General features: G+C 36.3%; 1 pseudogene across 1 annotated transcript; it reads right to left on the reverse strand.

The window, feature by feature from the left end:
• Nucleotides 1-9,420: 9,420 nt before the first annotated feature.
• On the reverse strand, nucleotides 9,421-113,536 carry LOC149209281 (hydroxyphenylpyruvate reductase pseudogene; annotated as a pseudogene). Its single transcript, XR_016253082.1, has 2 exons — nucleotides 112,751-113,536; nucleotides 9,421-10,202 (listed from the first exon to the last, which is right to left on the reverse strand). The product of XR_016253082.1 is annotated as a hydroxyphenylpyruvate reductase pseudogene (transcript).
• Between the last annotated feature and the right edge of the window lie 30,643 nt (nucleotides 113,537-144,179).

Consider the following 144,179-nt stretch of genomic DNA (forward strand, 5'->3'; position numbering starts at 1 on the left):
CCTCATTTTTTATTAAAAAACCCAAAAAAAAACATTTTTAGACTTCTTAACATCTATATCATGTTAGTTTGGAACGCATCTCACTATTTTATAAGAATTATTTAAAATGAATATGTCATTCTCATTTTATACTCATTTTGTATTAAAAAACCCAAAAAAAAAAAACATTTTTATACTTCTTAACATCTATATGATGTTACGTGGGAAAGCATCTCGCTATTTTATAAGAATTATTTAAAAAGAATATGTCATAATGAATATTTATATAGATTTTCCAATATTTAATAAAAATTAGTTGAATTGACCCGTTTTAAGTGTTTCTAATCATATTAAAAAATATTATTATTTTTAATTTAGTATTTTAATAAATTTTAGTTAGATAAATTTTATATTATTTTTAATTTAGTATTATAAAAAAAAAATAGATAAAATTTATATTTTTTCCTAAATAATATTGAGTCTCATTTTATTTATTTATTATATGATGATGATGGTGGTGGTTAATGTTCATTGAGACCAAACTTTGGTCTATTGGACCTAAAGAAACGAATTATTTAGTTTGATTTAAGATTGTATTCCTATGCTCAAAAAGCTTGGAAAGAAGCCTCCCGAGCTCACTGTAATTTTGACAACTTAAAGGAAGGTCAGTATTGCAACAAAGATTTTGAAACTGAGATCTAATGTGGTTGTATGCGGGGCACTCTAAGAGGAAGTGATTTTCATCCTCCATGTTAGTATTCTCACAGAGATGGCAGAACCTTTCCATCCGTGGTGCTTTAGGAACTGCCCAACTACCCCTTTCACTATGGAGCTCATGAGAGTTGGTTCTAATCTTGGCTATATTAATTTTCTTATTTGAGCTAGTTAAAATAGAGAGATACTTTTGATCTTCTAGATTGGGGTTGATGACCTCCTTATAATATCTTAATTTTCTTTTAGTTGCTAAATCTTTCTCACACCACATTTTTCCTTTGAACTTAGAATATTTTTAATGTTATTAATATTTTGCAATGCAATATTTTCGTAAATCTCCCAATGATTTAACCAAACCCTGGTGTCTTTACCAATTTAATGAGATAATTATTACAAAAATAAATCATTTTTTTTAAATATTAAAAACATTTTATAATACATATTTTAAAAACTACAATATTAATTAAAATTTTACATTAAGTATCCATCATCAAAATTTAAACATTTTAATCATTAATAAAATAGTTATTTAAAAAATATATATATAATTTTTTTAAAATATTACAAAATAATTTGTAATACATATTTTAAAAACAACATTAATTAAAATTTTACATTAAGTATAGACATTTTAATCATTTATGAATTAACTGAAACTTTATATTTTAAAATAAGCATGGATAGTCAAAAATTTCCTAAACTAGGTTCAATATAAACTGAAAACTCTAATTAAGCGCTATATCAACATAAAGATAATTCTATGTTATTTAGCTGATCTTGAGTTCAGTATCAATTACTATGTTAATTTTATAAATTTTAAATTCCAAATTACCTAATTGAATGAATTCATAATGAACTACATATGTTTCAATTCATCAATATACATTATTCATCATTATAGAGGAGTATAAAATTATTTATAAATATTCGCACGCATTCACTGTTATGAGAAGTTCAGGCTATCTTGCAAGGTTATATTTTCGGAGATTGAATAATTTTATTTATTTATTTATTTATTATTATTATTATTATTATTATTTTTTATTTTAATTTTTCAAAGAAAAAAATAATAATAGTCAACATTTTTTATTAAAGTGAAATTTGTTTACATAAAGATGAAAATAATCAGATAAATTCAAGTAGGGAGCATCACATAAAGGTAACTAAACATTACAATCTAGGTTAGCAAACCCTAACAAAAATCTAAAAGAATAAAAGGCGCAAGGCCACGCATAGACCCAAATGGTTCGCAGACATTCCGGGGAAGAAACCGAGAAACCCAAGACACTTAGACAACTCTAGAAGATGCTCTAACTGTTAAGAAGAACAATGCAAAAATAAACTATGACCGATAAGTAAGAAACAACATTGGAAGATACTCTAACCAACAAGTATGCATCTCGAGATGCTCCAACAGGCGTCACCGAAATCCTAAGACACCTTGGTAGCACCACAAGATACTCTAACCAAATGCTCAAGAAATTCTAAGGGCAAGGTAGTTAGCCTTTTCTTCTTCTATATATGCATAAGATTAATGTGCATACAAAAACTAGGACTGTTCATGAGAATACAAAAACAAAAATAAATAACATCTATGGAACCATGAGAAAAAAAATGCTACGTCCGAAGACCGATAAGCATCCTAGAAAGGTTGGAGAAGAATAGACCTAGGATCCAACATAGGGCCCTCCTCAACACTCAATCACATACCATCTTCAGTCCAGTGTTTCTCGAAAGAGTTCAACTAGAATGCCATGACCCACCATAGGTATGCACCATCGCGAAAAATGGAACACCCTTTTGAGAAAAGTGTAGTATAGTGGAGAGTGTCAAAGGGAGAACGTGCACATAATAACATAGAGGTGACCTAACATGGTGGACCTGTGTCCATAGGCAGACCCAAACCAAGGATGGCCTGTAACACTGAGCTTAAGTTGATTGCAAATTCCCCGAATATTCAGGAATCAGATAGATATGGGCGTGGTTAATTTTTTTGACGGCGCCCATATCCGTCTGATTGATTGCGCCCATGTCCATCCGATTCTTAAATATTTGGGGAATCTGCAATCGACTTAATCTCAGAGTTGCACGACATCATGACCAAGGGAAATGTGACTTGACGGATAAGCGAGTGGGTTGCGTGACAAGGCAGCGACAAAAAAAGGTAGCATGGAGCACACGGTAAGGTAGAATGCCCAGGCAGGGGCACCTCGCCCAGCGAAGGGGCACCCGCCCACCCATAGGCAGGTTGGCCTAGGGGCATGCCCACATAAGATGAAAGGTCGACTCCATGATGGAAGGGGCGTAGGGCCAAGTAATTGGCATTGGTTGAATGCATATATATTAGAGAGAGATTCAACCAACGAGGCATCAAAGAAATCACATAACAAGTCAAACAGGCAAGTCTACGATATCGCACAGTTGGATGAGTTTGCGATATAATAGGGTGCGTGAGTTTGTGATATCGCCAAAACTTAGGGAGGTCGCAAATCACAGAAGGATGCAACAAAGGAGGGCACAAGCAAGGTGGGGCTCACACAGCGAGCCAAACGACTTGGGCAGTTTTGTTGGTTTTTTTTGGTGAATAACCTAAGTCTCTATACAGGTCGAAAGTGCAGGGTGAGATTTGGGTGGACAAGTTTGGAAAAGGCTATCAACTATTATTGTTAGTATCGTAATAAATTGCATTGAGTAATATCTTTGGAAACTCATCAATGTATTAGAGATATATAGAAACTAATGCTCATATTATCTTGGGACACTACAAATTATATTCTATGTAGCTCATATCTAGTTGAAACAAAATATGAGTACCCATAGCGACCGTATAAGTCCCTTACTATGTAGTGACAGTATGACCTTTAACTTCCACTATAAGCAATGAAATAGAGTTAGAACAATATTGGTTGATGATTAATCCATTATATTTGGGATGCTCAAACTCCTATAACCTACAATATTATGTTATTACTACTCATGACACTCCAATGCTTTGATACCATGTTGGATTTTAAGCACGAACACAAGATCTAGCTATGTGAAAATACTACAATAGCAATTACATGACAAGAAAAAAGAGACATTAAAATTACATTAGAAAACAACAAGTAGCTAAAGTGACCATTTTGTATTACTCATTAAATATTGTGTTTACTATTGATTGACATGAGTATACTTAAATAAACCTCCTTGAGAGGTAACTAATGTGCACTAGGTCTGGGTTCCATAGTGTAGGCATAGTAGAAAATAGAAAAACATTCTCCCTAGTTAGGTAGAAGCTTGAAATTAGAGTACGAGACCCTAAAATAAAGTGATAATCTAAAATAGGGTTAGATAAACATGAGTGGAATAAAATATGTTATAAATAAATTGTATACTCCCTCATGCAAAAATGGTAAGAAATCTCCAAAAATCGTGACTAGAAGTTGAGGAATAATGTCAGTAGGAGAGTGGATAAGGTTATCGACGAGGTAGTTTCTAAAAATAAGAAAGGCAATGTCCATTAGTGATTATGGACATTGTGGATACAAGACAATGTGTTAATGGTGAGGAAATCACCATGTCACTACTTAGTCAATCCCAAGCCACTACCACATGTCATCCTAGGTGTTGTTCCTCCCTAAAAATAAACTTACTAAAAGTATAAAAATGATAGTTCTTGTTGATGATCCCAAATGATAAGCAATGTCTAGTAGTTAACTAAAAGTGATCATATGTTCCCATAATAATGTATGAAATAGGGCTGAATAATGTCCAAATTGAGGTCCTCATTGTGCATCTAGCCCACTATGGGGACTTCTCTTAAGAGACTCATACTGTGATGCTAATTGCGTTGGTATACTATGTTTAGTAGCCTTTCTTATGTGGGATCAATTTACAGTTTCGTGTTTCCTATCTCAAAATACTTCTCTAAAGACACTAGTAATGTTGATATTTTTATGAGTTATCCTTATTTGGATGGACCTAGTGGGTCCCATGATTTACATGAGAAACATGATATCCATGGAAGATATAAAAAAATCGTCAATTTCCCCAATTTGGGCGAAGTTTACACCCACATAAATATGGTTAATGGGAAAACTTTTATTTATTTCAATAAAATTAAACTAATAAGATAGAAGGTGAAAATGATGGAAAATAATTTGTAGGTGAAGGCTCTCAAAAGGGAAATAAAGTTAATGATGAATATTTCAAAGGTGACAGATATTACGATGTCAAATTTCTTTCCTAGTTATTCCCCAGTGTGTTGCCTCCATTCCCTAAGTTTGATATGGATAAGTTTGATTTTATACATGTGATAGAATGCGTTGACCAAATGGAACACTAATTTTCATTCATGCTATAGAGGACGGCCTATAAAAACATAAAATAAGAGTCTATCATTGGATTGGTAATATTCGAAGTGATGGCGATATATTTCGTGGAAGCATTTTATAAAATCTATTTCCTCTTACTAATGATTTTTTTGAAGAAATGTTTTATCAATGATCTCAAGTAAAAAAGTAAGATCCCAATTTGAGATAAATCACCTTGTTACATGGTTGACGACCTCTTAGCTTGCTCATCATGCACAACTTGTATAAGACACCTAGTTGAAATGTTCAAATATTTTTCCACAAATGTAAAATTTTATTGTTGTACCATATCTTACTCCACCCATAATATCCACACGTTGACATGAGATGAGTGGAACATAAACTAAAGAGTCTTTACTACCACTATCATAGAAAATATTTCCTACGGCATAATTTTAAGAACCAAAAGTATTTATAGAAATATCTAAAAATATTTTTATGAAGATGGATGATGTTACTCTTGAGGAAGTCTCTCAAAAATTATATTCATATTCTATACTATACTAGTATGGTGAATAACTCCAAATCCCCTTTCGTAACTTCAAATGGGTATACCATCTACTAAATATTAAATTTGTTTAACTATATCAAGCACATGAAGTTCATTTCCTTAATAGATAGATATATCACTCATAATTTTAGTCATGAAAGAAACTCATTACTATATCCATATTGTTTTTTCAGAAGAAAAAGCTCAATAGTATTATATAAGATATATAACGGCTGAATATTACATCATAGCTGAGGAATAGGTCGCCCAATCTAAAATCAATAAACTCTAGATAGGACAGATTCAATGTATCTTCAATATGCTCATATTCAGATATACAACATTAAACATTATATGTAGATACAACCTGATAATAGGATGATGGAGGAAAATATGCCACATCATCAAAATTCAAGAAAATATAGGATCCGGATCCACCTACAGTACAAAAAACAGCGGCATATACAAAATTCAAAAGTATACAGAATAGGAAAGACATACCTGGGCATTTGAATGTAAAATATGTTATGTACCAGGGAGAGAGAATTCCTGAATAGGAAATCTCGTTGTTTTAGCAATTATCTCCATGTTCCAAATGCCTGGTTGAGAGAGAAGACCCTTCTTAGATAGAGTATTTGCCTGAAAATTTTGAGATCTATAGATATGACTAATAGAATAGTCCTCCATCTTTCTCCACATATCCATGATTCTATTCATCCAGCCGTCAAGATGCTGTTTTCTGATCTGGTGCTTCTCAGAGACATGGTTAATAATGACTTTGGAATCTCCATAAATCTGAAGAGATTGTATATTTAGAAAATGCCTTATGGAAAGAAGGCCAGCCGGAGCCATAGCCTCTGCCTTTATATTGGATCCCTTACTGTCATTCCAACAAATTTCATATTTCATATTTCCTTCCATCATGATATAAATGCCACATCCGCAGGTATCATTTTGTGCAGCTCTGTCAAAATACGCCCTTGGATATATCGAATGATCTGGATAAAAATCTACAAGATTTGACTTTTTACTCTGTGTAGGTTTTTCATTGATATAGTCCATGGAGGATATTATGAAATCGAATACGGCCATGAATGGTTCCTTACTGTCCTAAAAGATAATATGTTTTCTCCACTTCCATATAAACCAAATGACAAGAATGATGACAGGCCTCCATGTAGCTTTTTGGCCACTCCACCTAAGAAAAGCCTCGATAATAGAAGAACGAAAAATATAGAGGAATCCAAAATGAGCAGTGAGGCGGCGCCAGAGTTGCTGGGCTGATTGACATGGAAAAAACATGTGAAAATTGTTTTCTACAGCAGATTTACATGCATAACAATATCTAGGACCATGCTAGCTTCTCTTCTGTAAATTATCCCATGACAAGTTTTTATTATGGAATACCAACCATGAAAATAAGATGGATTTTTTAGGACAACCAGACTTCCAATAGATTACTGGAAAAATCATATGAGTTTGATCACATTTAGAACTGATAAGGTTTGAATATATCTCCTTAACGCTTACAGGCTCCATACCACATTTGCCTTTCCAAATGAGGACATCATCATCCAATATGCAACAAAAACCACAGTTTCTCAAATATCCCCTAATCTGCTCCCACTGTCGCGCCAATTCCCCCAACATACCCATACAAGTGGAATCCTTCCAAATAGGAATAGGGCCTTGCCATTTTGCAATAAGCTTATTCCAAGTAAAGAAACCCATTCTATGAAGAAGTGAATAAGATTCTAAGATATATCGATGTAATCTCGGCCTCCCATGATCGGGTCAATGCCTATAAAGATCTTATTCCCAGTTTGAAAGCTCCATATCAAGTTTTTTAAGAAGAAAGATTCAACTTTACGAAAACTCATCCAGATTGCAGAACCATATCTAGCTCCAATCTTTCCCATTCTGAGCCAGTATGAAATTTCTTTATTTTCCATGTATTTTTTCTTAATAGTCATGCTCCATGGCCCATCCCCAAAAACTCCCCACCAAAGAGATTTGCAAATTAATGCCTTGCCAAAAGTCCTTAGGTCGAGAATACCCCATCCTCCTAACTTCTTAGGAAAGGAGATATCAGATAATTTAGATAAATGATATTTCCTTTTCTCCGATTGCCCTCCCCAAATAAAATTAGCAGTGAGCCTGTTCATCATTTGGATGATGCTCGCAGGGATGTAGAATAGATGAGCCCAGTACACTACTAATTGGACCAACACGGATTGGGTTAGCACAACTCTACCTGCCATGTAAAGGCATTTATATTCCCACCTAGAGATCCTTTTATAGTATCTGTCCAGAATCCAGAGCCAATCCGATTTTGAATATGCCTAAGCTTTTAATTGGAACCCAAGATATTTCATCCCATCTTTGATGGATCTCACTTCAATCCCATATAGAGAAGTTAAAAATGAAATAAGATCCATGTTAGCATCATTATGATAAAAGGATGATTTGGATTCATTAATATGCAATCATGTAGCTTTTTGAAACTGGATCAATATGTCATGGAGACATGTCCAAGTAAGTTTGCATAGCATGCCAAAAATAAGGATGTCATCCACAAATAAATTGTGGGATATAAAGTTGTTCTTGCATATCTTCAAAGGCCGACATCTATCTTCCAAGACAACCTTGTTGATATGGAGACTTAGTGCATCCATGGACAAAATAAATAGTAAAGGAGATAAAGAACATCCCTGGCGAAGTCCTCTTGCAACCAAGAAATATGAGGATGACAGACCATATATAATGACAGCATAATTCACATTATCCACGCATGCCATGATCCAATTAATCATGTTGGAATTTAGACCAATTTTTGCAAGGAGACATCTCATGAATCCCCAATCAAGGCAGTCATATGCCTTTCTAAGATCAATCTTCTGGATAGCGGCTTCATTTTTATTCCTTTGCATAGAGAATAAACCTTCCTATGTATTTGCAACAGCGTTTCATCCAATTGGATTAATTCCAAGAAACGAGCCTCTTCTTCTGAAGTTCCGGGGAGGAGAACAATTGCGAGTTTGAGGGACGAGATTTCACACTGGATTGGTAAGACTGCTTCCAGGCCATATACCAGTTGGAAGGGTGTGAACCCGGTTGCATTCCTTACCGATGTTCGGTAATCCCACAAAGTTGAGTACATGATTAGGTGCCATCTTCTTTTGTGAACACCGATCATCCTTTGCAGCATGCGTTTCAGGACCTTGTGGATCGCTTCAACTTGTCCGTTGGCTTGCGGATAATATGGAGTAGAGCTGTCGTGAGACAACCCTAGTTTGGCAGCTAATTCAACCATCATGTGATTGCGAAAATGCGATCCATGACATTTACATTTGATGTACATCTCCAATTGACCACGTTAAGCTCGCATGACTAGCAATCCTCAACACCATCAAATTTTCCCAATTACAGCGTGAAATCAAGCAAGACATGGACTAATTTACGCGAATATGAGTTTTAAAAATGGACCATGTTTACGAGCTACAAGGAATACATTTCTCAACATCCCCATCTGAGTAAAACGATGAAGATAAAAGTATGTTGGAAGACAGGGGATGCAAATTGAGGAGAAACATGCAAACGAGACAGGCAACTCCCACCACTCTCCTCATGATACAAAATTTATTAATCAATATATATTGCTCAATAAAAGGAAAATACCATATATTTCATTTGTTTGCAAACAATGTTTTTAAGACAATGTATCCTGACTCAGCTCAAATTTTCTATCTTCGTTTCACTTCTTATGAAATATAGAAATCTAGCCTTGGTTTTGTTTAACGGGCAATCTATTTTCAGCCCTATAATGTCCATCACAAAGCATTTACATCTCAATCTTGATAGCAATATTGAACCCAAAAAGAACAATACATTGTTTTCGCTCCATATGCATAATCAATGACATCAAAAAAATTCGGAACCCACTTTGTTAACCTTGTCTATATAAACTTGCATGGGATGGATGTACTAGAAAAATAGTTGTGTATGTGATAATAATGTTGTAGCTTTGTATCATTTCCATTGCCAGAAAGCTTGACAGAGATTCATCAAGTGCATACTAACTGGAACCTCCGCAAGAATCAAAATACAATAACAAAAGTATATAGCTACCATGAAGAAAAATGCTGTCATGGTGCAGGTGTCAATAAGGGTTTCTTTGAAAAGTGTGCCTCCAAATTCCCAACTACTAGATCTGCCATTGTCATTCTTGTTTCCCAGGTTGCAGTTCCGACATGTGGCAGCAAAACCACATTTTCCATGCTAAATAGTTCTTCAGGCACGTTAGGTTCATTTTCAAATACATCAAGACCAGCACCACCAAGTCGACCTTCAACTAGCCCCTTCACCAGTTCCTTCTCATCTACAAGGGCGCCACGACCTATATTCACAAGTGTCCCTCTCTTTCCTAATGCATCAAGAACAGATTTGTTGATAATACCGTGGGTTTCTTTTGTTAATGGGCATGCTACAACAAGAATGTCACTACTAACAGCAAGGTCTACCACATTTGAATGGTATGAAAAAGGTACATCGGGTTTCTTAGACCTAGAATGATATGCAATGCTGCACCCAAATGCTACTGCCCTTTTAGCTATTGCTGAGCCAATACGCCCAAGTCCAACAATCCCAACACGTTTTCCACTTAGCTGAATACACAGTAACAGGAAGTATTATCAATTCCAATCCATATTCAGCAATAAAAACCTCGGATCCAAAAATTGATAAGTAATATAACATTGAAAGAAAACTTGATTTAATATTTTCAAACCAAGTATGTTTATGGGCACCTATCCAGCATAAAAATCATTTGACTTCAAATAAAAATTATTTATGCTTATGCACACTTACACATCCATCAGAAAAGTTCGGTTGTAATAAATTCATACCATCAATTAGTGTAGTGTTACATACATCATGTGATGCTATGTTTAACATTGAAAGAAAACTTGATTTAATATTTCAAACCATGTTTATGGGCACCTGTCCATCACAGAAATCACTTGACTTCAAATAAAAATTATGTATGTTTATACACACTTACACGTCTGTTGTAGCATTTTTCGGTTTAGGTAAGTTGGAATTAATTAGTCAAAAAATGAAAAATATATTTAAAAAAATGTTAAGCTAAGATATGGACAAAAAGAATATTGAATAAAAAATGTTAGGAAATATTTTGATAAATATGTCCATATCAAAGAAAATGTTAGAATAGATGCCCTAAAAAATGAAGGCAAAAATAAAATGTTAGGTTAGAGAGAAAAGCAAAAACAAATAAACTTTGAAAGTGTTGCAAATCTAAATGCCACTACTTTAGTCTAATTCAGTTTTGCAAATAATAGTTGTGTGCAGTTTGTTTAGATGCCACACTAGTTTATTTGATCCAATTATACAGTTTAATCATGATTGGATTTAATTTAAATTGATTGTCATAGGTAGAAAATAAAATTGGCTCAACAGTTTAATCTGAGCCAATGGTGGAAATAAGGTATAGAGGTAGATTAGGCATAAAAAGAAAATGTTGAGCTGCTAGCTTATATGCACTCTGAAAAATAAGTGAAAATGTTAGGAGTAAAAGGGTAGGTAGACATGTGAAATCAAATTGAAGCATCAAATGTTTTAATCCTAAGTTGTAACATTGGGAAAACATATATATGACGGGTTTTAATTAACCAAAAGTTTCATAAGCCAATGTTATTTCATTTAATCCCCATGACCCACAGTTGTCACATCTACCCTTGAAGTCATGACCCCACCATAATTTCCACTCATATGTTAAATACACCCTATCTCACCTCTCATCTCGCACACTCTTCCATTATCTTATGGCCCACAACCCTCCTTGGCCCTCATTCACCGTTCGAACTTTATCGGGGGGGGGGGGGTTCCGAAATGGGCAGTTTCCCATACCGCCCATATAAACTCCTTTTTCCGCTTTTTAGTGTTTCGAGACTAAAAATCCCGAAACTGCTTACCACCTCACCTTACCCCCGAACATGGTATATTAAAGGACCATTTACCACCGCTCCACATCACACTCCATCTCATGTCTGCCATCCAATCAACTACCGCCTATCCATTGCCCATTCAGTTCCACCCCTGCAAATTTATGACTCAAACATTCGTTAATTAATTTGTTGGATAATCAATGTAAATTCAAACGTTCAGTACCAACCCCGCTCCACTTTTTCATTTATAAACATTGTATAATCCATGAGAATGGTTACACAATGAATTTTTGTAACCAAATTAATCATTGAAGTTTTCTTGCCTACAGCTCAACCATTGTCTGACATTAAAGCAATCATTCGTCCTGTTCGTGAATCCAACATCCAGGTCCACTTACCTCTTGGTCAGTTATCTGTTTTTACTGTGATCACTCTCTTTCAGACCAATCTCTGTCATTTACAGTCTGCAATTTGTTTGACAAAATGCCTCCCAAGGGAAAAGAAATCGTAAAAGTCCCAAATCCTTTGATTCACCCACAGGTCGACTTCCATCATACCCCATTGGTCGACAAAGATTGCAAAATCATTGAGACTTCTTCTCAATTTGATCTATATGAAATCTATTGTTGGATGGAAGATCAGCTGATTGACCAGACAGATGAAATAGGGCTCTGGGACTCTCAATTACCTCATTACATTTTCCCACAGATACACAAAGCACCTGAATTTGTAAGAAAATGCCATGAATCTTATGATCCCAGCCAGAGAGCAATTATTTCACCCACAGGAGAAATCCTCTGTTCAATTAATTCTGATTCCATTGAAAAAATGTTGCAGGCCCCTTCTACTACACCAACCCATCCTTTTTCCCATGAAAACCTGATAGAAGCTTATCAAAAACTAGACTTTACTAAAAGATCCCAGATCCTAGACCCTTGAATTGTTTCTAGCTATTGATAGTCCTCTACCAAAAAGAAATCCTCCTTATGATTCATCCATTTTTCCTGATAGAACCAAGCAAATTACCACTATTTTGTCCTATTTGCTTGGTTATAACTCTGATCAGTTTGTCAATGAAGCCATCCTTGGTTTCTTATCCATGTTTTCTATTGATTCTAAACCCACTGTTATTTATGATTTCAGTAATTTCATTGCTGAAGCCATACATGAGCAATTTGTCAAGTTCAATATTGAAGAAGTATTCAAGTATGCTTCAGTACTTGTTTACCTTTTTATATATTTTCAGGGAGACAAATTCCCATTTTCTTTACAGAAGTTAGATGAGGAAGGAAATCAACAATCAGTGATATTCTGGACTTCAATGGGGATGAAGGAAAAAGAAGAGTTCACATATAAACAGTTCATAGAACTGTTTATTCATCCAACTATCAGTCTTATGAGTAGCACTCCAGTACCAAGGATCAGTGAGGAGATTATTAAAGAATTACAGTTGGTTGATCAAGCTACAACAGGGGATTGGTATTGTTACCAAAACTACACAGAGATTAGGGTGTATGGTTGTGAGCTTCCACCCTACAAACTGCCCAAGTACCTCCCTATCGAAATCTTTGCACTAGAATACTTAAGGTAGAGGTTAAATGCAGATGAAGTACACTTTGAGGCTGCCCAGAAGAAATCACAATTCAAGTTGAAAGCTCAAGTTGGTCCATTCATCTATAACACCAGGACAGTAGGAAAAGAAGTAGATAAATTACTAAAGGAGATGAAGTTAGGTCTCAGTTTCACTTGGTCTTATGACTCATTGGGAGTGATTTCCAAACTCAGGGTGGAGAACAAATTTACAGCATATCATCACATAGCTAGCCTGAGATAGAACAATATAAAAATCGGTTGGGATGGACAGAGAAAAACCTCCAAGAGGCTGAAGAGCAGGCAGTTTCTACATCTAATGTGCAAACTCCACTTGCACAAGAAAAGACAACCAAGAGAGGGAGGGAAGAACAGTTTTCACCTACAACTAAAGCAATAAGTCAGGGCTTTAGGATTGTACACGAGAAAAAGAGACCTAGGATCTTTGTGATGGTTGGTGCCACAAATGAACCTCAGAAGATATCATTTGATGGATTGGGGGTGACCATGCTTTATACATCGTCCCCAACTCATTCTACTACTTCTCATGAATGGCAGGTAGTTCAGACTAGTGGAGGCATTCCAAAAGATAAGGAGGAAGACATTTTTCATGTCTTCAGTGAGATCAAAAGAAAGAATGAAGAATTAAAATTGAACACCTATGCCCAGTTCTGGAAGCATTATTCCAGTGCTCAAGCTAGGCTTCTTTCAGCCTTCGATTCTGAGAAGGGAAAGATGCAGATGGATTTCTTACAAGCCCAAGTTCCACAGCCTAGGACTGCTACTCAATATCAAAAACAGACTTCTTTTGAATTCAATGTGAAGGATGTGCATCCAATTGATCAAATTGAGATGCACAAACAAACTGGGAAAATGATTGCTTCAACCTTGACAAACACTACCATGAGTTTGTCAAAAATGCAGGTTACCTTGGCCAACACTCAGTGACAGCTTAAGTTGAAGAAGGTCTCCTCATTAGCAAAGGATACCAAGATCCAATCCTTGGAGAATCTAGTGTTGAAGATGGGACATGATCCCTCAAACATAAACATTGTAGAAGAGCTTATTAAAAAAAAGAATGTTGAAGTTGCAACATTAAAGAAGCCGCCGAAATTGCGAGCTTTGGAGGACCCAATGGCAAAAGAAATTGAGGAGATAGAAACTCAGAAGTCTGATATGATGAAGCTCATCATAAAACAAAATCTGCAGATCAAACAAATGGAGGAGCAGATGGAGAAACTGGTAAAGGAAAAAGAGGAAGTTGTTAACAAGGCTCAAACTCCAATGGATATAGTCCCCTTTACAACAATTCCCACCACCAAAGTTTCCACTTCAGCTATGACATCGACTATAGGTACAGTAGAAAGAGCTGAATAGCTTGCTGACGCTATTCAAAACCTGTCTATTCAGACGAGAAATTAATAAACTGCAGGATGAACTCAAGGAGTTAAGGCTTATGAAGTCAGTAGCAGACAATTCACATGCAGCGGAGTTGAATAGAGTCAAAGGTCAGATTGAAGTACTACAAAGGAATCTTTCATTGGAAACAAATTGGGTTTAGAAAAGAAAATCATGTGGGAAGAAATTATAGAATCAATCAAGGATATTTGGCCCTTTATCAAGATAGTGTTTGATCGGAAAGTCTCTTAGAGAAAGCTCAAGAACCAGTTGAAACCATTACCAAACAGCTTGAGGATATGCCAGAAATTGCCTTTGATATAATCAAGTTCCTAAATTACAAAGACAGCTATAAGATTCAGGAATTAGGCATAAGTGACAGAACAACAACTATATTGGAGCTAAAGAAGATCATCACCAAGCAAAACCTCATCCTTCAGCTACAGGAAAAGTGCAGCAATGTCAATATCATAGTTCAGAGGTTTTTCAACAAAATAGAACCCTTGACCAGCAAGGGTTTACCCTCTATGCTTGTGATCAATGACAAGTTGATGCCAATTGACGATTATGTTCAGAATCTGACAGAGGTGGGCAAACATGCAGCTTTAGTTTCAAACATCAGAGGCTTAGCAACAACAGCACTAATAGTAAATACACTTAGCGATACTTTCTTTATCTTGAATGAAATCAGACACATATTTTTAGTAAAACCCACTTTTACTAAATATACAGAGATGGATGAAGTTTACAAGAGGGTAACCAAGATTTCTATCTTCGAGAAGAAACGCTGGGAAGAATTGACAGATTTACTTGACTGAAGGGTGATCTAACAGCATTCAGTTTTTGGAGGAACATTCAACTAGCTTTAACAGTTTTCAATTTTTTCTGCGACAGTCATCAACACCTCAACACCAAAATAGTGCCAGATCAACTAGCAATTTTTATTTTTGATTTTGTAATAATCTAATTTTGTAAAAACAGTTTAGGATATTTTCTCAGTGCTACTATTGTATAAATAACTCCCTTCACGAGTTATTAAGGGTTGCATCCTTGAAGAAGCATTTTTAAGCATTTGATGTACATGACTTTTCTGGATCATTAATATAAAAGCAAAGGATTATGAATTCTGATTTACACAGTTTTGTGTTTCCTATAAGTTTTTCCATTATTATTCATTATGTTTTTCTTCATATTCTTATGTCTTGTAGAGATAACTAGGTAGGAACAATTGGGTTTCAATCTATTCCTATAAGCTTTTGAAGTGATAATCTATAAAGAGAATGAATTAATGAACTGTTTGTTTAATTAATTCCCTCTAAATCAATAAATCATCAGCGTCTTTTGCAAGCTTTAAGCATATTCTGTTAAACCTTCTAAACATAGTTTAAAGATTTTCATACTTATGATTATTTAATTTTCAATATGAAGACTGTGATAATCATATCATTTCTCTGTTTCTGCTCACCACTATGCAAGCTATATCACTGTGTGAATTTTAATAGCAGCCCTCTGTTTTAATATTAATATTATTCAAAAGGTTAGGCATTACAGTCTTACATTTGTTTCATACATTGGTCCTCCAAATTAAAACAAAACCCCCAAAACAATCATCTTAAATGCCCTAGCATTATAGCTGACCATTATCATATCAGAGATATAACAACGTCCATCAGAGAAGTTCGGTTCCAATAAATTCATGCCACAGTTAGTGTATTGTTACATACATCATATGATCCATAGCTTGTTCAGATTCAAAAATGAAATAAATAACCATAGTGTCATAACCACTTCACAGAAAAACTTGCAAACTAATGGCATTCTTAACAACTGTAGTAAATCCTTCAGACTATATGCACTCTGAATTTACAAGGGGATCTTTAGCTGCAAATTGCTTCCGACCACCCTTAGATTTGGTTTGCCTCATGAAAGAACGGTGAGCTTTCTTGCAAGAATAAAAAGCTTCCTTGCAAGAATGGAAGAAGGTGAGCTCTGTTGTAACAATTTTGTCACATCACCTATGCCAGTCTACCTTACATTGCTATTTATCTTTACAAGAAAAACAATTGAAAGGAGTTGTTCATACAATAAACCTAACTGTCAACAAACTGTAACCACTAACACAACCCCAACTATTTTAAGTACAAGAAAGTAAGTGTTTCCAGACTCGGCTCAGTGATAAACTCAGCAAGGCATAAGATTTGAGAGCTTGACTTTACTCATCAAAAACTCGGAAAAGGAATGAAAATGAAAATGAGCAAAATGGTTGACTGAGACTGACTCACAAGTAACTGGAGTCAAATTTATTGAGCCGAATGATCAAAATCCAAGGTCTCCATATTCCCACAATTTTCTGATGGGATGAACTCAAAGTTCATGTTGGATACATTGTTAGATTGGATACCATACAGGCTTTACTCCATTGTTTTTCTAGTTCCCTTCAGGCTTAATCACAAGACCCGTGGTCAAACCACATCCCAACTTCTCCTTACACTAATTGAATATGACAAAGGCCCATGGTTAAACCACATTACAACTTCTCCTTCCCCTAATTGAATATGATGAGGCCCCATGTTCAAAACACATCCAAACTTCTCCTTGCACTAATTGAATACGACGAAGGCCCATGGTCAAACCACATCCCAACTTCTTATTTTAATTGAATATAATGCTTCAAGAATGGGGATTTGATTTATCTTGATGCCATAAGGCATGCCCGCAAAGCACCCCCATGGAACCCGCTATTGGAGTGCACTCCGAACAGGAGCATTTAGGGAGCTCCCTCTCTAAATGCTCTTGTTCGGGAGCGTGCTCCTTCAGCCCTAAAAATGCTCCTTGGAGGTTCTGAGAGTGCTTAAGGAACATCACTCCCCAGCAATAAAAAAACACTCCTGGCCTTTTAGCCTGTGTGCGACCTAGATTGGGCTTTTTTTGGATTTTGGAGGGAAATGGGAGGGCCAAGGGGAATAGTAGGCCTCCTTCCCTCCCACTTAACATCATTTTATGAGTTTGTGAGAGAGATTGAGAGGGTTTGAGCCTTGAGGAGAAGATTTGAGAGGATTGAGAAGATAAGATTGTGGGAGCTTGCAAGGGAGATTGAAGGCTGCCATTTGTGAGAGCTTGGGAGATTAAACGCTGCCACCACCATTGGAGAGCCAAAGAGGTGGGGTCTAATCCCATTCTTGTTTTTTTCATTTTACTTTCTATTTTTTACATCTATCAAATCTAGAAGTAGAAACTAGTTATTATAATCTAGATGTTCTCTTCTCCAACTCTTTCCCATTCCTCCCTCATTTTATTGTAGGAAAGAATCTCAAGTTTCAACAAACATGATGGGTATATGGCTTAGCCTTATCTTTTTTGTTCCATTTCTGGCTATGATGGTGTTGTTGGAAAACAGAAGAAGGAGAAGTGATGAAAATGATGAATAAGTGGGTAGTGGCAGATTAAGATACCGTGGTAAAGAGGAGTACAAAGAGGAAGAGGAGAAGGAGGATAATGGGAGTGAAGATGATGATGGAAAGAAAACCAAAATAGAAAAAACACCCACAATATACCATGGAGAAGAGGAGGAGTACGAAGAGGAAGAGGAGGAGGAGGATAATGGGAGTGAAGATGATGATGGAAAGAAAACCAAACACCCTTGTGGAAATATGTTACAAGGCTCAAGCTGCACTAGCTTAATGCCAAGGAAGGGAATTAATGTACTTACTAGCAGGGCTCAAGTTGCACCATCTTTGTTGTCACCTACATCTGCAACATTTTGTGGAGGTCATGTGCCTTATGGTTCTGGACATGGTTTATGACCATTATGGAGTCAGACTATGTGTCAGGAGACTCCCATTGTTCATAGATCACAAGAAAAGAACTTGGAAGTTTCTTGTGGCAAGAAGAAATTTTAGTAGATAGTAGATTTACTTGTCTTTTGTAGTTTCTAATACAAAAACTATTTGACTCTTTCATATTTTTTATGGTATTTTTTGTAAACAATATATGACAATTTTAGTTTGAAGTTTGAAGTTGGCAATTATAACTCATTAGTCATTGGTAATGAATTATGAACATGATGCTTCGTGAAATGTTTCATTTCATGTTTGATATTCTTTTTTATAGTTTGGTAATGGTTACACGTACAACTTTAGTGATGACAAATGTTACATATTGAATTTTAAAACTTTAAAACTTTAAGGTTTATGAGAATTGAGATGTTGTGGGCCTGCAGTTGATGAGGATTATAACTACTAGATGATTGATGTTATATGGTTTAATCCATATCACTCTAGGTTGGAGCTATTGAAGATTGCAAAGACTAGATTTGCTAGTTATTACCTCACCTTTAGGAGCCTTCTGAAGGTAAGAGAGGCATTGGCTAGCATGGTATCAAGGGAACCATGGTATGTATTAAAGGATAGGGTTGTGATCGCATCTACAAGGAAGATTTTCAAGAGGTGGAGGACAATGTTTTTGATGGTCAATTTTGGGCAAGTGTGAAGTATGTTTTGCAGTTCACCAAGCCCATTTATAACATGATTCATTTTGTAGATACAGATGCGTTGGTGATTGGAGAGGTGTATAAGCAGATGGATAGCATGCTAGGGAAAATCAAAGATATTGTTCAGCCAAAAGATGCCATTTTGTATGATCATATTCACAAACATGTTGTCAAAAGGTGGGATAATCTTAATGTTCCACTCCATGCCTTGGCATTTGTACTTACGCCAAAATACTACTCTCCATCTTGGTTGGCCAAACCTGCACTTGGGGGTGGGGTTAGAAGAAAACCCATACAGATCTAGAGGTACAAAATGGGTACATGCTAGCATTAGACAAGCTGGTCCCTGAGGGGGAGGAGTGTGCTAGATTGCATGGAGAATTAAGAAAATACTTCAGTGAAACTGGAATGTTTAGTACTTTGCATGCAATCAATGAAAGAGATAGAATGGATCATATTGAATGGTGGAACATGTATGGCTTTGGGGGACCTTTAGTGAAATTGGTAGTTAAAGCACTTTCATAGGTGGTTAATACTTCTTCTACAGAGAGGTGTTGGAGCACCTATAGCTTCATCCACAATGTCAAAAGAAACTGTCACAATGAAAACCAGGAATAAAACTCAGTTTATGTACACTACAACTTGAGGTTGTTAACACATTATCATGAGTGGGCTCAATTTGATAGAGCATATATCACTTGGGACAACAACACAATGGAGGATAATTTGGAGGATGGAGTCTTACATTTAGAACAATTGGAAGTAGAACTTTGGGACGATGAGGATGATGCCATCAAGCAGCATCAACAGTAATGCCATGCCCATCCACTAGTAGGCTTCAAGTTGCACCAGCTTCGCCACCACATCCATCTGTAGCATTGCATGGAGGTCATGTGCCTTCTGGTTCTAGACGTGGTTCACGACCATTGTAGAGTCAAGCTATGCGAGAGGAGACTCTCATTGTTCATAGATCATGAGAAAAGAAATTAGAAGTTTCTTGTGGCAAGAAGAAATTTTAGTAGATAGTAGATTTACTTGTCTTTTCTAGTTTCTAGTACTTTTTAAAATTATTGATTCTTTCATATTTATTATGGTATTTTTCTAAATAATATTGACAGTTTAAGTTTGCACTCTGAAGTTGGCAATTATAAAGCATTGGTAATGAATTATGAATATGATGCTTCGTGAAATGTTTCATTTCATGTTTGATATTCTTTGTTATAATTTGGCAATGGTTACAAGTACAACTTTAGTGATGACAAATGTTATATATTGAATTTTGAAACTTTGAAACTTTAAGGTTGATGAGAATTGAGATGTTATGGACCTAAGGTTGATGAAAATTATAACTATTAGATCATTGATGTTATATGGTTTAATCCATGTTTTTATGTTTTTTATAACTAATTCATCTTTCTACATGCTTTTGTTGACATATATGCATCAAAATATATAAAAATATATGTTATATAAAAAAACGCTCACGACCGAGAAGCTTCTGAAAATTGTCACTCTTGCTCCTACTTTCAAGCCACTTTGGGCATTCCTCTACCTTTGAAAGTTCACAAAACATCAATGTTGCAATGACAAAGAAATGTTACCTATATTAGATGTGTTAGTAAAAGAGTGCACCTCATTAATGGGGCTAAAATTCATGGTGAAATCAATCATAACTCCATATGGGTCTTCGTGTGGACATACCAAAAACTTACCTTAGTTGGTTGTTAGAACTAAGGGCAGACAAAAAGGATAAGTGAAAAAAATGAAAATAACCTGCATGTCCCCTAGCATGCATGGTAACTTATAAAGCATCCAAGCAATGAGTCATGAGGCACAAGACCCAAATTAGACCAAGATTGGTTACCATTTTTGTTGGAAAATATAACTAGGTTTGGTCTTCATAATGTCTTATGTAATCTTGATTTTATGTATTTGATGGAAAGAGAAAAAGAAATTTATTATTATTATTTTATAGCATGGGTTTCATGCTCTACGTAAATTTTTTTTTAGGTCAAGCACCCATTGTGTGCTTCTAGGGCTTTTTCAAAGAGTCAAAGAAGTTGAAGAAACATTGTAATATGTAAAAGACCCTATTGGGCATCATGTATCAAGTCAAAAGTATTTAATTGAGTCAAAATCATGTCTAAAGACCCTCCAAGATCAAGTTGGCCTACAATAGAAGTCAATTCAACCTTATTAGGGCTCCCTATAAGCCTATATATAAGAGGCACTTGACCTCATTTGTATCTCATCCAAGAAGCTCATTAAAGAACAAGAAAGAGACCAAGAAGGAGAGCGAAGAAGAGGAGAAAGAAGAGAAGAAAAGATCGAAGCTTTTAGAGCACTGTATTCGGCTACTCCTACCACACAAGAGAAGATAATTAGGGCATCTTTCTACTATAGCAAAGACAAAATTACAGTCATCATTATGTTGAAGAAAGTGTAACTAGGTTCGATGTTTACAAATGTAATTTTTATCTTTGTACTTGTCAAGAAAAAGATATATTATTTTTGTAATTTATAAGAATGAGTTTCTTGCTCATTTCATAGGTCTAGGAAAGTCAAAGAGTCAAAGTCATGTATAAGGAGCTCTTCTTGAACCTATGTAAAATGTATACAAGTTTAGAACAAGCCCTCCAAGACAAGCACAATCCTCCAAGACAAGCACTAGAAGAAGTTTGCCTGCAAAACGATGAAGAGAACAATTAAGTCAGCCTCAAAATGAATATTAATGACATGTCAGCTCAAAAATAAAGACATATCGGTTCACCCTAACATATCGGCTAATTATGGAGATGTGCCAACTATATATACCTTGCCGAGGTCACCATAGGAAACAAGAAATCTCAAACAAGTCTACAATCTCGGATGGGTACAACATCTCGATGATAAGGAACAGGATCTTAGTGATGAAGTATTGTGTCTCGGTGCAAGTAATAAAGTGTGTCTCGGCCTCCTTATAATCATAGTCTTAATACTGAAGCGCAATCATACAAGAATACAGTCACTGTCTCAGAGAATTTCAGATATACCTCTGCAACTTCGGATAAGTGCAAGAAGCTCACACAAAGTACAGTGGACAGTATTCAGATGGATAAGGTGTTACAGGTATCTCAGAGAAGGAGAAGTATAATGTTTCGATTGGGAGAAGCATCATGTCTCGGCCTACTCTCTCAATACAACCACAGTCTCAGCATAATCATAAGGAGAAAGATCATAGTGATCTCACAATAGTAAACTCTATCTCATGAACAAAGTCATGACCTTAGCATAATTGCAGTCATGATCCTAATGAAGACAAAGTCAAGACAGTGATGAAGAAGGTGCCATGGTGCAGCAGTGATCTAGCTGAAGATATAATCATGGTACAACAATGATGATGATGATCTCAGTAGTGACAAAGAACAGGATTGGTGTCTTGGTCTTGGAGTGGCATAGTAGGTCAAGGGTCATGGTCTTCGTATTCATCAATTGGTATCCCTATAAGAAGAATTTTGTGTGGATTTTCCTCTCCAAGAGGGAGAGGTTTTGGCCCTGGCAGAAAGCCAACATCGTGTGTTCTTGTCTCTTTTTTTTGGTAGCTATTTGATGAACTAAGAAGACACACTCTAATAATAACAAGTGAAGACTATGCTAAGAAGAAAAGTTAAAACGCCTCACAAATAGTTATCAAGCTAAGAAGAATCACATTAAACTCTAATTGCCCTAGATTCTTAAACAAATTAAAGGTCACTCACATGAGCGAAATTGCAATAATTTCAGGAAGGCCGAAAATTGCAGATGTAAAGTAATGACTGAAATTCTAAAGTGAAGCCAAAATCTGAAAGTTTGGAGCAATTTGAATTAGGTTGACTTTGTGAAGGACAAGCTAATTAAAAGAGAGGTTGACTTGGTCTAGGAGGGATGTTTGTCTTGGATCTTAGGTCTTGGAATTCGTCATTTGAAGATTCTATAAGAAGAGAATAATTCTTGTGGGTTTTCTTCTCAAAGGAAAGGTTTTGGCCCTAGCTAGTAGCCTATATTTTGTGTCCTCATCTTATTGTTCTTCATAGTTTGGTAGTTGTTTGATAATAAGAACACAATAAAGCTAATTACAAGTACATCAATTTAAGTAAAAGAACATCATAAGCAGTTATCAAAGTAAAAGAAATCACATTAATCTCATTGCCCTACATTTCTAAACAATTTCCACAAATTTCATCCATCCAAAGGTCAATTAAGTTTTGATATAATCATTATTTGAAGGATGCTTTCACAATTATGGTCAAAAGGTTGTGAAGCGGACTCTAGCTGGGAACTGAATGGAAGTTGTTCATTTTCAAAGCTTCTCATGGTCAAAGGCACATAAGGAATATAAGTGAAGGATAAGCAAGGAGAATAAGGACACTCATAGGTTAGGCATTGTTTCTAGAAGGCAAGTAATGCTCAACATCCATGACAACCTCTCACACTCAATTCTTTCATGAAGAGGGGGACAACTTATTCAATGTTCTTCAATACTTGGACAAGCAAACTTTTATAAGTTAAACCCTTCATTATATCCAAGTTAATCAATTATATCTTCACCCTCAAAATAAGTATATAAATGGGATTACCTTCAAAGAAAAAACAATTCATATCCCTCTTAGACTTCCTTATCTAGAAAATGTCAACAAGGCTTTGACTCCTTCAAAGTTTACCCTTCCAAAATTTTCAAAAGATGGAACAAAAAGCTAAAGACTATGGAACGCAATATCATTTATTATGTCCTCGATTTCATGTGGATAAGAAAAAAAATTGGTCATTTTCACGCTAAGTTCTTAACCAAATATTCAAAAGGTTGTGTCATACTTAGAAGTCCAAAGATCCACATGTGCAGAGCGGACACCAGAAGTTTGCTTATTAGAGTGGTTCTGAAATCAAAGGAGACCTATCTTGCAATGGTTTTTGAAGTTGAACCCACATGTCTGAAGCTTGTGCACTCACCTTTGGAGGACCCTTTTGAAGCATTGATGGCTTATTTTTTGTAGTGTTTGCTTTTGGGGGCTGGGTATGCTCTTGTAGCCACCTTGGAGACCACTTTGGGTTTTGTGTCCCTGCCTTGGAGATTGCTTAAGGGCTAATGGGTAACATATTTAAAAAATTGTTGGAGAGCGCATGTGGTTGAAGGGCTTTTGGAAGTTGGACACTGCACCAACACTCTTTTTTTTCCCTTCACTTATGGAAAAGGGCCACCCTTTGAGAGCTTGTGCCTGTAGATTTTGTACATGTGGCTTTAGAAGTCACAATTTGTGTTTATTTGGAGTAATTAATTTGTAGACAAGGAATTTTGACACTTCATAGGTTAATTTAGGGGATTTTAGCTTAGAAAATTAGTAATTTATTATGAGGGTAGTAGAGAACCTCCTCTATAAATAGAGATGCACTTCCTTATATTTTCTCATAGAGTTTTAAGGGAGATCCCATTGCAATCTAAATTTTTTGTGATTTTTTCTTGTAATTTTGGGTTTGGATATTTCAAGTGAGGTGAACTGTCTTGGGGAAGATATGTTTTGAATGGAGGAACTTTATTTGGATTGACAAAGGTTTGACATCAAGTATCTATTAAGGAAACTAGATTTTCCTTCCTTGACCTTAAGTCTCCTAGATTTGCATTCAAGAGTTCTTTTCTTTCGATGAAGTATTAAATTCTTAAGGAACTAGGTGATGGCTAATGAGGGGGGTGGAGTTAATGCTAAGCTTTTTCCCATGCATTATATAATGTCCCAACCATCTTTTGCATTTTACGTTTTCTTTCATTGTGGATTTATAAGTTTTTAACTTTCTTTTAGTTACATCAACCTCCATGGCCAAGTTTTTGGGCCTTGACTCAAGGATGTGGATGAATGGTTCCAATCCAAATGGCCCGTGATTACCAACCCAAAGAATGGATAAGGATAATAAGGAGATATGGAAAGTGGTGAGTATGGATTACCTTGTACACGCTACATCAATCACTATTTCCTCAATAGTGCCCTTCCTAAACCGTAAGGCCTCAGAGGATATCCCATTGAACTAGAGTCAAAGACTAACCTTCCAGGTGAAGTGTGGCAACAAGAATACAATCGACATTGATCAATCATCTAATTTGTCCCATGATCCAATTAGTATTACTATTACATGAAATGTAAGCACATGATTGCAAGAATAATTAAAGTACATGTTAATAGATGACCCACCTTCCTTTAAGAAGAAATGCCAAATGGAAGAGAGATTTGACCAGAGCAATAGGCTGAGAAATATGGCATAGTGTTATTTGTTGATCATCATAGAGTTGTTGGTTCATTGGTTGTCCAAAGAGGAGATTTTTTTTCTCCTACAGGTTACCCACCTTTTGGTGGGTAACAATCAAAACACACTTATCCAAGGACAATTATGTCCCCCCATGGTAGATAACGTAAAATAGCAACATCTTTAGTTAAGAGTGTCAAAAGTTCAAACCTAATGTTTAGCACTTTCACAACAAGTCAAAAACCATCCACACCACTTCTAAGTTAGGAATTCATGCATAGAACCATACAAAATGAAGAGGCGCCATCATGAAGTACCATTTGCTAGCACATATATGATCAAGAGTGTAGGGCACAAGCATTGATATACCTCTGCAAAACCAATCTACAAGAGCATAGGTATGTATCTAATGGAATGGGCGGTAGAACCATTCTGGATTTGAGAGGATGAGCAGGGATGTCATCAAAGCAGCAACATCACACCCCAATGCGTGTGTCTCTAAAGGTAGTTACCCTTAAAGGGTAACATGTATGAAAGGGATATGCCCCTCAGCTTCTTGAGAGTTGGCAAAAAGTGAAAGGGAAGTTGTATTGAGGTAATAGTGATACAACTCCCATCTTTTACCCCAACGAGGCATTTGTGAATTGGTTTTTTCACTTAGATGCTAGTTTAGGAAATAACACACCCTCTACCAACTTGTCTAAGTAGTAATAGTGCTCCTCCCAAACCAAACTATCATTGTTCCTAACTCCATTTGTAATCAATGTTGTGCACATATCTTGAGGTATGGAACTACTACCCCCAAGGATGGATCTATTGGCACTATAGCACAATAAAGGAGACCAACTACCAAGCGAACAGGGTTAGAAATATAACACTCCATATTTGTGAGGAAGATGTTCTCCACCAAGCTTGTTATGCAAAAAATAATCCATAACTATTAAACATTAGTTAATTAAGCAAAAGGGCATGATCAAAGATCATGCCCATTCACCAAGAGGCACCTACGGTTGTGGGCCTCTAACACTATAAATCATTCAATCATTATTATATATATATATATATATATATACATATATTTGTTGATAATTGTTGTCTAATGTTGAGTATTTTTACTCCATTTGATATCAGAGTGGGTTCCAGTCCTCGGGCCAAAACTGTAGGTTGCTACGACTTTGTCACTGTCCTCCTCAACCACCAGCTTCTCTTCTCCACCCTCCACACCATTGTTCCAGGCCTGGCCTGCAATCCATTCCATTCTTTCTTTCCTCACTCGCTCTGTTTGCTCTAAAATACACCCTGTCCAAAAACAAAACGCAACTGCATTCTTTGTGCCCACACTGCTTACCTCAGCGTATCGTCCACATCCATAACCATTTTCCCCATCATAGTCCAAATCGAAATCGTGGCACACACCTATTGGAATTCAATTTTTGGTCTCCATCCAAACTGTGGCACGCACTATTCAAATTCGATTTTTGGTATAAAGTATTAAAGTTATAATTTAGTTATATATTATAAATATATTATATAATTAATTTAATTTAAAAGCAAACAAAAAAATGAATTAAATTTAATATTAAAAAATATATAAATATAATATTTAGGAACAAGTTAAGAAAAAGAGTTAAGCTAGATAAATATTCTCCACCTCAGACTCGATCAATGTCTTCATCAATATCGATGGTCGATTTCAATAAAAAATTGATAGATCTTGAGGCTAAGGTGACTGGACATGGCAAAAAAATTGAAGCGCTCCAAGACACAACAAAGAGAATAGAGAGTCAGCTCGAGCAGAACAAGAATGAATTTAAAAAGGATCAGGCAAACCTTTCAAGTAAGGTAGATCAAGCAATGGTGATGTTGACCTGTATTTGTAACAATATGAAGATTACGCCCGATCAAATACCCAGAATAATGAGGCTACTCAACATCTCAATTCTCCAGATTCGTCAAAATCATCAGACTCGCATGAGAAACCCGAGTCTCCAAAGACATCTTCCACGCTTAATCAAGAAAATAGTAACATGAATGTTCAAAATAGGTAGCTCTAGAATCCATACACCAATATGTCGTTTTCAAATCAACACCCTTTCTTTGCCCCATCGATAGCTACATATCAACGAAGAGCAAAACTTGAGCTATCCAAATTTGATGATAACAAAAAATGTAGCGTTGCTTGGTTCAATAAAGCAAAAGTATATTTCGAGATTTACGGTATTGACAATGGTGATGAAAAGATCAGGCATGCTTCCATGCAAATGGAAGGCGAAGCATATAATTGGTATATGTGGTGGAAAAAGATGACACTTGCTATCAGTTGAAGGAAATTTAAAAAATTGTTCTTTAAAAGGTTCCAGGGTGTCAAGGAAGAAGAGCTCTTCTCAGCACTCACCAGATTGCAACAAAAAGGAGTTGGGGATGAATACACTCGAGAATGGGAAAATTTGGCCACACAAGTACCTAGATTGTTAGAAACTCATCTAATTCAGTCATACATCACGAGACTAAAACCCTATATCCAGGCTGAGCTTGAGCTTCATGACATCACTTCTATAGAGGTAGCCAAACATAAGGCAAAATTTGCTGAAAAGAAGCACAAAAAAAAGCAGTGGCTGAAGGTTGAAAGAGTATATTCGATTCCCAAACCATGAATATGGATAACACAAAAATATATTCCACCACATCTTTGTGAAGGAGAAAAAACTAATGTGGAAATGCAAAGAATGAAAGAGGGCAAGTGCAAACGTTGTGGCAAAAAATGGGACCCTAAACATACGTGTGCTAAAGGAAAAGAGACCAAGAGCCTATATAAATGTGAAAAAACTAATGATGCAAACAGTGATGAATCAGACATAGAAATTGAAGATTCCCCAGAATTCTCTCCAGAACTAGATGACGAGAGCATTCCACAAGTATTATTATTGAATATGACATGTACATCACAGCCCCAGACATTAAAATTAAAAGGACATATCAAGAGAAACAATGTAATGGTTTTGATCGATACTGATAGCACCCACAATTTTTTGGACTCAACCATGGTGAAGAGACTCAACATTTTCACATTTCCCATGCCCAACATGAAGGTTATGGTAGCTGACGGTAAGCTAATTGAAAAGGTAGGGAAATGCCATAAAGTCAAATCACAGATTCAAGACTTTAATTTAGAATCTTTGTTCTACGTAGTACCATTAGGAGGAGTGGATGTGCTCTTAGGTATCCAATAGCTACAAACCACCAGTACTTACTCTACCAACTATCAAAAGCAATTTATAAAATTTAAATGGGAAGGGCAAAAATACAAGTTATATGGGTTCCAGCCACTTGAGAACCAAATTGTATCATCATTCCAAATGATGAAAGTGATTCGGAAGGGAGCACCAGCTTATGTAGTAGTGTCATCAATTAGAAATGTTAACTTCGAATATGGTCAATGAAGAAGCACCAGAAGTCCAAGAGCTAATTAAAAAGCATGAAAATGTATTCCAAGACCTTTTGATGAAGATGCCTCCTAAAAGAGAAATCGAACATACAATAGAAGTCAAAGCAGGATCAAATCCCATCAACAACAAACTGTATCGATATCCACATCATTAAAAAACTGAAATTGAGAGATTACTCCAAGATATTTTAAAATGTGGCATCATCACAAAAAGTAAAAGTCTGTATGCTGCTCCAGTTGTATTAGTTCAAAAGAAGATGGATCGTTCATATTATTCGTCGATTATTGAGGACTAAACAAAATAACAATTAAAAACAAGTTTCCAATTCCTTTTATCGATGAAATGTTGGATGAACTACATGGCACTAAATACTTCTCAAAATTGGACCTAAGGTCAGGATATTACCAGATCATAATAAGATTGAAAGACGTAGCAAAAATAGTGTTCCAAATAGATGAAGGTCATTACGAGTTTAAAGTAATGCCTTTCGGTTTAACCAATGCACCGGCAACATTCCAAGCTACTATGAATGAGCTATTCTGTCCATATCTAAGGAAGTTTGTGTTAGTGTTCTTTGATGACATTTTAATTTATGGTAAAACTTGGAAGGAACACCTACAACATTTGGAGAAAGTTCTTACTGTGTTGGAAGAGCATCAGCTCTATGCCAAGAAGTCCAAATGCACTTTTGGGAAGGAAGAAGTAGAATATCTCGGACATATAATATCAAAGGAAGGAGTAAAAGTAGATCCTAATAACATCAACCTTCTAAAGAAGAATTCATTCCGATGGAATGATTAAGCGGAAAAGTGTTTTGAAGACTTGAAGGAAGTTATGTCTAATACCCCTGTATTAGCAACTCCAGACTTCTCAAGACCATTTGTAATTGAATGTGATGCTTCAGGTTTTGGCATAGGAGTAGTACTAATGCAGGATGGTCAAGCAATCACATTTGAAAGAAGGAAGCTCAATAAGAAAGAATGTCTCAAGTCTACATACAAAAGGAAATGCTTGCTATTATGCACACATTAGTCAAATGGAGACAATATCTCTTGGGAAGTAAGTTCTTAATACGAACAGATCATAATAGTCTTTTGCGTCTCCTCCAGCAAAAAATGTTATCTACAGAAAAAAAAAAATGGATAGAAAAAATCTCTACCTTTGACATGGATATATTACATAAGAAAGGGAAAGATAACGTAGTAGCTGATGCTTTGTTAAGGAAAGACAAAGAAACATCAGTACTTGCAGTTTCAGTGGTTGTGCCCAAATGGCTTAATGAGATTCGAAGTGAATATGCAAAAGACCTAGAAACAAGTGCTATAATCAATAATCTTCCTCAGAATTCAAAATTTGAATGGAAGAATGATATTCTATGATACAAGGGAAGAATTTATCTGAATGTAGATTCCAAATTTAAAGCCAAGGTTCTCAAAGAGTCACATGATTCACTCTCATTCAAACATGTAAGATTATTTAAAACCTGCTATAATGCATGCCAGTCATTCTTTTGGAAGGGAATGAGTAATGATATTCAAAAATATGTAGTCGAATGCAATAAATGCCAGAGGAATAATGACACCCAGACTACTTCATCCCTTAAACATCCTAAATCAGAAATGGGAGGAAATATCAATGGACTTTATTGAAGGTTTACATGTGTCTAATGGTAAGGATAAAATTCTTGTAGTAGTCGACAGACTCACAAAGTATGCTCACTTTATTGCAATGAGGAAATCAGAATCAACAAAACAAATCGTTGGATTTCCCAAGGTCATTGTGAGCGATAGAGATGCCAAATTTAAGGGTAATTTTTGGAAGGAACTCTTCAAACATATAGGAACCTACCTCAACATCAATTCAGCTTACCATCCTCAAATAGATGGCCAAACAGAGGTTGTCAATAAATGTTTAATACCCTACTTACATTGTTATGCCGTAGACAAACAAAATAAGTAGGTTCAGTCGTTACATCTCAGCGTCCCATTGAATGGTGGTACAATTCCACTTACCACACGTCAATGAAAATGAATCCATTTCAAGCTCTGCACGGTTACCAACCTCTGAAATGGAAGGACTTTGCTATCATCGAGATGAAGCTTCTAGTTGTTAAAAACCAGTTAGAAGAAACCCAAAAATTCGTCCAAACTCTAAAAGAAAATCTAAATAATGCAAGGAATTGTATGAAGCAGCAAGCTGACCGAAATAGAACTAAGAGAGAATTTGAAGTTGGAGAGTGGGTATTTGTTAAACTCCAGCCTTACAAGTAGTTGTCCTTAAAACAAAGGGGAAAAACAAATTGGCACCAAGGTTTTATGGACCCTACCAAATCAACAAAAAGATCAGCCAAGTAGCATACAGTTTAAGCCTTCCCGATAAAAGTCGTGTTCACAACATTTTCCATGTATCATGCCTTAAAAGGGAAATTGGTGAACATCAATCAACGCGGACAACACTTCCAAATTTAGATGACAAAGGAAGGATTATTCTAGAACCAGAAGGTATCATCTCCAGCAGGGAAAAGAAGCTGCGATCATGAGTAATCAAAGAATACCTGATCAAGTGGAAGGACTTACCAAAAGAAGAAGCTTCTTGGGAGACATAAGTGTTTTGTCAACAACACCCATCGTTATGTATGCTTTGAGGACAAAGCATATTTTCAAGAGGGAGGCAATGTTATGTAAAAAATAATCCATAACTATTAACTATTAGTTAATTAAGCAAAAGGGCATGATCAAAGATCATGCCCATTCACCAAGAGGCACCTAAGGTTGTATTTAAGCCAGGGTCTCTCACACTGTAAATCATTCAATCATTATTAATAAAATATATATAATTGTTGATAATTGTTGTTTAATGCTGAGTATTTTTACTCCACAAGCTAAGTGTCTCCCTCATCATCTCAAACTTCATTTTTGCTAGGGGAATTTTTTCAAGATGTCTACCACTTGCAAACCTATAGGAACATACTCAAGAACCATTGCTCCCTTCTAAACCTTGTGTCTAGACTCTAAATATGTATATGCTTGAAGTGACCATGAGACTGTGAAAATTCCTATACTCAAGGAATGCCTGCTGCAACAAATCTGAATCTACTTCACCTACTTGATTTTTAAATTACATTCATCAAGTTATTTTTCTGAATACTAAAGCAAATTACTTCTACAGCCTACAGTAATTAAATATTTGATCTCATGAAATAGAGAAAAGAAAAAGATACATAGGACACACTTATTTTTGGACACAACAGTCCCCGAAAAAACCCAATGCGGGAAAATCGATGCAGCAACTCTGAGGGTTTATTATTATGTAGGAGAAATATATGAATACAAATATAGGCTGTTCATCTAGCAATCCTTTACAAAGAAAATACTGGCAAAAAATCTGAGTGAGTTTTACCTCACTTCACCCAGCAGAATTCCAGCTGATCCGGCACAAGACTAGTTGGCCCCGTTTATTTCTGCGTTGGCCTTGTATAGGCCCTGGCATCAGCCTTTTAGGCTCTACGTCAACCCTTCGTCAACTTCTCTACCCTTCTATGTCAGCTATCCCAGTTGTTCCAACAATTCCCACCAGTTCTGGATTACGCGTGACACGCAGCTTTTTTGCTCTGCGTCAAGACTACGTGTGCCCAGACTAGCCCAACGTCAACTCTCCCAGCTTCTGCGTTGCCTCTCTGCAAGCTATCTCTGCCTCTCTATCAGTAATCTCAAGAAATTCCTTCTCCCGGATTCTCATTTCCCCTCTACTATTTAATGATCACTTAGTTAGAATTTCTTAGCTTCCTAACCCCCAAAAATCAAACTCCAAATCAATTCTTTCTCTCTGTGTGTTTCCAAATCAACCCCAAGCCTCCATTTTATATTTTTCCTGTTGAGTCTTCAACGGCTGAGATTAAGTCTCTAATCAGTGGCCATGATTAAAACATGACTTGATCCACCTTCTAGATCATTTTCACCCATATTTTGATTAATACCCATTAATATTTTAATTTCCCTAAGTCTAGACTTAAGAACTCCATTAAAAATATTAATTATTTTAATAAAATACAATCCGGGTGGAATTTCACCAAATGGTTTCTGGATTCTTTCAAACTCATGTGCCTTAGCCTCTCCACCAATTTTCAAGGCTAGAGTGCTTCCGATGCTACCAAAAACCAACACTCCCTCTTAGCGAGGAAAGTGCTCTAACAACAATGTCCACCTGCATGTTGCCTTGTTTCTGATGCACCTCCTTTCTGGACTGTTGCTGCCACCAATAATATGTTGTCGCTGCTACTTTACTCTTGCCCATGACACTTCCATTGCCATTGTTGCATTTGTACTGCAGCGCCCTCTCAAACACAGCGTCTACTATGCTGCTAGCACTGCCACTGCCAACACTGAATCTGTACTACAACTTACTTGCTAAGAGAAGCAACTGAAAAACATCCAAAATTAGTTGAACTTAACTTTGTTTAGCATAATACAATGAATGTCAGAATCTGATTGTTGCTGACCCTTTGAATCTTCTGTGTTGCTGCTGACCTCTGCACTGCTGCCAACCTTGCTTTGCGCTAATCAGTTTCTGGTTCCAAGCCACTGCATCTATCCCCCAAACACTCCACTACATCATATGACACTAAGTCCATCTTGCTACTACTGAATCTTGGGCTCTCGTAGCAAGGAATTGATCCAAGAGGTGCACTCCTCAAGGATCCTGCCCACATGTAGTCCTCCCAACTACAGCTCAATATCGCCCCATCTCCCTCCTGGAGATGTGTGGGCACTCATTGCAAACTCATCCTTGTCAATCTTTATTGAATCAGCCTTAGGATCATGTTTCTCATCCTTGTCCTTTTTCTTCAAAGGACACTAGGACGCATAGTGGCCCAACTCACGACAACTGAAACATTTCACCTTCAAAATGTCCTTCTTTCGCATCGGCTTCTATTGTCCCTTCAATGATAGAGCTACATTCTCCTCCTCCTCCTTCATCTTTGTGCCACTCCCACTACTGCCACTGAGGTTTCCCTTCACTAGGTCCCTCCTTAACTCCTCCTATTGAAGAGTCACCCACATCTCCTCCCATGAAGGTAGTTTCTCTCTTCCCAATATGCTTTGGATGAAAACTTGCCATTCATCCAAGACTCCATTCAAGGCTATCCTCACCATCGTGGTTGGCTGACGAGTGGACCCCACTACAAGAAGTTGGTCTCTAGTGTCCTAAAGACGTTAAAGATAGAGGTTCACCCCTTCTCCTTTCTGCATTAAGGTCTGTTGCAACTTCTGCTCCAAATACATCTTTTGTTGTTCGGAAGAACCTTCATACAGAGAAGACAAGGCTTCCCACATCTCTCGAGTTGTATCCTTGCTGTACAAGTGTGAGACCACATGATCTCAAACTCCATCAAGAATGAGCCTCTTTGCCTTCCCCTACTCAGCTTTGTACTTCTTCTTTTGATCGTTGTCATCGGGAACAGCTACAACACTATTAACGTAGGCTTTGAGATCATATTCTTCCAGAAAAACTAAGATTCTGGTCTTCCATATGACATAGTTGGAAGCACCTTCCAACCTGTCCTGATCTCTGAGCCCATGTGATTCCATTTCACCCAACTGTCGAACTGACTCCTCTAGTCAATGCTTAGCAATGCTCAGCAAGTGAGAAATTCGAATTTTCTGGCAGAAAGTTCTCTGAAGAGAAAATTCGCCTTCTACGTGTCTTCATTCTTTTCCAACAGATTTATGCCCCGGTAGAAACTGTGCCCTTCAACCACTGTGTTGAGCTCTGCATCACTCCCTCTGTCTCTACAAACTCACCAACTGGAAATCATACCTCTATCGTCTCACTCAGAGAGAGATTTCCTCAAATCTGCTTCCCGACAAGAATTATGCAATCCCTTCAAGGGAATTCGAATTGCTGCCAAGTGTAGCTTTCGGTCTCACTGCTCAGCACTTGATCTGCTCTTCCTCTTTCAAAATCAACGCTCTGATACCATGTGAATATTCCTATGCTCAAGGAACCCCTACTGCAGCAAATCTGAATCTACTTCACCTACTTGATTTTTAAATTACATTCATCAAGTTATTCTTTTGAATACTAAAGCAAATTACTTCTGCAGCCTACACTAATTAAATGTTTGATCTCATGAAACAGAAAACAGAGCAAAGAACAAGATACATAGGACACACTTATTTTTGGACACAATAGTCCCCGAGAAAACCCAATGCGGGAAAACCAGTGCAACAACTCTGAGGGTTTATTATTATGCAAGAGAAATATCTAAATACAAAACTAGGATGCTCATCTAGCAATCCTTTACAGAGAAAATACTGGCAGAAAATTTGAGTGAGTTTTACCTCACTTCACCTAGCACAATTTCAACTGATCCGGCACAAGATTGGTTGGCTCGGTCTATTTCTACGTTTCCTCTGCGTCAGCTATCCCAGCTGTTCCGACAGTTCCGGCTATTCCCGACAGTTTTGGATTCTGTGTGACAGACAGCTTTTCTGCTCTGCGCTAGCCCTTCTAGCTTTGCATCAAGACTGCGTGGGCCCAGACTAGCCTAGCGTCAACTCTCCTGGATTCTATGCTGCCTCTTTGCAAGCTCTCTCCGCCTCTCTGTCAGTATTCTCCGGAAATTCCTTCTCCCGGATTCTCACCGCCCCTCTGCTACTGAATGATCACGTAGTTCGAATCTCTCAGCTTCCTAGCCCCAAAAAACGAACTCCAAATCAATTCTCTCTCTCTCTCTCTGTTTCCAAATGAACCCCAAGCCTCCATTTTATACTTTTCTTGTTGAGTCTTCAACGGTTGAGATTAAGTCTCTAATCAATGGCTAAGATTAAAACATGACTTGATCTGCCTTCTAGATCATTCTCACCCATATTTTGATTAATACCCATTAATATTTTAATTTCCCTAAGTTTAGACTTAGGAACTCCATTAAAAATATTAATTATTTTAATAAAATACAATATGGGTGGAATTTCACCAAACGGTTTATAGGTTCTTTAGAACTCATGTGTCTTAGCCTCTCCACCAATTTTCAAGGCTAGAGCACTTCCGATGCTACCAAAAACGAACAGAGACATTGGATTCTCAAAGAGCCTGATGCAACTTTGACTATTATAGTACATAATTATTGGCCCAACATATAATTGGTCACTTTTGTTATCAGCTTGCAAAGCAAGCTAGCCTCACAACTAGCAAAAGAAACTACCATGTACTATACCTCTACTAAACTTAATGCCATTGTCCTCTACTTTCTGTTGAACCAAGATATCATTCCCAACCAGAAGAAATGCTCTCCTTGGCACTGGCATCACTTGCCCAACCTTAACCCACAAAGTTATACAACATTAACTCTCCATCCCAACATAGCTCAACCCATAATGAATTGTGCCCTTCAAGTGTCAAAGCACACTCTTTGTAGTGATTTAATGAATCTTCCTTAGTTCAACCGTGAACTCACTCAATGTATTCACTGCAGAGAAAAAACCAAGATAGGTATTTACCAAATACACATGGCAATCTATCAACTACCTATATACTGAAGGATCCACCAAAACTAAATTTGAAACCACAATCAACTTCAAATTCAAAACCATGGGAATAATCAAGGGCTTGCAATCCATCATTTGAAATTCTTTAAAATCTCTACAATGTAATTCCCTTGATCGAGGAAGACCTCGCTACTACCCCGCCAAACCTCAAGACCCAGAGGATAGTGCATAAGGCCAATGTCATTCATGTCAAATTGAGAAAACAACACCTTTCGCACCGTGTTGTTAGCCTCTATAGGACTAAAATTAAAAAAACAAATTTATCAAGCAAATAGTAAAAGATAAGATTTGTAATAGCTTTAGTGAAGCCCAAATTCAAGAAGTACTCATCAACGTGCGAGTACCAAGCACATGGTGTTCACCTCAACCCATATGGGGCCTTCTTCAAAATACAATACATGAGTATCCCACCCATGTATCTCAAATCCCTTAGGTTGATTGATATACACTCCCTCCTCTATCTTGCAATTCAAAAATGTTGTCTTTACATCCATTTTATATAAAGACAACCAAAATAAGATGCAAGAGGCATAATTGCCTTGATAGAAGTGTGTCTAACAACTAGAGAAAATGTCACATCATAGTCAACTTTGTCTCTATAGTAGAGCCTTCGTCCATTGAATCTATCATTGTACTTCTCTAAGCTCACATTAACCACATGCTTGACTTTGTACAAGCACCCAAAATTAATCATTGGTTTCCCCTCTAATCTCATCACAACTCCCAAAAATCATTCTACAAAAGATAGTAATAATGCTCTGTCATGGCATCTCACTACACCCAGTCTGAATTTTCCTTCTCGAAATTGGAAGGTTCTACATCAATTATGGAATACATCAATGCAACTTAATTGGGAAACTTTTTAGGATGATGGCTCACCCAAAAAGGAGTCTTCTGAACTCCAACTTGCTCATGTGCCTCCCACAATGTCTAAGTAATCCAACTTGGCTTCCTTGCTATATTGGAAGGTAAAGAAGCATCGAATCCATCCCCAAATCCTTGGCAATTTGAATCTGAAATGTCAGTTTTCTGCAGGTTAGAAATTGGGACAGCAAGTTTATCTTCCTCCTCTAGCTCTATTAGAGGCTCTTGAGACTTAGAGGATCGATCGTGCTCATCAAACTTGATATCTCAACTCATTATTGTCTTCCACATGCTGGAATCTAGACTATGTAGCCTTCAAGAACTCACTCTAACCAACAACAAAAACCCTCCACACTAGAGGGTTTGAATTTAATTCTCTTCTCATTAGGCATGTGAATATACAAAAGACAACTAAAAACATGAAAGTGTGATACCTATGGTTTCACCACTAAAGGCTTCTTCTAGTGTCTTGTCCTTCAATATCCTATGAAGAAACCTATTTAGAATGTAGACAATTGTATTGCATGTTTTTTCCCAAGACATGGGTAGATCTAACTCATGAACCATAGCCTTGGTTGTCTAAATGGCATACCTGTTCAAATGCTTTACCATCCCATTATGCAATTGGTTGCAAGGAATTGTCAACTCCCTCTTAATCCTTGCTTCTCTCCTCAAGAGTTGTGAATTCATGTCACCTACTAAAGACTTCATCCTCGGTCTTCATGCAATAAATCCAAGTTTTTGTAGAGGAGTCCTTAATAGAAAAAATATAAAAGATGTTACATGTTAAAGAAGTTGATGACATCGGCTTGCACACATATGAGTGGATCATATCAGGAATCCCTATCTATTTGTGCTCACTCCTTGCAAAAGTAGCCTTGGCATGCATGTCAATTGCAAAACCCTTGCACACTCCCATCTTTTCAATCTTGAATTATAGCATTCCTTGCACCATATCCTTCAAGAGAGGAAAAGCTCCATTGTGCAAGTGACCTAATCATTTGTGCCATAATTAACATATATTATCATTGATATGCACCAAAGCTCCATGCTGAATTGAATTTTCTAGCAGCCTATAAGGCTTCCCTCATGAACTCCTTTGGCCAAAACTTGACAAGGACCTAGGCTATGTTTTTTGATGTTCACTTGTTGATCATCAAACTTAGCCACACACTAAAGATTTGTTAAGCAAGAAACTAAAAAATGATTCTCTATCAAACCTAGAACAAATAATACATCATGTAGCTAAAGAACATCACCTAATGGCATGGAAAATGAGATAGAACACATCCCACTCATTCAGCGCATGGCAACATCACCAAGGTCCACTTACATCCCGAAATATTTTCTTGTAGTCTAAGGAAAATTGATCTAATGGTTTTTGTGTATCTGGAAGCCAAAAATTGTGTTATTGGAAAGGCATGATGCCCTAGAAAAGGTTGTCTACAATTTGGATAAAATCTCATCAACTCCTGCAGAATATTTATACTCCTTGCAAAATACATATGTTGTTGTTTCTTATTCTTCCCCTTCTTATTATGACAATAAGAAACATAATGTTCATTCTTGTGGCACTCGAAATAATTCACACGGATTAGATCTTTCTTCCCTAATTTGAAGAACCCAAGTATTCCTTCTTGTTCTTCTAACCCCTCGTAGGTCCTCCTTTCTTGCCTTCTCTCCTCACCTTCACAAAGAGGGATAGGTTTTGAACCTCCTTGTCTTTGGCTACCACTATCTCTAACGATGTTTCCTCATAGACAAATCATCCCATAGTTTCTCAAAGTAGGAAACTTGTCATAAGCATGAACAAATGGTTCCCAAGATTGCAAGAATCCATTAAAATTTAAGAGTTATCCAAACTAACTCAACTTCATCATCCTTATCTCCCATGGTTGTGAACCAATCCCTCATCTCAATGGCCTTCACCAAATAGCTTTCCACAATATCAGCTTTACTCATGCCAGTACCCATGAGCTTGTTCTTCAAAACCATCCTGTGGGATACATTCATACTCTAATACGAAGTGACCAAGGCATCATACATATCCTTCATTGTCTTTCTCTACAATGTGAGGGATCAAGTGACCTTTCACCAAATCGAAGACAATTCACTTCACCTTGGCCAAATTCTTATTTTGTTCGACTAAATCCTCACAATTAGCAAGAGGAATGATCTCCTTTTGCACAAGGTACCACAAGTTGTTGGAATTGGTAGCGCTCCTTGTGTGTTTCGCGACATGTGCTTCACTGCCTCTCGAGGATCCGTTAACTCTAGTGTTGCGTCTACTTACTAACACTAGCTGGTTTTGGTATAACAGCAAACATGATTCCAACAATTGGTATCAGAGCCAAAGGTCTTGAATTCTAAATGCCCCTAGATCATGCTAAGGGGGAGATTGTTGGACTTGGCAGTGCTTCCCGTGTGTTTTGCGACATCTGCTTGATTGCCTCTTGAGGATCTGTTAATTCTGGCAATGCATCTGTTTATTAATAGTTGTAGGTTTTGGTGTAACGACAATCATGATCCCAACACAAGTCAACTTCCAAGGTGTAGCACTATGCACTTCCAAGGTGTAAAACTAGAAGTGCCATCTAATTTATCACACTCTCTGAGACTAAGACATGACATCCTACAGTTCTACAAATGGAACTCAAACCATAGATGAACCAACAATCATTTAGATCAACAATCTTTAATAGGTGTGGATCACTTTTCTCAAGCACCAGTACCACTTCAATTCCTAGAGCAACTACATCATCATACCCCACAACCATTCACAAGTACATTCACCATTCATTAGCACAAATAAGCTTCAATAACTGAATCTCAAACGTCACACCCTTTGAAACCCTCCAACAACTCCCTCTCATAGGCAACTAATCACTTCATACACAGAATTCTGGAGGATTTCAATAAACGTGATCTAATACCACGTTGATTTTCAAACCATTGTAAACATATTCTGCACTTGGTAAAAGTAATTTAACACCTAGGTAGCTTAAAACTTAAATATACAAACAAAACAACAACAATTGAGTACATTAATCTACAAACACACACTATTGGAAATATGAACAAAATACAAAAAATGGAACTCTCAATCACATCTATATTTCTAATAAAACTTGAAAAGAAAAAATATATTGCAATAACTTAAAAGCATCAACTTAATAACTAGCTCAGTGGTGCAAGTTGCAACCTAGGTCTCCCTTATAGATTAAGAGACAAAGGGAAGATACATTGCATATAGACATATAGTGATGCACCCCAGGTGATAGTGTCAAAAACCTAACCTTAGGTGAATGTAACCTCATGAATGGATAATGCTACCAATAATAGTCTTCCAATTCAGAGAAGACTAAGTCACTGCATGCATGCACTGAATCTCTAAACTAAAGACAACCTGATGCAGGGCCTCCTTGAGTTTTATGCCCCTTTTAGAATAGATCAATCCCATCCTGCAATACACCCTCTACTCCTAGAGAATATTGCCTTCTTAAAATCTCAAATAGGAATTTAAGTAATGGTGGTGTATGCACATTGTAAACATGCAAGCACCCTTTAACAACATATCTACAAAACAGAAATGCTACTCCGAAAGAAAACTAGTGCTACACCTAGCTCCATTTGCCATCAATATTGTGAACAAGTTTTGATGTATGGACATGTTGCACATAGGTATGGATCTGCTATCACTGTTGTCCCATGAAGAAGGAAAATCAACCACTAAGAAAACAAGGTAGAAAATCTAACAGAAAAACTTCATAAGCCCAGATTAGGCCAGCGTACATAAAATATAGCAAGAAAAAGAAACTACTAGCTACTTATCAAGAGTTAAGTGCTAGAAGTCAGCTGCTCTCAACCCGCTTACTCCTACATAGAATTAGGGCCATAACAATATAAGATTATCTCCAAAGTTATGGCTAATAGGTGCAAAAAAATCTTACCAACAATAATTTTCAAAAAACAAGGTGGCCTGATCAAAGGAAGGGAAATCCTAGATGGAATATCATATCCCAGGAACCAATTCACTCTCTGCAACAGTAGAACAAACAAATGGAATGATGATCAAATTTGACATGTCCAAGGCCTATGACTGGTTTGATTGGAAATTTATTAGTCAACTTCAAAGAGTATTTGGGCTTGACAAGCTATGAATTCAATGGACCCAAAGTTGCACGTCTTCAGTTTTTTTCTCAATATTATTGAATGGTGTTCCCATAAATCCCCCTACAAGCAAAGGAATAAGGTAGGAAAATTCTTTATCACAATGCCTATTCAACATAATGGCCATAAGACTTGCTAGAACACTCAACGCTTTCAAAGATAAAGATATATAAGAATCTCTTCAAAGACACTAGTGAAGTTGCCAAATTATATTGGGCTGTGTAAATATGTGTACATGTATGCCCTTGGCATGTCAAGTATACGATGAGTTTTAAGGTTTCTCTCTTGTTTCTCCACGTTATGTTGCAAGTGGGTTCCAGCATGCCAACAAAGAGGATCAATTTGGATCCTCTTAAATCTAAGTTGTAGGAAATGTTGGAGAAGGGTCCGTTTCTAGCCGGAAATGAAACGGAAACGAGGAAACTCATACTATACGGTCTAGAAACTCGTTTCCGGCCGTACTGGCCTATTTCTTGAGGAGGAAACGTGGCCAGTACGACCAGAAACAAGTTTCTAGGCCGTACGGCGAAGTTTCCTCTTCTAACATGACTTTTTCTTGTATTTTTTTTTATTTTTTCGCTTCTAATTTTTTTATTGGGCGACTAAAATACATTCTAGATGCTTCTATATGCCTCTCAATTTATAAAAAAGAGGCTTTTTTTGAGTGGGGCAGCCTAATGTTCAAGCCTATGGCCCTAGCATTGATGTGCAATTCATGGTAATGTTAAATTCTTAAATTTTTCATTTTCATCCTTTTACTTAATTTTTTAACATTACCATGAAATGACTCAGGATGTTTGAGAGTGGTTTCGCCCTCATTAGATTTCATATGGAGAAAGTAGAATTTTAGATCTCACTCAAAATCCAGCAGATTTATCTGTTTTTCAGGATTTCAGGATTGGGGGGATTGCAATGTTTCCATTGGATTTTGTCATGTACTAGGGTATGGAACTTGTATTTAATCAAGAGAACCAAGCCCTCTATGCAAGGGAGACTCCCAATAATCAAGAGCATCAAGAGAACGAAGCCCTCTATGCAGGGGAGATTCCCAATAATCAAGAGCACGTAGGGTACTAGGGTATGGAACTTGTATTTAATGAAGAGCACTAAGGTCGTTCAAGTATGTAGGAGGAGACTCCCAATCAAGCACGAGACAAGAAATTAGAAATTTCTTGTGGCTGATTTTGGATATTGCTATTTTCATTATGTGATCATTCATGAGTAAATGTGATGTAGATTTAGAGACTTATAGTTTATGCATTGACAATTGACAATTTAATCATAATGTAATAAATTAGAATGTATCATATATGCTTTATGATTACACCATATATATATATAATATATATATATATATATATATATATATATATATATGTGTTTCCCCATTTCCAAAATTTGGGGGGGTCACGTTTCGTACCCGTGCCCGTTTCCCTGTTTCATGCAACTTAGTCTTAAATCAATTTTAATAATCATGATGAAAGTGAAGCTGATAAATTATAGGTCATTGCATTGATGCATATAATATTTCTTTCTGTTTGATGCAATCTCCTTACCATTAAGATCTAGTAAGGAGTATTGAAGGAGCACCATAAGGTAAGAGAACGCTGAAGATAAGAAGATCCACACCATGTTGTTGGCTAAAGAAGAGAAACCTATGAACTTATCATTGGAGTAGATTTAGGATTCATGGTGTATTTCAAGAATGTCCACCATTTTCAATGAAAGGAATAGGCCTTTGATTAAATGTTATTGCACATTACCACAAAAGGGGAAATGGTTTTGATTGTGTTGAGAAGGCAAGGGACAACCAATCTATTGCTAGCATACTCATTGATCCTCATACTCATAGCCAGGAAAAAGAGCGCCAAGTAAGGATGGGGGTACATAGATATAGGAAAGCCTTAAAGAAGATGTACACAAACCCTAGACTTGAATTGGAGATCAATGAGGAAATTTCTACGTGTATATTTCGAATGTCTGTAAGCAAATGTGGACAGTATGATGAACAAAACAATGTTGCACTTATCATGATATTATTGAAATTATCATGATAATATCGCCAAAACCAACCTTGGTGACAATAACACCAATATATATCACAATAGTTTGCCCTTTTGATATTATCGTGCTAATTTCAATTTATCATGATAATTAATTTAGGTAATAATTGCAATCATTTGAAAATTATCGTTGTCTTTGTCATTATCACCTTATAACCAAATTTTTGGTCATCTTAATCTCATCTTTTAAAAGTGAGTTAGGGGATTCAGAACTGAGGATATTGTGACCATTTCAATTAAGCAAACAAGGAGAAACTTATTGTCTTCATTTCCCATGATTCATCTCATGTGATACATACCCTAGTAGTTCATGATAATATTAAATTCCTAAAGTAAAAGGATAGTGGTTCCAACCTCATCGGATTCCATATGAAAGTAGAATTTTAGATCCCCTTCAAAATTCAGTGAAATTAACAATTTTCAGGATTACAGAATTGGCAGGGTTGCAATTTTTCTATTGGATTCTAATTTATGGGAGCATGGAACTGACATTTAATCAAGAGAACCAAGCCCTCTATGTACCTTGATGTTGATGGCATTGATTGTTGAACTCCTTTGTCATGACCCTAGTAAAATTGCACCCTTCACTTGGGAAAAATCATTGATTAGGCATGTTAAGCTTTTTATATCTTACTTTAATGCTTAAAGGGTGATATTGATGACGAGGATCCCAATATAGGCAATGGTTTTGATGTTATGTAGCTATTTTTTGTAGCGTGATCCTTTTTTGGACTCTAGAAGCTATTTAGAGCCTCTTTGTTGATGTACTTCGATTCAAACACGGATTGCACTCAGTGCTATTTTGGTTATATGCACCTTTACTTGCTATATACATGTGAAACCTCGCATATTTGTGTATAATGGTTTGGATTCATATGGATGCACATGAATTATATGTTCTTTTCAAAAGTTCAATGTTTTATGTATTTTTGGGTCGGCTAATCCTTTGGTCTAGTCCTGATAAAAATGTTGAGGGTGTTATTACAATTTTCCATCAAACAAACAAGGGGAAATCCATTGCTTTTATTTTTATGTCATTTTGTACCATCCTATCAGATCTTATGACTCAAGACAAATATCATATTTCAGTATCGATATCTGATATATCACTTTATTTTATACATCTTATATATCAAATTTATTTTCATATTAAATAGTAATGTGGTTCTTTGATATTGATGTTGTGTTATAAGTTTAAAATTTGAAAAAAAAAGTGATTATTTTTGTATATTTTTAAAGTTTCCCAATTATACCCGATAATTTTAGATAATGCTAATTATTTTTAATTCAGACCCCTGGTAATAAACTGTCGATAACAATAAATGTAACATTGGAAAGAAAAAAAAGCATGGAACCAATCAAATGGTGGAACTATTATGATAGGCATACCAATCAGCTTTAGCATTAACAAGAGGCTTTGTTTGCAACTCAACTTCTGGTGAAAACATGTCTTTCGACAAAGTCACTCCTTCAACCTGCAAAAGACTTGTTATTGCCTTCCAAATTGTTCAAGTCTTAAAATGGCTACAACTTCTCTAACGTTAGAATTCTAAACCCAAACGAAATGAAATAATTTACGTTATGTCGGCCAACAGGGCAATTGAGAATACCTTGAAAACAGTATGTACATAAAATCTCCAAATGTGCCAGATTACTTGCAACCTAAGTCACCTGACATAAGGATCCGGGATTCGATGGATACAGGGATTCGAGTGTCGGATATGGACACGTTTACCCCCCGAAACAGGACACGTTCGGATACGTTATATATATATATATATATATATATATATATATATATATATATATATATAGTATATATATATATATATATATATATATATATATATGTATATATATATATATAGATGTATATATATATATATACATGTATATATATATATACATGTATATATATATATATACATGTATATATATATATATACACATGTATATATATATACATATATATATATATATATACATGATGTTTCTTACACAAATTCTCATTCATGATACAAATTCATTGATTCAAACATAGATCTTCATCTAGATGTAAGTTTGACAAAGTAACATTATGCATACAAAATTACAAATACAATTATGAAATAAATGATAAATTGTAAATTTATAATACATATTCAATTCATCAATGATCCAATAGGAGAAAGACAAGATAGTAAGACAAAGATATTGCAGTTTTCTCATTAAGTCATCTTTGCATCTGCTGGTGTGAAGGATGACCCCTCTATAGTATCACCATCATCAAATCTAACAGGCTCTAGCACTTACTTGTTGCTTGAATCTCCTTGAAAATGCTCCCACACTCTTTGCTCCTTGCTCCCAAACACCCACAACAAACTAAACAAGTGAATGTGTGGGGAAATATGCCTTTATAACGTCGCGGGGGTTCTTGATTTTCGGATTCTTGTCCAAAAATCAGGACACGTTCCCAATTCTAAGTGTCATGATCAGGACACATTCCGGATTCGAAGTGTCCCCATCGGGCACGACATGTCCCGATTTTCAAACACGAATTCACCCGAATCATGTCCAATTCGCTGGATTTGGGACACGCAAGGCCTAAGAGACGAATCTATTTTCATAGCTTGCGACCTTTGACTTGCTAGTAAGAATCTATTCTTTCAGTTATTACTTATTAGTGCATATTGTTAAGACATCATCACTTTTAAATACTCCCATGTGAAATAGTTTAAAATTTGAGGTGCCATCTCCATTTTCCTACTTCTCCTCTACTGCATTGGCACTTTTAACTTTTGAAGGTGAATTTGACCATTGCTCCTTATTTTGATACTATATATCAAATATCTCAAAAAACTCCTCCCACTTGCTTATCAAAAATATGAACACAGTTAGATTACCCCATCCATCAAATTTGGGAATGGAAGAATTGGTGAAAGATCTAACATCCTCAAGCACTTCGTACAGCTTAGTCTTCTCTTTTGAGGTTTTTGCATAATTATGCCTTCTGTCTATGAAGAATATCTTGTCCCTTCATTTATAAGCCCATCGACTATTGTTTACTCTAGAATTATCATAAATTGAGAGGACTTTGTTAGAGTCCCATCTCCAGATTTAAAATAAACAACTGTGTTCTAATTAATGCATGCAATTAAATATCCTGTATCAAGGCTGTTATGAGTTAAAACCGAACCTACAGTTAATACATGCAGTTAACTAGAGATTACATATCAAATGTTTGGACATATTGCACATGAAAATATAGGATTTAAGCAGAATCAGTCCAATGATCGTAGAAGTGTTTGATGCCATGAGTTCTCAAACCTTATCATGTAATCAGCTTAGTTTTGGATCTATAAAGTTCCTTTAAGAAGGTGCCTAACGGCAAGGACTTTGTTTGATACTTCAGGATTCAATCTTTCCATTTGTATTATGCATCTGCAGTTATTTTATTATGCTGAGCACACTTTATCTCGCATTTTTTATTGTTTGTGTTAGTATTTCTTTTGGTAAGCTTCATTTTATAGTTATCAGTTACTGCAATCACAATCAGTGCTCTTTCAACGCATGTTTTAAGGCAAGGATCATAGATATTAGGTATGCCGTCTGTAAAGAGGTTAAAACAAACTTATAACCTATTCTGTTGTTTTCTATTGGATCCTCTAGACAGGAAGCTGAAAATGTTCGTGGAGATTTAGTTGATTTCATGCAGTCTTAAGAATGAGGAAATGTAGCAACTGCTCTAAAAGATCTGGAAAAAAGGTTCGACCTTGGAGTTCTTAACATCAAGATTAACCCACCACATAGGAATTCATTGCATCACTACAATCTTTAAGCATAGCAGTTGCCAATGTGATGTTGTGTATAGTCAGCACCGAATGATTAACCTTCAATACTGCCAAATTCGAAATGCAACAGGGGAGCAATGCCAAACTCAACATGTGCGCAGCAGTTCTCAGCAGCAAGAATTTTAAAATAGCTCAAAACACTGTAAGAGTAACCTTCAAATTGCAACAGTGCCAGTGCCAAATCTAATATGCATGCAAAAGTTCTCAGCAACAAGAATTTAAGACCTCAAGATAAGTTTCAAGGAAAAATAATGCAACTCCCTGTCCAAAGTTGGATGTCGGAAAATAAGTGGGAATTATGGCATCCCAACAAATTAATAAGATTGAGTCAAAATCTGGGAAGTCATTTGAAGGGAAACATTAGCAGAAATTCAATTAGATTGGCAGTATCTGTCATTATTCTTTATAAGGTTTTACAAATAGAAATGGGATTATGTCCAACTGCAACAGAGGTCGTGAATTGGCCAATGCATTTTGACCATCGAGTAGCGGACGTGAACAACAATGAGCTAATTGAAAGTTGAAACAAGAGTAAGGGAGACCCGGAACTCAGATCAAGATTTTGAGAAAAACAAAACAAAAATGGGCATGTGAAGATGGGAAAGGAACATTGGCACCAATTTCCAACCAACTGCTGAAAGCAATGTGAATAGATGACATTGATTATGATTATCCTTTTGTCATCCTTTGAGACTAAACTTGATGTATTGAACTGTTTCCAAAACCAAAGACATTCAATAGAAACACCAGTTGAGTGAACCTGTTACAGAAAATTCAATCTATGAGGTCATATGACGAAAAGAACATTACAAGGAAACATGATATGTATGGGGATGACCCCTATCAAGATTGAAAACAGAGAATGCTTGCAAAATAACAAACAGCAGCAGGGCAAAAACAGAGTTCATAGGCTGCAGTTTGCGTCACACTGATGAGGCAAACAAGGATGACAAATCCGATCGAGTTCGTAGCATGTAATTCAGATCAAGTTTTATAAGAATTGTGCTTGCTTAAAGATTGCAAAGAAAAACCTCCGCTCAAAAGAGAACACCGGGGAATAACATATAAAGCATTAGTAACAAGCATTGAAACTGGTGTAAACTAAATTATATTGAACATTCAGAATAATTCTGAAAACTAAAAACAACAAACAGTTTGCCCTGGCAAGGTTCTTGAACCCCTTGAATGGTGGAATCACAACGTACGAAAGCATGAGTTAGTGATGAGTGCCCTAACACCATTGTCCTCACCACTATTTGATCACACCCATTAGCCAATTCTTCACTGCTTTTAATTATAAATATAATTCTCGTGAACTCTGGTTAAGTCAGGTATATCTATATGGTTTAGCCCAGATTACCGATTTACCTATTAAAAAAAATTATAAATACAACATTCCTTGGAAGTTAATTTGTACTCTCCTTTGATAGGCCAGAGTCCCTGACGAACATAGCGATCTGCCGCTGAAATATGACGGAGAGTGTCGAGCATGAGAGCTATGGCCAAGTCGGCAACGTCGTCGGTAACCACGTCTGGAGTGTGAGCTACTGCGATGTTTCGTTCTCTGCATTTGTTCAAATCTGCTTTGTTGAGGCCGACGCTGTTTGTGGCCACGACCTCCAAGTGGGGAAGGGTGTCACGCCCCCAAGCTTACGGTAGTCTTTCAACCGTGCCGGCGAGGTGCGGCACCACCGAACGCTTTCTTTTTAACAATATTAACGTTTATGGGCTACGCCTATTCCAACATAAACTTAACTTGTCTTTTTATAACCGAATAAAATGTTACCCTTTATACTTCAACAAAGAACATTCTCATTCATTAATCATCAACAATAAACCGAGAACAATACACAAGTATAAAGGGAGGGGCAACTCCCAGTAAAGTCTGCCCAACAATATATTATAACAACTTCTTCAATTTTACAATACAAGTGTGCTTGACAAACTTCAAGTCAACACTTAACCAAATAATATAACCGAGGGGCAATTCTGCCTTTACAACATCTTGTGCCTTTCTTGCACAAAGGACGGTGCTCACCCGAGCCACCAAGAATCCTTGCCAAGCCTTACACCAAGGACTGCACCTTAGAACTCACCCCGGACATGGTTACCTCACTCAACCCGCACTTAAGTCAAAACTACACCTTAGATGGACTACGCATGAGGTATGCGTATCCTCTTTTACCCTTCGTAGTTTTTACCCCTTATGCGTATGAGAGAGAGTGAATGTCACTTGGTTCGAATGAGGAGCATCCTCCTCATATATATACACCTCATATCATACGCACTCTCTTTAAGGCCGACTTATGTTATAAGCCCTCACATAATATTATATTTTATGTACCTTCGTATCACATGGTTTTAATGTATGTGTTTCATATTCTTATTATGTCGGTCTTCATATTTTATTGTTTTATAATTCCATGCGTATATATATAGCCTCCATATTATATATAATATGTCCACATAATACTTAGTCGTATTATGATTTATTATTGTCGCATTGTGTCGTTTTATCGTCGCATATGATTCATAGAAACGTCGCACCGTCGTGTGCGCTCACCCGCCGTGCGCCCGTGCCCGCCCGTGTGCCCGTGCACGATCGCCCACCGTCGCCCTGCTGCACGAAGGCCTTACATTCTCCTCCACCTGAAATCGTTGTCGTCCTCGACAACATACCATCTCGGTAGCTCTCCACCAAGATCATCATCATTCAGGATGTCGACCTTTCTACACAAGGCAAACATCCTTGCAACATATGTAGAGACTCTTTCTCCACTATGTCTCGGCCTAGTGACCACTGCCACCAAGCTCACTATCCATAATCCATGCTCAAGTCCATGGAAACTCCATCCATCTCATCTGCAACATGTCATCACCTATCATGCCTGCTCCATATGCTTGAGGACTCACTGCCATGAGCAGCTAGCAATGAGCCCATCTTCTTACTCATCTAAGAAGATGTAGAGGGAGTAGAGCCTGAGGGCTCTTCCTCACTAATCAACTCGATCCATCTATCAGGATCCTCAACCTCCATCCTTTGTAGATAAGCAACCCGGTCTTCCTTCTGGACATCCGGCTTCACATATACCTCATCATCATCATCATCATCTTCCACCAACTCCAGCCTTCTTGTTAAGTCCAAGATGCTATCTGAAAGTGTCTTGATGACCACTGACTGCTCCGCAAGTTTTGCCTCAACAGTGGACAACCGCTTGTCCACTTTTTCCTTGTCTTCCATTTGCATTGCTCCTACTTTACAATCAGGTCTTGTTGCACCAATGGTAGGCACACCAATGGGTACATCTTCTCTCCCATCATAAATGTAGAGCTTCTTCAAATGTGGTACAATCATAGCATCGAATTGTTTCATAAACTCCACCCCCAATACAGCTTCATAGTCATCAATCCGTGCTATAGTGAAGTCCACCTTCCCGGTCCATTCACCAAGTGTAGTATCTACCTTCTCGGCTACACCAAGAATGTCCATCGGAGGAGAATTTATTGTCTTCATTTGTGCCCTTGCTGGTACAAACTTTAGTCCAATCCTCCTTGCAGTATTCTCGCTCATGAAGTTGTGAGAGGCTCCACTATCCACCATAGTGATCACATTAGTACCTCCAACCTTCATTCGAACATACTCTAACTTGTTTCTTTCTGGGTCTCCCTTAGAGGCTACTTCTGTAGTAGCAGAAGCACCAAGTATCTGCATCATCCCCACAGAAGCATCATTACTTTCATCATCAGACTGTGCAACCGCAGCCACCTTTGGTTTAGAGGGACAATTCTTCACCATGTGTGGTCCTGCACATATCCAACACTTCAAAGACTTCTTTGTCTTCGAACCATCATCTGCTTTCGAAGCACCATCATCCTTCTTCTCTTTCGGCTTTTCGGACTTCTTCTTCTTGTCTTCAGAAGTCTCATCAAGGTGATCCACCAACCTATCAACCGCAGCAAAAGCTTCTTCAAGTGTTCTAATCTTCTGTCTCCTCACCTCATTGCGTGCCCAAGGTTTCAATCCCATAATGAAGTTGAACACCTTGTCTTTTTCTGCCATGTCATGAAGTTCCAAAGCTGCACTTGAATACTCTTGCTGGTATTCTTGTAGGCTTCCGGTTTGCTTTATGTACTTGAGTTTGGTCCTTGCTTCCCATTTGTCATCCTGAGGACTGAAGTGGGTCTGCAAAGCCTTCTTCAAGTCTTTCCACGAAGTGATGTCATCAGCACTGCCATTGGCAATTTGGTCCACCCTCCTTCGCCACCACATCTTAGCATCCTTTGTCAAGAACTGAGTAGCTACCTTGACTTGTGTCTCACCATCAATCAGGTTCAACCGCTCCAAGTACTGCTCCACATCCCATAAGAAGTTGCCAAGAATTGCTGCCTTCCTTGTCCCATCATAAGATTCCGGTTCCTTGACCTTCAGATGAGGCATTCCTCCAAATGAATAATGCCCCATGGCCCTCTTCACAATTATAAGTTCATTCTTTGTATCTTCAAGAGTCTTCTTCAAGTTCTCAATTTCTGCATGACTTTCTGCAAGATCTTGATCCCTTGATTCCTCGACTTCTCTGATCCTTTGTTCGAGTTGGGCACACCTATACTCAGTGTACTCATTTTGTGTCTTGAGCTCATCATTCCTCATTCGGATTTCATCGAGTTTCTCTTCAAAAGAAATCTCTATACTCTCTATCTTTTCCGACATCTTTTCCATGAACCCAATAGTAGCATCGCCATGATTAGACCCGGCCTGAGACCCAGCTGCCATTTCGCCCAGCTTCTTCTTCCTTTGCGATCTAGTCTCGACCATTCAACAACTCCACCGAGTATCCTGCACTTCCACGAGCAACCTTGGCTCCGATACCAACTGTCACACCCCCAAGCCTACGGTAGTCTTTAACCTGTGCCGGCGAGGTGCGGCACCACCGAACGCTTTCTTTTTAACAATACTAGCGTTTATGGGCTACGCCTATTCCAACATAAACTTAACTTGTCTTCTTATAACCGAATAAAATGTTACCCTTTATACTTCAACAAAGAACATTCTCATTCATTAATCATCAACAATAAACCGAGAACAATACACAAATATAAAGGGAGGGGCAACTCCCGGTAAAGTCTGCCCAACAATATATTATAACAACTTCTTCAATTTTACAATACAAGTGTGCTTGACAAACTTCAAGTCAACACTTAACCAAATAATATAACCGAGGGGCAATTCTGCCTTTACAACATCTTGTGCCTTTCTTGCACAAAGGACGGTGCTCACCCGAGCCACCAAGAATCCTTGCCAAGCCTTACACCAAGGACTGCACCTTAGAACTCACCCCGGACACGGTTACCTCACTCAACCTGCACTTAAGTCAAAACTACACCTTAGATGGACTACGCATGAGGTATGCGTATCCTCTTTTACCCTTCGTAGTTTTTACCCCTTATGCGTATGAGAGAGAGCGAATGTCACTTGGTTCGAATGAGGAGCATCCTCCTCATATATATACACCTCATATCATACGTACTCTCTTTAAGGCCGACTTATGTTATAAGCCCTCACATAATATTATATTTTATGTACCTTCGTATCACATGGTTTTAATGTATGTGTTTCATATGTCTTATTATGTCGGTCTTCATATTTTATTGTTTTATAATTCCATGCATATATATATAGCCTCCATATTATATATAATATGTCCACATAATACTTAGTCGTATTATGATTTATTATTGTCGCATTGTATCGTTTTATCGTCGCATATGATTCGCAGAAACGTCGCACCGTCGTGTGTGCTCACCCGTCGTGCGCCCGTGCCCGCCCGTGTGCCCGTGCACGATCGCCCACCGTCGCCCTGCTGCACGAAGGCCTTACAAAGGGCGTCGATGAGCTGCGCGTCAATCCCGTCGCTGCCGTTGCAAGCCACCCCTCGGATGGAGTGCGCGTATTGGACCAAGAAAGCATCTCGGTTCTCCGCTTCCCACAGTTTGTACATCGTAAATTTGCGGTCCAGAGATTCAATGAGATAAGGTAAGATGGGATATGTCACCAGTACTCCTACCCCCTTTAATTCCTCTGCCATGTCTGTTGTTCTGTTTAATTTGAAGCTCTAAGGGGGAGTGGAGGGGTAATTGTTATTGTTATTTTTGGAACTGCCTCTTCTTCTCCACCTTGTCCTTAATACTGGTCCTTGGATTTAAGGTACCTCAGCAAGGCCGCTCACAAATTATAGTTGCAAATCCCCCCTGTTAAAGAGGAAACTGTAAGCCTTGACTTCCAGATACGTGTGGGAGCGGTGACTACCCTTTGTTGGACTCTCAGAGAGTGTGTATATAGTACGATGGCACTTTTTACTTTTAAAAATAATAATAATAATAATAATATTATTATTATTATTATTATATAAATTAAATGTCAAGTGGCAAGTTTTTATAGGCATCAATTTATTATAAATATCAAAATAATTTGTTAATATTGGAAAATAATAAATATTAATTAAATTATCTCTATTTTAAATTATTATTATTCCATCTTACCTCATATACCAAACTCTCTAATAGGGATCAAACATCAAGAGAGAGATTTGATCCTTCTTGAACTTGGTAGATAGGAGTTAAGATGAAATAATTATTAGCCTTTAAATATGTCACATTAGAGAATAATACCATGGGGAAAAACCATATATTAAGAATATCATGGGAAAAACTATGGGCTAGAATTTTATGTTTTTTATTTTATTTAATTTTATTTATTTTGTTTTGTTTCATTTTCACTGACTTAAAATACTAAACATTACCCCCGATCTGGGTGGGTGCCTGAGGATGCAAGAAAGATATGGTTGTCAAAACAACTAAGGGCCGGGTACAGCCCACACGCTCATGGCGATGGGTGCGGTGGCCTCCAGCATGACAGTGTACAGTGGGGAATGGAGAAGTGGCAGCCAGTGCAAGGGTAGTGACAGAGGTGGGAAGGACAGGACAGGAGGATGGATGGGACAGAAAAGGAAGGAAGGGGATTATGAAGGAATGAAGGGTGATGGGGAGAGCATAGCTGCGGAGGAGAGATGGAGAAACGACGAGGAATATCAGCCCAAAGACCTGCAACGACAACTTCGAAGTAGCATCAGGTATGTTATCTGGCTCTACTCGTCTATTGCAATGTTTTCTGTGAGTTTCCATGGAGGGGGAATGAGGGGTCAGACTAGAGAGGGGTGTAGGAAATAGGTGGGAGAGACATGGGCATGCTCGGAAGGAAGGGGACTCGGGTCGAACCTATAAATGGCAAAGAGAGAGACCATCAAGGACAGGACCATAAGGAAACACCTGCAATTAAGCTGGCATGCCAGAAAACCAGTGAGGAAGGAGAGCAAGTAGATAAGCAAGTGCGAGGGAGGGTAGTTGGGAGTGGCAGAGCAGAGCGGAAGACGCATGGGTCAGAGGGGTGAAGGAAGGGGAGGAAAATGGTTGTAGTGGCTATCTAGTTCGAATGGTGGGCGGTCAGTGTTGTAAGTTTCATTCGAATTGGGCACCAGGACACTACCCCTGGGCGTAGAGCAGAGAGAGGCAAACACCAAAAAGGCGGAGAGGCTATTGCTTGGCAGGGGAGAGGCATTGATAATCCTGGCAGAGGAGAGGCACTACAGCCTTGGGCAGAGAGTCACCGGGGTAGAGACGAGTGTGGCAAGAAATGCGAGGAGAGGGGAAACAGCAGCGTCGTGGAAAGTTCGGAACTTACTGTCTATGATCTAATCTGAAATGTATGTGAACAGGTTCGCACAGCAGGAGAAATGGCTAGACCAGCCCATGGAAGAGGACGAGGCAGAAGGGGAAGGGAGCTGCCTCATGCAGCTGACCTGGGCACTTTGGATCCCAGACGTGGAAGAAAGCCAGTAAAAAGGCTTATCAATGAAGCGACAACAACGTACAGGGTAGGGACGGATGCAGGCATCCAGAAGATCTTAGAAGATTGGGAGGCACAGATAAAAGGGGAGACAAATTCAAAAGAGGAAATAGAGGCCTGGCGTGAGGTAATCCCGAACCCAGGGAACACTAGGGGAAGACCCACACAATTTAAGCAGACTCTATACTTGTATTGGCTCATGAAGAGCCTTATGGGGAAGGAAATGGAGCAGTTATCAATGGCAATAGCAATGACTCTCCAGGACATGCCAAACTACAAGAAAGACCTGCAGTCCATCCAGTTCCAGTTGTGCAAGTAGGACATTCACGTAGATCGTATTCAAAGGAATATCCCTTGTATTATCGAGCTGGCAGATGCACCAGGAGACTTAGCTGTAGACCTGGCCTGGTTGACTCAACATCAAAGGATCAAAAGGAATAGTCAGGTTCCTGAATGTTTTTTGGTTTTTCGTGGATAACATTTACTTTTACTAATGTATGCTTATGATAGACAGAAACTCAGACTCTTATCATGATATAGATGTATATATAGCTTGGGTAGATCGCCTTAAACTATATTATTTTTGGATGGCTTATAACAAGGATAGGTGGTCAAGAGACTTGGTTTCCCACTGGGCAAGTTGAGGCCACCTATCTCATCTATGTGGTGTAAACTTGTCTTTTATAAATAGAAAACAAAAGGTCCTACCAAGCTTTACAAAAAAGCAAAAAAAAAAATACTAAACATTACAACATCTCCCCCATATTGGGTTGGAGAGTGTCTCTCGAGGCAATGACATTTTTTTTAATTAATCAATTTAATTAAGAGGAAAAATATGACCCTCCACATGGGTGTCAAATCTTGTAGCTTGTTGCAGTCATAATGAGGATGATAGGAATCAATGACCATGTGGCCTCTCAAGCACTCTCTTTTATACACTGGCACAAGTCATTAAATTCTCACGCTAGAGGAGATTTAACACATCTCTAGTGGAAGTAGAATATGATGGGAAAAACCATGGGCTAGAATTTTATGTTTTTAATTTTATTTAATTTTATTTATTCAGGCTTCTATGATCCATAATGAATTAAGCAAAGTCTTTTGATAGAAATCACATAAGAGAAATTTTTGGCCGACACGTTTCGAGCCAACAAGTGTTGTTCATCATCGGGTCCTGATGATGAACCACACTTGTTGGCTCGAAACACGTCGGCCAAAAATTTCTCTTATGTGATTTCTACCGAAAGACTTTGCTTAATTTATTTGTTTTGTTTTCACTGACTTAAAATGTTAAACATTGCAACATCTCCCCCATATTGGGTTGGAGAGTGTCTCTCGAGGCAATGATATTTTTTTTTAAATTAATCAATTTAATTAAGAGGAAAAATATGACCCTCCACACGGGTGTCGAATCCTGTAGCTTTTCGTGGTCATAATGAGGACGATTGGAATCAATGGACACCTGGCCCCTCAAGCACTCTCTTTTATGCACTGACACAAGTCATTAAATTCTCACGCTAGAGGAGATTTAATGCATCTCAAGTGGAAGTATGCCTTAGCTTGTTTGGCTCATTGGGTAATTATTTCATTTAATTATTATATGGAAGGGTTCTTTGCTTGTATAGCAAAGGGTGGCATCATAGGGTGGTCACGACCTTCTTTAGATGTGCCTTCATCCCTAGTAAGCAGTACTAAATTTCTATCGTTGTGATTAGTTATGCCTACCCCTGGCAACCATCCTTGTGGTTCTCATAGCTGCCATGCATCCCTTGGTTGGCCCAACTCTCGAAGTGTATTGGTTCTCATAAAGATGGCAAATTTACATTTCCCTACATCTCTCGATGGGTTCTCATTTTCCTCTTGTGTTGGTGTGATCTCTTTGGGGCTTATTTGGCCCACACGATTAACTGTAATGGATCATCTCTCTCGCAGATTTTTCTGCCTCCTTTGAGTTTGTAGATTGCTCTAGTCAGGCTTCCAGATCAAACTTGCCTATGGATGGCAGCATCCAAAGGTTGGTTTCCGAGAATTCTTAGTGTTAATCAACTTGTGTTTCAACTTCAGTGTTTCGTTCAGAAGCCTGGTTCTCCCAATAGTTGTTTGGTTCACTCTATGATGGCTTCAGGTACTACAACGACCGTATTCTATGCTTGGAGTTCGAAGGTTCAAGTCGTCGAGTGTTGGTTTAAAGACTCAAGCAAGTGGGTCTTTGCATGTCCTTGCTCGAGAGTTCATGTCCAATTATTGAAGCTTCCAGGTGTAGTGAAGAAGCTCAAGCACTCTGGTTGGTATTTTTATGTTGTTTGGCATTCATGGCTCCAAGTGCCTTGCAGATTGTCAAAGGGAGAACAATCAGCATAGTCAATTGTCATTCCAAGACACAATTTGGTGACTCTTTAAGCTAAGCATTATTTATAAAGAGTTTATTTTTTCATAATCGCATATGAAAGCTCTCTATTTTAGTTTGTATGGCTTGGTAGGAAAAGGCCTCTCGACACTCTTTGTAAATTTTGGTAACAATTTCTTTTTGTCTAATGACCTAGTTAAGTAGGGCCTATGTAACCTGAAGATTCTCAATTTTTGCTACTAGTTTGGTTTCCCTTCAGGCAGGCCAGTAGCACAGAGAACTCTATCTTGTAATGCTCATTTAATTAATGAAATGACGAACCTTCACACACAAAAAAGGAAAAATGTGACATAACAACTTTGAAGATAAATCTCAACCTTTGATTTATGTAATTACTAAGAATATTATAAAATATTCTATGGAGGTGTTGACGTTGCAATCGACACCCTCCAAATTTTTGCCTACACTTGAATTTTGGAGCCTACTGAGGATCTTACAATCTGTCGTTCCATAATCCATTCATAGTTGATTGATATTTTGCAATATGTTTAAGTCTTCTTCTCAGGTTCTACTTGTTAAAATCACTTTCTCACACATGCACAGTCATGCTTGAACTCACAAGCACACTTTCTTTATCCAAAGCTTTAACAAGCATAACATCGTCCATCAAGACAGTGCCTATGCAATGTTCAACCCATGTCGATAGTCAATGCACACTTTCGTTGACAATCTCCCTCACCTTGGTTGCGCTTGCACTTCTATTTTGGTGAGTTTTTTCAATTGTCGTCTTTTATGCACTTTCGCTTCCACAAGTATCGCTTTCACATCTGTCGTAGTCGTTTTGACTTGCTTTCACTTTAATAAGTCGTATTTTCATGCTATCTTCGCTCTGGCATGTGTCGTTTTCAAGGTCGTTCACATTCTGCAAGTGTCATCTTCATTTTTTCCTCCTGCTCAGTGCAAGTTGTAAAGGCATCAACCCTCTTACTAGGTGATGAGGACAACTTATTCATGACCCTCATTAACATATCTTCCCCCCCATACTTGTGTACTAAGTCTTTTCTAAGGTCTCCTCCCTCTCACATTGCGTTATTACTTCCTAGGATAAGTCACCTAGCCTTTTGATGCCCCCCTCAGTGAAAAGTGCATTCTAGATGAACAAGCAGCCATTTTTGGAGAAAATAGCGCCCTCCCAAGCCATAGTGCACTTCGGAACAACGAAGCACACTTCAAAACAACCAAGCACACTTCAAAAGAACAAAGCACACTTCAAAAAAGCAAGGATCCTCTATCTCTTAAAAAGTGCAAGGCGTAGTCTTGAAGTTTGAAGCCTTCATCCTTCCCATCTTCCCTTAGGGTGCATGCCGCAATCACGAAGCCCCTTCATCCTTCCCTCTTCCCTTAGGGCGCATGGTGCAGTCACGAAGCTTGAATCCTTCATACTTCCCTCTCTTTTTAGGGTGCATGGTGCAGTCACAGACCCAGAAGCCTTCATCCTTCCCTCTTCCCTTAGGGCACATGGCACAGTCTTGAAACTTTGAAGCCTTCATTTGAGTGCACTCCTTTGACTCGAAGAACTGTGTCCTAGAGCGCATGGCACATTACAAAGCAACAACATGCAAGCTTCGTGCTTTGACTGTGATCCTACGCCCTTATAGTTCTTATAGAGAACACAAGCACATTAGGAAGGATCGAAGCCTAATCCCTTGTTCCTTGAGTGTGTGTGCCCATGCGCCCTCCTTTGTCCCTTCAGCACACAATTGCACCCTGAACCAATGAATGATTCTCCTTTGTGATTCAAAACTACACCCTTGAGTTCTCTCTCTCTCTTACTTGAGAGAACAGGCACACCTTGAAGGCCTCTTGTGAGCCTTGACCTTTAACTGCCTTTAGCACAGTAAAAATGAATAGTGGAGCCTTCCTAAGCCACTAATGAGTTTGACTGCACTCCTAATCAAGCCTCCTTTTAACCTTCTCACAAGCCTATCATGAGTTTATCATTCCATGAGCTAGGTAGTCATAGAATAAATGTTTTTAAGACTGATTTCGCTTTGCCGTGAATGATTGCCCTCTGCAGGAGTACCTTCCTAGCATGACAAGGTAATGCTCAAAGCAGATAGCGAGGAGAAAGCATAAAGAAACACCTGCAGAGAGGTAGAATAAAAGAGAGCTATCATGGAGAGATGAAGTAGATCATGGACCAAGTCAAAAAGAAGACATCACATGATGACTCAGAGGATCCCAAAGCTCATTCAAGGCCCTTTGTAGGGTGAAGATAAGCAACAAAGTGGATCTTTCATGAAGATGAAGCACAAATCAAATCTACCATCAAGAATGCAAGATGAAGCAACAAGGAAGACAACTTGACATTGCCACCTCATCATGAAGGCCATGTCATCATTGTCAAGTTGTAACTTGTACAAGTGTCATCATAATGGTCAATATGTGTCCACGAGTCATGCCACATCATCATGTCGAATGTAATGATGTATTTCTAAGGAAAAGGACAAAATGTAATCGGTGGAAGTCCAAGAGTCATGTGTGGAATATGTAAAGTCACTTAGTCATCATATATGGACAAAGGTTACATAGAGAAGTCCAAAGGTCATTTAGGAGTTCAAGAGCTGTTTAAAACTTCAAAGGATATATTAGAAGTCCAAGAGTCATGAGGGTAAACCAAGAGTCAAGGGGAGATGAAAGGTCATTCTTCTTGTTATAAAAGCAACCTCATAACTCAAGCAAAGGGCTTTTGGAGGCTTAAGCTTTGGAGCGCTAGTCTTGGCTTCTCTACTTGCCATAGGAGAGAATAAGTATTCTTTGGAGAAGCAATAAATGACTTAAGGTTCCACTACTGGAACTAGTGCCTCATCATTGTAACTGTGTACTTGGATTTCACCTAATTGAAATTCAATGAACCAACACATTTTCATGAATGTATAGCAAATGTTTTAGGACTATTCTTGGGATGTTTACGATATATGTTGTGTTCATATGTACTAGAGAAATTGAACTATTTTGATGGCTTTGGTACTCATCTTGTTGAATGTGTGTTGTATTCGCTTTAATAATCGTTATGTGAACTATTTTGATAACAAATATTTTCATGCTCTCATGTGTCTCTCTTAGGTTAGTACTATTATTTCCTTCTAGAGACTCACTCTTGTCTCCCACTCATGAAGGTCTCCTGTTACACATTGCAATCAGTGTTTCACATGTCAACTTACTTGCTTATTCAAGGTCTATGTATATAATCTCTTACATTATCCATCAAAACCAAGGCAAACCTTTGTGTTATGGTGGTCGGGTCAATACTCCAAATGGGGCTCCGACTCCAAATGATGTGAGGTCTAATTGGGACTTCAAAATGGGGAGACACCCTGTATGTTGGCAGTATCCAGCACCGTCAACATTCTGGTGTTAGGAGGGCCAGATGTCAAGTTGCGTCCATGGAGTCTATTTTAATTTCTTATCATAAATGGCTCTTTCCCAAATCATAATCCCAGAGTGTTTTTATAACCTATCTCCTGGTAAACTTTCAATCTCCGTGAAAATTGTTCATGTTTTGTCTTCATTCAGGTTTGATGGTGAGGGTGGTACATTTTTATCTAAACACAAAAATGATTTTCTTGGGTTTTGTAAATCTCATGAAATCGATGATGAAGATGTTGTGTGTATTCTTTTCACCCTCACTCTTGAAGGTCGTGTGAATCGATAGTGTACTCATACCAAGTTACCATCTGCCTATATTCATTCTTTTCATCAATTTTTTTAAGAGCTTCATCAAGCTTTTGATAGGTATGATTACCGAGATGTTTATAAAAGAATCAATCATCTTAGAATGGAGCCTAATGAATCAATTGAGGATTTTGCTAATATATTCCTTCACTTATGTTGTGAGTTTCCTGAAGAAGATATGGATTGAAATTTCTTTAAGAAAAAAGTTTGAACATTTAGTTTGGATCTCTTTGAATCAATTTCAATATAAACCCCCAGATGTTCCTATGTCCCAAACTTTTGTAAACTGTGAGACACCTCCAATCTCAGAGGAGGAACCTACTATCCCTTTTGTTACTTGTCCTCCTCCTTTTCTAGTATCAATAGGGGTGTCTTTATGTATTAACAATCAAGTTGGGAAATCTAGAAATCAAATTCTTGATCCATCTCCTCAATCTTCTTCCACTTTCCATCATTTAGATCCAACGGAGGAAACCTTTGAATGGTTCATGAAGCCTCATGTTAATATTTTCATCCCTCAATATTATATTAACATGCATAACTCAAGTCTTGAATCTGGTTTTGATTCTTGTCCTCCTCTATCATCTCATTCTCATAACCCCTTGTCCCTTGTGTTAGCACCCTATAATTAACCTCTAGGCTAAAAAAAGGATCACGGGAGTAACCACAAACATCTTTTAGGCTAAGGTCCACCCCCTAGCCTTGGAGAGGGATCTTTCACTGTATTGTGCTATCAATCAAATAAATGACTAATGGGATCTAGGTTTTAGGCTAGTTATATTGATCAAAAGGGTAGCTTTAAGTTTGATTTATTGAAGGTCGGTGCAGAGGATAGGACTACTTAAGATCATAGCACTATTATAGATCTGAATGAATAAGGGATATGGTGCAATCCACACATGGGCAAGGTAGGCAAACCTATTGGTAATCAATCAAATTCGTTGTAGTGGTAGGATGAGTGAAGTAAAAGCAAAATGACAAACTGAGCACCCAAACAAGGATGAATTCAACTTTCCATGGAAGAAAATGACACACATATAATGATCAGTTGAATTTATCAAAGCATTAAGTGAATTCTAAAAAATTTCCTTTCAAATTGAGCATGAAGAATGTTTACACCATGAACATATATATTAAAAACATATTTGAAGGTAACATATAAACCATATCACAAGGAAACAGACATGCCAATAAATACCAACACAAGAATCCCTGTCAAAGTTGCATCTGCCTTCTTCTATTCTTTCAAGAAAAGATACAATACTTACAGAAAAATGTAGTCTAGCCTCTAACACTCCAACCCATAACCCTTTTCCATATCTTTTTTCATCATCATATATAATGATAAATTCCTATTACCACTCTAGGTGATCGAATTCACTTCACAAAAGTCGAATGGTCTAGATGCAAGGCATCTTCACTTGCTATGTAGAAAAAATAGAAATTGTTATTACAATTTAGAAACATCAACTCAAACAATGCATCTTTGTTTAACAACTCAAACTACATGATTTTAACTGATCAAAACTTATACAACAATTAAAATGACTTCTAGAAACTCCAAATTTTGAAATTTTCCAAAATAGAGTTGACTGATATGTTTGCGCAACAAAGGGCAGTGAATTTCTGGAAAAATAGGGTTAATAGATGAGCTCATATATCTTGAATCCAGATAGTTGTTGCAAAACAAAAATAGGTTTTTATAGATGAGAGTGTTCTTCAGAGAAACCTCTATCAGTTTCCAAAAACAAATCTCCAACTCCTCACAGTTCGCACCCAAACATCATAACTAAAACAGGAAATGCCAAAACTTGAAAATTAGACAGTGAATATACATTTGACTCTTCCAATCTATGACACCAATGCAGAAACTAAAGGAGGTTTCTGTTCTTTGGCCCGTGCTTGAAAAAACCTCTTTCAGTTTTTCGAAATTCATTTCCATTTGGTCAGAAAACACTTTAGAAAATGATGATGAAAACAGTCAATTTCGCAGCAAATTCGTAGCAGAGTGTGGCAGACCTCCATGGTTGATATGGTTGCAGAACTTTCCTGGAAAAACAGAGAAAATGGGTATGTTTGGAATGGCAATGTGATGGTGTAGAACCCCTAAAGTAGTTTTTTCAATGCCTGTAGACCTTCAAGATAGTTGACTCCAATGTGCATTTTAGATGCACAGCGCCCTCTTTCACGTGAGCTTCAAACACCTCCATTCAACCTCTGCAACCTTCTTGAAACCTCAGACTAGTTCAGAGCTCGAATTTCACTTTGGATGAAGGAGAAATGAGGGATGGCTTGAAGAATTTTTGAATTTTATGCCACCACAAGCCCTCTCATGTCATGATGATGAAATTTGAAATCATGGAGGTATGAGAAGTATAAACCACTAACAAACCCATGACATGACCCCTTCAACTCTAATAATGACCCCTCATGGACTATTAGACCTTTACAAATTCGAATTAGGGCTAAAAGACCCCTTTATGACATGAAGATTTACAATGAGCTTAACTCATATGACTCTTTATACAATGAGCCTTTAAACTATGACATTTAGTGATTTCATAGGTTAGACTTTACAAAGTAACCCCCAAAATGAAATAGTAAGATAGGCATATTGATTCCTAGATTATAGGACCCTAACATTAACTCCAATGGGAATGGAAACCTCCCTGTGAGGTGCCAAGAACACCGTAGACTAGTAGTCTGACCATTGGGCAATGGAGTCCAATTGCAATCTGCTTTGACCTGTGACCTTCTCCAACTGAAGCCAAATTGTTGCAATGTAACCAATATATAGACTGAAAATAAAATCCACATTACAAAGACACTACCGTAACTGAAAATTGAAGTGTGCTCATTTCTATGAGCTTATTTATATAGAGAACAACCTACTCTAAGTTGATCTCTGAAAATATGAATTAGGTGATACTAAAATGCCAATGCAACCAGTCCAGTAGTTGCTTAACCGTGGCTTCTTGATTGTGCTCTAGTAGAATCAAAATTGGAACAAGTCAGGGCAATGGAAATTGATTGTAGGCTTGATCTTCACAGTTGAAACATGATTGGAACTTTGTAGTGAACAATTCTCCATATAGACAGTTATGGGATCATGAAAGACATGACTTATTGGTTGATCTTCAAAGTATTCTACAAATTGATCATCATGCTTGGACAGTTCATATATGCTTTCGTTGTCATCATACAGTTTCAGCTGTGAGTCACCAAACCCATTCTCAAAACACTCCTCAATCTCAATATCAAAAGGCAACAGTACCACTTCTCGTTTCGGCTGACAAAGGTTCTCAAATGACTAATTTTGACATTGGAAATTGTGGGACTGAATTTGAACTTCTACGAGTTGAAGATCTTTCTCAAGTTTTTCAACAAACTCTTCTAAAATGTTAGTCTTGGCTTTAGAGCTACATTTGCATGACTTTAAATAAATAGGTAAAAAAATTGAGAAAGCATCATTAATTTGATCATCATCAAAATTATCCCAGTATTCTTTGAAACCTTCAATAGAAATAGGGTCTGCCACATACCCTGTCATCTTGTTTGACAGGAAACTAGATTAACAGTGTAAGATCTGATTGCTTCAGAGAGTGGAGTCACCATGAGTGTTCTGCAATTTGGATTCTCTGAAAATGGAGTCATCTAGTGAATGATTCAGCCTTCATATGTCTAACTATTATCCACCACCAGCAACCAGATCTAGGTCATTGTTGCTCACACCCGGGGAAAATGTGACCTCGCGCTCCCCTGCAATAACACCAATATGTTAGCACCTTGTAATTAACCTCTAGGTTGAAAAAAGGATCACAAGGGTAACTACAAATCTCTTTTAGGCTAAGGTCCACCCCCCAGCCTTGGAGAGGGATCTCTCACTGTCTTGTGTTATCAATGAAATAAATGATTGATAGGATCTAGATTTTAGGCTAGTTATACTGATCAAAATGGTAGCTTTAAGTTTGATTTATTAAAGGTGTGTGCAGAGGACAGGACTACTTAAGATCAGAGCACTATTATAGATCTAAATGAATAAGGGATATGGTGTAATCCACACAGGGGCAAGGTAGGTAAACCTATTGGTAATTGATCAAATTCGTTGTAGTGGTAGGATGAGTGAAGTAAAAGAAGAATGACAAACTAAGCACCCAAACAAGGTTGAATTCAACTTGCCATGGAAGAAAATGACACACATATAATAATCAACTAAATTTATGAGAGGACTAGGTGAATTCTGAAATTTTTCCTTTCAGAATGAGCATGAAGAATGCTTACACCATGAATATATATATTAAAAATAGATATGAAGGTAACATATAAACCAAATCCCAAAGAAACACACATACCAATAAATATTGACACAAGAATCCCTGTCAAAGCTGCATCTGTCCTCTTCTATTCATTCAAGAAAAGATACAAAACTTGCAAAAAAATGTAGTCTAGCCTCTAACACTCCAACCCATAACCCTTTTCCATATCTTTTTTCATCATCATATACAATGAGGAATTCATATTACCACTCTAGGAGGTCAAATTCACTTCACAAAATTTGAATGGTCTAGATGCAATGCATCTTCACTTGCTATGTAGAAAATATAGAAATTAGTATTACAATTTAGAAACATCAACTCAAATAATGAATCTTTGTTTAACAACTCAAACTACATGATTTTAACTTATCAACACTTATCCAACAACTAAAATGACTTCTAGAAGCTCCAAATTTTGAAATTTTCCAAAATAGAGTTGATTGATATGTTTGCGCAACAGAGGGCACCAAATTTCTGGAAAAAATAGGGTTCAAATACGAGCTCATATATCTTGAATCCAAACAGTTGTTGCAACAACAAAAAAAGGCTTTTGTAGATGAGAGTGTCCTTGCAAAAAAAATTCTCCAACTCCTCACAATCTGCACCCAAACATCATAACTAAAATAAGAAATGCCAAAACCTGAAAAATAGATTGTAAAGATGCATTTGACTCTTCCAATCTATGACACCTGTGCAGAAACTGAAGGAGGTTTTTGTTCTTTGGCCTGTGCTTGAAAAAAACCTCTTTCATTTTTTCGAAATTCATTTCCATTTGGTCAAAAAATACTTTTGAAAATGATGACAAAAACAGTCAATTTCACAGCAAATTCGTAGTAGAGTGTGGCAAACCTCCATGGTTGATATGGTTGCAGAAATTTCCTGGAAAAACAGAGCAAATGGGTATGTTTGGAATGGCAGTGTGATGGTGTAGAACCCCTAAAGTAGTTTTTTCAATGCCTGCAGAGCTTCAAGATATCTAAATCCAAAGTGTGTTGTAGATGCACAGCGCCCTCTTTCCCCTGAGCTTCAAACACCTCCCTTCGACCTCTGCAACCTTGTTTGAAACCTCTAACTAGTTCAGAGCTTGAATTTCACTTTGGATGAAGGAGAAATGAGGGATGGCTTGAAGAATTTTTTAATTTTATGCCACTACAAGACCTCTCATGTCATGATGATGAAATTTGAAATCATGGAGGTATGAGAAGCATAAACCACTAACAAACCCATGACATGGCCGCTTTAACTCTAATAATGACCCCTCATGGACTATTAGACCTTTACAAATTCGAATTAGGGCTAAAATACCCCTTTATGACATGAATATTTACAATGAGCTTAACTCATATGACTCTTTATACAATGAGCCTTTAGACTATGACATTTAGTGATTTCATAGGCTAGACTTTACAAAGTAACCCCCAAAATGAAATAGTAAGATATGCATATTGATTCCTAGATTATAAGACCCTAACACCCTAATCTACTTGATCGGTCTCTTTTTGTAGATTTTTATTTTTCCAATCTAAATAGGGATCAAGTGCAAGGTAGTCATTCTTCACAGGTAGAGGAGCAGCAAGATGAGGATTCTTTCGATCTTTCTTCTCTTTTTCAAAATCCTCCATGTCAAGATAATGTTACTTCATCCTCGGTTGATTTTGAATCTAAGAATATCAGTGATGAATCAAATGAAGTTAATTTTCCCAATCAATCTGAAGGCTTGAACAACCATCATTCTGATGATGACGACAACATTGTTGTATGTGATTATGTATGCTCAAGTGCATTAGTTGATCTTTCAATTCCTCAAGAATAATTTAATTTGGAAGATTTAGATTTGGAATCTAATTTTGTTAAAGAAGTTTCTCCCATGGAAGCTTCTTCTTCGACCCCTCGTTCCTTGTGTCCTATTGTCATAAGGAAGTGAGGTCATCCATTATGAAGTAAGTAATCAACTTATCAACTATCCCTTCCATTCCTTTTCATTTCTAATTTTGCATGAAGAAAATTCTTCTACCTAGGTTACTCATGAGATTTGTTTGATCTATTTATCCTTAGATGTGTGAATAGAAAAACCTTATGACTTGGGTAATCTGTTTGGTGAAGATGTAAATTCTTATCAAATTAGTGATGTACTTGGCTACCATCATGATGGTAACGATCTTGTTGATATTACGGATGGTAGTTGTCCAAGCACCATGCATGATCTAATTCAATTTTCAAAATGCCATTCTACAATTCTTGAAAGTTCTGAGACTCATCAAGAAGTCGAGGCATTTCAACTTTCATTGATGATTATGTCAAGTTCTCGCGACTCTGGTAAGGCCCTCGAACTAAATCTGATTTGGGTATTCTCGCATAATTATTTCCTTTACATGTTTTCATTGGATGTAAATTCCTTCTTGAAAGTTGTGTGGTATTTCATATATAACTTTTCAAGCTTCCAAGATTTTGTGTCTGGTCAGATTGAGCATTATGTTTCAATTTAACATTCCTCGTGTAAATATTTTATATCAAACTCAGGTTTGGAATGTATACCTTTCATGGATGAGAGAAGCTATGAAGTTGATCATCCTAAAGATTATCTTTGGTCAGAGGATTCATACCTGTCACATTCTTTTGAAAATAATCAGCTCCTAACCCTTCTTGTGAATATTCTGATATTGATTATTTGTTCTTGGCACGAGATCTCCTCTTGAGTGTTAATGAACGCTTGTGTTATTTGTTGAATCAATTTCTTCTTTTTCATCCACTACATCTCGATTGGTTTCATGTGTTGCCATATTGGCATTCCTTTTTAATGATTATGATGTCGAACAAGTTTTTAGCTAGTCACAAGTAGATGGTTTGTCACATCCAACATATGAGGAAGATGATTCTTTCATTCAAAGCATATGCAAAGTTGTTCAAATTGATCTATCTTTGTTGTCTCCTAGGCCAAAATCTTATGCCTTAATCAGCCTATCTGATCATGGTTCTTGTTTTAACAATTGTCATTCAATTGATCATTTTCCCACTAGTGTACCTAATGATGGTTGTCTTACATCAGCTGATATTTATGGTTTATCATCTCACTATTTAAACACTTTTCAAGTACTTGAGGCACTTTAGCCTTCGTTGATGGTTATGTCAAGTCCTCACTATCTTGACAAGCCTTCTGAATATGATCAAATTCATTTTCCCTTACAAGATTCTCATCCTGATTCCACACCATAAATTGAAAATTCTCTCTCAAGGGTTTCAAGATCTTCAAGAGGAATGTTTTGAGTTTCATGATCCAATGTCTCATCATCTATAAGCATCTTACTTAGCAAGCTCATTTGCTAGAAGCAAGTTTCGATTTCTCTTGATGTTTGCTAAGCAAGATAATACAAGTGCAGGTACATTCATAAGGAGCCATCAAGATTTGTTTGATTATGATTTTCATCGAAAAGTTAAGGTACCAGGTTGGTTAAGGACTTTACATATTTCTTCTTTTAAGAAAGACTTTCAATGCTTTATGCAAGGTTTTCAAACTTCTATCTTTTATGTTGCACATTATCATATATTGGTTGTAATTAATCATATCATTGTGATTACAGGTCAGGAATAACGGTGGCTTAATTGGAAATATCATTACACTTAGCCCTAACCTTATAGCTGGTTAGGTTAGGAGTAGGTCTAGTTGCATTTAGATTGCTTTGCATTGCATCCACCTTCTTTCCTGCTCTCCATCTAGTCTTTGCATTTGTTTTGTTTTCTTGTTCTCTGTTATGCTTGATTGCTTTACATGTTAGTTTTATTTGCTTTGTTATATCTTTTCTTTCGTGTTTGCTTAACGAGACTTTGCATGAAAGATGCTCATGTTTGGCTCAAAAGACAATGTGGCAAAACCTGAAAAGGGTAATCGTGATGAAAAACAATGCTTGGCTAATATGTTAACTCTTCTCTATCTTGGGTTTATATATCTTTAAAGTCAATGATGCCTAAATGGAAAATATGATCCACCTGAAAAAAAAAAGCTTTTGGTCAAACTATAAAGTCGAATCTATTCTAAGATCCTTGTTCCTTAACTCGGTAATATAAGTAAATAGTGTTTTTTCTTGCTAATCCAATCAAGTAGAGAAAGGTAAGCAGAAAATCAATTAGCGAGCAAACCAATATCAAAGGTCTATATTACCTTCTCTAAAGGAGCAACCTCTCCTGCTCTCAATAAGTCAGGATCCCTCTTCCACTAGTGAAATAAATAAGTGCCTAATCACAATTCTATAAATAAAATAAATAAAGGTCGAAAGGAGAGAAAGGCTTCTTGCGTAGAGAGGTGAAACAAGTAACATTGTTGAGGTGTTGTTCAGGCTCACTAGCAACGAAGCGATGCTTGTGTTCCTAGTGTGACTCTGTCGGGTTATTGTCCAGGCCTGTTGGCAATGGAGCAACACCAGAGATGAAAACTCATACTCTGATTATCTTAAACTCATAGTTATAGATTACCGTTTTCTAGATCGAAACAATTGTGATTTGGCAAGCCTTGATATGTGTTTAACCGAGTAAGGGAATGAAGGAGACTATATCTCAAACCGGGCTAAGTGGGGAAGCCAAGGTAATCTGCAAGATCAATCAATACTTCCTAAAGGACTAAGACCTCGCACTTAAAGAATAAACCTAAATAGAGAAGTTGGAGTTCTACTAGTGTGTCACCAAGTGTTGATGTTGCGATCAACACCCTCCAAAATTTTTCCTACACTTGAATTTTGGAGCCTACTGAGGATCTTACAATCTGTTGTTCCATAATCCCTTCATGGTTGATTAATGTTTTACGATATGTTTAAGTCTTCTTCTCAAGTTCTACTTGTCAAAGTCACTTGCTCACACATGCACAGTCTTGGTTGAACTCATGAGTGCACTTTCTTTATGCAAGCTTAAACAAGAATAGCACCATCCAACAAGACACTACATGTGTGATGTTCAGCCCATGTCGACAGTCAATATGCACTTTCGTTGACAGTCTCCCTCACCTTGGTTGCATTTGTACTTCTATTTTGGTGAGTTTTCTCATTTGTCATCTTTTACGCACTTTCGCTTCCACAAGTGTCGCTTTCACATTCGTGGTTGTTGTTTTGACTTGCTTTCACTTTAATAAGTGGTGTTTTCATGTTATCTTCGCTCTGGCATGTGTCACTTTCAAGGTCGTTTGCATTTTGCAAGTGTCATCTTCATGTTTTCCTCCTACTCAGTGCAAGTTGTAAAGGCATTAGCCCTCTTACTAGGTGATGAGCGTAGCTTGTTCATGAGCCTCATTGACATTTCTCCCGCCCCCCCCAACCCACCAAATACTTGTGCACTAAGTCTTTTCTAATGTCTCCTCCCTCTCATAGTGCATTAGTACTTCATAGGATAAGTGACCTAGCCTTTTGCTGCCTCCCTCAATGAAAGTGCATTCCAGATGAACAAGGAGCTACTGTTGGAGAAAATTGCACCCTCCCAAGCCAGAGCACACTTCAGAACAACGAAACACACTTCAGAAGAACAAATCACACTTCCGAAAAGCAAGGATCCTTTGTGTCTTAAAAAGTGCATGGCACAATCTTAAATATTAAAGCCTTCATCCTTCCCTCTTTCCTTAGGGTGCATGGCGCAATCACGAATCCTGAAGCCTTCATCCTTCCCTCTTCCCTTAGGGTGCATGGTGCATTCACGAAGCATGAATCCTTCATCCTTCCCTCTTCCCTTAGGGTGTATGGCATAGTCTTGAATCCTGAAGCTTTCATTTGAGGACACTCCTTCGACTCGAAGAATTGTGCCCTCCTTGAGCACATGGTGTATTAGGAAGCAACAACATGCAAACTTTGCACTTCAACTATGCGCCCTGCGCCCTCCCAATTCCTCTTGAGCGCGTTGGGAAGGCTCGAACCTTGATCTTTTGATCAGAAGCCCATCTTTAAACATGTGCTCTTGAGTCTTGACAAATGGTCGAGGAAACGTATGACGAAAGTAGGTGGCAGGGATATGAATGGCACATCACATCGGCTACAAGGTGACTGTCAGGCGCTATTGGCTACCGACTAGAAAAGATGAATAGGAGAAAAAATTCTTCTAGGGGTCACCCACTGTTGATGGGTAACTTGACCTACCCCACTCAAAGGAAGCACAAGGTAATATAATATAAAACATTAGGGCATTCATTGTACAACCATTAGATAAACTAAACTGAATTTAACATTCAATATAGTTACAAACAAAAAAAAAATATCTAAAAGTGATTCTACATTGTCAATAGGGTACAGTGAAGAGGATGGTGTGTCGGGCCATCCATTTCATTTCTGCAGAGGAATTAGCAGTCCGGGCCAGGTATACGTCCTCATAATGTGAGCCCTACATTATTTTGAGGAAAATAGTTTGTGGCTAGTGATTTGAAAGTAGAAGGCCCGTTGCCTCTGTTTTCTAGAATGATGGCTTAAATCAGCTTGCCCTGGCAAGGGTGTTGAACCCCTTGAAGGGTGGAAACACAGCATACGAAAAATGGCTCTTACGTACACAATCTCTAGCAATACAAGCTCACAACCAGCGAAGCTGGCGGCAGGGGCGCTATGTCGTCAAGGTCACCCAAATCTTGAACATGGACTAGCCTGGGTGATGAGTGCCCTAACACCATCGTCCTCACCATTGGATCCCAACCCATTGACCAATTCTACAGCGTTTAGTTATAAATAAAGCATTAATCTATATTCACATGAATAAATGAAACATTGAAATTTTTTAGTAAAGGTACATTTGAAGTTAATTTGTAGTCTCCCTTGAGAGGCCAGAGCCCCTGACGGACATAGCGATCTGCAGCTGAAATATGACGGAGCGTGTCGAGCATGAGAGCTATGGCTAAATCGGCAACGTCATTGGTAACCACGTCTGGAGTGTGAGCGACTGCGATGTTTCTTTGTCGGCATTTCTTCAAATCCACTTTGTCGAGACCGACGCTCTTTGTGGCCACAATTTCCAAGCAGGGAAGGGCGTCAATAAGCTGCGCGTCAATCCCGATTTTGCCGTTGCACGCTACCCCTCGGATGGACTGCGCGTGTCGTGCCTAGAAATCCTCTCGGTTCTCCGCCTCCCACAGCTTATATATCGTGAATTTGTGGTCCAGAGATTCGATGAGATAAGGTAGCATAGGACATGTCACCAGAACTCCTGCACCCTTCCATTCATCTGCCATGTCTGTTGTTCTGATTGAGTTTGAAGTTGTAACTCTGGCAGAGAAGAGTGGGGAATTCTTATTCTTTGGGCTGCTGCTTCTTCTTCTGCAACTGGCGCTTGGATTAAAGGGCATGCCTTTCGGAAGCCCATTCCCAAATTCCAATCCTGAGGCGTCAAATCCTTCGAGAGAACTTGTGGTGACAAGGTTGGCTTTAAGTAACATCCTGCACAGTAGCCACCAGTTGCCAGACGCGACAGAAGTTTGGATATATTTAATTGAATTGAATGGATGTTGTCCATTGTTTTGTTTCCTACTAGAATCATCGATAATTCGGTCCGTGTTTCATGGCTTTAATATCGTGAATCCGTATAATTGACTGTTTCCTGCTGCAGTTGCCATGCATGGATTCTTATAGGAGATGTTACAGTTATATGCGCTAATCCAAACCCTCACATGAGGCTCATTGGTTTCTTTTGAGTAATAAAACATTTCGGAAATAAAAGCTTGCAAATTAACATCGTAAAACTCCAATCCAGCCTACATGCCTCTGCCATGTTCCGATTGCCGGATGATGAACCACACTAATATCGTAAAATTTTAGTGGCTTTCTGATATGAACACACTTGTTAGTTTGAAATGCATTACCCAAAAAAATTCTCTCATATAATTTAAAAAAAAATAAAATTAATTCATTCATCGGTTAACCTTCCATGACAGATAATTTTTCGCAATCTGGGAACCTCTCATGATAAATCATTTTTAAGCAAAACTATAATTTTCAATTATACACCCTCACTTTAAAGCAAATTTATACATTTTAAACTAAACATTAATGCACGTGTTAGTTTTGACACAGATTTTGAACTGGTCTAGGAACATTTTTTTTAAATATAATTTTGAGAGGGATTTGTTTATATTTTTTATTTTGGAATTTTGTTATATGGATTTTTTATTTAAAATGTGTTTAGATAAAACTATAAAAAAAATAAATTAAAGAAAGTGAAAGTAATATTGATTTGATGTTAAGGGTTTTAATACAATTGCATAGCTGTTGTGGACCTATTATGTTGATCATGTCTTTTTCTTTGGGATAATTGTTTGATTATATGTGTATTAGTTTTGCTTATTTAATAAAAATGTACCAACGTTTTTTTCCATTTGAAAAAAACAAAAAAAAAATCAATATAAAAATGAAAGAAGATTTATTTTTTTAATCTTGAGATTAGGAAATATGTATTTGGTGTAAATAAATTTATTATTTTTTAAATTAATGGTTTTAGAATTTAAAAAGTAAAATAAAGTTTAAATTGTATTTAAAGATAAAATAAAGTTTAAATTTTATTTAAAAATAATAAAATTATTTTTTTCAAACAAAGATTTTCGGTAGAAAATACATGAGAGAATTTTTTAGCCAACGCTTTTCGAACCAACAAATGTGGTTCATCATCAAGATCAGATGAAGAGTCAAACCATGGCAAAGGCTTAAATAGAGAACAATGTAGAGACATAATTTCAAGTCACGGCTATATTTGAACAATAATGTTTAAATTATAATATTAATTTATTAATTTATTAATATATTAATATATTAAAAACAAATATTATTAAGTAACGGTTATATTAAATGGCTACTTTTTGAAAAATAATATTTCAATTAATTTATTGAAACCAAATATTACTAGTTTTTGAAAAATAATATTTAAACTATCATGTTAGTTTATTAATTTTTTAAAAACAAATATTAATAAGTAACCATTATCTTAAAAAATTAGTTTTTGAGAAATAATATTTAAAATAAATAATCAAAGTCAAACTTTAAAGGAGTGGAGTCAAAATTTATAAAAACTAGTGAAGACCCTAATCGAGACAAGATCATTTCATAAATAAATTAACTAATGGAAATAAAATAAAATAAATTAAAATAATTAATAGAAAAATAAATAAAATAAAATAAAAATATGCACAAGTCAAAATAAATAAATTAATTAATTAAAAAACAAAACAAAACAAAACAGAAACACACACACACACACACATATATATATCCAAAAAAAAATCAATAAATAAAATGGAGTCAACATTAAAATATGGGGCTCAAGCCCATTAAACAAATAACAAGAATACTAAAAGGAGTTAAAAACGAATAGGATGATAAAATACATAAAAAAAACACGAAGGATCAAGAAAATAAACTCTAATGAAAAATAAATCAACAACAAATACTATAAAAAGGATGCTAATACCTGCATAGATAAACAAACAAACAAAATAAATCCCAAAAAGAAGCCTAAAAAACTAGGAGGACAAGACAGGGCCCAACTTCTACTAATATTCCAACCATCATCTCTACTCAAATTATTGGTTCTTTTTTCAATTTATAGGGCCTCCCTCAATTTATGATGATGGAAATGACTAACCTTAGCAACGACTTGGGCCTCCTTAATGCAAATGTGATGCTTAGATTTATCTGCATGCTCTGCCAAAGCAGAGGAGCGGGTCCTGCCATGCTTAATGTCAGCAGCATGCTCACGAATCCTTTGATTAATTGAGCGACCAGACTCACCAATGTAGGGAGTCTCAGAAGAGCATGGGATAACGTAAACATCCTTCATATTTTTGGGGTCGAGTGGGTCTTTTACAGATCTAAGGGAGCTCCGAATGGTATTTAAAGGCCGAAAGGTTGAAGCCACCTTATGCTTCCTTAGAATCCTTGCAATCTTGCCAGTGGTCCCTTGGATAAAAAGAAGATGAACACCAAAAAAAAATTCTCTCATGTGATTTCTACCAAAAGACTTTGTTTAATTCATTATGGATCACAGAAGCATGAATACAAAAAAATATATTTTTATAAACATTTGGTCACAATTTAAATATAAATTAAGGGTATTGATTATACAAATTTGAATTTAAAAGTGAATTGAAATCAAAGCAAGGAAATAAAAAGTGTGAAAAATGTCATGTAGAAATATGGTGGTAGAATTACAAGTGCTTTAAAAAATTAATCTAAATCAAGAGACACAATTTTGCTCTACTACTCTGTGGAAATTAATTCACAATTTAGAACAATATTCACAAACATGCACCAATCACATACACAAGTACACAGAATTATCTAGGGAAAACCAATTACTAAAAACCCCTTAAGTTTTCTTGCATTAATCAGATGAATAGAGAATGTATTACAATTGCTTGCTTGCTTTGAGCTCAACTTGCAAATGAATAGCCTTTCTCTCTCCTCAATGAGAAACTTTGACCCAGGCTTAGTCAATTTTTGCCTCTGCTTGAGCCCCTATTTCCTTGTGCAAATCCTAAGAAATTAGACCATATTCTATAGGAATTTTCCTCTAATTGATTGTGCAATTCCCAAGGATTGATCAATGATTGCATGCAATATTTACACACTCAAAACTAGTCTACAACCAATGTTACATTTCCTTGGAATCTTCACCACAACTAAGGAACTTGAATTCCTTGCATGCATGAGTTATTTTTGGTTGATTGATAAGTTAGCTATATGATCTTTGAGTTAAATTGTTGTCCCATTGCACAACTGACCTCCAACTAGTTCTATTAACTATTAGAACTAGTTTAACTAAATACAACTAGAAATAATTGACCTTGATTGCTACAAATTAGCAATCACACATGCATAACTGAACTCCAAGCCCTTAACTCAAATTTACTAAGTTAACTGAGTGATAAGAGCCATGTCACTTCAGTTCACTGCCTCCAAGTTGTCTGTTGATGTGGAAATTTCGAATTTTCTCAATTTGACCAAGGCAAAGTCAAATTGAGACTTTCTTGCTACACTTCTCAACACTCCCACTTAGTAAGAAAGGAATTTTACACAACAACAATCCAACTCATGTGGAATATCCTGTAGCACTATCTCTCACTATTTTTGTTGTTACTTCAACCACTACAATTGAGAAGCATAAAAAAACTGAATCAATTGTGCCTGCAACTGTTTACTTGGAAAATTGTGATGTTGTTGACTCTGCTGCTAAGCCTCCTACTCTGTTGTTAACTGATACTCCTCTACACTCCTCATTATCTAGTTGACATGGATTCTCCTGTTATTGAATATTGTGAGCTCTTGTAGCAAGGTAATGATGCATGAGGAGAACACCTCATGGATCCTGCCCAAATTTCTGCAACTCTGGGAGTAAGGATCTACATCGCCCCACCTCACTTCTGGAGGTATATGATCCAAGTGGATATTGGTGGCCACCCGCATATTCCACTTGGTGCCCCACCATTGTTTCTTTTAGTTTTTCAATTTCCTTATTTGTAGCACAATTTATTATTTTTGGCAGTTTTTCGGGTCCTCGACTTTCGAAGCCATTTTTAGGCCTGAAACAATGTTTTTTGGGACAATCGGGACCAACATAAGACTTGAAATGATCTTGGTCATTCAAAAGTTGTAGTCTTCAGATAGATATTTCTAACAAGGTATTGTGCGCGTCAAACGAAGATCGTATGCCAAAATTCTGACCCTAGGAAGTTGATGTACCAATTTACCCAAACGGGGCCCATAGTTTGGTGCTTCATCTCCTAGGGGTAGGTTTATGGATGTTTAGGGTTTTCCATTGTTTCTCAATAATAAATAGGCCTTTGAGCCTCATTGTAACACAGTTTAGAGGCATGTAGCCGCCACATCTCTTCTCAGAGATAAGCTACCATCGCCCAAGCTAGTCTTATTTCCATTCTGTTTGTAAGCATATTTTAGTATTTGATATTAATGAAATGAAGTGTTATTTCTACTGCATCTTTGTATTTGTGGTTATATCTATAATTTGTTGCATTCATGTTTAAATCTGGATCAATGGTATTAGAGCGGTCTACTCTTTCTCTGTTTTTCTTTGCATGTCCCCAACGAGGTCGGGATATAAGGAGTTAGGGCTTGATCTGGTTGAACCTTTGCAAGATCAGCCTTGCAAACCTTGACGGTCGCCCATGGGGGAAGAAAAGAAAGACGAGGGGGCAGGAGATCCTATAAAAATATTGCTTGAGGAGGCCCTTGAGAAACAAAGCAACACGATGATAGATAACTTTTCCCAGATCCTTCAACAGTTGCCCACCGACGGTGCATCCACATCCATCATTCACTCTCGAGGATCCACTCCTTTTAAGGTACAATTAAGCTTTGACATTCTCATATTTGAGGGCCAAATAGATGCAGATGTTGTAGATAAATGGTTAAATCTGCTAAAAGGATATTTTTTTGTGCATTATTTTTCCAGTAGAGAAAATATTATTTTTGCTCTTCTCAAAGCCGTCCCCCACGTCAAGGACTGGTGGGAAACCTACTGTGAGCAGAAAGATGAAAGTACGACCTCACTGTTTTCAACCGCACCCATTTGCAATTCATTCTAGGATGCCATCAAGGAGCAGTACTACCTTATCGAAAGCTATGAGGATAAATACATAAAATGGACAACGTTGTAGCAGGGAAGGGACCAAGATGTGCCAGAATTTACCAATGGTTTTCATACCCTTCAAACAAAGTTGGGTATCATGGATTCTGAGAAATGTTTGGTACTCAAGTACCGCAGCTGCCTACACAGTTACATCCAAGACGAGATGGAGTTCCTGGACATCTCCTTGCTCAGCACGGCGTACCGATATGCTTTCAAGATCGAGTAGAAGTTTAAACAGAAGAAGCGAGACTTTGGATCTATGAATCTCAAGCAAGGGAAAGGTGCCCCAAAACCGCAGAACAAAGGACAAAGCCAAGGCAGGGCAGCGCAAGACAACCCACCAAAGCCACAAGCAAAAAACAACACTACGAAGCCGAATAAGGAAATGGGAAAGTGGTGTGAGTTCCATAAGAGATCCACTCACAACATGAGTGAGCGTCGGGCCAAGTAGTGACTAGTGGCCAAGCTGAAGGCTTCGGAATCAGATGCATGTTCCGACTCTGAGTTAGAACCCGATAAGGGGAATGACAAAGAGAAGCCGATTATCAATGCAGAGCCCAACGCCATTGTTGCCACCACGAAGATATAGAAGGAGGAACCTGAAGATCCAAAAGAGGAGAAGCGCCCCTTCCACTCCCAAATGTGGGTAAAGGGTTCCCCGCTATAGTTCATTGTCGACAGTTGGAGCCAAAAGAACCTCATTTCGGTAGAGGTTGTGAAGCGGTTGGGCTTACCGACCACAACACACCCACACCATACACCATCAGGTGGCTTCACCAAGGACGAGATCTTCGCGTGAGCCAGCAGTGTTGTCTTCCATACAGCATCAAGCCCTTCACAGATGAGGTATTATGTGACATTGCTCCCCTTGATGTTTGTGATGTAATATTAGGCCAACCATACTTGTGGAAGCGGCATGTTGTGTATAAGTCAAGGCCTTGTGCTGTTATTTTTACTTTGGAAAATAAGTTGTACAGGATACTTCTTTCCAGAGACACCCGCTTGTGAAGGTCTCCTTTTATACATTGCAATCAATGTTGCACATGTCAACTTACTTGCTTGTTCAAGGTCTATGTATATAATCTCTTATGTTATTCGTTGAAACCAAAGCAAACATTTGTTATGGTGGTTGGATTGATACTCCAGATGGGGCTCCCACTTCAAACGATGTGAGGTCTAATTGGGACTTCACATTGGGGAGGCCCCCTGTATGTTGGCAGTATCCAACATTATCAACAGGAGGTTAAATCTCTACCATCCACTTAATAATTATTAATAATTAAATTAAAATTTTGAAATCCCTATTTTAAAATAGACATGTATATCCATGTAATTATAATTTAATTTTATATTATTATTATTAATTATTAAAAAAAAGTAAAATAAAATAAAATAAATAAATAAAAATAAAAATTTAAATATATATATATATATATATATATATATATATATATATATATATATATTTGTATCCCAGAGGAACCCAACAACCTTCCTGACACATAGCTATTAGTAACCCTTTGGGGGTTGATGGCATGTCCTCTTCTCCATAAACCAAGTCACAACCAGACAATTTGAACCTTGGATTTCTAAATTTTCATAGATTTCACAATACTTCGATCACCAATTGAGCTGTCCCCTAGGACTAATTTGTATAATTTTATTTTAAATTATTTATTATTAGTAGTAGTAATTAAAAAAAATTAACTAATATAATTTTAAATATTATTATTATTATTATTATTATTATTATGCACATTTTAAAAAAATAATAATAAGGAAAATATAGTAAAGTTACAATAAGGAATAAAAGTTCAATGTCATAAATAAAAATAAAAGGGAAACCAAATTAGTTAAATGTCATAAATAAAAATAAAATGGAAATCCATTTGTGTATATAACATTTTTTTAATTAAATTCAAAAACAAAACAAAAAATCATAATTACTTTTAAAATAATTATCAACCTTTTATTCTTATAACCCTAAAAATATTCGAAAATATTATATGAAAGTGAAATCCCTACTATTCACTATTAATAATTAAAATAAAATTGTGAGAACCTTATTCTAAAATAGACACACCTATTAAAATAATAAAAAACATATATGAATCAATCACTCTCAAACTTTATTAATAATTATTTTGCATCTTTCTTTTATTTTTCATACATGGACCATGAGCCCATGTGAGTAGAAAACAAAAAAACATACATGAATCAATCACCCTCAAACTTTATTAATAATTATTTCGCATCTTTCTTATACTTTTCATACATGGACCATGTCATAAATAAACATAAAATGGAAATCCATTTGTGTATATAATATTTTTTTAATTGAATTCAAAAACAAAACAAAAAATCATAATTACTTTTAAAATAATTCTCAACCATTTATTCTTATAACCTCAAAAATATTCGAAAATATCATATGAAAGTGAAATCCCTACTATTCACCATTAATAATTAAAATAAAATTGTGAGAACCTTATTCTAAAGTAGACACACCTATCAAAATAATAAAATACCTATATGAATCAATCACTCTCAAACTTTATTAATAATTATTTCACATTTTTCTTATATTTTTCATATAGGGCCCATGTAAGTAGAAAAAAGAAACATATATGAATCAATCACCCTCAAACTTTATTAATAATTATTTCGCTTCTTTCTTATACCTTTCATACATGGACCATGTGAATAGAGAGCGTGGATTCTTACGATAAGAGATGTTATAACGACGCATGCTACTTCAAAACGTTACCTAATATGCCTGTTTGAAGTGTATTTAATTAATTTTTGAGTGGTTAGGAAGATCTTTAAAAAAAATTTGTTTGTTTACACTTTTTAACTTTGGAATTTTGGCATCGAGTTTTTCCAAAAAAAAATTACATGGTTAAGGTGCAATGAACTTATCAATATTTCCAAATCAACAATTTATAATTTTAAAAAATAAAATAGTTTTAAATTAAAACTAATGCTTATGGATATTTCTTCGTTCAATGAATTAAATAAAAACATGGAAACTAATCCAATATTTTTAAATCCAAAATAATTTAAAAATCAAACTAACTAAAATAAGGGGGAAATGCATATAATTATATTAGCGTGAAAAAGAATAAATATGAAGTTTTAAATTCTATGAACATGGAAATACTTGGAGAACAACACATAATCTCAACATTCCACATAACATAAAAGAATCAATCAACATAATCTTTCAAGTTTTCAAAGGTTAGAAAGATAGTATGCTACCTAGATATTTTTAGCTTTTGGTTGCTCCAAAAGTATTTCACCTATCAACCTAAGAGATCACTTCATGGAAAGTGAGGGGTTCATTGTCTCCTAGCCTTTTTCTTTATTTTTTACTTAAATTTGGAGCACTTAGACTCTGTGTGTGTGCTTGACTTGGAAGTAATACTAGGAAGTCACACTTCTTAATGTGACAGTTGAACACATTTAGCATCTTCTACAATGGTGCTCTTGTTGGAGAGGATGGGAACTTGGCATATGTAGGGTAACCACTTTGGAGGAGGATGTTAGGTACTTGAAGTTGGGTGCTCGGCCTTAAGAGCATATAACCATCATACACATGATCCAAGGAGGAGTAATTAAGTTGAGGAGCCACCAATTGAAGGGTGCAACATCTTGTAGGATGCACACTTGACATGTGGACACCTAGCTCGAAGGGTCCACCACCTTGGGGATTGGACAAACCTTGGTGTGACATGTGGATGCATTGCTTTGAGAAGCACTCCATTTGGGATTTAGTTCACTGACTTAGCTAGGGTTGTTTGTCAACTTATGCCATGTTTTACGATTGGCCTCTCTCACCTTAGTTTATATAAAAGAAGGAACATGTCATTGTTAAGAGCAACTACTTTGTATCTTGGATATTGATAGTTGGTGTGATGTTGGTTGTTTGAAGAATCTTGTAAGACTGTATTATTCTTGTAACGAGGATTAGTGCTAGTGGGATCCTAGCACCAATGTTCCTTGGCTTGTAATATGTAGGTGTAGCTTGTGGAATGCAAGTGCGTAAACACCCTTGATATTTTGTGTAATGCAAGTGGGAGATCTTGGGGCTTGATAATTGGTGTGAATGAACCTTATTTGGAAGCTTTAAGGAATGCCTTATAAAGATTGGTGGGATGTCTTACTTTGCTTTGTATTATTGGTTTTGATTTGCAATGATTGTGGATGTCCTTTTTAAGGTTTGGGATCCATTCAAGGGTCCTTGCTTGGGTTGAGATTAAAGGACTTCTTGTCCTAAGTTGGGATGAACTAAGTACTTTACCTTCATTATTGTGATATTTTGAAGCGTGAAATTGATGTCCTAAATTTGTGATTGTGTATTTGATTTTTCTCTTGTACTGAATGAACTTCATGGTTGTTTGAAAGTGTTGATTTAGAAAGAAAACAAAATTGAACACTATGTTTTTTTTAGCATGCTTAATGAAACTTTTAGAGAAAATGTGTTCTTGTTATAGTTCCACTATAATTAAAGTAATTTGCATGTCCATGTATTGAGATGCATCTTGCCTTAAGGGATGTTGAAATGATCTATGCTTAGTATTGAAATTAGTTTCAGCACTAGGGTTAAAATCTCTATGAAGTATATTTGTGGCCTTGTTTCCCTTTAGGCAACTACCTCAGAGACACACTCAAAATGGTGTGATTTGTTATTTCTTTGATGAAATCCTTACTCATCATCCTGAAGTTATTATTCTCCATCCCATCAATTGCATTCTTGTGTTCATCAGTGCTCTATATTCAATGGTATATTAGTCATATTCCCTATGCTCTAGATGTTAAATGTGCAAATGAGTTTCATGATGCTTTGGTCTGCAGTTGATATGGGTTGTTCATTGTATGGTTTAAATTTGACTTGTTTGTGAAGTGTTGGCATTAGATAGATATTTTGTTGCTTATAACTAAGTAAATATGTTACCTAGTTACAACGTCTAACCATGTTGGTACACAATTACTTCCGGATGAGTATGTCTTAATTTAGGCCACTAGGGACTACTAGGAAATCAAGGTGGGTAGCATAGTCACATCACCCCATACTTAACACATTTCATCAATTTCCATTACATTTGAATCTCATCCCTACAAAACAACATCCCCTAAAGAATGGTTAATTTATCAAATATCACCAAAAGGATCAAGAAGAAAAGAATGCAATCCTTAACTAGATCAAGCGAAAACATAAGGATAAGGAGGTGAAGAACATAAATAAAGCAAAGAAAAGAATAATAACTACTTCACTATGCCCCCCACCCCTTTCGAAGTCTTAGGAGCAAAATGTCTATCTAAAGAAAAAAGGACTTCGAAAAAATTAAAAAAGGGGGTAGGGTTGGGGGTCGAGGAGGATGGGGAGTATGTGTAGGCAGGAGTAGAAAAAACTCCCTAAAGGTTTTTAAAATACCAAATTCAACACCTACATTAGAAGTTGACATTAATGTCAAAGAAGATGAGTTTGAACCAAGTGTTTTGACAAAGAAATATATGACAGTTGAGGATGAAAATGGGGAGGAAAAAATGAATCTATACAAATTATTGATGAAAAATCATAATTACATTCTGCAAAAGATCACGAAAATGCTATATCAATCATAATTCTTTTATAGATAGTGAAAGAGTTGGAACTCAATGGGCACCATGGCACGAGAACCAAAATCATTGGACAATAGACCTATAAAGAAACCTTCAAGGATCCTTACCCCCTTTAATGCTACAAAGGATAGTCTGTCCTTGTTTCACAAAATCAGTATAGAAATCGTTGTTCCTTTAACTGCCATGAGAAGTAATATTCCACACGAGGATACCATCAACACTATGGGTTTATTTGCTCATCAACAATTTCCTCCCAAACTTAAAATCTTGTATCCCTCCATGCCAAATGACAACATTGGAAGTGAGTGGATCATGGACAAGAAGTTAGATAACCTACAAGATGGGCAAAAATCAATCGATTCGCGGGGTCCTTCACAATCTCTGCCTATGCCCAAGGGCCCACAAAATTCCAAGTCAAATCACAAAATTGTCGGTGATCATAATATTATCAAGAAACCAAAAAGAAAAGCCTTTCAAACAATTAATACAAAAAAAGGGTTGCATTGGTTGAGTCTTCCTCTTATTTGTTTAGTCTTGCCCATAGAGTGTTTCCACGTTTACACAATTTGTTTCCTCCTGTCAATAATTCAGAATATATCTCAGATAGTTTCATCTGGTGTCCCCACGCTAACATTATGTCGCAGCCAAAGGGTCGTCGAGCACCTCCTGAGGACAACCCTGAAACTTTGGCAACTAGTGTTGAAGAAAGCCTTGAAGTGACAGGGATAGAAAATCTTGAGTCTGCAAAAATCGGTCATGGAGACCAGACTGAAAGTGTAAAGAATGAGAGGGACGAAGAAAACACTAGGAAAAAGAAGTGAAATATTGAGGAAGATGTAGGCAAAACCGGTAGGAAACCAAAACTAGATATTAGTGAAGAAGAGCGTCAAGCTAGAGATCCAAATGTAGGTTAAATAATAGAGTAGAGGTTGTTCATCCCAAGAGGAAATAAAAATGTTGGTGAGACATGCTTCATAAACATAGCTCTGCAATGCTTGTTAGTCATGACTAACATAAGGGAGATATATGTGAAGCCATGGGATCAAATCTCATATTCAAATTTTATCACATACCAAATTTGTAAGCTTCTTGCTCATAGATGTTCCATGATGGGATATCCTAAGTTTCAATTACTGGGGTCCAATCGCTCTGAGCCACCCTCTGAGATTCATAATAAGTCATATCCTGGTCAAGAGAAGAACCATGCTAGTGTAACTATGCTGAAAATTATGAATGTGTTAGATGAAGAAAACTAGAGAATAAATGGTGCCAGGAAAATTTCATCCAAAAGTCCATCTCTAGCAAATGAACATAGTCATGTTCCTTCATCATCACCATCTTGAAGGTATGTTATACCTAAAGTTTCAAACACCAGTTCCATCTCTACAGGCATTGCACAGACGCTTATTTTGGTTTCTCAACCCCAAAAGGATGCTCCAAAAGGGTTGAAGACACTTCTGAAATTTGGCAAGAAAAGTCAATATGAAACTAGCACAATAGATTGGGTCTCTGTTCCAGAATGTGATGAAGATACAAAGGAATCGAAAGATCCCTCCAGAAGAAATGGGGATGCACAAACTAAGGGTGTTGGATTTGATCGTTGGACTAGCCATGACACTGGGAACAATCCCTCTTTTGAATCTTGTCCAGCCTCAAAATTATATTGTATGGAGCAGTCGAACCATGTTGAACACATTTAACACGACCATAGTGTACCCTCAAGATTATTTCATATGGAACAGTCTAACCACATTGAACACATTTGTCACGACCATATCATATGCGAAATGCATCTATCACAAGGGACACAACCGTACGAATCTTTATGGTGACTAGTAATCATAAAAATAAATAAAAGGAAGAATTTTAAATAATAAAGTTGCTTTATAAAAGTTATTAAAGTTACTTTATAAGCTTATATAGTTACTTTATAATAATTTTATAAAGTTACTTTGTTAAAAATTAATTAGTTAATTTATATATATATATAATAAATAATAATCAAATTAATAATGATAATAATAATAAATTTAAAAATAACATATATAAGGTGAAATGGATAAAATCTAATTCCAAGACAGTACCACTGATGACTTACACATGCCAAAATGATGTGGGCAAGGAAGAAATTGTTAGCGATTAAGCTTTGAGGACAAAGCTTTTTGAAGAGCAGGGCAATGTTATGAATATAATCCATGTAGAATAAAGTAAATATAAATAAATAAATAGTAATCATAATTATAGTTAATTAATTATTAGTTAATGAAGAGGCATGTCTCTAAGGACATGACCATTTATGAAGAGGCGCCTATCTAGGTATATAAGCGGGCCCTCATTGTAACATTCAAGCATCCTTGTTCATTCAACTTATCAATAAATATTATTTACACTACATTTGTGTATTTACAATTTTAAATATATACAACTACAAGTTTGTTGCTTCAATGATGCAGGAGCATCGACCCATCCTCCGAAAAATCAGTAAAAACGAGTCTCGAAAGTGCAGTTGTCAGAAGGCAAGGTAATATCTATTTTTTAAAGGATTAAGTGCATGAAAAATTAGATCCATGAGGGATCTTAGGAATTCATTGAGAGCTTTCTGGCGAAGATCGTGCTGAGAGCTTTATGGGGAGGATCGTATTGAGAGCTTTGTGGAAAAGATCATGGATCAGAAGTGATCCATGACAATGTATTTTCCAATATAAATTGTAAACATGTGTGTACAAAAGACAATTAAATGAATATTAGACCCGCTAGGGTACCATATAATAGTATAGTGATTAAATTAATGAAATTTGATTTATGCTTTATGTAATTCTATGTGTGTGAATCATGGGTTGATTCTTTGATGGCTTGATGAATTGATGCATTGAAATTGTTTGATGGATTGATGTTGCATGTAGACCGTAGGGTTCTTCAGTTTGTAGTGGAAGTAAAGATGAGCTAATTTTGTGGGCCCATAATACACAGGTCAAAGATCAAGACCGGTATACATTGAAAATGAAGATACCCAAAAAATTGTTTTCATCAAGTGGTATCAAAGCACAAAAGATTATTGTTGTAGTTGGAGGATAAGCAATAGAAGAAGTACAAGTTGATTGAAGATCTGGTAAGAGATATGTTTTCTCTGTGCAAGTGATAGTAGAGGAAGGTGAGAATATTTGATGCAGGAGTATCTGGACTTAGCCAACAATGTGAAAGTTTGTTCACATGTTGTGGCTAAACAAGTTGAATTTCATTGACCTGATTGGTCAAAAGTCAGTTTTATTGAGAGGGTTGGATCTCTCAGGAAATTAGTTGTATTTCATTATTGTAATGGTTAGAAATTGTCTTATTTTAGGTTCAAAGATAAATTGTTAGCATAGGTGTGTGGTAGAGCTAGGAATTAGAGATTTGTTGTTAGATTGATTAAAAATAGAGATTGAGTTGTTAAGCACAATTAGAGTAATCTTCGATTGATAAAAGGAAGGGAAAAATGTAATGAGAGGGAGAGGATTGAGTGGAGCGAGAGAAAGAACTAGTGTGTGTGGATTCCGTTGAAACATGAGTCTTTTTATATGTTGTAATCGGGCCAAAGCCGAGACTCTGTAACTATTTTTATTGTGAATAAATGATGTTGTGTGTGTGATTAATTATCAATCCGACGGAAATCCTTGTTATGCTTTCAAATTCTTTGTATTCAGGGTAGAGTGATTATTCCTCTGTTTTTTTATGTTTTACATCTAAATCACAGGATTAATAGAAGACAGAGGCCTTTTATATAAATAACATTGGTTGTTGCCGTTTTAAATCCCAGTCGTTGGATCACCGATATCGAATCGGTGAAGTTTATTTACATGGTTATGATCTCGCAAGCAGAAATCCAGTTTACACTAAGAAACAATGAAAAAACATAGAGCAGATCTGAAATCTGGACTTGAAATATTATAGACGGAGGCTTTTAACTTTATCGGGTCCATGGATCTCAATCGCATCGCAAGTTTGTTTAAGAGGAAGGCAGATCCCAAGTCTTCACGAGTTGCGATTAGCGATTTCTGACATATCGCATCGAAACATTTGAGTGGGGCGATAAGGTCTTAAGCGGGGGGAAGCAACGAGTGTTGATAGCGACCGGAACGATAAATCACATCGGGACTTTTTAAAAGGGAGAGAATTACATTGGCAATTTGCGATTTGTGACTTGCGACTTGTGATGATGCGATTTAGTCTAGACTGTCGGTTCAGTTAGATCATGATCCCCGGTGAATCGCGAACATTTCTGTTTATAAAGTGCAAATGAATTGTTTTGGCCTTGTTCCATAGGCATTATGATTATTAGAGAAAAGGCAGAGTTGCAAAGAAAAGGGAAATCGTGGGGTGGCTGTTGGGGTTTCTTAAGCCACTGTTTCTGCCTGCATCAGTTGTGGTATCAGAGCAGAAGTTAAGGTTGATTGCAGCAAAAATGCCGCCAAGGAGACGAACTGGCATTGGTCAAGGAAGACCTAAAGAAAATGTAGTACTACTGGAAGAGATCAGAAGTTTGTGTACAAGAATGGAAACAATTAAGACTGCTCAGAAAAGAACAGTTGATGAAGGAGCTGACAGTACTAAAGAAGAATCTTTTGAGGAAGAACAAGAAAAGGAAAATGAAACTACCAGATTTATCAAGATGTTGGTGAAAGTAGGAGGAAAACCAAAGATGGAAATTCATATGTATGAAGGGAGTCTCAATGCAGAAGAGCTAATGGATTGGATCAATTCATTGGACAAATATTTTGACTATGAAGAGGAAGCTGTTAACAGAAAGAAGGTGAAATTTGCGGTTACCAGATTGAAGGGTCATGCAACTATTTGGTGGGATGAATTACAAACATCCAGAGCGAGGAAAGGAAAGTCCAAGATCAAGCAATGGGACAAAATGGTGAGTAAAATGAAAGCCAAATTTATGCCTAATGATTATCAGTTAAATCTTTTTAAACAATTGCAAAATTTAAGGCAAAAAGGAATGTTTGTTAAGGAATACATAGAAGAGTTTTATAGATTGAGTATTGGAGCAGGACATGCAGAAGATGACATGGAGAAGGTAGCTAGATATATCAATGGCTTAAGGTATGAAATCCAGGATGCGATTAGCTTGTTGAGTCTAAAGACTATTGAAGATGCCTATCAAGCAGGTTTGAAGGCAAAAGAGAAGATGTTGAGAAAACAAAATCAGAGGAATAGAGGAAGAAGCTTAGTAAGAGGTAGAGGAACTACTAAACCAAGGGAACACCAACATCAGCATGAAGCCAGAAGTTCAAGTAATAGACCACCATAGAGGGGAGAATTTAACAGAGGAAGATTTGCGCCCATAGGAAGAGGCCGAGGAAGAGATATTCGGTGTTATACATGTGGAGAATGGGGACATGTCATGGGACTGTCCTCATAATAAACTAGCAAGTCAGAGGAATGCGAATGTGGTTGAGGCAAAGCTAGAACTACCTCAACTTATGGAAAGGGATTAATCCCTTGAAGTATGAGAATCCATGTTATTGAGAAGGACTTTTCTTAAGACAGAGAAGGAGATTGAAGAACCAACATAGAGAAAGAATTTATTTAGAACAACATGTAAATCAAAAGGTAAGTGTTGTAAAGTAATAATTGACAGTGGAAGCACTGACAACCTTGTTTCTACAGAGATGGCGGACAAGCTCGGACTAGCAAAAACAATACACCCTACTCCTTACAAAGTGTCATGGTTACAGAAAGGACATCAGATTATTGTGATAGAACAATGCAAGGATGAGATACAAATTGGTACGTATAAAGATGTGATATTATGTGATGTAATGCACATGGATGTATGCCATGTATTACTAGGGAGACTGTGGCAATTTGATCGAAAATCTATTCATGATGGGAGGAGAAACACTTATACTCTGGAGAAGGATGGAACTAAACATACATAGCTGCCATTGAAGGACGACGTTGACAAAGGAACACTTGGAAGTAGTGTTATGGTGATGAGTAGGAAGGAGGTGCTACAGGAAGTAGTGAAAAATGAGAAGTTGCATTTTTCTATTGTGGGAAGACCAAAGGTAATTTTAACTTCCACAAACTTGGATGATTTGCCTAAAGGGGTTAAAATTCTGTTAGATGATTTCGCTGATATTATTGTGGATGGGTTGTCAAATGCGTTGCCACTGATTAGGAGTATTAGTCATCATATTGATCTAATACCAGGAGTAAGTTTGCCAAACAAAGCAGCATATAGATTAACTCCTCAAGAGAACACAGAAGTTGGAGGACAAGCACAGGAGGTGATGGATAAGGGGCTAATCAGAGAAATTCTTAGTCCATGTGCTGTACCAATAGTACTCAGTCCAAAGAAAGGATGTGAATGGAAAATGTGTACAGATTCCAAAGCTATAAACAAGATCACTATCAGGTATAGATTTCCTTTGCCACGCATGGATGATTTAATGGATTGCTTGAGTGGATCAAAATATTTTACTAAAATAAATTTGAAGAGTGGATATCATCAAATAAGAATTCGAGAAGACGATGAATGGAAGACTACATTTAAAACAAATAGTGGGTTGTATGAGTGGTTAGTGATGCCTTTTGGACTCACTAATGCACCTAGCACATTCATGAGATTGATGAATGAAGTTTTGAGGGAATATGCAGGCAAGTTTGTTATTGTTTATCTTGATGATATTCTAGTCTTTAGTAGAAGTAAAGAAGAACATGTAGAGCATCTTAAGTTGGTTATAAGAACTCTACAAAAAGAGAAACTACTGATAAATCTAAATAAATGTAGTTTCATGAAGGAATAATTAATTTACTTGGGATTTGTAGCTTCTAAAGAAGGATTGAAAATGGATCTAGAGAAATTCCAAGTAATTTGGAACTGGCCTATTCTAAGGAATATATTCGAGGTAAGAAGCTTCCATGGTCTTGCAAGTTTTTACAGAAAGTTTATCAAAGGTTTTAGTCAGATTTGTGCACCAATTCTTGAAACAATTAATGAGATCAATCACCCGTTTAAATGGAGAGAAGTAGCAGACATGAATTTTAAATTGTTGAAGAGAAAAATCACAGAGAAACCAATTTTAGCTTTGCCTGATTTTGAAAAAGTATTTCAAGTTGAAACAGATGCTAGTGGAGTTGCAGTTGGCGCAGTTCTGAGTTAGGAACAAAGACCGATAGCGTGCTTTAGTGATAAACTAAATGAAGCGAAGAAGAAATATTCTTCATACAATAAAGAGTTTTAGACTATTGTACAAGCCTTGAAGAAATGGAGACATTATTTTCCACCAAAGGAATTCATATTGTATTTAGACAATCATGCCTTACAGTTCATCAATAACTAGTCGAAGTTGAGCCAGAAACATGCCAAGTGGGTAGAATTTTTGCAAAGATTTACTTTTGTGATAAAACACAAGAGTGGTTGTTAGGCCCCTATACTACTAGTGTAACCCCTTATTGTTATTAGTACAACCCCCTTATTATATTGATGTACCCATGTAGTGCCCATATTGTTACTCTTGTGCCCCATAGAATCCCACTATTGTTATTATTGTGCCCTTACATTATTATTGTTATGTCGGCTATGATTATGTTATGCCCCCTTAGACTCCTATATATAGAAAGGAGGTATTTTCATTTGTATCATCCAAGAATTGTTCATTTATGTAATGTAAAGGAGGTTGCCCCCTCGAAGAGGTTGAATTCTGAGGCGTTGATCTATCTTTTCTATCTTTTCTTGAGTTGGTTTCATAACATTTGGTATCAGAGCTTTGGATTCTAGGGTTTCGCTGCTCCAAACAGGTCATCGTGGCATTTTCGCTATAACTTTTTTTCTGTGACGTTTCAGAAGTTCCAAAAAAAACCCATTTGAGAAGAAATCACGTTGAACCTGGGGTCCGAATTTCAGAGCTTTTTGCGCGATATTTGCAGAGATATGATCTGAGGAAGTTGGTCTTTTTGTAGACTCCTGAATTACATTCAAAACAGGTGACTTGGGGAAAATCGTCATAACTTTCTCTCTGAGCATCGGATTGAAATTTCGTAAGAAGGTATAGAAAGAGGACGGATAGTAGTTTCTTTTATATCTTTTTCAAAACCAAAGGTAGAAAAATTGACACGTGGCACTTCATACAATTTCGCTCTTCTGGAAAGGTATATAATCAGGTCATCTTGGGAGATTGTGCATAACTCTTTCTTGGAGAATCCAATTTGGATCAGACTGGTGGCATTGGAAAGAGGACATAGAAGGCTACTATATGTAGCAATTTCAAAACTTAAATATCTGAAATTACAGAGTTACAGTCATTTCAAGATAGAGGTCCTAAAATCAAGAAAAAGCAAGATGAGGAAGTTTGATGGCAAGGATCCGGTAAATTGGATATTTCAGATGGAGAAATATTTTGATCTACATGGTGTACCACTATTACAAAAGGTATGTATTGCATCTTCATATTTAGAACCGGATCAATTTTTATGGTATAAAGGGCTTTGTTCTCGTAAACAACTTGTTACGTGGTCAATTCTCACGGAGGAAATGATAGCAAATTATGAGGATACAAAGAGCAACACTTTCTTTAGAGCAACACCACAACAATTGGAAAGAGTAAAAGGGCTTTGTGACATATTGGAAAGTAAAATTATGGCAACAAGGAAGTCTACCCCTCACAACTATAAAGATGGAAGTGTTGTTTCTCCTAGCCTTCCACAACCTACAAGGGTTACACCACAACAATTGGAAGAAAAAAGAGAAAAAGGGCTTTGTTACAATTGTGATAACAAATGCACTAAAGGTCATAAGTGTGCCGAGAAGAAATTATTTTACATAGAGTACGAAGAGGAGGAAGAAAAGGATCAAGAAACATCAAAAGAAGAGGATATATGCCAGGACTCAACCCCAGAGAAAGAAGAAAAGAATCATACCATATCTTGTAAACTATTAGCAAGAATGACCACTCCTCAAACTCTCAAGATAGAAGGACATATCAAGAATAAAAATGTAAAAGAAGTGAAAGATCACATCAAGAAAGAAGAAATGAATCCAACCATATCTTGTAATTCATTGGTCGGAATTACCACTCCTCAAACTATCAAGCTAGAAGAACATATCAAGAAGAAAAATGTTCAAGAAGTGAAAGATCACATCGAGCGTCAAGAAATGAATCCAACCATATCTTGTAAAGGATTGGAAGAAATTACCACTCCTCAAACTCTAAAGATAGAAGGACATATCAAGAAGAAAAAGGTTCAAGCAGTGAAAGATCACATCGAGCATCAACAACAAGTTCTCCAACTTTTAAAGGATAATGCCACTTTGGTGCAAAATCAAATGAAACAACAGGAAATGTTGGCAATACTACATGCACTTAACAAATGGCGACCTTACCGAATGGGAAGACTCTTCAAGGATGAGGATGTGGAAGCATTGTTTTGTGCTAATTCTATTATCCAATCAGATTGGATAAATGAAGCAAGGGATGAATGGAAGAAGGACAAAGAAGTATGGCCACTTATTCGAAAGTTGCAAAAGATTCCAATGCAAACAATATTGCCAGAAATTGAAGAGGAAGGAAAAATCATATTGGAACCTGGAGTAGTCACAGAAACAGGAACCCGACAGCTACAAAATCGATCAATTTCAGAGTATCTCATCAAGTGGAAGAACTTACCTACTGAAGATTCCACATGGGAGGACAAGAATTTTATAGGGAAGAATCAAGAACTACTCAAGCGTTGAGGACAACGCTTTTTGAAGGAGAGGGGCATGTTAGGCCCCTATACTACTAGTGTAACCCCTTATTGTTATTAGTACAACCCCCTTATTATATTGATGTACCCATGTAGTGCCCATATTGTTACTCTTGTTCCCCATAGAAGCCCACTATTGTTATTATTGTGCCCTTACACTATTATTGTTATGTCGGCTATGATTATGTTATGCCCCCTTAGACTCCTATATATAGAAAGGAGGTATTTTCATTTGTATCATCCATGAATTGTTCATTTATGTAATGTAAAGGAGGTTGCCCCCTTGAAGAGGCTGAATTCTAAGGCGTTGATCTATATCTTCTATATTTTCTTGAGCTGGTTTCATAACAGTGGTAAGTCAGATAAAGTCGTTGATGCATTAAGCAGAGTAAGTTTTATTGTGCAAGAATTCAAAGTGGGTGTTGTAGGATTTGAGGAAATGATTGAAATGTACAAAGATGATGCAGATTTCAAAGATATCTATACAACAATTCAGAATCCAATAGTTCATAACAGAAGTCAGTGGTTAGATTATCTCATTCAAGGAGGCTTATTGTTTAAGAGCAACAAGTTGTGTATTCCCAAATGTTCTATGAGGGAAAACATAATAAAGGAGAAACATAGTGGAGGATTATCTGGTCACTTTGGACATGATAAAACCTTTACTCAGGTGAATGTTTTTTATTATTGGCCAAAGATGCAGACTGATGTTAAGAAATTTGTTAAGAAGTGTAGGATATGTCAACATGCTAAAGGAAGGAGCCCGAATATAGGATTGTATCAACCATTTCCAATACCAGACCGACCGTGGGATGCAGTTAGCATGGATTTTGTTTTGGGATTACCAAAAAACAAAAGAGGGAATGATTCCATTTACGTTGTAGTAGATAGATTTTCCAAGATGGCAAATTTCATTGCTTGTAAGAAGACTAGTGATGCAACACATATAGCTAATCTATTTTTTTCAGAAATTGTAAGATTACATGGATTGCCTGTAAGTATTGTGTCTGATTGAGATACAAAGTTTGTAAGACATTTTTGGAGAACTCTTTGGAAGAAACTAGGAGCTAACCTCAGTTTTAGTTCAACATACCATCCTCAAACAGATGGACAGACTGAAGTAGTAAACAGGAGCTTGGGAAACATATTGAGAAGTTTAGTGTATCAAAATCCTAAGCAGTGGGATTTAGCACTAGCTCAAGCTAAATTTGCTTATAATGATACTCCAAACTGAAGTACTGGAATGAGTCCATTTCAAATTGTTTTTGGAATGAATCCAAGAGGTGTGTATGAGCTCAAAAATTTGAGTAACAGGAGACAAGAAGTACAAAAGCTGAAGAGTTTGCAGAGCAGATGCAGAGACTACAAGAAGATGTCAAAGGCAGATTGCAGGAAAGTAGCAACAAATACAAAGAGAGGGTAGATATGAAAAGAAGAGAGAAAGAATTCCAAGTGGGAGATTTAGTGATGGTATATTTGAGAAAAGAAAGATTCCCTGCTAAAACTTACAATAAACTGAAAATGAAAAAGATAGGACCATGTAGAATTAAAAGAAAGTTTTCAAGTAATGCTTATGAAATTGAATTGCTAGAAGCGATTGGAATATCACCTATATTCAATGTTGCAAATTTGTATCCATGCAAGGAGACATAGACAGAGCTACAAGAGGAGACTACAGAAGATGAAGTTCAAACCTTGAACTAGGAAGAACAAATGCCAAAGACAGCTAAGAAAGAAGTGGAAGTTGTTTTGGAGAAAAGAGTATCCAAAAGAACGAGAGGACAAACTTATTTCCAATATTTAGTCAAATGGAAAGGACACCTACTGGAGGATGCTAGCTGGTTGACTACAACAAAATTATAGAAGTATGGAGTAAGTCCTGAAAGTTTGAAGGATGATTCTTTTCTTCCTCGGGAGTTTGATGCAGGAGAATCTCGACTTAGCAAACAATGTTCACATGTTGTGGCTAAACAAGTTGAATTTCATTGACTTGACTGGTCAAAAGTCAGTTTTACTGAGAGGGTTGGATCTCTCAAGAAATGAGTTGTATTTCATTATTGTAATAGTTAGAAATTCTCTTATTTTAGGTTCAAAGATAAGTTGTTAGCATAGGTGTGTGGTAGAGCTAGGAATTAGAGATTTGCTATTAGATTGATTAAAAATAGAGATTGAATTGTTAAGCATAGTTAGAGTAATCTTCGATTGATAAAAGGAAGGGAAAAATGTAATAAGAGGGAGAGGATTGAGTGGAGTGAGAGAAATAATTAGTGTGTGCGGATTCTGCTGAAATAGGGGTCCTTTTATATGTTGTAATCGGGCCAAGGCCGAGACTCTGTAACTATTTTTATTGTGAATAAATGATGTTGTGTGTGTGATTAATTATCAATCCAGCAGAAATCCTTGTTATGCTTTCAAATTCTTTGTATTCGGGGTAGAGTGATTATTCCTTTGTTTTTTTTATGTTTCACATCTAAATCATAGGATTAATAGAAGAAAGAGGCCTTAAATATAAATAACATTAGTTGCTACCACTTTAAACCCCAGCCGTTGGATCACCGATATTAGATCGGTGAAGTTTATTTACATGGTTCTAATCTCGCAAGCAGAAATCCAGTTTACACTAAGAATTAGTGAAAAAACATAGAGCGGATCTGAAATCCGGACTTGAAATATTATAGATGGAGGCTTTTAACTTTATCGAGTCCATGGATCTCAATCGAATCGCAAGTGTGTTTAAGAGGAAGGCGGATCCCAAGTCTTCACGAGTTGTGATTAGCGATTGCTGACATATGGCATCGGAACATTTGAGTGGGGTGATAAGGTCTTAAGCCGGGGCAAGCAGCGATTGCTGATAGCGATCGACGCAATAAATCGCATTGGGACTTTTAAAAAAGGAAAGCATTACATCGGCGATTTGCAACTTGCGACTTGCGATGATGCGATTTAATCTGGACCATCGGTTCAGTTAGATCATGATCTCTGGTGAATCGCGAACATTTCTGTTTATAAAGCGCAAATGCATTATTTTGACCTTGTTCCAAAGGAATTCTGGTTATAAGAGAAAAGGTAGAGTTTTAAAGAAAAGGGAAACCATGGGATGATTGTTGGGGTTTCTTTAGCCATTGTTTCCGCCTACATCAATATTTGCAATAGCGTAGGGAAAGAAGTGCTTGTAGGGTTCCAAAGGAAAGAACTAGGAAGATGCCAAAGGCCCAATCTCAGGAGAAAGTTTGGTGAGGTATTGTGTAACAAGGTGGAGAATTGTTACTGCAGAGACGTGTTGCAACTCATGAATTAAAGTTGTTACGAGAATACCATAAGCATATGACCAGGAGGTCATAAATTTTTGTACCTTGGGAGTCTTATGCAGGAGCATTGACCCATCCTCTAAAAAATCAACAAAAATGAGTCCCGAAGGCATAGCTGTCAAGAGGCAGGGTAATATCTATTTTGTAAAGGATTAAAAGTGTGAAAAATCAAATTCATGAGGGATCGTAGGAATTCATTGAGAGCTTTGTGGAGAAGATCATGTTGAGAGCTTTGTGGAGAGGATCATCTTGAGAGCTTTGTGGAAAGGATCATGGACCAAAAGTGATTCATGACAATGTATTTTCCAATATAAATTGTAAACATGCGTGTGTATGAAAGGCGGTCAATTAAATGAATATTAGACCCACTGAGGCACCATGTAAAAGTATAGTGATTAAATTAATGAAATTTGATTTCTGCTTCATGTAATTCTATATGTGTGAATTGTGGGTTGATGTTTTGATGGCTTGATGCATTAATGCATTGAAACTATTTGATGGATTGACGTTGCATGTAGATCGTAGGGATCTTCAATTTGTAGCAGAAGTGAGGATGAGCTGAGTTTGTGGGCCCATAATCCACAGGTCCAAGATCGAGACAAGTAAACACTAAAAACAAAGAGATCCCAGAAATCATTTTCATCACAATGACTAGATCCTTTAATCAATTGGGTATATGGAATCAAAATGGAAAGGTCAAAGGTGGAAGACCTTGAATGGAGAGAGAGAGAGAGAGAGAGAGAGAGAGAGAGAGAGAGAGAGAGAGAGAGAGGAAAACCTCTCAATCTAACCATAGTGACATTTGCAAAGAGGGGATTTAAGGTCAAGGAATACTATTCTAAGTTTCCTTGATGGATACTTAGTTACAAATATTGCATATGGAGATTAGAGTCATAAAAGATACAACATATCATGGAGACTTCATAAAACCTTAACTCTACAACATTAACAAAATCGAAGAAAATAATCTCAATAAATTAGCACCATTCACCATAGCATCACTTTATCAATCCAAAGAAAGTCCATCCATGCAATTTTATCTTCCCCGAGACAATTTGCTAGCCAATGATCCATTGCACCCAAGAGAAAAAAAGAAGTTAGCATGCACTCCTTTATGATGTTCCTCTCCAAATCGACTTCCCTCTATTTATATGAGGGTAACCAAGTCAGTTTGAGATAAATTTAGACTAATATTCCTAAAATAATATTTTGAGAGTTTACAATTTAGGTATGTCACAAGACATAAAAAGCAGCGCTCTCAATGATAAAAACATAAGAATTAGCCTCTTTTTTCTCCACATATGTGAGTAAAAAGGCATCCAAGGGTGACCTCATCCAAAAGTGAAGAACTTTATCAACAAGGTGCAAAAAGTGAGTCACAAGTGTGCTCCTCACTCAAGGCCATCTCCCCATCAACAAGGTGTCCAATGGTCAAGCAAACCCTCCTCATCAAGATATCTCCATCAAACAAACCTACATCATCACTCTAGGCCTCATTATGACGATATAAGGCTAGGTCATGATGTCATCATCAAGAGAGGTACATCACCCCTTTCAAAGGGATCTCAACTCATCATCATCCATTAACTGGTCTAGGAATAGGGAAAATCCATCAAGAAGGTGTAATGCTAGCTTGGAGGCACCCAGTGGTCACTAGGGCGCATCATCTTTCCTCAAAACATCGTATCTTCTTTGGGCAACATTTCAGGATCTGAAGGGAAAGGAAAGGGTCATCACCAATTTCAAATTAATCCAAAGGTCAAAAATCTTCTTTGAGTGATCAACATCCTAGCTACAATGCCCTAAAAGTGTCATCAAGTGGGGCTAAAAATCCTCTCCGAAGTGCTTGAAAAGTCTCTATCAATCCCTCAAGGACAATTGTTGTACTTAGGAGAAAACATTTGTGACATACCCTCAAAATCAAGTGAGATCATCATCATAGGTAAAGATTGATTGATTGCTACTAGATCTAGGAAACTCTTTGCATTCATCATTCCAATTGTTTAGTAGATCCTGAGGCAGGATCTATGGGTCAGTAGTCCCTTTGATCTAAGCATAAATCAAACAAACAGGCATGGTGGTCGCAAAGGAACAATTGTTCCTCTCTTGCATGTGAAATGATTTTTGAAATCTAGGATATTTTGCCAATGTCTTTGAGGACATTGTTAAGGGCATGTACACAAGAAGGAGCCCAAAAGATATTATTTTATTGACTTTGACCTATCAATCCCATTGCTCTGCAAACTTGTGTTGCATTTATGATTACATGTACTACATTTGAAGGACTAACCTCATCAATTGCATCTTTAAACACTTCAAACATGAAGGTAGCAACCTTCAATTTTCCATTGCAATCAATTGCTCCTAGAAAGTAGGGCCCTATTGAAGATTTGACATAATATCCAACAATGGCCTTTGTTGAATGTCTATCCAACCATCCATGACCATTGAACACCCTAAAAGAAGCTAAAATTGTTTGAGGTGCCCCCATCAGCCCTTGCATTCTTGTTATCCCTTATCTAACAATGATGTCCTCTTGTTGTAACTCCTAGGTGTATATCTTGGCCTAGTAGCTACAATTTTTTTAACCATTTCTTTGTATTATGGTGAACAGGGGGCATTAAATGAAATTCCATTTGCCAAAAAAAATCAGCTACAACACCATCAACCTTATCCCTATGTGCCACATCGTATATTTTACGAATTTGTTCAACGGCAACATTAGCGGACCTCCTACTCTAACAAGTAGGACCCCCTCCCACAAAGAATCAACTCGGTCTAGATGACTTCAATTCACAGAATCTTGCTTATCATGGGGGGATTATACAACTTTAGGTACCTTAAAAGGATGGCCATTGCCTACATCAGTTTCACTAACACTTGAGAAACACGTGATGATTGGTTAACTCCATCCATTTTTCAATATCACATGTGCAACTCTTGACCCCTTCACCGGATAGGGACAAAAGATGATGCCACACCCTAGTGTAGTTTCCATTAAACTAATGGTAGCATAATGTGCACATACACTCTTCACAACCCCGATTATTCTTTTTCATTTTTTAGTAATTTTCTTCAGAAACTTTAAGAAGGGTTTATTGGGGTGTGTATTTTGTTGGATCTGGCTTTGGCTTGCAATTGGAGTTGGGGTAGAACTAGTGTCTTGTCCCCTAGGTAGTGGGCTCCCACTCTCCACAACTTCCTCGTTTAATACTGTTTAATTTGATGACAAATGTACATGTTAAAAATATAAACCAAAACCTGAAAAATAATAATGAAATCTGAAAAATTAGGACTGTAATGTAGAGATGATATCTGACTTATGATTTATTTATTTGAGAACTAGATAGGTGTGTTCATTTATGCAAGCCAAATGGATAATCATGATTCAGAAGTGTAAATAAAAATGTAATCTGACTTATAAATTATAATTATCAATTTATTTATACAAGCCAAGTAGATAAGTCATGATTCAGAAGTGTGATGATTGATCTCATTTATGATTAATAATTTATCTAATCTAGCATAACTCTGTCAAATGAGATGCATTGTCTAAAATTAAATGGTCTTAAAAATTCATAAGATCAAGATTCCAAAAAATTTAATATATTGCTTAGTTGCAATGATTCTGTTCAGTCCAGCATCTTAAATATGTATTTATTATTTATATTTATGAAACTTATAACCTATACCAGTGCCATTGTTACAACATTTATGCTAAGTCGCCAGACCGAGACAGTATCGTTGATTACATGATATATACTTTCAGTCATTCCCATGATAACCATGCTTTCCCTTTATGAATTTTTACGTGACCACAGCCACCACATGAAAATTCAAAACAGCATCTAAACAGGAAAAGTTAACAGAATAGATAATAAATATTAAACCCAGTAACTGTCTCCTAAATTCCGGCCATCTGCCTACACAGTGAACTGTATGATTCAGCTTAATCGTTTGAAAAGAATTAGTATTATTAATTAATAATTATGGATGAAAGTTGAAACCCTATAGTATTGGTCCCTGGATGATGCTCTTGCAAAATTTCCAGCAAAATATATTTACAATTTTATCCGGATGTCTCTTAGAAGACCCTTTGTTAATAGTTAGGTTTTAAAATTTATTAGGTTTCAGAGCACGAAGACTCTTAGGAATGGTCTAACACGTTTCTATTCTTAATCGAAATATGATAGGAAGAGTATTAGACTAAGGAAAACCTTCACTTTTCTTTTGTGTATATATAGTTGGTTCATTTTGCATAAAAGTCATTAAACTGGAGATCGATCATTTTGCAGACAAATTTCTTGTGCAGACCAAATATGAATCTCTGATAAAATCCGAAAGTACGAAATTCCAAAAAACAAAACCTTCAAATGAGAACGAATAAATAAAAAATAATGGGCATTGGGACCACTGATTGACACCATTATTTGCCAAAAAAAGCACCTAGAAGCATCAAAGCTTAATATTATTACAATAGAAGGCTACATACTATATTGTAGAAAATTTCTCCTCTAATATTCATTGTTCAACTGTAGGAAAAGATTCAAAGGACTAAAAGAGATGCGAGTAAAACCTAACAGCAGAGTTTAGTTGTTATTGGACAGGCTTACCTGTAGATTGCTGATCTCAGAAAATCTAAAGATGCCTAATGTTAGAGATTGAAAGCTGTTCCTTTTGCAGTGCAAGATGTTTCTCATTGGTTGCTACTAAAAAATCTAGATTCTAATGGCTGCTCATGGTGATGCTTAGGGTGCTGCTCAAGCCATCTCTCTCACACTCACCTCGAATCACCTCATTCACTGTCACAGCCACCTCTGCACTCACAGCTCAAGCCACCTCTCTCACACTCAGCACTTCTCACTATGATAGCACTGCTCACTCACATGATCTGACTCAAAACAAAAGCGAAACAAAATGAGTATGTAGTCATTGTAGGGTTTTAAGTTTTAACAAGAGAGTTTCAAGGCATTTGGTGCCAAAATCCAAGAGAAAGCATACTAGTTCTGTGGCCCACGAGCTTGGGAATGCATGGGTGCTCCCATGCTTGACAAGGAGTGTGTGGGAGCTCCCTAACAAAAGGGATCTTGTACAAGCCCGCAATCAAGGAAATTTGATAAAACCTGCTCCTAAGCTCCTGAATTCAGTGCCCAGATGCTCCAAGTTCTTACCATGCTCCCAGAAATGCTCCCACCAGATTTGCAATGTTTTGTACCTGTTCCCAAGCTTCCTGGAATGTTGTAATGTTGGGAACGAGTTTCCTAGAGGCTAGGAGTGGTTCCTGTGTAACCAGGATTTTTTCAAAATCTTAAACTAAGTTTTGGGTCTCCCTTACTCTTGTTTCAGGTAGCTCGTTTCTTTTTATGTCCTCTACTCAATAGTCAAAATTCAGTGGCCAATTCATGACTTGTGTTATAATTGGACAAAATCCCATTTTGTTAGTAGAACCTTGTAAAGGATAATGACAGGGATCCGCACCCTATTCATTCAAATTTTTTCTAATGTTTCCTTTCAAAAGGCTTCCACTGTTTGGCCTTCCCCTTCTACTTTGGACATTTCCTGACATAATGTCCCAACCAGTGACACCTAAACCATTTCATCATAGTCAAATCCTTCTCTTTCAGGACTTGACTATTCCATCTCACCCTTCTTGTATTCTTTCTTGCTTCCTTTCTTCATATTCCCAACAAAGGCTACTTCCTCTTGTTGAGTCAAATAAGACTCCAACCTAATCTGTTCATGCACAAGGTCATCCCAAAGCTTCATAAAGGTAGGAAACTTCGCATTAGCATAACCACCTTGGAAAAAAGGCCTCCAAGAAGAAACAAGTCCATTCAAAATAATGGAAACCATCTCCTATTCTTCCACCGCTATCCCTATGGTAGCCAATTGATCTCTCAACTTTGTAACCTTGGCCAATGTTATTAGAACTAGACCGTTCATCAAACCGGTTGAGCCCAAAAATGTGAACTGGACCAGAACTGGAAAAAATCGAACCAAAAAAATACATAAAATATTCAAATTTTAAAAGGAAAAAAAAAAATTAAAAAAAAAAAAAATATAAATATATATATATATATATATATATATATATATATATATATATATATATATGAATCCAAACCATTTATGCACAAATATGTAGAATTGTGCATATAAAAAAATAGCACTTAGTGCAATACATCTCTGAACCAAAATACATTAAGAAATAGGCTCTAAATGGCCTCTAGAGTCCAAAATAAGCACAGTAGTAAACTAAAATACTAGTACTAATGACTATAATCATAATCATAATCATCCTCCTCTTCCTCGGCCTTCGAATGAGTAGACTCTACAGTGCGATTCAAACTTGACTCCCCTAGACCTGAAGTTAGTGATACCCCCCCTATGGAGGTGGATCTGAGTCTATTCAGGACAGGTCAAATGTTGATGCCTCACTCTCCACAACCCACTTTGATGATGGATCAAGGCCACCCAAAACTATGTTGCTTGATTTAGGGTCTTGTTCAGTGATTGGTTGTACCTCGACCTAAGGTTGTACTAAACATAAACCATGTCATTCAACCGATTTTGCTCCAAATGGTTCCTCTTCTTGGTGTGTATACACTAAAAAACACTCCAATTCCATTCACACCCCAAAGCATTGCATGTCTAGCTCAATATTGAATTGCAAATCTTTGCAAATCAAGCATTGGCTATGAAATGGTTGCTGCCAATATGCTGCTTCAAAGCCCTAGAAATTCTTAATTTATAGAAAAAAAACAGCATTTTTGTAGAGAAAAATACAAGAAAACTATATGCTTTGACATACCTTGAGAAGCCTTCCAAATGTTGACAAGAAGAGAAACTTCAAACAGCTGAAAAAAGCTCTCTAACAACCCACAAGAATCTGAAAATTACCCCTTCAATCACATCCAAAAATAGCTCAAATATAACCCAAGGTCTTTGGGGAAAACCCCTTGAAGCAGCGCCAAAACTCCTTAACAAACTCAACCCCAAAGCTATCCAACTCAGCCCTTCAAGCCATCTCTCCATATCTGCCCAAACCTCCTCAAAACAGCCCTGCAAATATCTCTCAAACCCACTTAGGAAACTCAACTCAAGAACTTTAAAATGAATAGTGTCAGTGTCAGTGAAATAGAGGGGCAGTGCCTCTAAATATGTTTTAGGGGGGCTAGGGTTGCTTTGGAGGTGGGCCACCCCACAAGAAATATTTACTTTTTAAAAAATGAACTTTTTGGGTCACGAGTTGTGTCATATGGCATTGTAAGAACCAGCCAATTCGGTATCGAAGCAGCCTTTTCCGGTCCTTGACCACGGTTCGGACCATTTTTTGCCTAAAATCAATCGGACTGACTAGTTCAATCTAGTCTGGTCTGGTTCTGATAACACTGCCAAAGACCCATCTTTAAACTTAGGAGCATAATTTCTTGGACCTAGATGTCTTTCTGGTAAAGGATTTCTTTCTTGTCTAGGGTTGACTTCCTTTTCTCTTGGTGAAGGATGTCTTAACATTTTTAATTCCTTGGGAAATATAATTTGTAAACATTCAAAACATTTTGCATGTTGTCTTGAATTCACATCATCTTGCTTTAACTTGAACCTTTCATAATTCTTTGGGTGACAAGGAGTGTTGGAAGTTGAGCATGTCGTAGTAGAGGTAATTGCAACACAATGTTTGCACGCAGATTTTTAGTTTGTGTTGTGCTATATGTTCTTGTAAAGATGATCCTGAAGTACTAGAATATTGTGAAGATTTAGATCTGGTGTATACCACAAATGGATGTAAATTTTTATCATGAGCACTTTGCAATCTCTGTAATTTAAGAATGAGACCTTTGGAAGAGTTGCAGATAGCAAGTTGTTGAGGTTGGGATAGAGGAAGATGTTTATGGCTCAGAGGTTGATGATGGGTGTTCCATTCATCTAGAATAGTGAGAGTTGAAAACCCAAGTACTACTAGAGTTACATTGCCAGGGCCAACCAACACTCCTTCATTGGTTGCAGAGTTTAACAAATTGGGATCAATAGTAGGGAGGGTTGTCCTGACGAAATAGAGGCAAACAGTAGCATGGAGTTGTGCTATAAAACCAGAAAAACATGTCAAAACCAGAAAAAATAACATAAGCTTGAAAGAGTTCATTGATATGAGGATTTGTTAATGACACTTGGTATCTAGGAACTACAGATGACCAAACAAGGCCATTGTGAAGAGATGCTTGGAATCCACCTAATAAGTCATCTTTGAATTTGTTATGATAAGAGTCAATAAGACAAGTTTGACATGAAACATTTAGGCCAGGTCTAACAAGTGGATTGATACCAAACTATATTAATCACAGATGTATATATGGGTATCCTTCCTAAATACCCCATTCAATGTCTGATCTATTTAGCAGAGGGATTTCATATACGGACTGAGAAAGGTCGATTAGAACATTAATAGACGTATAAAGTATAAGCGTAGATGCACAAATTTTGAACATAGGAGGAATTACAGCACAAGATTATGAAGTTGATGTCAATTGGGAACTTCCAATGAGTACCCACTCTACATACTTTTCAGTAGCCCCACATCGAAAAAATTGAAAATACATGAAAAAACATGTTTCTTGGGAACTTCCAACGAGTACCCACTCTGCATACTCATGAGTATATAGCACATTGAAAGAAACATGTTTTTTCATGTATTTTCAATTTTTTCGGTGAGGGCCTATGTTGATTTTTGGTAGCTTGGGAGGTACTTCAAGCCCTAGGGTTCAAGGTTTTGAAGTTGGAGCGCCACAATAGGGCATTGTGGGCTTGGAACCCAAGGTGTGGGCTTTGCACCCAAGCTTTTGGGTGTGAATCTATGAGGCCCACTAGACATGTGATGGATGGAGATGATAGAGGATGACGAGACGAATCCAATGCATTGAGAATCATCGAATTCCAAGTTGTCTATGTGAAGATATGAATTTTTTAAGTTTAAGGATGGGTTTTTGGCACATAAGTCATGTAGGCTTGAGAGTGAATGTGCCAAAAGACATGTTGTTTGGGAGCCCTTATGTTTGGTATAAATATAAGGTGTTGGAGTTCATTTTTACTCATCCAAGTGCATCTAATCATAGAAAATATATCTCTGAGGCAGCCGAGTTAGAAAGAAGGCAGATTGAGCTTGTTTGAGACTAGTTGTGTGGGTTTATTTGTCTCTTACAGGGCCGAGATTCTACAGGAGGAAGCCGCAGGCTGGAGGGCAGGTTTGTTGATGTTTTATGTTCTGTTTTGGGTGGGTGTCTCTCCTAGAAGAAGGCCGCAGCCCTGGCTGTAGCTTTCACATAGACCGTAGGCCTGTTTTAACTTGGAAAGGAGGGCTGTAAGGCTCGTAGAAGCTACAGGTGGGGCCGCAGATTAGAACAGGGACTTAGGAGCTGTTTGGAGGTAGGTTTACTAGCCCAGAATTGCAGCAGAGGAGTCTTGGAGGGAGGCCGCAGTCAAACAAATGTTAGATGGGCATGAAGAAAGGGTTGTAGCAGCATTTAGGCAAGCCCTAACAAGTGATCGAAGTTGCGGAAAAGACCTCAGCCCTTAAGGATTGCAGAGGTATGTAATTGTTGATATATTCATGTTCAATTGGATGCTAGAGGATAGACTGTCCAAGTTTGGACAGAATTGGTAGCCTGTAGTAGCCAAAGAGGAAGCGCTGACGTGGAGGTTAGAAGCCCTAACCAGTGGGAAGTTTCAACAGTGAGTTTTTTGTATTGGGCACTTGGTGGTTGGTGGAGGGAAATAAGGAGTGTCCAAGTGTAGCCCTTGATTAGTTGTCACAAAGGGAACTTGGCAGCTAAAGGTGGGTGATGTTTAGAGCCTATGAATAGCTCTTTGAAGGATGAAAGAAGCTATTAGAAAAGGCAGTTTGGTGCTCAAGGATTGGCCAACCTAGAGAAGTAGATTGGATGAGCCAAAGTTCATTGTAGCAGAAGTGTCTTGCAGCAGTGATAGCAGGCAGCCCTCCTGGAGACTCTATGTGTTGTTCCTTGATGGAATAAGGAGCAGCTAGTGAGCAGATTGGGAGTCGAAGGACCAGCAGGTTATAGGGTATGACTAAGCAGCTGTGAAGTGCACTACATCAGGTAGACCGTAAAATTATCTATATTTGTATTCTTGTACTTGTGGATATTTGAGGGCCATTATCCCTTGTGCGGGAGCCCTAAACTGTTGTATTATATGTTGATAATATAACGAAGATTGGATTGTTGTATGTACTTGTGTAAAAAGTTGCATATATTTTGTGCACTAGTAGATTTACTGTTGTATATTATTCCATTGAGCAAAGTAGCTTTGTTGTGATTCTTGGTTTGGTAGCGTCATAGATTTAAGATTCTATCCTAGACACCAAGGTCGTGGAAAAACAACAACATACTCAAAATTATGCAGAAAGAAACATGCTTTTCATGTATTTTCAATTTTTTTTCAATGTGGATCTACTCAAAAGTATGCAGAGTGGGTATTTGTTGGATGTAGAATTATCCAGTGAGTGCCTATACTTGACATTTGAGTAAAACCAAAAAGGAGATAAGCTGAAAATATGATTTAGAAAATATACGTTTATTTTCCTTTAAAAATTCACAACATTTATTTTATTATTTTATAGTTTTTCTTAAGAGACCCATTTTAGATGTCAAAATTCCCCTAATGCATAGTCTTATACCTGGGCTATATAAGGCTATCATTCATGAGTGCCTTTGTGGGGGAAACGCTTTGTGCTTGAGTTACCCCTTCATCAACACTGTGTCTTTCCATGCGTTACTTAGCCTGTTACTTTTCTTTAATGAACTTGTTTTGCAGGCTTCATTTCTTTTCTTTTGAATCCCCTTTTTAGTATGGAGAGTTCATTGCTCATAGGGGTTGGTATGTTCTTTAAGTCCCTTTTATTTTGATAATCATGATCATAGTCACTGGTCTAACCAGCCGGTTAGCAGGCCCACTGGTTGGAACCGGAGCAAAAACCTGGTTTAGGAGGTTATATGGCGAGAAATGGGCCCTCACTGGTCCTAACCGGGGTTTATGATGGAACCGGCCGGTTTGTGGTCAAACCGGTAGGTTAGGCTCTAAACCGGCCGGTTACCTGCCATGCTCACAGAGGACCCACACAGCTGCTTATCCAAGGTGGTTTAGGGTTTTTGGAGGGAAAGTAAGGGTCCTTTCCCTCCAAAAACACCCTCTCCAAGCCTTTAAGTGGCCCTTCTTCCTCTCATTTGTCTCACACATCTCATTTGGAGTGTTTGTGAGTTTGCTTGGGAGCTTGGAGAGTGTTGAGTTTTTGCTAGAGTAGTGGAACAACATAGTTTAAGCTAAGTAGTAGTTATCATGCCTCAAAATGCTAGAGATACAACATGGGCTCATTGTGATATGATTGATGGAAAAATGATCTGCAAATATTGCCAAAACTCCATTGAAGGAGGGAGTATTAACAGGTTCAAGCAACACTTGGCTGGGATAGGAGGCCATGTAAAGCCATGTGGAGCACCAAATGAAATAATAGGGCATATTAGGGCAGAATACCTTCAGAAGTTTTAGACTCAAGTCACTGAACCAATAGAGAAGTTTGTGACTACAAAGTTTGGGAGTCGAGACTCAACCAATTGAGTTTGATCATGATGACTCATGAGAAGTTTCGAGTGATAATGTTGATCATTATTATCATATATGTAGACTTGAGTCTTGTAGTAGGCCACTGGCCCCATAGTTTGTAGGCTTTGTTTTTGCACTCTAGAGGCCATTTAGAGCCTCATTGCTTATGTATTTTGTCGATGATATGGATTGCACTCGGTGCCATTTTGATATATTCACCATTACATGGTATATAAATAAGAAATCTTTGCATATTTTGTCTCTATTGGCTTGGAATCATGGTTTTAAATCTTAAAAATAGTTTTTCTCATTAAAAATTAATTATTTAATGTATTTTTCTAAAACTGGTTCGTTTAGACCTAACTAGTCCCGGTTCGACCGGTTCCGGTTAGTAACCCAGTTCATTAGGTGGACTGGTCTGATCAATGGTTTTTGTTTTTAAAACATTGATCATGATAGGCATGGGACTAAGGGTGAAGGCTTCATATAAGGGGGTAGGGCCCAAGCTAACTTTAGTTTTAGCTATGATTCGTCTCTTTCCTTTATTTTGCATTTTAACATTTGACACATCCTCTTTTATTCTTGAGGGGGTGGAGCTCAAGCTAAAGTTGGATTTTAGCTATGATTCATCCCTTGCTTTTATTTTGCATTTTAACATTTGGCACGTGTTCTTTATTCTTTCTTGTGGCATTGTCAACCTCAAGGCATTTCCAAGCCCCTTATTCTTATAGGATGAGACAAATAAGGAACTAGTATGATTAATTAAAAAGTAACCAACTCAAAATCAAGGAAATGGAGAGAAGAAAAAATGGAAAGTGTTAAGAATAGAAGGATGTGGACATGTTATATCTATCTAGGCCTCCAATTTGTGCCCCTCCTAGACAAGGAAAGAAAATTACTAGGGTGGTTACACTTGACTAGAAGGAATTGGTGACCACCAAGGTGAAATAAGGCAACAAGCATAACTTCCAAGCATCATGATTCATTATATGATTTCAATCGATGGTCCTTACTTAAATGCTTAATATATTAAATGTAAACAATTTGTATGAAACAATGGCTAATGTACTTCATGTGTATTGAACCACCATCATTGAATGAGTATGTTGATCAAGCGAGTGAGTTGATCATGATATATATAAGAGGCATCTCAAAGGCTACCCTATATGGAGAATGTTAGTCATCATCTCTACAATGTGGATTATGGAAGAATGATCTCCTCTAGTCACGCCTAGGTGAGAAGGGGTTAAAATATGTGCTATGAAGAAGTGAAGAATATGTATGGTTGATGGCTATAAATCTACATCATAGGAGAATCTTTCTTTCCTTTGGTTACCAATGTATATGGATGGGTAACAAAAAGCAATGTGCCCTGTTGCCACAAAATCTAGCAGGCTTTGGAGAGGGAAACCCCACAAGGTATAAACTAGACCAAGAAGCAACAATGGGGTAGTGGCCCATTATCACCATAACGAAAACCCCTTGCCCTTTACAGATTTTCATCGATGGGAGGAGTCCCGGTATGAGGGAGATCACTAAGAATAGATATTCTTGGGTTAAGGTATGAAATGATCTCACTAGGAATTCTTCAAGAAAGACATCGTTTATGCTCAAAGCTTCACAAAGAAGAAATTTGCTTTCTACAAAGAAGGCCTAGAGATAAGGGCACAAAACCTAGGGTTTGATAAATTTGATGAGTGTTGGAGTAACTCAAGGTCAAGGCTAGCAGAAAAGGTTTCTTGCAATGTATATTATCAATGCCAAGGCTCGTGAAACCTTCAATGAAGCCCTTAAGTTGAAGAAAGGAGAAATAGGGTTTCTCTCTTAGGCAAACAACTAGGGCAAGGAAATTTATGAATGAAATTGAAGTGGATGCCCACCAAAATGATAGATTTAGTGGCAAATATTACCCTCTTGATGCTTAGGTTCTCCAACCACCAAAATTCCTCTTGCCTAAGGATTCACATCAAGCCCTCGTTTCCTAGCTTAGCCTTGAAAGGGCCAAATTACAAGAGGGAGAAAATGGATAAAATTATGATGTGATCACCAACCAAATGGACCAGTCCCTTGTTCCTTGGGAGTATGGAGTCCTCAATGTGTTAGATCAACCAAAGAGCTTCTAAGGAGCCTAAAATTTTGATGCCCTAGCAAGCAAAATTCCAACAATTACCTATGCAATGGAAGATGGATTTTTCATGGGAGAGATACCAATAGTTCACCACTATGGACATTCATTTACACATTATTTATGAGTAATGCATGCGATACATCATCTAGATTAGCATTCAATAGATATTCAACAACTTAGGGCACAATTGCAATTACTTGAATCAACAAAATTCCATACATTAGACATGTCAAAGATAAATTTTCAACATCTAGATACACTTACAAGACAACATGCAAAGAATCCATTCCATAGCTCCAAATATAGACAAATCAACTCTAAATGTCAAAGTGCATCAAGATTAGTCCAAGCCCTCCACAACATAAAAGTGCGAATTGCTCAAGAGGGTTGAAATTCCAAGTGATGAAGTGATGAGAGATCACAAATGAATGATCTCCAATATATATGTGTGCTACTAATGTCTAATTATGCCTAGAAGCCCCTCAAACATTAAAATAATGGGCAAGAACTAATCAAGGTCACAAGCCAACCTCGAGCTAATGATAATAAATCTCCCAACAAGATGGTCGAAATGCTGACGTCAAATTGTAGTAAGCTCTTTTAGGGCTTGTGTTGAGCTCCTCTAGTGCCATGACAAGAGTAGAGGGCTCCTAAAATCAAGGTCTAGGGCTTGGCCTCTAGATCTCTCTGAAAATCAACCTATAGCCCCAAATATGGGTTTGGGGCACAAAACTAAGTCTCGTGGGTCTCCAAGTGATGAATAAGCCTAATTCTACTCCAACGTTGAGGACACTGATGATGGTGCTAGCCCTCCTATGTCTCAAAGCATGAGACGAACCTCATTTGGACCCTACATCAACTACTAAACCATGTGATCACTGCTAAGCCGAATGGGGGCATGTTGGTCTAGGTGCATCATCTCATGAATAATAAAGCAAATGCAGGAATGTTATGGGTGTTGAAGGTGCCCATGGATGTGAATGATGCTCTACCACTACTCGGAGTCCCATGGCTCTCAACGCATCACCTGTGGCTGTCAATATGTCCCTTTGGAGGACATAGACCTCAGTTAAGTTGTTTCGACCTATAGATGGAACCACCTACCAATTACACACAATATCCAGTGTTGTAACTTTCACCATTAGCTACATTAATCATTATTGCATCTAAGTGAACCTAGGTATGATGATGTGTGGGTGCCAAAGAACCAATGGTCAATTGAACTTGAAGAAGGGAGGGAATAAGGGCTTATAATGTAAGATGGAAAGTGGTAAGTATGGAATAGGGAGAGATGGGGCTACGCTATCTCAATCATGGTTTCCCAAGAAGTGCCCCTTCCTAAAGCCATGAGCCATAAGGGGAGGTCCCACTGGACTGGGATTAAAAATTAACCCTTATTTCTTCCAAGTTACCCCATAATCCATGTCAAAAAGCCCAAATACAAACAACCATAAGTGATTGAGAAATGAATAAAAGCCCGTCTTTAAACATGTGCTCTTGAGTCTTGATAGATGGTCGAGGAAACGTATGACTGAAGTAGGTGGCAGGGATATGAATGGCACGTCACATCGGCTACAAGGTGACTGTCAGGCACTATTGGTTGCCAACTAGAAAAGATGAATAGGAGAAAAATTTCTTCTAGGAGTCACCCACTGTTGGTGGGTAACTTGACCTACCACACTCAAAGGAAAGCACAAGGTAATAAAATATAAAACATTAGGGCATTCATTGAACAACCATTAGATAAACTAAACTGAATTTAACATTCAATATAGTTAAAATAAAATAAAATCTAAAAGTGATTCTACATTGCCAATAGGGTACAGTGAAGAGGATGGTGTGTCGGGCCATCCATTTCATTTCTGCAGAGGAATTAGCAGTCTCGGCCAGGTATACGTCCTCATAATGTGAGCCCTACAATATTTTGAGGAAAATAGTTTGTGGCTAGTGATTTGAGAGTAGAGGGCCCGTTGCCTCTGTTTTCTAGAATGATTGCTTACAATCAGCTTGCCCTGGCAAGGGTGTTGAACCCCTTGAAGGGTGGAAACACAGCATACGAAAAATGGCTCTTACGTACACAATCTCTAGCAATACAAAACTCACAACCAGCGAAGCTGGTGGCAGGGGCACTACGTCGTCAAGGTCACCCAAATCTTGAACATGGACTAGCCTGGGTGATGAGTGCCCTAACACCATCGTCCTCACCATTGGATCCCAACCCATTGACCAATTCTACAGCGTTTAGTTATAAATAAAGCATTAATCTATATTCACATGAATAAATGAAACATTGAATTTTTTTTTGTAAAAGTACCTTTGAAGTTAATTTGTAGTCTCTCTTGAGAGGCCAGAGCCCCTGACGGACATAGCGATCTGCAGCTGAAATATGACGAAGCGTGTCCAGCATGAGAGCTATGGCTAAGTCGGCAACGTCATCGGTAACCATGTCTGGAGTGTGAGCGACTGCGATGTTTCTTTGTCGACATTTCTTCAAATCCACTTTGTCGAGACCGACGCTGTTTGTGGCCACGATTTCCAAGCAGGGAAGGGCGTCAATCCCGATTTTGTCGTGGCACGCTACCCCTCGGATGGACTGCGCGTGTAGTGCCAAGAAATCCTCTCGGTTCTCCGCCTCCCACAGCTTATATATCGTGAATTTGTGGTCCAGAGATTCGATGAGATAAGGTAACATAGGATATGTCACCAGAACTCTTGCACCCTTCAATTCATCTGCCATGTCTGTTGTTCTGATTGAGTTTGAAGTTGTAACTCTGGCAGAGAAGAGTGGGGAATTCTTATTGTTTGGTGAAAAGGTTGGCTTTAAGTAACATCCTGCACAGTAGCCACCAGTTGCCAGACGTAACAGAAGTGTGGATATATTTAATTGAATTGAACGGATGTTGTCCATTGTTTTGTTTCTTACTAGAATCACCGATAATTCGGTCCGTGTTTCATGGCTCTTCAATATCGTGAATCCGTATGATTGACTGTTTCCTGCTGCAGTTGCCGTGCATGGATTCTTATGGGAGATGTTACAGTTATATGCGCTATTCCAAACCCTCACATGAGGCTCATTGGCTTCTTTTGAGTAATAAAACATTTTGGGAATAAAAGCTTGCAAATTAACATCGTAAAACCCCACTCCAGCCTACATGCCTTTGCCATGTTCTGCTTGTCTGGGATGATGAACCAGTAAAATTTTAGTGGCCTTCTCATGAACACACTTATTAATTCAAAACGCATTAACCAAAAAATTCTTTCATATAATTTAAAAAGAAATATTGTTTAATCATTCATCGGTTAAGAGTGTTACCGTTGATAATTTTTCAAGCAATCTGTGAACCTCTCATGATAGATCATTTTTAAGCAAAACTATAATTTTCAATTATACACCCTCACTTTAAAGAAAATTTATACATTTTAAATTAGACATGAATGCACGTGTTAGTTTCGACACAGATTTTAAACTGGTCTAGGAACATATTTTAACATTTTTAAGCAAAACTATAATTTTCAATTATGCACCCTCACTTTAAAGCAAATTTATACATTTTAAATTAGACATGAATGCACCTGTTAGTTTTGACACAGATTTTGAACTGGTCTAGGAACATTTTTTTTAAATATAATTTTGAGAGGGATTTGTTTATATTTTTTTATTTTGGAATTTTGTTATATGGATTTTTTATTTAAAGTTTGTTTAGATAAATCTATAAAAAAAATAAATTAAAGAAAGTAATATTGATTTGATGTTAAGGGTTTTAATACAATTGCATAGCTGTTGTGGACCTATTATGTTGATCATGCCTTTTTCTTTGCGATAATTGTTTGATTCTATGTGTATTAGTTTTGCTTATTTAATAGAAAAGTACCAACGTTTTTTTCCATTTGAAAAAAAAAAATCAATATAAAAATGAAGGAAGATTTATTTTTTTAATCTTGAGATTAGGAAATAGGTATTTGGTGTAAATAAATTTATTAATAAATAGGTATTTGGTGTAAATAAATTTATTAATTTTTAAATTAATGGTTTTAGAATTTAAAAAGTAAAATAAAGTTTAAATTGTATTTAAAGATAAAATAAAGTTCAAATTTTATTTAAAAATAATAAAATTATCTTTTTCAAACAAAGTTTTTCGGTAGAAATTATATGAGAGAATTTTTTGGCCAACGCGTTTGGAACCAACAAGTGTGGTTCATCATCAAGACCAGATGAAGAGTCGGACCATGGCAAAGGCTTAAATAGAGAGCAATGTAGAGACATAATTTCAAGTAACGGCTATATTTAAACAATAATATTTAAATTATAATATTAATTTATTAATATATTAAAAACAAATATTATTAAGTAATGGCTATATTAAATGGCTAGTTTTTGAAAAAAATATTTAAATAATTATATTATTTCATTAATTTATTAAAAATATGAAGCTATATTAAATGCCTAGTTTTTGAAAAATAATATTTAAATTAATTTATTAAAACCAAATATTACTAGTTTTTGAAAAATAATATTTAAACTATCATATTACTTTATATATTTTTAAAAAACAAATATTAATAAGTAATCGTTATATTAAAAAGCTAGTTTTTGAGAAATAATATTGAAAATAAATAAATAAATAATCAGAGTCAAATTGAGCGGAGTCAAAATTTATAAAAACTAGTGAAGACGCTAATCGAGATAAGATCATTTCATAAATAAATTAACTAATGGAAATAAAATAAAATAAATTAAAAATAATTAATGGAAAAATAAATAAAATAAAACAAAAATATACACAAGTCAAAATAAATAAATTAATTAATTAAAAAAACAAAACAAAATAAAAACATATATATATATATATATATATATATATATATATATATATATCCAAAAAAAATCAATAAATAAAATGGGGTCAACAATAAAATATGGGGCTCAGGCCCATTAAACAAATAACAAAAATACTAAAAGGAGTTAAGAACAAATAGGATGATAAAATATATAAAAAAAAAACACGAAGGATTAAGAAAATAAACTCTAATGAAAAATAAATCAACAACAAATACTATAAAAAGGATGCCAATACCTACATAGATAAACAAACAAACAAAATAAATCTCAAAAAGAAGCCTAAATAACTAGGAGGACAAGAGAGGACCCAACTTCTACTAATATTCCAATCATCATCTCTATTCAAACTATCGGATCTTTTTCCAATTTATAGGGCTTCCCTCAATTTACGATAATGGAAATGACTAACCTTAGCAATGACTTGGGCCTTCTCAATGCAGATGTGATGCTTAGATTTATCTGCATGCTCCGCCAAAGCAGAGGAGCGGGTCCTGCCATGCTTGACGTCAACAACATGCTCACGAATCCTTTGATTAATTGAGCGACCAAACTCACCAATGTAGGGAGTCCCAAAAGAGCATGGGATAACGTAAACACCCTTCATATTTTTGGGGTCCAGTGGGTCTTTTACAGATCTAAGGGAGCTTTGAATGGTATTTAAAGGCCGAAAGGTTGAAGCCACCTTATGCTTCCTTAGAATCCTTGCAATCTTGCGAGTGGTCCCTTGGATAAAAGAAAGATGAACACCAAAAAAAATTCTCTCATGTGATTTCTACCAAAAGACTTTGTTTAATTCATTATGGATCATAGAAGCTTGAATACAAAAAAAAATATTTTTATAAACATTTGGTCACAATTTAATTATAAATTAAGGGTATTGATTATACAAATTTGAATTTAAAAGTGAATTGAAATCAAAGCAAGGAAATAAAAAGTGTGAAAAAATCTCATGTAGAAGTATGGTGGTAGAATTACAAGTGCTTTAAAAAATTAATCTAAATCAAGAGACACAATTCTTCTCTACTACTCTGCGGAAATTAATTCACAATTTAGAACAATATTCACAAACATGCACCAATCACATACACAAGTACATAGAATTATCTAGGGAAAACCAATTGCTAAAAACCCCTTAAGTTTTCTTGCATTAATAAGATGAATAGAGAATGTATTACAATTGCTTGCTTGCTTTGAGCTCAATTTGTAAATGAATAACCTTTCTCTCTGCTCAATGAGAAACTTTGACCCAGGCTTAGTCAATTTTTGCCTCTGCTTGAGCCCCTATTTCCTTGCGCAAATCCTAAGAAATTAGACCATATTCTATAGGAATTTTCCTCTAATTGACTGTGCAATTCCCAAGGATTGATCAATGCTTGCATGAAATACTTATACACTCAAAACTAGTCTACAATCGATGTTACATTGCCTTGGAATCTTCACCACAACTGAGGAACTCGAATTTCCCAAGGATTGATCAATGCTTGCATGCAATACTTATACACTCAAAACTAGTCTACAATCGATGTTACATTGCCTTGGAATCTTCACCACAACTGAGGAACTTGAATTCCTTGCATGCATGAGTTATTTTTGGTTGATTGATAATCTTTCTTTTTTTTTTTTTCTTTTTTTTGAATAAGACTACTTCTATATTGATACAAAATATTTTTAAAAAGAGGCAGCGGCCTCAAGAGGTCTAGCCCTAGAAGGCAACTTACTCACATTACAATTCTGAAAATTGACTGAAGAAAACTAGCAGAAGACCGACTAGAACCCGGACCATGATTGGTACATAGAGACAAGAACCACATTGTCCAAAAAAGTAGACTAACCGGAGTACCGAACCTACTTGACTGAGCTGATACATATGACCCGAACTAAAAACTTAGTCAAAAAACAACTAAACCTTTAGCCTTGAATAGACATGGAAACTGCAACAGAGAACGACAACCTGATTGTGCATCTTGAGTGGTGGAAGGCACTTCTTCCACAATCTGACATCCAAAACTAGAGGAATCATCATCGTCTGAGGGATGTCCCTCTTCTCTTGGCGAACCACCTTCAATCGGAACACTCGGACGCGCCAGAGTTGGCTTATCCTGGGAGGCAGAACCGCTTGGGACTTTATTCTGCTGGCTATCATACTGAGAGGTACCTAGCAACTCTTCCACCCTTGGCTCCGTAGTCGCATTTGGAGTTGCCGACACCAAGCCAACTGCGGCTTTGCTCAGCTGAATAGTAACTGAAGCAATGAAAGAGTGATTGCTAAGAGTGCAGGGGATTTGAAAGTGGGATGTATGAGTGTGAGAATGGAGGGAGTTCGACAGTAAGGCCTGGTTCCCCCGACCTCGACCACGACCTCGCCTGGTGGCTGGATTGCTTTTTGTGCCGAAACCTGATGAGCAAGAAGAAGTATCCGAGGAAGAGGAAGATGTCTGGCGAATGGGTCGACCACGGGAGCCTCCCCTTCTGCAGCCCATTCTTTGGTGTAGAATAGGCATGCTGATCAGAACAAAAGGAACAGTGCAAGCAGCAAATCTTTGCGGACCAGGAGAGACTGGAAGGGGGAGAGTAATCACGCTTGAAGGAGACCTAAAAAGGCAGGAGGACAAATGACAAATGAAAATACTGGTAGGACTTTGGAAAACCAGGAGTTCCAGCTGAGAATCTACCTCGCGTTCCTAAGCGAAATGGGTCCTTGGATTAACCCAAGAGCAAAGCACTGCAGCTACGAGGAGACCAGACATTCACAGAGGAGGAGCAGAGCAGAATTGGAGGAACGCCATGAAATAAGAGCGAAGATGCCAGTATAGAATGTCGCACTGCATTAACGTAGCAATAAATAAGCTTGCCAGGAGATTGAAGTTTGGCAGCGAGTGAGGCCAGATGGCATTGAATGTGCTCCACGCACTGGCCCATCCCACCATCTTCGTACCCCTAACTGTACTATTCACCCGCATCCGGGATGGTTGATTGATAAGTTAGCTATATGATCTTTGAGTTAAATTGTTGTCCCATTGCACAACTAACCTCCAACTAGTTCTACTAACTATTAGAACTAGTTTAACTGAATACAACTGGAAATAATTGACCTTGATTGCTACAAATTAGCAATCACACATGCATAACTGAACTCCAAGCCCTTAACTCAAATTTACTAAGTTAACTGAGTGACAAGAGCCATGTCACTTCAGTTCACTGCCTCCAAGTTGTCTGTTGATGTGAAAATTTCAAATTTTCTCAATTTGACCAAGGCAAAGTCAAATTGAGACTTTCTTGCTACACTTCTCAACACTCCCACTTAGTAAGAAAGGGATTTTAGACAACACCAATGCAACTCATGTGGAATGTACAATAGCACTATCTCTCACTATTGTTGTTGTTACTTCAACAACTACAACTGAGAAGCATAAAAAAATTGAATCAATTGTGTCTGCAACTATTTACTTGGAAAATTGTGATGTTGGTGACTCTGCTATTGAGCCTCGTACTCTGTTGTTAACTGACACTCCTCTGCACTCCTCAGTATCTAGTTGACATGGATTCTCCTGCTATTGAATATTGTGGGCTCTTTGGATTTGCGAACAAATTAATTTTTTATGAGATAAATTGTTGGTTGGAATGGAATGGCTATAGTGGACTTCATGCATGGGTGAATTTTACATGAGGCCGACGTGCCTATGTCTCCCTTAACCAACCTTAAATGGGCCAACAACCACTCTTCAACCCCATTTCACTCCTTTACTAAGGTTTTTCAACTATTAGGTCCTGCCTAGAGGCAGGCCATGGGCTCAACTCTTGATTTGTTGTAGGATTCTATCACTATGCTCGGTCTTGGCTAGGTATCATGTCTATTCTTAGGAGGTAAAATTATTGTTCGATAACGAGAGCGTGAAATGTATGATAATTTTCATAGACCTCCTTGCACTCATTAGAATCATAGAGAAAATGGAGAAGGCATGTGTCTGTGACGTAATTTCCTCAAAATATTGTGAACCAGAATGCACAAAGTTGATTGCACAATTTAAAATCCTAACGAATTCTCTCGAAGATACAGTCCCAAGCATTGAGAGATTCATGGAAACCTACAAGATGGATTTCCCTACTGCTATGAATTGCTTACTTGTTTTTGTGTTTTCGGCCACCTTTGAACATAAGGCCTCGTCATCAACCTTGATTTTTGTCATTGTTGTCACCGAATGCATACAACATTCTTTTTACCTCAATGGATTATCTGAAGCTTATTATCGTGGTGGTGGATCAGTTATATCCAACACTTTCGGATATTTTTCTATAAGAATAAGAATTTTCCTTTTCTTGCAAATCCTAAAGTTCTATGATGATCTTCAGCTAATTTGGTGTTGTTGGAAACATGTGTATGGTGTTATTCTAGAGAATTTTATAAATATGGGTGATTTTTGTAACAAGATCAAAGGTTGTATTGTCCATTCAGCTCCCGAGGCAGGACCAAATCCTAGGGTTGACGACCTATGACAATATTATTTGCAAAGTGAATTCATATATAATTCTAAATGGCCACCATAAACTATTACAAGGGAATGCTATAAATGATGAATTTAGCATCAGTTATCTTATAGATTTTTATGAAATATATTAACATATCTTTAACGATAAGGGACGAGATCAAATTTAGCATGAATTGTTTGTTGTGCTTGTTGTTGTCCAAAGAACTTATGAATACCTGGAATTATATTTAGGTTTGGGTATTAGGATTCTCATTAAACAAAAGAAGTCACCTAACAAACCCTACATATGAAGGTGGTGAAGAAAATTGAGAGAAGAAAATTCAAAATAAAATCCAATGGAACAGATTCAGACCCTAAATTTTGAAGCAACACTTATAGCAGTATTAGAGAAATTCTTCTCTGTTGTGTGATAAATTGTTCTCTGTTGTGAGTCTATTTTGGTTTTTATTTATTTATGTTACTGCTTCCAGTTGCAATTGTTTTCCTCTCCTTCTGCTTCGGATGCAAATTCATAAATGTTGTAGGGCCCTGTTCATGAAGCAGAATCATATTGAAGAGGAATTTTCAGATGTGCTTCATTCCTCAATTCGTCTCTAACTACAGCCAAGGCTTTGTTACTCTTAGGTGATGCACAATTAGGAAGAGGTCAGCTCGTAATTCTGCCATGTTCTTCATGTATGTTTCTTCTTTGCGTAATATTTTTGTATGTTGTCAACATTGTTTTACAAGAGTAAATAACTTTGAACTATATCCCTGAAAGTAAGTAATATCGGTCAGCTACAGAATGTGAACTCATTTTCAAGTGGATAGTTAATCAGTGTGACCCCACTTCCATATTCGATTGGTAGGTTTTTGAATACACAACCGTTCTTCTTCCATGTTCTACCCAAACAGTGTTTGATGGTGATTTTGCCTCCTTCGACCAAGTGGATGTCTGCAGATGGACAGTCACTCTCAGTTATACAAAACAAGAAACACACACAGCAGCATGATTTTGGTTTGCTGAATCTAGATTTTATGCAGATGGAGAAGTCCCAATCACTCTCAGTTAATCAAAACAAGAGGAGGCAGATCACACAACGCTAATTTTTCTTCCATGACATGAATAGATTGATAAATGCATTTCTAACACAATAAAGGCAAGATTGATAAATGCATTTCTGGTGCAATAAAGGCAACACTGTTGAGATTCGCGACAATAGTTGAGGATAATGAATCTCAATAGTGTCGTGAATAAGAACTTCATAATATAACGTTGATGAGGGTAATCAAGGTTTATTATTAACATTGAAATCTTCATTAACAAATATAGTCATAATAATTTATTAATAATTAGTGTATTCATACAATATTAACTTAATACATAAGTAATATATAAATATTTAATATATTATTAATATTTAATTATGAAGTTAATATAATATTAAGACATGTATATATATGTGTGTGTGTGTGTGTGTGTAAACACATTGATGTAACATTAATAACACTACTATAACATTTAAATATGAGTAATAAGAATTTAATATAATGTTAATGACACATTTATAACGCCTTAACTATAAATTAATCTAGACATTAATACATGTTAACTACGGTTGATTATTATTGATTATGGTTCGCTATGGTTGACTATTGTATATTCAACTATCGTTGAACATAGGAAAACCATGGTAAATTATATTGAACAATAGTGGACGGCCATGGTTGACCATGGAGGCATATAGTGGATGGTTAGGGTTAACCATAGTCAAACCATGGCTAACCATCAACAACCACCATTGCAATGGTAACCATAATCAAATCATGGTCAACTATAGGCAAACCATATTCAAAATATGGTCAACCATTGTCAAACCACATTTAATACACAGTAAGTTATAGTCAATCATATTCAACTATGGTTGAACACAGGAAAACCATGGTCAAATGATGGTCAATCATAGTAAAACCATGTTGAACCATAGTCAGTCATGATTAATCGTTTTCAAAACATGGTCAACCATAGCCATACAATGGTTAACCATAGTCATATTTAAACATGGTGGACGTGGACAATTACAGACAACCATTGTCAATCATAGTTAAACAATTGTTAAACATATGCATTCATAAACAAACCATAATCAAGAGTTGGGAAATCATAGTCAAACCACATTCAATACATGATCATCTATAATCAATCATATTCAACTATGGTTGAACATGAGAAAACCATGGTCAAATGATGGTTAGTGAAAGTAAAACCATGTTCAACTATAGTCAATCATGATTAACCATATTAAAAGCATGGACAACCATAGTCATACAATCATTAACCACAGTCATTCATAGTCAAAACATAGTTAGCGATGTTTAAACATGGTGAACATGGGAAACTATAGTCAACCATGGTCAACCATAGTCAAACAATTGTTAAACATAGTCATGCATAGTCAATGATGTTTAAAAAGGGTGAGCATGGAAGACCATTGTCAACCATGGTCAATCATAGCCAAAGAATCATTAACCATAGTAAAAAATAGTCAAGGATGTTTTAAAAATGTTACACATGTTTAACCATAGTATAAACCACGGTCAACCATATTCAATTATAGTCAACCATGGTTGACCAAATTCAAACATTGTCAACCTTAGTCAACTAAGGTCATCCTTGGTCGATCACTATCAAGATTTGAAAACATTTAATAATATAAATTTTAAAACAGTTAAACCCGACATTAAAATGTAAAACCTAAAAGCTAACACCTCTAGACGTAAAACCTGAAACCTAATATTAAAACATATTGTTAAAGCCTAAACTTAGAACCTAAAACCCTAATGCCCAATAATTGTAGGGCGTTTACAATAACCATGATGTCGATAATTCTTGGTAGCATTAATGATAAATCAATGATGTGAATTACACACTTATGCTAACTCTTTATATCGACACCTAAAATCTAGTATACTCTTAACCTCTCGATATGGTTCCATCCTATGTACCATGTATAAGAATTGAACTTTCATTTTGGTATATAGTTTAAGTTATATATCTACATCTAAACACTATTAAACAATGCAAAATATATCATATCAAATGATTTATTAAAAAATAATTTAATAATCAAATTACCATATCAATTTAAGTTAATATGTTATATATTGATTTAATAATCAATTTGTTTTAATATATCATAATTAATTTAATATTTAATAATGTTTATTAATATCCATCTATAATAATTAAAATAATAATTTATATTAAAAAAATATTTAATAAAAATTGAATTTAAAAAATTTATTGAAATTTATATTTAATAGTTTTTATTAATTATTTATTCATAAAATTTAAGATTTAATAATAATAATGTTTTTAACAAAATCTTTTGGAAAAAATCACATAAGAGATATTCTCGTCGATGCATTTTGAACTAGTTAGTGTGGTTCATCTTCAGGACAAGATGAGGAATGAGATCCAGGTAATGTAATAAATAGATGTAGAGAGTTGCTAACTAGCCATTATCGAGTAACACCTAGTTTGACTAAGGGCAAAAATAAGTCATGGATTTGACCAAATTGTAGGAATCTAATTAAATAATTTAAAAAGTTCTTTATTTTTGATAAAATAATATTACAATATGTTGATTTAATAAATTAATTAATTTTTATTAAAACATTTTATAACCCCTTATCACCCTATTATTATATATAATATTCCAAAAATATTAAAATTAATGGTTTAAACCTATTCATATCCCCAAATATTAAAATTATAATAGTAATAGTATATATATATATAATTGTAGAGTCATAAAATAAATAATAGGTGGATAATAATTTTATAAAAATAAAAATAATATTAAAAAGTAGAAATCAAATTGTTTAGGGGAATAACAATATTAAAATGATTAAATAAATAAACAAATATTTAGGAAGAAAGCACAAGAATCTAGCATCTGTTGATACTCAAACCATCATCCTTATTTAAATTAATATTCCTCTTTTCAATTTCTAAGGACTCCCTAAATTTACGATGATGAAAATGGTTGATCCTCGCAATGACACTAGCCTCTTCGATGCAGATGTGATGATTGGTTTTTTCTGCATGCTCTGCCATAGCGGAGGAGCGAGACCTACCATGCTTGATGTTGGCAGCATGTTCACAAATCCTTTGGTTTATTGATCGAGCAGTCTCCCCAATATAAGGAGTTCCACAAGAACAAGGAATGATGTAAACACCCTTCCCATCCTTAGGGTTAACCGGGTCCTTAACAGAATGAAGAGAACTCTGAATAGTGTTAAGGGGTCTAAAAGAAGAATGAATCTTATGTTTCTTCAAGACCCTATCGATTTTATCTGTGGTCCCTTGAATAAAAGGAAGATGAACTCCAGAAGACCAATCCTTGGGATCAATCTTCCTCTTAGGACCTTTTTCAGCATTTAGAAAATCCCTAAGGCCTTGAGACCTACTATAACCATTCTTATTAAAAAATTTAAGGAGGTGGGTTTTCTCATCTTCAAGGTGATTTTCATTAGAAACCCATAATGCCCGAGTGGCTAAGGTGTTGAGAATGCTTAGATTTTGAGCAGGAAAGTGATGAGAACTAGAATGGAGATACTGCTCAGTGTGAGTTTTCTTCCAAAAAACTTGATGAGAAAAAGAACCGTCATCCTTCTTCGAGATAAGAACGTCAAGAAAAGGCGGCTACCATCAATTTCAAATTCCATGGTGAATTTTATGTAACTTGATTGACTATTAAGTTGATGGTAAAATAGCTCCAACTTTTCTTTACCGTGAGACCAGACGACGCAAGTGTCATCCACAAACCTTTTCCAAAGTTTAGGTTGGTAAAGAGCAGAAGTCAAGGCTCTGGATTCAAAATCCTCCATGAAGAGATTGGCCACAACAGGGGAAAGGGGAGAACCCATAGACACACCGCAGTTTTGCTCATAGAATTCACCCTCAAAATTAAAGTAGAGGTGAGACAAATTTTAACTAAAAAGGCGTATCAGGATCAGTGATGTGATTGATAACATCAATGGCCTCATTGATGGGGATATTAGTTAATAAGGATACCACATCAAAACTCACCAGCTGATCCTCAGGGTCAAATCTAAAATCCTTTAACTCGTTAACGAACGAATATGAATCTTTAACAAAGGATTCAGACCTACCAATAAGAGGTTTGATCTTGTTAGTAAGAAATTACGCTAAAAGATAAGTTGGCCCACCAATAGTATTGACAATGGGGTGAAGAGGGACCCCCTCCTTATGGATCTTGGGGAGACCATAGATTCTGGGAACGAGAGGGTTGCCTTCGATAAGCTTCTTACTAAGGGACCTAACAGTGCTACTCGATTTTATGGCTAGAGCAACAGTTTTAGAAACCTTTTTAGGGGGTTCTTAGTAAGCTTTTTGTAGCTTCCGCTATTGCAAAGGTGATCTAACATTTTTTTCCAGTAATCCTCTTTGTTAAGAATGACAGCTGCACCCCCTTTGTCAGCTTTCAAAACAACAATGTCCTTGTTATTATTCAGGGACTTGAGAGCTTCAAACTCATGCTTGCTAAGGTTGATCCTAGGGGGTTTAGCCTTCCTAAGGATAACCACGCAATCCTGCCTAATAATATCTTTAGTGGAATTGGGTAAATCTCGAATCCCGAATTCAATGTCACAAATGATATCATTCACAGGAAATTTTCTAGGAGCTACAACAAAGTTTAAACCTTTTTCTAAAAGACTAAAAACATGGGAATCAAAAGAAAAATTGGAAAGATTAACAACCTTATTGCTTGAATAAGAAGCCTTTTTATCATTAGAAATATTCTCTAAAGAAATAGAAGAAAGATTAATACTATCAATATTATTATTATTATAATGGTTTTCATTATTATTGTTACTAATAAGTTCAAATTTTTTATAACTATTATTATTGTTATTAAATTCATTATTATTATTATTATTATTATTATTATTATTAAATTCATTATTATCATTACCATTATATTTATTATTATCAATATTATTAAATATATTATTATTATTATTAATATTAATAAAATCATCGTTATTATTTTTTTTGTTATTATTAGTTTTATTAATATAGAAATAGCTATTAGAATTATCAACAGAAGAAAGTTGAAAGAACAAGGGAGAATTAGAAACCCCAATAATTGGGAACGCCGAGTCAACCATTGACCCATCACTCAAAGGCGAGGGAAGAACACGAAAGGCCGAGGGAAGATGAGGAGAGGTCAAAATAGGAGGATGTTGGTTGGAGGATAGACGGAGAATAATGAGGGGCAGATTGGCCGAAATAGGAGGATGCTGACCAGAGGAGAGATGGGGGCAGGTTGATCTTTTAGATCCGTTCAATGAAATTGGATCACCTTCCACTGCGGCGCAAGCAAGAGACCCAGATCAGAATTATCAACCGGGCGAGGAGAGGGTGACGAGGAAGGGGAGGTGACTCCACCGCGTCGGTGTGAAGGGGAGGGAGGGGACCGAGAATTAGTAGAGGGAATGGATGATGGAACCTGGCAAGGGGTATTGGGCAGGACGCAGGGAATGGTGCCAATCATAAACATTGGGGCCGAATCGAGGGAGGATCGAAGGCAAGGCATATGGGAGTCAGAAGAAGTCATCACATCATATGACGCAATTTTTTCCAGGAACAGACAACGTTGAAGAAGCCGAGGAGAAGTCTAAAGAAGATCTCCATTAGATGAACTTTCAGAAATTGAACCACGAAGATCAGGTACAACAACTGCCTGTGCTGACAGATTTGGTTCTGATGGGATCGCCGAGTTGGTAACCCAAGCATGAAGAGCAGAAATCTGCTCTCTACCTTAATTAATAACATTAAAATATCCATGCTATTATTTATTAATAAAATTTAATAAATTCAGATTTTTAAGATAAGTATGATAAAATCTATAATATGATATGAAGAGAATAACTAAAGTTGACTATTATTGACTCTTTTTTACTATGGTTGACTATTGTATATTTAACTATGGTTGAACATAGGCAAACCATAGTGAACTATATTGAATGATAGTGGATGGCCATTATGCCACCCCATGTTTTTCTTTTTAAAAACATGACTATTTTTAGACTGTTGAATTATTGTTTGAGTTTAATGGCTATGGAAGCTAGGATTGAAATTATTTGATTATGTAATTAAATTATATTTTATTAAATTAATAAATGAGTTATTTGCGAATAATCGAGAAATAGTGTTTGAGTATTAGAGACTTCTTTCTATTTAGAAGAAAGTTGTTAATGGTTAAGTCCACATGGTGGACCTTCCCAAAAATTCTCGTAAAAATCCCAAGGAGAAAATGGACAATTCAAAAGTAACATAATGGGAGAGAATGATTGTGCCATAGATATGTTTACATGCATCCTAAGTCCTACCATAGATATGTTTCTTGCAATGAAAAATAGATTAAGTTCAATCTTTCATTTAACAAGATTTTACCTAAGGCATCAAAAGATTCTAGAATTTGAGTTAAATAAATGAATTCATGTTCTACCACTTGCCAGACAAGCCTCAATCCTGATCTACAACAAAGATAGAATTTTCGTTGTACAACAAAGCGAGGATTTTATTTCTCACAAGAATGAGCAAAAAAAATCTACAATTCAAGTCAAGCAAACATATGTATGTTATACTCTAGGTGAATAATTTTATATCATTAACAAAAGAGGGCTAATTTGATTTAAGGGCAAACATTCAAAATATTATCAATAATTAATATGTGAATGGTAAGGATTTAGTTTTACAAAATAATCATAGATAAATATTATTCAACGTACGAGATTTAGTTTCCGTGTTTTCTTCAAACCCTTTTAACGCAAAAGCGGACAAAATCACATGTCATCATGGTGAACATTGTTTACCCACCCCACTTGTCAAAGTTTAACTGTAGGGAGGTAGATGAAAATAAGGAAATTTAACTCCACTCAAAGAAATGACTCATGATGCTTGTATTGGATATTTTAACAATCCTTACGTGCGTGCATTTGGCAGTGGGCTCGATAAGTGGTGATATGGTCTTCTCAAATCTTCTATTCCTTCGGTGTACCTTTGCACCTTTTGGGGCATTTGCTTATATCGATATTAAAAAAAATAGTTAGAGCGAGCATGAGGTAAGTTACATCCAAGGTTTACCATGGGCACTTATAGTCGATGGTGACATTTAACTATAGTCAAACCATGGTTAACCATCAACAACCACCATTGTAATGGTAACCATAGTAAAATCATGGGCATTCTTGTTGGGTCCCTATAATACTAGTGATTACCCCATTACTATTGTAGTTGCATCCCCTATTAATATTGTTGTGTCCCTATTATCCCCATATTGTTATTACTGTGCCCCATAGAATCCCTCTATTGTTATTTTTGTGGCTTTATATTATTATTGTTAGGTCGGCTGGGTTATATTGTGACTTCTTAGACTCCTATATATAGAAAGGAGGTTTTGTTATTTGTATCATCCAAGAATTGTTCATTTATGTAATGTAAAGGAGGTTTCCCCCTCGAAGATGTTGAATTCTAAGGCATTGATCTATCTTTTCTATCTTTTCTTGAGCTGGTTTCATAACATTTGGTATTAGAGCTTTGGATTTTAGGGTTTCGCTGCTCCAAATAGGTCATCGTGGCATTTTCGCTATAATTTTTTTTCTGCGACGTTTCAGAAGCTAAAAAAAAAAACCCATTTGAGAATACATCGTGTTGAACCTTAGGTCTAAATTTCAGAGCTTTTCACACTATATTTGTGGAGATATGATCTGAGGAAGTTGATATTTTTGCAGACTCCTGAATTACATTCCAAACAGGTGACCTGGGGAAAATCGTCATAACTTTCTCTTTGAGCATCGGATTGAAATTTTGTAAGAAGTTACAGAAAGAGGACAAACTGTAGTTTCTTGTAGATATTTTTCAAAGCCACAGTTTAAAACAGTGACTCATGGCACGTCGTACAAGTTCGCTGTACTGAACTAGTCTATAATCAAGTCACTGTGGGAGATTTCGCATAACTCTTCCTTCGAGAGTCCAATTTGGGTCAGAATGGTGGCATTGGAAAGAGGACATAGAGGGCTACTACAGGTCACAATTTCAGAACTGGATGATCAAAAAGCACAAAAATACATCAAAGTTAATATCAAGCTCCTACAAAGTGAAAAAAGGTGTGTAGATTTTTTTAAATTTTTGCTTAAGCTTGGTTTGAAAATTTATTTTGAAGGAATTCAAAGGGCATAGTAGAGAATTATTATCAGTAACTGATGTCCTGAGGAAAGAAAATGCAAACACCTAATAAGCAACCTGAAAGCTCTAGCATGACTCATGAAGAAGAGGAAGAAATGCTACATGATATATCAAAATTACAAGAACAAGTGCAACAAATGTCACTCTCACAAAAGCTAACAGAAGCTAAGATAAATGGCGTGAAATCTAAGATAAAGGGCATGGAAGCTAAGATGGATGATTTGAAGATAGATTTGAAGACAGATTTGAAGAGAGACATGGCAGATTTGAAGATAGATTTGGAGACAGACATGGCAGATTTGAAGACAGATTTGACAAATTTTCTACAAGAAATACTTACTAATGGTGAAAAGGTAGTAAAGGAAACTCATGATGTGAACAAAATAAATGTTAATCATGATTTCTTAGACTCTAATGTGGGATTGAAGACCCACCATATTCCAAAAATTGATATGAGGAAGTTTGATGGCAAGGATCCCGCAACATGGATATTACAGATGGAGCAATTTTTCAGTCTCAATAATGTGCAAAACACACAAAAGGTACGTATTGCAACTTTATATTTAGAACCAAATTAGTTTGTATGGTATCAATGGCTTTGCTCTCGTAAACAAATTATCACTTGGGCAATTTTTACAGAAGAATTGACAGCACATTATGAGGATACAAAAAGAAACACTTTTTTTAGCCAATTGATAAGTCTTAAACAAAAGGGTTCAATAATGGAGCACATTGAGGAGTTCCAAAAATTGAACATAAGGGTAAAAAATATTCCAGAGGAGCATAGGATTGATGTGTTCATAGGGAATTTAAAGGATAATATCCAACATGATGTTTGCCTTTGGGAACCTGATTCATTAGATAAGGCATTCAGGTTAGCAAGAAAAATGGAAAGAAAAATTATGGCAACCAGGAAGCATACCACTCACAACTATAAAGATGGAAGTGTTGTTGCCCCTAGTCTTCCACAACCTATAAGGTTGACACCACAACAATTGGAAGAAAAAAGAGAAAAAGGGCTTTGTTATAGTTGTGATAGCAAATACACTAAAGGTCATAAGTGTGCTGAGAAGAACTTATTCTACATAGATTGCGAAGAGGAAGAAGAAAAGGAGAAAGAAAGGTCAAAAGAAGAGGATATACTCCAGGAACAAAGCCTAGATAAAGAAGAAATGAATCCGACCATATCTTGTAATGCATTGGCGGGAATTACCACTCCTCAAACCATCAAGATAGAAGGACAAATCAAGAAGAAAAAGGTAATAGTGTTGATTGATTCAGGAAGTATCCACAATTTTATTCATTGTAAGGTAGCAAAAGAATTGAATTGCTTCTTATATCCAACACCAGAGTGTCAAGTGATGGGTGCAAATGGAGGAACAATAAATTGCTCTGGAAAGTGCCATAATATCAAGCTATCGATGGGAGAATATGTATTGACTAGCCCAATACTTTCCATTCCAATGGGAGGTGTTGATGTTGTACTAGGAGTCCAATGGCTACAATCCTTGGGTACAAAAGCTTTTAATTTTCAAGAACTTTTCATGAAATTTTATGTGGAAGGAAAGGAAGTTGAATTAAGGGGTATTGCAGGGAAACCGGGAAAGATAATCAGCTCTAACGGTATGACAAAGCTTCTTAAAAAGGAACAAAGGGGTGTAATTGCACAATTATGTTCGCTAGATGTTTCCACATTGCAATCATCTATTTCTCCAAATCTCCAAAAAGTCTTGGACAATCATTCCAAGGTATTTGAGACTCCCAAAGGTCACACACCTATTCGTGATCATGATCATGCTATTCATCTGATTCTAGGAAGTGTTCCTCCAAACATCAGGCCATACAGATATCCCTATGCCCAAAAGAGTGAAATTGAACGTATGGTTGCAGAAATGTTAGAGGCTGGTATAATTCAACCGAGTCAAAGTTCTTTCTCTACTCCAGTAGTATTAGTGCACAAGAAGGATGGATCATGGCACATGTGTCTGGATTATAGGGAGCTCAACAAGCTCACTATTAAAGATAAGTTTCCCATTCCCGTCATTGATGAATTGCATGGATCAATTTACTTCACCAAGTTGGATCTTGATTTAGGTTATCATCAAATCAGAAAGAAGACTGAAGACATTCTGAAAACAGCATTTAGAACTCATGAGGGTCATTATGAATTTTTGGTCATGCCTTTTGGCCTTACCAATGCACCTTCAACATTTCAAGGTTTGATGAATTCCATTTTCAAAACATTCCTTAGAAAATTTGTGTTAGTATTTTTTGATGATATACTAATCTACAACAAGTCTTGGAAGGATCATGTTGAACATGTTGACAGGGTGCTACAACTATTGGAGGAGAAACAATTATATGCAAAAAGATAAAAATGTTTCTTTGGAGTACAAGAGGTGGAATATCTGGGTCATATTGTATCTCATGAAGGAGTTAAGGTAGACCCTAGCAAAATTAAAGCCATTAAGGAATGGAAAATCCCCACATCCATAAAGCATCTGCAAGGATTTCTTAGGTTGACAGGGTATTATCGCAAGTTTGTTAAGAATTATGGGAGAATAGCAGCACCTCTAACAACATTATTGAAGAAAGATGCATTTTCATGGACTCCAGAAGCAACAAAGGCCTTCGAACATCTTAAAGAGGCAATGTGCCAAGCACCGGTCTTAGCTACACTGGACTTCACAAAAACCTTTATTGTGGAATGTGATGCTTCAAGAAATAGAATTGGTTCTGTTTTAATGCAAGATGAAAGACCCACTGCTTTTGAAAGTCGTCCAATCAAGGGAAAGTTTTTACACAAAGCTATTTATGAGAAGGAAATGTTGGCAATACTCCATGCACTTAAGAAATGGCGACCCTACCTAATGGGAAGACACTTCAAGGTAAAAAAAGATCATGATAGCCTTAAATACTTTTTAGAACAAAGATTATCCTCTGAAGAGCAACAAAAGTGGGTCACAAAGATATTGGGTTATGACTTTGAAATCATCTACAAAAAAGGGAAGCAAAATGTGGTGGTAGATGCACTCTCAAGAAAGGATGAGGATGTGGAAGCATTGTTGTGTGCCATTTCTATTATCCAACCAGATTGGATAAATGAAGCAAGGGAGGAATGGAAGAATGACAAAGAAGTGCGAGCACTTATTTGAAAGTTACAACAAGATTCCAGTACGTTTGATACATTTAGCTGGCAAAATGATTCTTTATGGTACAAAGATCGCTTATACCTCTATAAGAATTCCCAACTAAAACAAAAGATTCTTATGGAATTGCACACTTCTCCCTTAGGAAGGCACTCAGGATTTTTAAAAACTTACCACAGGGTTAAGAAGGAATTTTTTTGGGATGGCCTTAAACCAGATATTCAAAAATTTGTGGCAGAATATTTGGTTTGCCAACAAAATAAAGTTGAAACAATTAAGACACTGGGTCTATTACAACCTTTATCCATGCCAAGCCAACGTTGGGAGGAGGTTTCAATGGATTTTATCACAGGGTTACTCAAGTCTGAGGGAAAGAGTGTCATCATGGTGGTAGTTGACAGACTTACCAAGTATGCACACTTTTGTGCATTATCACATCCATTTAAAGCCAGTACAGTTTCTACTGCATTTATGGAAACAATTCAAAAGCTACATGGAAACCCAAAGATTATTGTAAGTGACAGAGATCCCATTTTCACTGGAAATTTTTGGACAAAATTATTTTCTTGTCTTGGTACTCAGTTAGCTCATAGCTCATCTTATCTTCCTCAATCTAATGGGCAAACTAAGATAGTAAACAAATGTTTGGAAGGATATCTTTGTTGCTTTGTATCTGATAAACAGACACAATGGGTCAAATGGTTGCCTCTGGCTGAATGGTGGTATAACAATTCCTTCCCTACAGCAACAAAAGTGACCCCATTTATGGCACTTTATGGATATCAGCCACCATCCATCACATCATATTTAAGAGAAAATTCTAAGGTTCAAGTAGTGGAACATCACATCAAACATCAACAACAAGTCCTCCAACTCTTAAAGGATAACCTCATGTTGGCACATAATAGAATGAAACAACAAGCAAATCAACATCGTAGCGAAAGAAGTTTTGATGTAGGTGATTGGGTATTCCTATGACTACAACCATATAAGCAAATGTCCGTCAAGCAAGCTAAGAAGGGTAATAAATTATCACCAAAGTATTATGGTCCATACAAGGTGTTGCAAAATATTTGTACTATGGCATACAAATTGGAGCTTCCTGCAGCTTCTCGATTGCACCCAGTTTTCCATGTTTCATGTTTAAAGAAGGTTATAGGCGACAAGCTCCTAGTTCAAACAATATTTCCAGAAGTTGATGAGGAAGGAAAAATTATATTGGAACCAGAAGCAGTCACAGAAACAAGAACTCGACAGCTACGATATCGATCAATTTCGGAGTATCTTATCAAGTGGAAGAACTTATCTACTGAAGATTCCACATGGGAGGATGAGAATTTTATACAAAAGCATCCAAAACTACTCAAGTGTTGAGGACAACACTTTTTTGAAGGAGAGGGGCATGTTGGGTCCCTATAATACTAGTGATTACCCCATTACTATTGTAGTTGCATCCCATATTAATATTGTTGTTCCCCTATTATCCCCATATTGTTATTACAGTGCCCCATAAAATCCCTCTATTGTTATTTTTGTGGCTTTATATTATTAATGTTAGGTCGGCTTGGTTATATTGTGACTCCTTAGACTCCTATTTATAGAAAGGAGGTTTTTTTCATTTGTATCATCCAAGAATTGTTCATTTATGTAATGTAAAGGAGGTTTCCCCCTCGAAGAAGCTGAATTCTAAGGCGTTGATCTATCTTTTCTATCTTTTCTTGAGCTGGTTTCATAACAATTCTACTTAACAATTATGGGTGGTATTTTTTATCACATATTCGTTTTTTAGAGTATATTGATTACCAATATCAATTAGAAATTATTTTAGATTTTATTCTTTATTTTTCACCTTTCTTTCCAAGGAGTTTGAATATAAGAGTATCAATTTGATACTTCGTTGGAAGTCACAAAAGGGTTGTTAAAATACGTGTAGTCTAACAAGGTAGAGGAGTTACCCAGAAAGTTATGGAAATTCCAGTCATATTTAAAGAAAATCCGGCAAGGATTTTTGTAAATCCAAGTTATAGTTGTTAAACTTCAAAATTTTAGGTGTCCTAGACATTTTTTATGGTGTTGAATCTATTTCCACAATCAAAAACACGATTCAAGCACCGCCTTTACAAGATTTTTTGAATTTTTTTTGCCCAAATTTCGGCCACTTTTAGCTGTCCGAGCAATTCCTCTACCTCGTTAGACGACTCCGTTAAAATATTTAAACATCTCATCGAGAAAATATTTAAACTTTTGATCACCAAAAGAGTTACAAATTATCTAAAAATGCTAAGAGGATGAGGGTTAGGATTAGACTTATCATTGATTAGTTTTTCTTTTAAAAATGCAAAATATGTGATATCAAATGATTTATTAAAAAATAATTTAACAATCAATGTAATTTGAGATATTATATATTGACTCGATAATCAATTTAGTTTAATATATTATATAGATTTATGATTTGAAAGTAACCTAATGATTATTGAAAATATTTAAACTTCTATCAAATATATAAGATTTAACAAAATCATAACAGGTTATGTAATAACTCTAATAATATTATGGTTAGTGTAAAATACATATAATATTTTCTAAATTCAGGCTTTTGTGATCCATATTACATTAAGAAGAGTCTTTTCGGTAGAAATCACATAAGAGAAAATTTTGTCAATGCGTTTCGAACCAGCTAGTGTGGTTCATCATCACGATGAGATGAAGATGCAAATCATGGCACGTGCTTAAATAGAGGGTGATGTAGAGACCAAAAGATCCTAATAATAATAATAATATCAATAATAATAAATGATAATGATGATGGAATTAATAATAATTATTATTATAATGAAGTTAATAATAATAATAATAATAATGATGATAATGGTAATAGTAATAAGGGAGTTAATGAATATATTTTTAATTCTAATAATAATAATAATAGGAATAGTTTTAGATCTTTGGGTTTGAATAAAATTGTTAGTTCTAATTTTCTTCCTTCCTCTTACAAAAAGGTAGTCAATCTCTCTAGTTTTTTCTTTTGACCACTGAGTCTTTAGTCTTTTGGAGAAGGATTTGAATTTTTCCCTTGCTCCTAGAAATATCTCGGTCAACGATATCATCTGTGACATTGAATATGGTATTAGAGACTTACCGGAAGTCACTAAAGATATCATCAGACAAGACTGTGTGGTTGTCCTTAGAAAGGCAAATCCCCTCAAGAACAACATCAGTATGCTTGAAATTGATGCTCTCAAGTCCTTAAACAATAACAAGGATATTGTTGTTCTCAAAGCCGACAATGATGGTGGTGTGGTTATTATTGATAAAGAGGATTACAGGAAGAATATTTTGGATCATCTCATGAACAGCAGAAGCTACAAGAAACTTAGTAACGACCCCTTGAATAATATTTCCAAAAGTGCGGCTCTTGCTATAAAGACGAGTAGCTCAGTCAACTCATTCAGCAATAAGCTCATTGAGAGTAGCCCTCCTACCCCAGAATCTAGGTACTTCCTAATAACACTAAGGAAGGGGTTCCTATGAGACTCATTGTCAACACGATAGGAAATCCGACTTATCTTCTAGCTAAATATTTAGCAATGAAGCTTAAGGCCCTTGTAGTTAATACAGATTCCTCTGTAAGGACTCTGCTTCATTTGCCAATGAGTTGAAGGCTTTCAGGCTTGATCCTAATGACAAGCTTGTGAGCTTCGATGTGGTATCCCTCTACACTAGTATCCCTATCATCGAGGCCATCGAGGTCATCAAGCATATTACAGATCCTGATACTGCTAAGTTAGTTGATATTTTTCTAACCTCTACTTTCTTTTCCTTTGATGGGGAATTCTATGAACAAACTTGTGGTGTTGCCATGGGTTCCCCCCTCTCCCATGTGTTGGTTAATCCATTCATGGAGGATTTCAAATCAAAGGCCTTGGCCTCTTCTCGTCTTTTGTCGAGGATGTGGAAGAGGTTTGTGGATGACGCTTGTGTCATTTGGTCCGATGGCAAGGGAGAGTTGGACCTTTTTTTCCTTCATCTTAATAATCAATCTAATTCCATAAATTTCACCATGGAATTTGAAAGTAATAATAGTCTGCCCTTCCTTGACACCTTCCTCTCAAGGAATTAAGATGGATCTTTTTGTCATTGAGTCTTTCGGAATAAACTCACACAGAGCAATATCTTCATGCTAATTCTCATTGTTTCCTGTCTCAAAATCTTGGGGTTCTCAATACTTTATTGACTAGAGCTTTAAGGGTTTCTGATGATAATCATCTCAATGAGGAGAAATCACACCTCCTGAGTGTTTTCTTTAATAATGGGTATAGTAAAAACCAGTGTACTAAGGCTTTCCTCAAAGCTGAGAAAGGCCCTAAGGCTAACAAAGAAACCGGGGAACTTTTTTTTTCTATTCCGGGAGTTCATCTCCCTTTTAAAAAAGGAGCTACATAAAATATTATGAGGATCCTAATGAAGCATAAAGTTCCTTCAACCTTTAGGCCTCTAAATACCATCTGAAGCTCCCTAAGATCCGTTAAATACCCTGTGGACCCCAAAAATATGAAAGGTGTTTACGTTATCCCTTGCTCATGTGGGACTCCCTACATTGGTGAGACTAGTCGCTCGATTAATCAAAGGATTCGTGAGCATGCAACTGACATCAAGCATGGCAGGACCAAATCCTCTTCTTTGGCAGAACATGTAGAAAAATCTAGGCATCACATCTTCATTGAGGAGGCCCACGTCATTGCCAAGGTTAGTCATTTCCATCATCGTAAATTCAGGGGGGACCTGGAAATTGAAAAAAGGTCCAATAATTTAAATAGAGATGATGGTTGGAATATTAGCAGAAGTTGGGCCCCTGTTGTGTCCTCCTACATGTTTATGTTTGCAGATTATTTTGTTTTTTAGGGTTTGATGTTTCTATTTATGAATTTTTTGTTTTATTTCTATATAGGCATTTTCATTTAATGTTAATATTCATTTGATCGCTTTTCTCATCCTTAAAATGTTTTACCCTCCCTCTTTGATTACTTTGGTTTGATTTTAGTCTCCATTAATTATTATTTTTGTTATAGGATCTTGACTCATTAATCAGGTCATGAATCATAATTTTTGACTCGGTTCCCTGTCTTTGTTTGACTTTGATGGTTTGTTTCTTATTAATGTTTATGTTTTTAGAAAGTTTCTTAATTAATAATTTTTTTATCTTAATAATTATTATAAATTATAATAATAATATTATTAAACTAGTCGTTATATTAGCCGTTATAGGCATATTATTTTATCTTAATAATTATTATTAAAATATTATTTTTCATAAACTAGTCGTTATAGGATCTTTTGGTCTCTACATCACCCTCTATTTAAGCATGTTCCATGATATACATCTTCATCTAGTCCTAATGATAAACCACACTAGCTGGTTCGAAACCCGTCAACAAAATTTTCTCCTATGTGATTTCTACTAAAAAGTCTCTTCTTAACATATAATATTGATTATATATTAATTTAATATAATAAACGTTATCCATTTAACATTTAATAATGTTTGTTAATATTACTTTATAAAAATTAAAATATTAAATTATACTAAAATAATTTTTTTAATAAATTTTGAGTTAAAAAAATTATTGAATTTTATATTTAATAAATTTTATTAATAAAATAAATTTCATTAGTTATTTATTCATAATAATATTTAAGTTTATTAATAACATTAAAATATCCATACTATTATTTATGAATAAAATTTAATAAATTAAGATTTATAAGATAAGTACCATAAAATTTATATAATTATATCATGAGAATAACAATATTATATTAATATTTATTAATAAAATTTGTTATTATGTTTTAAATAAAATTTATTAACAAAATTTAAAAATGTTAATAAGTTTTATATTTAATAAAGAATATTCATAAGATTTAAGATTTATCACAAAGTTCAAGGTTTATCAATAATAGTAATATCAAGGTTTATTATTAACATTGAAATCTTCGTTAACAAATATAGTCATAAATATTTTTTAATAATTAGTTTATTCATATAATATCTACTCCATGCTTTATATATATATATATATATATATATATATATATATATATATATTAACACATTAATGTAACATTAATAACACTACTATAACATTTAAATAAGATTAATAAGAATTTAATATAATATTAATGACACATTTATAATGTCTTAATTATAAATTAATCTAGATGTTCACTGTGGTTGATTATTGTTGATTATGGTTCGCTATGATTGACTATTGTATATTCAATTATGGTTGAACATAGGCAAACCATGGTAAATTATATTGAATGATAGTGGATGGCCATGGTTGACCATGGAGGCCTATAGTGGATGCGTATCTCCACTTTTCTCACTCATTTTCATTTGAGTATATCTAGGTAGCGGTTTGGTTCTGATATAGGGTTCTACCTATTGCTGCCATACCCTTTCGATTTACCAATTATAAATCCACTCTCTCTCCATGCGTACACTCTCGTTCTTGTAGTGGAAAGTAACCTTGACCCCTACGGTAGAAATAATGATTAAAATATTGTGTCAACTCTTTTAAGGGTATATCTACAATTCTTCTTCAACTTTATTTGGAATTTTTATCTAACAAGTCACGTTGTTATTATGGCAGTTGGATGTGGGAGATTTACTTTCTAATAGTGTTGAGACTCCTCCATCCCCGTTTTTCGTTGGAGTTTACTCTGCTGGTGCAAGATTTGTTTGTGAGTCCTAATTTCATTTAACTTCTATGAGTTTCACTCTTCCTCGAGTAAACAATTTGGTTTTCTTCACACGCATTGTGAATTCAATAAGTGATATTTTTACAGTAGTTTATTGGACACCTTCTCTTGTTTCCAGGTTCTCTATAACAAGATAGTGGCTTTTCCCAACTCTCTCTCTCTCTCTCATTGAGGATTTTACCAGTCTCCCATAATTTCCCCTTTTTATGCTTATATTGTGTTCTTAATGAATCCCTCTGATTTATTTGTTGTAAATTTTCTCTCCTTTGGTTTGAACTACAAAATGGGGTTTTTGTTTTGGTCCATGGAACACAAGGATTTTGGTCTTTTTCCCATGAAGTGTGATGAACATGACCAATAGCTACAACTAAGATGGAATTCACTGGTTATCTACTCTAGAGGATCAACATACTCAGAGTGTGTGGCCACAATATAGTTGTTAAGGAAAAATAATTTGATGGTTTAAATTCTCTACTTAAGGGTTCCACACAGGTCTCTTCTTTAATTTTTTATTGATATCATGTTCATGGAAAATTTTGACCGAATAATGGAATTGACTAATACATGCTTCTCTATTGCACGCGGCTAAAGCGCTGCTAGTAGCATGGTTTTTCAGATATTTTATTTTCTACACCTATTATTTGAGAGTTACCACTTCTTTCCATCTAATGACTATATGTCTCTTATATATCTCTTTCTTTTTTTATGCTGACATAGGGCCCCTTTCTTTGTCACAAGTACGTTGAGATATTTTTCAGATGGCTTCTACATTTTAGCTTGCCTTCTACATCGGACACTACGTAGCTTCGGACCTCCTAGCTGGTTTATGCAACCACAACTCAGAGGACTAGCACCACATGGTAGGCTTATCTGATATTTGTATCGTTCTATTTTCCATAATGGGATACTCGTGTATTTTCCTTTTAGAACTTTCTAAGGCCAATGGACAACTGTTCCCTTAAGGGATTTAGTTTTTGAGCCCCTTCATGACCATTTGTAACTATTTTAAATTTATCATAATTTCATGGGAGTGGGTCTTAACCCTGCACCCCCGTGTACTATAAGAAAACTTGGTAACATCTTTTGATTAAGTAAATATAATTCATTTATATTTTTGTCAATATCTTGCATACTTTTTGTCAAAGTTTCCTTAAAATGTCATTATTTCTTATGTGTTAGCCTTATGCATAATAGTGATATATAAATCTGCACATATTTAGAGACAATTGAAAGATATTTCCATTTTTAGCATGATGGTCCTAAAGAGACCATTTTGTACAGATCTTTCTAGTGCCATTACACCAGTTAATGGCTAAGTGCTTTGGTTCAACTTTAGCTCTAATATTTCATTAAGATAGACCCAGATTGGTCTCATTGTTTAGCATTGTTTTGTTCTAGAGATTATTCTTCATATAGTTAGAGGTTTCTGGGATTTCAAAGGGTCACTACCTGTGTGCCATCTAGCTTGAATATTTACTCCATTTCTTCTCATTACAATTATAGTATTCTTCCTTGTCAGCATGTATTTTTGTATCCCTTGTCTCTATAATTGTAGTCAACAATGACATAATATTACTCAAGAGATAATAATTTTGTTTTACATTAACAATCTCTTTCTCATTTGTAAGATATAGAATACTGCTAACTATGTTAACACAAATATTGATGATAGCTGCATGGTGTAATTTCTCTATCAAATCAAATTCTTCTAACCTTAACTATTACCCTCTTTCTTAATTTTATGACTGGTGTTACACATCAACAACCTCAGGGTGATAACTTGTTCCTATCATTAAGTACCCACAAGAATGGGATTTAGTGATCGTTAGATTTACCACTAGAAATCGATCACTAAATTTCTTAATATGTTTTCTTATTCCATGTCCCCTTATCCTACCAAGACTTTAATATTGAAATCAACTTATAGTTTATCATTATTTTGTCTCTCGCCCAAACTAGTAATCTCCTGAATGATTATTGAACTTTTTTGGCTTCAATAAGCTTCCCTCAAAGATATGTCTTTATTACTAGTGCCTGGGATTTTATTATAGATATATACCAACTGTTCATGCAACTCCAATCAGTGACATTTAATTCTTTTAATCTAAACAAATAAATAAAACAATAGCATAATATTCAAGAAAATTCCATAAAAGCATAGATACAACAACAATTTAACTGACCAGAAATGCACTTGTTGGGAAAAATATGGGAGAGAGCATGTTCCTCCCAACCAATGAGTTGTCACCAGCACTCCCACCGAGCTCAGACTTGTTGCCTCTAGGCATCAAAACCCCTGTTGTATTCCTTTGTGATATTTTTATAATTCTTCCCAACATATTTTTCCTTAGGAGCATCCTACTTTTAGGGTTTTCACCCGTTAATTACCTATGCTTTTATTTTAATTAGGAGAAATGTTTTTTTTCCCTTTAAAACACACCTTTCTCTCCCAATGTGCTTTCTTTTGCTTTTCACCCAAATTAGCAATTATATCCAACTAAGTTTTTAGCATAATCTTTCTCCCCCATGATGCTATTCTTTGAATCAACAATTTTTCTCTTAGGATTTTTAGGAGAAAATTTTGGAAGGTCCACCACGTGGATTTGACCACTTAACAACTTTCCAAAATAGCGAGAAGCCTCCATTTACTCATGTTCTCTTTCCCATACCATTCCTAATGAAACATTTATTCATAGTATAAAATTTAATTACATTATCCATCAACTCCAATCCCGGCCTCTAGAGCCATCAAGTTACAATAATAATCATAAAAATAGTCATGATTTTAAAAGCAAAGTACTAACGGTATCACACTCTGCATAATTATTTTTCTGAGAGATTTAACTCGGAGCACTTCTGCGAAGCACTGAAAAGCACGGATGGCACTTCTTTCAAACCCTTGGAGATAAAGAATTTTTACAGAAATTCCCACCATCCTTCAATGAATCCTTTCTATGATTTTGAGTAGAAATTCACACCACCCTTCAATGAATCATTTTCTCACCTCTCTACTATGGTTTTACTGACCTAATAACAACATTAAAAGCATTATGCAAAAAAAAAAAACCGTTATGTAAAGAAAAAGTTGATAAGATTGAGTGGAGAGGAGGAGAAGAGAGTCAAACCTAGCATAATTAAACCAGATTAATATTTGAAAGAGGAATTTAGGGCTTAGATGAAGTGGGAAGAATGGTTTATGACATTTTTTAGTTTTTTTTTTTTTATACCAAGAGTGGAGGATAATGTGAAGAGGAGGTCGTTTTAGTAGTCGAGGCACCTTGTTACTAACCACTACAAAGAGTTCTATTTATCATCAATTGTTAATCATGATACATGTAAAGAAAACATTTTATTAGAAAAATTACATGATGAAATAATTATATGCCACAATTTGAAATTCAATGCACATGATTCATAATGTAACGCATGCGAAAAACCAGTTTTCAATATACTTTTTCATTCTTAATTTCATTTTTCTCTAATCTTCATAGGTGGCGATAAACAAGAGTCACAGTAAATCCTTAATCATAATTTGGTAAACAAATTCTTTAAACGGGGTTTAAACACTAGATTTAGATATGCAAGGAAGTTATCACTAAGAAATACATTCATTGATTGAGAAGCGATGATGAGAATATGCCAACATCTTTCATTCTCAACCATAGGAATCGAATTTTTAATTAGAGAAAAGATTAGTTTTCCCAAATCTAATACGGGGACGCTTATCGGCATAACTAACAACTCTTAATTATTTATAAATCAGTAACATTGACATCCTCTCTACTTTCTTAATGGTCCCTTACTTATTTATTTGTTCTTGGTCTTGCACTCATAATATCATTAATATGAGATTTTTGTCCTTGAAGATGGGTGTTGATTGTTCACCGAAACATCGAACACCTTAACGAGATCACACAATATTCCAGGAATGCTCATTATCATATTAATAACTGTGAATATCTAAAAATTGAAATAAAAAATTTAGTTAAGACATTAATGAGCATATAATTATTTTCCCTAAATTGAATAATGGATTCTAAATTACTAAATCATCATATAGGTCTTTGATGTCCTTACCTACTTTAAATTATATGTATTTAAAAAGAAATAAACTCACCTCATTTCATGTCCCTAAATAGTTTAAAAGAAATATGAACAGAAATTTAAAAACTTTTATGCTAAAGCTTGTTTGTTTTCTTCCCATACAAGAGATGGCATAAAATGTTCAAACTAGGTGCATGTTGACACATCGTTTTTTAATATTAGAAATAAAATTCTCACAACAAACGTGGTATTTTTTGTTATAATTTTCTTGACAATCATTTTCATTGGTTTATTAGTTCATGATACATCTAATGTTATCTAATAGATAATAAAAAAAATGATGGTTGGGTTTCATGTTGTATATATCTTGAGATGCAATAAAAGCATTCCATTTCCTTGTTAATGGGGAAGAAGAAATCATGGGACCACCATAAATCTCACTATGCAAAGAGTTTGGATATATTAAATTACTAGAGAAATAGATGGGATTTTCTAATGGGACAAGGCTTGACTTTGCTTATTATGGTAAGAAAATATATTTAGTGAACAACGAATATGGTTGAGTGAATGTTGCACCATTGACATTTTAGTATTCCCACACCTTTGTAATTGAAGGCCACATCTAAAAGAATCTATAAGTTTGAATACCACCTTGAATTAGGGGAGGATGCCAATATTTATTACCAATAGTACAAGTAACTCTAATTAAGAAGACATTGCAAGGAACATCTACCACCCTATGTGTATGGAACCTACCTTGTGTTTTCCATAGGGAAAGAAGCTTGTGCTATAGAGATATTAATAAAAGTGAGATAAATATCTCAAAAAGACTTTATCTTTCATTAAGTGGAAACATGGATTTCCACTCAAAGAAGCCATGAAGAAAAACCTTCCATATGACATATTTTTGCAAAATAGCTTTTCCATGAGGGGTTGAAAATGAGGCCACACAAAAAGTTCAACAAATATTAGGTTGAGAGTTTGAACCTATTACAATAAATAATTAAAATATCACTTAAATATAAAAAGAATATATATATATATATCATGGCTATATAATTGTTTTTCCTATATTGAATATATATCTCTAAGGAATTAGATGTTTGTATAAGTTTCCACAACATTTCATTAGTCAAGCCTAGCATCATATGGGACCTCAAGGCCATGAGAATGGTTTAGTGATGTTATTTAAACATTGT

The sequence above is a fragment of the Pinus tabuliformis genome, chromosome 1_2 (genome assembly GCF_031772625.1).
Source record: "Pinus tabuliformis cultivar Carrire ecotype Pingquan chromosome 1_2, CPIR1, whole genome shotgun sequence".
Lineage (NCBI taxonomy): Eukaryota > Viridiplantae > Streptophyta > Pinopsida > Pinales > Pinaceae > Pinus > Pinus tabuliformis.